Source organism: Nyctibius grandis, chromosome 12 (genome assembly GCF_013368605.1).
Source record: "Nyctibius grandis isolate bNycGra1 chromosome 12, bNycGra1.pri, whole genome shotgun sequence".
NCBI lineage: Eukaryota > Metazoa > Chordata > Aves > Nyctibiiformes > Nyctibiidae > Nyctibius > Nyctibius grandis.
The window spans coordinates 10,067,096-10,188,991 of record NC_090669.1 but is presented as its reverse complement, the minus strand read 5'-3'; the positions used below and the strand labels follow the sequence as shown (position 1 = coordinate 10,188,991).

The window sequence follows — 121,896 nt, the reverse complement described above, 5'->3', positions numbered from 1 at the left end:
GAGAGGGATGGAAAAAACAGAACTCGGTGTACTTATTGCTTTAAAACCCAAAAACATCTGCTTAGGTCGTAAGGTTTGTTGACACACTCTAAGCTGTGCCCCCACCGGAAAAATACCGTTTCAATTAATACAGACTACTGCTGGGGATTGCAAAAGACTTGGGAAAACTCGCTCAGACGATAACATGGTATAAATAGAAAGGAAGCATCAGATTTGGCAATTTTTTTTCACTCACGCTTACCTTCAAGCAGTAAATAGAAACCCCGAGCATTCACCCCACGGCTGAGGAGTCAGAACTCATGCGGGCCAACTGGGCCTGAATCCCGGCTCTTGTTTAAGACTCTTGTTAAATACCAACACGCTTTATTGTCATATTTTCCTGGCTTCTTCCTGTTGGCCATATCTTTATTCACACACAGTCAAGTGATACAAATTCATTGGAACAGTGGCAGTTTACAAAAGACAGTAATAGTGACTACTTTGAACTCAGATTTAAAAAAACCCAAAGTCTGGCCATCTGGCAAGCAATGCACTGTTTGGAACAGGTCATGGTAAGGAAACGGTTTATAACATTGGCAGTGTACTCCCAACCATGTTCCTTTTCCAGAGCACAAAATACACAATACAAAAATATACTGAAAGTAATAATGGAGTTTGTAGAAATGTCTGCTGCAAAACAATTGCTGTTGTCTGATTTTCAGTATATTTGCTCCCATGCTATATTATGATAGAATACTTGAATAAACACACTTTAGTCCTAACTTAATTTGAACTTTAAAGGTGATCTCAAGTTAACTGTAAAGTCTTGGGCTCCAATCCTGGAGGTACATAAAGGACCTTAACTTTGGACTCGTGACTGACAGCCACGAGGTGAGCCCACAAGTGAGCATTCAATGCCTTGGGCTCCTGCTCGGGAGGGAAGCAGAAGTTGAAGTGCTGTACTTCACGGGATCTTAATTTGGGGCATTTTCCTGGATTTTTCAAGACTTTTAACAAGTCTTCCCTGGGCTATCCTTTCACCTGATAGGCTTGAGTTCATCAAGTTGCTGGTAATCTGGTGGAACGGCCTGTTTCTGAGATCTGGGGCTCTGCACTTAGTTGAGTCAACTGTGGTAAGTCTCTCCTGCCTTATATCACTCCTCTGTATAATTTTACTTATCCCTTTCCCCTCTCCTTCCTTCCTCCTGGCCTGGTACCACCAAAATGGCCTCTTTCCATGCAAGAGAGCTGGATGCTTCAGCGCTTTGCTAGGGCTGCTTACACTGAGCCTTGTACGAGCTCCCTTCCATCAGAGCACCATTTCCATAGTGTTTCAAAAGCTGAGAGACCTGGGTGTAGAAACGGAAGCCCGTGCCAACCTTACCGTGCAGCGATGAGCAGCTATCCCCTGAGGCTGGCACGCTTGCAATGAGAATCTCTGACGTAGATGCAATGCTCGTGGAAAACAGCATCCGGAGCGCCCCTCGCCGCGACAGAGGAATGCACCGCTAGCAGGCAAGCGTGTTTGACTCCAGGGTTTCTTGCTCCTTTTTCTCCCAAGAGCCAATCTCAAAACATTTGAGAAAAGTCAGTATTGCTCTGTTTTTGCAGACGGGAAGACTAAGGCACTGAAGGGTGAACTTGTTTGGCCAAGGCTGATCCGCCGGTCTCTGTGCCAGTCCATGCTCTTCGCTGAGCTGTTGCTCTCTGTGCTTGTGTTGTATGAGACATATTCTCAGAGGGGTAACCCCATCTCTGCTCCCTATGCAGACACCACACACAGGGGCTAAGATCTGCCTTCCTAGGCATGGCCTCCAGAGAAAACATCAAGAAGGACATGCATTGGAGGCCAGAAGTTGGCTTCCCAATGTCTAAATGCCACCACCTCCTAAGGAGGTCAGCTATGGAAAGATGACCAGGATACTTCTGAGGTATAAAACTCAGTGTCTGCTGGCCACTGGTCAGCTTTGTCGTCGTCAGACTTGTCGCTGTCATCGCCACTGGAGGGTTCGTAGCCTGGGATGGCAGAGCAGATAGGCTCCGTCTGCCTGCGATCTGCCTCCGCCTCCTTCTTCTTTTCTGCCAGCAGCTGCCTGTAGCACAGGTTGCAGACCCTCAGGGGCTTGGGGGACAGCCGAGGCATCAGGAACCTCTGCCTGGAGCAGTCTGCACAGACGACAAAGCCGCACTTGCGGCAGTGGTGCCTTCGGGTGAGCGTGGAGAACTTGGTCTGTGTGCAGCGCATGCAGATGTCCGTCGCCTTGTCTGGGATCCAGGGGGCCGCGTGCTCGGTGGAGGGCTGCCGGCCCGTCTTCGTCAGCAGGTGCCTGATGCACTCCTCCAGATGGCTGATCCACTCCTTCCTCTCCGTCAGGGAGGCCGCGGAAACCACAAAGGACTTCTTGGAGGTTTTAATCATCCAGCGGTTCTTCATCTGTAAGGTGTCTGGCAGCGTCTCCAAAGTGACATCTTCAAGGGGAATGATGTGCTGGGAATTGTACTTCCTTTTGTTGATGACTATGCTGCCGTAGACGAGGATGTCGTTGAAAAGGAAGAATATGCGAGGCTTTGGTTTCTTGCGGCATTCTTTGGTTAAAATCCCTTCTCCTAAAAGGACCCTTCCTGGCACGGCTAAGGGCTGCCCAGAAGCTCCAAAGCAGTTTTCCACAGCAGCAATGCGCTGGCTGTTGATCTCAGTGTTTGCAAGGTGGTCCACCATCTCCAGCTCGCTCTGAAGAGAGGAAAATAAAGAGGGAAGTGGTGAAGCTGCAAATATCTGCACCGGGGTGAGGCCGAGTAGCGACCGTATGCACAGGTGAGACGCTCCTAATGCAACCTGAGGTTACGAGTGATCTCCTTACCACTCTTCACTTTAGTTTGTTACCTTTTTGAATTAGTTTTTCAAACTTTCTGACCCCACTTTGCAACAGCCTGGTCTATACTGGGATAATTCAGTTTGTGGCAATGGGAGTCCTTGAAGGCAGAGCCAGCTCTCCTGTTACAGCTGTGCTTTTTACCTGTCTAACTGCAGGCCCATAGTAAAGGAAGCCAGCTGGTCTGAACCCACTTTTATGCAGGTATAAGTACTTGCTCAGGAGTTACTGTACTGTGACAGCTGAAGGGTACCAGGACCCCCCTTTTCTGTCCCTGTTGGTGCTGGTAGCAGGGAGTGCAGCTGCAGCAGGGAGCTAACTGATGCTGGGCTGGACGCAGGCTCTGGGAGGAGATCTGTGCTCTTGGGAGCAAGCCTCCCGATTCTGACTGCACGCCCATTTTCTTAAGGATGAGTTGCAGGCACACGCACACCACAACACCATTTTGGGCCAGAGCTGAGGCAGGAACAAACCAGAGTGTGGCATCACCTCTGTTCCCACGGGTCTTCCCTGCGTGACAAAAAGGGGGGGGGGGAGAAAAAAGCACCCGCTATGTGAATAAACCCACACAAGCCAAGCCCCTCCTCCATCACCTCAGCTATGCTGGGGCTGCTGGTGCTTCCAGTTAGAAGACACATCATTCTGAAAATAGTCTGATCTCTACTGAAGGGGAAGTGGAAGGCAGCATGCTCATCCCTCCCCACACCTCCGCGCCCTCCTTCTCACACAGGCTGGGGTTTCGATAGTCTGTTGGGTTTTTTTTTAATAGAAAAACCTAGATAAGGGTAACTCTGAAGCGAAAGTAGATGTTTTGCTATTGGTAGTTGGCGGTAAGGAAAGCGCTCTGTGCTGTAAGTTCAATTTTTCATTGCACGTAGCCCCTCCTGCACTGAAGGGTGCTGCCCAGGGCCGGCCGGCCACGGGAATGTGAGTCATTTCCTTCTGCAGCGAGGTAGCTCAGCCATCACGAGGCGGCTCCCACATCACAGGGATGTGTGTCGCCCCGGGTGCTGGTAGCGGTTCATTGAATCACTAATGCAGAGCTGCTCTCCACCATTTTCCCTGTCTCCTTCTCCTGAGTCCCTGCAGCCTGGAGGCTGGAGGGGACAGGGAAGGGGAGGAGGACAATGTGCCTGGTTCTGTGTGTTTGGGACAATGATGATTTACATTCTTCCCTTGCCCTTCACCCCAAATCACCCCTTCGGTATGCCAGACGGGAAACCACAGAGCCACTGCTCGAGGCTGCTGCATGCTGCTTATGTCTCGCCTGGGCTATTTGACAAAAACTGGTCAATTCCTCCGAGTCCAGAATTTTCTAATCTAGAGCAGGATGGGTGTCCTGCACAAAGCTAAGGTGCTGGCTTAGCTCTGGGAGACCTGCATGAAGCGACCTACCCTGCAGAAACAGCTTTCACCAAGAAGTGTTGTGTGGCCAGTACTCCTGAAGAGCTGGCTTCCTCGGGGCCTCCCCTGAGCTACCAAAAGGATCCCAAGGCCTCTGACTTGCTTCTGGAAGGACATGTATCTTCAGGGCCTTGAAGCACCAGGACAGATTTGATGGAGCTGGACGGTGTCACACATATCCAGCCATGTGTGTGCTCTTCAGCACGGAGGGCAATCCACAATTAACTGCAGTGCTCGGAGCAGGGCCCGTGCTGCAGCCAGCTGGGGTGTGATGCCACGAGCAGCGGCTGAAGCAATGCCCCAGCCAACCTGCCGTTTCAGGAGGGACACACAGAAGTTGTACGAAGGGATCTGTTACTTGCTGTCAGGAGAGGAGAAAGGCTCCATTCCCCTCCTGGATCTGCCCGCCTGTGTGGACCCATGGAGCTGCTCGGCTGCAAGACATACATTCAAATCTATTCTGAATTACAATGCAGCATGTGTTTTTTCCCCTCTTAAATACATAAATCAGTCTGAAGAACAAAGAAGCAGGGCAAACTGCAGTCTACAACTGAACACCAAAGTTCCTGACTTTGAATACCTGGAATTATACCTCTCCTGGATGTGGTCTCTTGGGGTTTCTTACCAATCCTTGGATGAGGAGCTTTTGAGTGAAAGAGCAAGATGAGCACAGAAAATAATAAAGGAAAAAGGAAAAACTGAAATTAAAGCTTGGGAAGTTTGACGTGGAAAGACCGTGAACGCAACAAAATACTGTCAAGAATTTTTGGCACCAGCAACACCAAGTGGGATAAACCAAAGCAGTTAATTCTACTCCTACCAGTCTCACTTCCTCATGTTTCTGGGCTATGGAGCCCCAGCTCTTAGCCTGCTTACTTTTATGTATTTTAGAAGCATTGTCCAGTCTCTCCAGTGAGTGTGGTACTTAAGCAAACTCTATTTCTAGGGATCTCCGTGTACCAGATCCCAGTGGAAATGAAAATGTTTTGTCAGATATAAAGATTGTGCCTGCAAAGAGCTTGGAAACATAAGCTCATTTTCAAAGAGGAGTGCAAGCCCTGCTGCCATGAAAGCTTTAGCTGTTGTATTGATTTGGGCTCCTGTGTAGGCCAGAATGCTCTTGGACTTGCTGCTTGGAGCAAAGGGAGAAGGGGCTGGACACAGTCCTGCAATGTGGAAGAAATGCAAGTGAGCTCTCATTACACATCACACTTCCACGTGCAGGGTATGTCCTTATTCATCTAGCCTCTGGTTTGTTAACTACTTAAAATGCCATGAGTAAACCAAAGACAAGCTAACTCTGTTCTGGGAAAATCTTTCCTGCTAAGACTAAAAGTTTCAGCTGCTGCTCTGGCCCTGGGGACTTCCTGAAGGAGTTTTCCTGGGGATGCAAAATCAGAGTGTTTTTCTTCCATCTCTCTCCCCTGAGGCAGAAAAAAACTTGAGAACAGCACAAACACATGCTAAGCAGTAAAAAAAAATAGGGAGGGTGGGATTCACATCACCTCGCTTTAGACTTGACAACTAACTCTGTCCCTCCACGCGCTCCCTTTTCAGCTGGGGGGAGAAGCAGCCATCTGCAGAGGGTGACTCGCCGCATCCCACCACACACGAGATCAATCCTGCCCCAAGTTCTAGAGAGTGCTCAGCTTGAGTAACCACATACAAACTGATTTCATGTTAATCTTGTGACTCACTGCAAACAACAGTTTGGCTTTGGAAAGTAAATACTATGTGAATTTGGTAAAAACAGATAGCTGTGAGTGGCGTTATGGTCTCCTTTACTGGGAGCCTCTCCCTTTGGAACAACTGAGATGAGGTATAAAAATGAGGATATAAATTCTAATCTATTTGATTCATTTTGGTAAATATTTTTTTCTCTTTATTCAAGTTTGCTCTGTGAGGTCAGCAGGGTCACAGTGGTTATTACCAAGTGACACGTGCACGTGCATCACGTGCGGCAGGAGCGTACGCAGTTGCGATGAGGGTGGGAAGGTGTACTTTACTGGCGTGCTACTTTTCACAGGAGTTTCTGGCCTGGCAAAGTTTGGGGTTGTTTATTTCATCATGATCTGTTGGGTCTGCATGTGATCAAATATTATGCAGTGAATATATAATTCAGTGAATACAACTGATAGTCAAAGGAAAAAAAATACTATTTGGCACTCCACTGCAGAAGTAAGCAGCCACGTCTTTTAACAATGAGTGCTTGTTCACTTGGGATTATAAACAGCCATGTTGATGCATGCCAGGCAGAGCATTTCAACTTAAGCTCCTGGGTCAGCGAGTCTGGAGTATGTTTTTCAAGTCTGTATGTATCTGAGGCCCAGGCGTAGCAATGTAGTGAGCTGCTCTACCTGATTCTTCTGTTCTTGCTGTCAAACAGAACTGACGGTCGTGGTATCCATTGCTTACCTCATGCATACCACATGCAGGGGTACGTGAGTATCGGCTCACTGAGATCTGTCTGCTGAGGTCTGCCAGCAGAAAATGCCCTAAGCCTCATCTCTCTGCAGCTTGCTCTTATTGCCCTCTCTGCTTTGCTCAGCTGAGAAGTCTCTCCTGGAGTTAGGGCTGACATAAGCTCTTCCTTGCCAAGCACAGTAAGCAGAACATAGCCACCTTTTAGCCAGAGCAGGCATTTAGAGCAAGAAAAACATAGTTCCTCTCCTTTTCCTGCCAGAGGGGATTCCAGCTTGCCTCTCCCTCTTTCCGGGTATGCTGTAACTGCTGGGCTACTGAGGGCAAAGGGGGCAGGCTCTGGCAATCCCCTCCAGCCATGCCTGCGAGGAGACTGATTCAGTACATGAACGTTTTGGGACTGACTGATACATCAGGCCTTTCATTGAGGAATGCCACCAGTCCCAGTGGGATATGGACTAACCGAGCTACTGAGCTTCTTGCCACTGTTGCTCAGCATGCCCAGGGCTCCTGGCACGTAGGGCCAGAGCAAGGGGACAGCTGAGCAGTGACTTTTGAGGAGCTCAGACTGATGCTACCAAAACCAGCAGTTTTGGGCTGGTAGCCCAAGCTCAGCTGTGGCTCTTGCACGTGCCACCCAGGCTCAGAGGCATCCAAGCAGCCTTGTATGGAGGGAAGGAGAACCTGAAACTCAAGGATGAGCCTCACCCCCTCCCTCTCCCCGGCCGTCTGTCCCTGCACACATCCTCAGGCAGTGCAGCGAGGCGGTGCTCCACGGCACCTCCTGATCCCCGCTCTGCCGCTCATCAGCGTCAGCCTGTGAGCGGCCATGGAAGAGGTCACCATAAGGAGCTGTCGGGCATTGGGGCTGGAGGTGGCAGGACCAACACAACAGCATTTGGTTACAGGCTCAGGCTGGACACGCGCTCCTGACAAATGACACACGCGGGCCCGCCAAGGGAAGAGATGAACTCTCCGTCTCCGCCCGTGCCTGGCCGCCCGTGTGCCTTTCAGAAGAGCTGTATGGCCGAAGGCGGGGATCCCACCCGCCACTGAGCAGCAGCAGCAACTTCTGTGGTTTGGGACATGGTCAAACGTGGTGAGTTAAGAGCCCCTTCTGAAGACAATCAGTAAATCGTCACTGTAACCGCCGTTCAGGCCGTGCACCGGCACCGGGCTGCTGCAGGGCGCCAGGCGGTGGTTCGGTGCTGACCGGCGCCTCGTGAGCGGGGCACCGCACACGCGCCACGGGAGACCCGCGGGTGGGCGCAGGTGCCAGGCGGGCAGGGCGCACCGCTGGGCCGAGCCCTCCCGGGGGCGAGCACGGCCCCCCCAGCCCTCTCTCCACCGCTCCCCTCCCGCCGCACCGGCCCGGCAGCGGAAACCCTCCACTCTTCCAAAACTCTCCCGCTCCGCACAAGGTGCCCGCCGGGCCGGGCCGGGCCGGGCCGGGCCGGGCTAGGCCCGCCCCTCCCCGCAGCCCCGCTCGGCCCCGTACCTCCGGGAAAGGCCTCGGCCGCCTCCGGCGAGCGCTCCCCAGACGCTCCGCGTTAGGCGGCTCCGCTCCGCCGCCGGGACAGGCTGCGTGCCCGTGGGCGGGGCTGCGCTCCCGCGGCCCCGCCCGCCCCCGCGCCCGACGGCCAATGGGCGGCCGCTCGGGCCTAGCGCGCTGCGAGGGGCCGCGCCCCCTCGCTGGACGGCTGCCAATGGCCAAGCGGGGCAGGCGGCGGAGAGCGGGACAGGCGGCGGAGGGCGGGGCAGGCGGCGGAGGGCGGGGCAGGCGGCGGAGGGCGGGGCAGGCGGCGGAGGGCGGGGCAGGCGGCGGAGGGCGGGGCAGGCGGCGGAGGGCGGGGCGGGGCACCGCCAGGGGGCGCCGGAGCGCGGCCTCACCGCCGCGGGGCGGGGCGGGCAGTCAGGCAGTCGGTGAGTCGCGCGGCTGAGGGCGGGCGCGCGCTGGAGCTGCTGCTCCTCATCGCGCCGTTCCCCGTTCGTCGTTCCCCGGGGCTGCCTCGCAGGGCCCGCGGCCTCCAGCGCTTGTGAGCGGGCCGGCCCGGGCCGTGCGGCCCTTCAGGCGCTTTTGTGCCTTCCCCGCCGCCTCTGCTCAGCCGGCCCCTGTCAGCGCTGGGGCTGGCGCCCGTCTGTGCCTCCTCGGCTGCTGCCTGTGCCGCGCGCCACCGAGCACCCCCCGCCTGTCACTGCCGTGAGGGTGAGCGGAGGCCACGACCGTCCCTCTGTGGCCGCTGTGGGCACCCCAGGCCGGAGCCGTGGGTGAGCCGAGCTCTGGTCCTTGCCTGGTGCTGTAAAACAATCCCCAGGTACCCCGGCCTGCGCTGATGTATAATTCAGGTGCTTGCTCACTTTCTGTAATAGCTTTTCTATTGTTAATGGGAACTGATGGACCTGTCAAGGTATTAGAAACGTTTTTTTTTCCCCAGGTTTTCGTTTTCTTTGGTAATAATAATGTGGGCTGGGAAGCTTATGGTGTGCTTCAGAGCTAAAGTGCTTGGGCAGTCACGAGAGTTTCCACAAGACCTCGTTTCTTCATACGTTTTGAGCCAGATGAGCAGATGAATGAGGACGTGGATTAAGTTAATTGCAGTTGGTGGTTCCCTGGCAGTGTGTGAGGGAGGGTTACAGAGAGGGCCATCGCGTCGTCAACAGACTTCTGAAAATCTGGGAGATGTGAGCTCATCACAGAGGGCAGGCTGCTGGGCTGAGCAGTGATTTTCAAGTTATTTCTCAGGCTTTATTATTTCCATCCTTGCAGGAGAGCAGGACTGAGTGGTCTGGCAGTGGTAGGAGGAGCAGAACCTTTGCAGACTAGTTCTCGCAACTGGGAGCTGTTCTGTGTTGAGCGTGGACACCAGCTGTGCCTGTCCTGGCTGCCTTGTGAGAGGTGTTGTGGGTCTGGGGAGGTCTGCCCAGCTTAAAAATTCATCCTCAATAAAATGCCTTTTTTTTACATAAAGCTAACTGTAAATATACAAAGTGCTGAACTATATGTGTCAGAGTTTGTCTTAGCTGCCAGAATAATTCACATCTAACCAGCTACAGATTTTTACTCTGAAACTGTTTTTTTTCCCTGTGTGCTAAAATTATTCTGAATTTGCTCTCATGTTAACCTAGTCAGTCTTTACCACTGAGATGTAGTACTTTGACTCATTTTTCTTGTTGTTTCTCAATAGGCTCACCTGGGCAGTAATCATTACGTGTCAGCCAAACACAGCATTGGGTTAGCCAAACAGCCTGGGATTTGAACATTATTTCTACTTTCTCCCTCTTCAGTCAGAAGCGGAGGTGTGTTCAGGCAACTGCTGCACCAGGTGAGAGGAGCCTCAAGGTACACACTGGGCGTGCAGTCAGTACTAACCAGCTGCACTTGAGAACTGACTTTCGGTTGGTTGGTTGGTTGTTTTGGAAACTGTTACATCCTTGTTTGAACGCCTTGTTGGGATACAAACTCAGAGTTTAACCAGTGACCTTAAGAGCTATTTGATAGGCAGGCTTAGGAGCTCTTTTTTCCTGGCTGTAAAAGCAAAACATTTTTGGGACAACTTGGAAAAGCTGCAGCCCAAATTGCTAGCTTTTAAAGTCTCTTTACCTTGCTTCAGTTGCATTATCTGATCTATTGCCTCTAGCATTTTCTCCAAAACCACTTGTTTCTCAGTAGCAGAAGTATCTTGCCCAACTGGGATGCAATAATTTCAAAGCAAGTAAAGGAAACTGCAGCTGCTCAGCTGAGTCAGCCAAAGGTAAGCTCTGCAGGGGAGAAAATGGCTTTTTATTATATTCTAGTGGCAAAATTACTACAACAGCCTGCAGAAAAAGATTAGATTATAATAGTAACAAAAACATCTGTTAAATTCTGAGCTCAGTGTATGTTTAGTGCATGTTTTTAAAAAAAACAGACATTTGATAAAATTATTTTGAATAAAACTCAATACTGAGGTTCAGTTTGGGATGTTAGGAACCCACTACGATCGTAGGATAGACAGTGGTTTTAACTAATTAACTACATGGGGCATTCTATCAGTGGACAAGACAGCTTTTAGCTATGGAGACTTTATTGAATTGAGCTTGGAATACTCTTATTACTTAATGAGTGAGTAAGTCAACGTGTGTTCATTACACAGGTTACTTGTAAGCATGAATAATCTCTGTCCTATGCTCTGTGAGAGTGCAGTGTGCATGGAGAGATGAATGTTTGTCTGGTCTGGCTCATGGTGGATTCAGCTAATCAGCCTATTTTAGAAATGTATGAATTGCCGTGATTGATTTGTGTCTCTGAAGCCCTACTGGCATCATTTGCGTGCTTTAGAAATTAGGTGCTTCCAAGTCTGGCAGTGCAGAAGTCAGAGCCCTACTCGGCGCCGTCAGTAAAGACTGAAACTTCAGAACGTCAGTTTCCAAAATAGCACTAGTCCACGTGTGTTGGAACCGCTGCCAGACAAACCCATGTCAGAGGGTCATTGTGTCCTCAGGGCTTCTCTCGGCCCACATGCGGGAAGTTACCCGCTTCTTGAGTTGTTCCTGGGAGCCTGGCTGCAAAACGATTGTCAGAGTGATGGAAGTATTCCCGAAATCAACCTTGAGACCTGCTTGCTCTTCTGCCTTTCACATAAGGAAGCAGTACACAATCAATGTGCTTTTGGTTTTACCGTGGCATTGCTGTGATTTGCATGTGCACAGCACTTTATTCTAAGGACCTTGAAGCACAGCATAAATTCTAATAACTGTGTGAGGGTTTGTACCCTCCTCACAGAGAGTAAAACTGAAGCTTGGAGAGTTACATGTGGTCATATGCAGCTTGATCACTGAAATAGGAATAGTGGGTGATTTGCTATTGTTTTCAGCAGCAACAGGCTCTGGCTCAGTGAATCGCTTGGGAGGCTGAGAAACAGCCCCTGGAACTCCTGACTCAGGGCCCTGTGTGCCTCACTGCCGGGTCATGTCCCAGCTCAGAAGTCTCAGTGATCATGGCAAAAGCTGTCATGTGCAAGGAGCATAAACCCACTCATGTTTGCAGATTCTAAAGTTGCAAGTTTGCATCGTAAGAGCCTTTGTGTTTGTTGCACCTTGCCCTTCCCTCCTCAGACCTTCAGCCCTGTTCTCCTGGTCATATATGTGCAGTGCTGTCCATGGCCTTTAGGCAGAGTTGGAACTGAAGTCTTGAACAACCAATAATGACCAAGCAGGTAAACAGCAGAGGCTAATTTTAAATACTATGCAAAATATGTAATAAGTATTTGCTCTTGGGTGGGTTCTAGGAAAAAGAAAGAAAGGGGGAGTGTTCTCCCCGGTAAAAAAAGATGTGTGGTTGTTAGCACTACGAGAAGGGTTTCAAACCCATGTTTTCATTAGGCTGTATGCTGGTGTTTGTGTTAAGCTTTAGCAATTGTCTGTGGATCTCAGTGCTGTGAAGGCAGAAGGTGTTTTGCATGTTCCATCTTAATTTTCAGTGATAAATGGCAGTGGTGAAACATACAGTGGGAGAGAGGAATGCTAGGGGTTTCCTTGCTAAGCCAATTGCAGTTTTAATAGCTTGTTCTCTTCACAGTGGTCTGTAACTGTAATCACAGAAGTGGTTAGCAGATCTGATCCAAAGCTTGGTAAGAGTTTTAATTTCTGTTTTGGATCAGCATGTAATAAGTAGTTCCATTTATATCCCCCTTCTTAACTGTAAAATACTCAGGGTATTTTGTCACTGAAATGTTCTTTAGATGATGTCATCAGTGTGTACCATTCTGCAAGATAGAGTATGCTGTGAGCAGGAGACGTGATAAAACTTGAAACCTAAAGCCGTGAGCAAACCAAATACACTGATTTACGCTCGTGGGGTCAAGTGGAGAGTGTGCAGGAGTGTGGTGGATGTCAGGAGGGCAGACTGGACCTCTGACACTTGAGGGTGTGAAGTGGTGAGCAGGAAGCTGCTGCCACCAGAACTGTGGATGCGCCTTGCCTTGCAGTGCTGGAACACTCCCACTGTCCCATGCTGGCAGCCCTTTCCCTGCCTCCGTAGCTGAAAAGTGAGTAGCTCCAAGCAAGAAAAGACTTGTATTGTTTCAGTGGAAAAGGTTGTGTGTTTTTATTTTTAATCCAGGTTACCTAGTCTCATTTTTTTCAGGTTGTATCACTAACCCCTGCTTTCTTTCATCCTTAACAGCATGAGCTTCGTGTTTGATTTCTGAGTGGACTGATCAAGTGGTCGGTCGCCGTTAGTCTCCGGGTTGCACCCAAGAACTGCCCGGTACAAGGACATACAACAAGGAAAGCTCAGAATTTTGTTCTCTTCAGAGGAGCGAGACGGGTGAGTACACACTGACAAACAAGCAGTAGGTTTGGCATGCTGCCCGGCAACTATTTCTGAGCAGTGTTCCCTGGTAATGGGAGCAGGTTCTAGTTGAAATATGAAAGGGAAAGGTGAGAAAGAAGTGAGGTAAGAGTATGAAATGCCAGAACTGTGAGAAGGTGCAGGTATTCAGTGCAGAGAGGGGTGTAATATTAAAGGAAAAACATAGGAAATTAATGTAGAAAAAAGAGATATGTCTAAAAAAGCTGCTGAAAGCATTTTGCACCATGCTGTGAGAGAGTACTGCATATTTTGGGCTCAGCCTTCCTTCCAGAATAACATAATTCTGTGCATGTTTTTCATCTGTACTCTTTTCCTGCTATTGCTGTTCTATTTAAACAGTGATCTCATGTTCAGTGTGCTTTTATTGCACAAGATAAATCATGGTGAACGATTAGGTATTTCAAACACTAAACTTAGGTAGATTAGGCATTTCAAATATTAAAGTGAGGAAAAAGCACAGAGAATAAGAGTGTGATAATCATCAGTTAATTTAAAAAGATGTAAATGTGTTCACCTATGATTGAGTGATTAGTAAAAGACACATAAAAGAGTTTCATTCATAAACTCTGCTTTGCTCGTGGATATAGCTTCTATTTATGTGAAGAACATGCTTTGGTCTCTTTCCTTTGGAACTGCTGCCCAGGCTGAGCGTGTGTGTTGCTCAGAAAGGAAAAATCGCCTCTTTGTAAGGGACCTGTGCCTTGCCCCACATCAATGCCTTTTGTGCAGGAAGGCATCTGCTGCGATTGCCTGGGGAAGTTTTATGCATTGAGTGCATATTGCAGAGAGCTCTGTGAAAGGGGAAGGAAAGAAAAAGGAAATCCTTGTTTCCTTTCATCTTCTTCAAATGGAAGGGAAAATAGAAAGGCGGTGTGTTTTTTTTCAAGGTGTTCTGCTGACATCCTGGAAACCAAGAGAGCAAACCTCAGCTTGGCTGGGATCCCCATCCATTGGCATGCTGGATCTTTAAATGGAGAGGTGCTGAGCTGAAGGAGGAATCATGGGGATTTCTTACCAAGTGGAAGAGGTTTATTGGCTTTTAGAGAGTGTATTGCTGCTGGGCTGTACGAGGTATGAGATGTGACATAGGCTAGGGCACAGAGGATGTGTGAAGGATCACACCTTAATTTGAAATGTAAAAATTGCTGCCTGCTTGAGAAGCCAGAGGGATTTTGTGTAATAGGTGTGTGGTGGGCTGTTGAGGGACATCTGAAGGAGGAGTTGAGGATTCTGCTCTGTACTTCAGCTCAAGCTGCGCAAAAATTGTCTACATGGATGTCATATCATCCTGCCTTTTTGGGAGTAGAAGGAACTTGCAAGAGTTAATGTTTCGCTGAGATTTCCCTCTTACTGGTATACTGAAATATGCAGGAAGCTTTGGTTTTTGTTTTCTGTTGTTTTTTTTTTCTTTTTTTTTTTTCTTTGTATGTAACATTTCTTCTCTAACCTCAACCCTGAAGAGCAGTTTTGGGGAGGCAGGGAAGGGCACTGCAGTTTGGCTCTGTACCATTTGGGCTGTTTGAATTCACTAGCTTGGGAGCCCCCACAAACGCCTCAGGCCGTGTACCTCCTCATGCACTCAACTTGGGAGAATCTCTTACCGCTACTGCATGCATTAGCCTTCATTAATACAATTAGCATAATAGCAATTGGATTCATTATTCCCTACAAAAAGATGAAGCCAGTAATACATATCTCAGAATCAAATTCCACAGCGCCTTGTTTTGCAATTGATTTATTTTGGAGTTGTTTGCTCTTTATATCCTCCCATCTCCTAGAAAAAAGCAAGCCACTTAATTGTAAAACTGGTTGGGTCAAAGAAATGCACGGAGATGATCTTTCACGCGTGCTGAATAGGTGAATTGATCTATGGGACCCATACAGCTCAGCCAGCCACTCAACAGTCAAAACTGCGAACTTCATCTTCTTCAAGCACGAAAGCTACTTAGTTTCCCCATGTTGAAGACTTTTTATAATAGCAATAAGACAACTCTAGAGAGAACCATCTAATATTAACTCCAGGGAGTAATCGTCTAATCACAATCTGGGGGTGATTTGAAGCACTCATCTGGACCGAATGCCTCACAACACCCCAGGAGTGGTTTTATTGCATGATAGCAGTACCCCATTGAGCCTTATTGCTTAATTAAAAACAAATTTCCAAGTAATTTTTTTGCCTTTCCATAAAAACACAGTAGTGCATGGCATGTATAAAACATCCATTAAATGATGGTAGATGCAAATTTACATTGTGAGATACAATCTGTTTCTTTACCACTTGGGGTTGAAGTTAAATGTAAAACCATTTCCTATAATCTGTGCACTGCTGTGTTTAGAGAGGAATAAATATGGGAAAGAGAGGTTCATTGTAGGATGCATTGTTTTTATTAAGTGATATGTTTGGTCTCCTTACAAAGGAGTTCAAATTCTCGTCCATCTTGCGGACACAGTAGTCAATCAACAGTGTAGCCTTTTCTGCTTCCTCTTGGAGGTTTCCTGAGCTTGCCGTCACTTCAGTGCAGCTCTTCAATAGGAATTCGGTATTTCTGTCTGGGATTTCCATTTTTGTCTAAGCAGAGAGAGCACAAACAGTGCAGGTGATGTATTTGGGATACATCTAGCATGCTATACAAGTGCTGCCTGTGTGTCCTTTGTGGGTTTTGTAGTCTAATGCAGATTAAACCGGGTAGATGGACAGTACAGCCACTTCTGGTGGTTTTGCTGCAGTGCTGACCTCTGCCTGCACTGGGTGCCTGGCTGAGATGTCTCCACCTCCTGCAGTTTGAGTGGGACCACTGCTACAGCTGTGGCTGCTCTGCAAGGGACCCAGATTGCAGACGGGAAGAGTATGAAAGTCCTTTTTGTTAATGTTAAGGGGTTGTCCTGCCTCAGCATCCCAACCCACAACTCCCCTACACCTTTACAGACTGCTTTCATAGCCCCAAAGTGATTCCCAAATGTAGTACTCCTCTGAGGACTTTGACTATTGTTCATATATTACAGGTGAAGGAAGCAAATCCAAGTCTTTAAGTGATTGTCCAAAAATCATACAGGGAGTGCTAGAGACACTGCTCAGAAATGCTGGCAACCAAAGCTGTAATTAGGCTTTTGGCCCTAGCACTGAAGTAAACGGGGGGGGAAAAAGGGGTCCATATGACATTTTCTTCAGATTGATTGCTCGGGGTGCCTTTAGTGGAGATAAGCTTGCAAGTACAATTTTTTTAAATAAAAGCTGAGAATTAGTAGTGACTATTATTATAGCTGTTCCACATGCCGAAAACTTGTGGTACCTACAAGCTCTGGATAGAGGATGACTCTTGTGTTAGTCTCACGTGCTGTGGGCTCCACTCAGTGTTACACACATCCTTCTGGTTTTCCCCATCAAATGGTGGTTCCCCAAGGACTGCTGGGAGCTGAAGCCACATGTGAATATCTACTGCTGATAGCAGGTTGCAGCATTCAGGGTTATAGAGGCAGCATGCTTTGTCCCATATTTAGATTTTGTAAAAAATAAATTCTTTTTTTGTTTGGTGAACCACTTTGCTAGCATGTTTTGCTGACTTAATTTTTAATGCCCTGTTAGAGAGATGTTAAGTGTTGTGGTGGAGGATTTGTTATAAAGAGGTTATGGCATTGTACTAAGGAAATGAATGAGAGTAAATCTAGTCGCCTGCTTCTGCTACCTGAGATCAGTCTGAAAGAGTGGCAAAAAGAATAATTAAGTCTGTGCATTTAAAACAGTTCTGTAGTAACTTGGGACATTGCCAGGTCAGGAAAGGACATGAAAGGACCTGACAGTGTTCTTGAACAATAACCATTTTTACCTGAAAGATCTCTGCTGGCTTTATTAGGAATGCCATTATCTTGCTTTGATGTGACTCTCTAGGACTGGCTGGTCATACAGCTGACACAGAGCAAGCAGCCAACAAAGGAAAGCCCTAATAAGCTTTAATACCTTTAGTGAAGAGTTTCTCTTCCCTCACATGTATATCATTTTACAGAGGCTCTTTTCATCTTAATGTATCATGGAGATGGCTGTATGCAGCAGGACAAGCACACACTGTTGGCTAAGGGGCAGCGTTTAGCAGACTTGCTGTCAGATTTGACCGGCCCTGTCCTACGGCTCAGCGTGGAGCTGCAGAGGGGTCAGCAATGCTCCTTGCCTGCCCTGTCTGTGGAGCAGCTGCCACAGCACTGCTACAGCCTGGCTGCATCTGCAGGGCAGTGGGTGGGAGCTGCCCTGGAGCAGGGCCTGAGGGAGCAGCCATGGTACAGCATCTCCCACTGGTTTGGGTTATTTTTTTGGCAAGTAGGTTTTGAAGCAGGACAGGGGGTTTATTGACATTCAACAGAGTGACAAAAACCAGCCATGCCCTGCGTTGTGGCAGCCAGTCACACTGGGCAGCGGTGTACTACTGGAGTGGGCAAAGGCGTGCCTCAGTCACATCAAATGCGTCGTGGCTTACTCTGAGTGACTGCAGCAGTGCTGAAGGGTTTGCAGAGTACAAACCTAGCCTATTCTTTCATCTGAGCACACATTTTTAAGCTTTAGGACGCAGGGTAAACATGATATTATATCTACATTTATTTCACCTTTTAACAAGATGAGTTAAGAGTTGATGGTTCTGCGACATGTATGACTTCCTTTAAGAGTATACCCTTTCCTGAAGGCAGTGAAAAGTGTGATATTTTAGCAGTTGGAAATGCCTGATTTTATTTTGACAAGGTAGGCAGTTCGGAAAATATATTTGCAGTAAGGAAAATTCAGTTGTTATGGAAACATCTGAGAAAGGCAGCTGACATAGGGTAAGGCGTGCACCAGATTAGCAGTACACATAGATGCAGTAAAAAGGCAAGTTCACGTAAGGTAATGGAGCAGTTTCTAGGCACGGTCTGCTTCATGGGTGTGTTTTTCTGTCAGAACAGGAGGAAAAAAAAATCACACTAAAACTGTGAGCATGTGGCTCCATCTTCTGGCACCAAAGCAAAATGTGTTGCTCTGAGCACGGAGGTGGGATTTCTATAGCATTTTTATGTTAGCTGCCACAAAAGCAACAACAAAACTAACAGCAACAATAATAATAAATTAAAATACTTGTGCCTCAGAGCCAAGCCACAAGTTATTAATGTAGTTTTCCTGAAGCTACAAACCAGTCTGCTGCATGGGAAGAAAACTGTCTTTTGAAACATTCTCTTAAGTGTGTAGCCCCAAAAGTGGCTTGTCTTCCAAACCACAACACCGCTCTCCTACACGAAAACAATGTTTGATCAGAGTGGACTGTACCAGTGAAGCTTGATGCCTGTGTAGGTGCTAGTATTGTCTCCTGCTTGTAGCTGTAGGATGTTTTTCCTTGTTTTCCCCCACCCCAACAAAATCTTCGGCAAAGTAGCTAAAATTCATGATAGATCTTCATGGAAACGCTAGCTGGGTAGAAGTAGGAATGAACGGTCCTTTGAGGTAGTCTGCCAGAAGTCAAAAGAGAACAAAGCAGTTTTATCACTTCAGCAAACAGTGAATGTTGCTACAGTGCATATTGCGCATGCTTAATTGAGCTTGATTACTCAATCTGTTCGTCTTAGTTAGTAACTCATTTTGTTTTAAACAGAAGTCATTGTTCAAAACCAGACAATGTTATCATTCTCTGGGTAAGCCTTGGCTTTTCTAAGTAATACTAAATAATTGCCCCATCTTTCTTGCTTTAAAAAAAACCCACACCACCAACACAAAAAAAAACAGAAACAAAGGTAATTAGCTTGATGCCATGCTGTCCTAAAGCTGTTGTTCACCAGTCATAGGTATTGGAGGTGTTGCATTGTAAATGCAAAATTAAAAATATGGATCTTGTGTTTTACTTATTTTACTCCCATGTACGTATGTAAGTATGTCTCTCTTCCCCACCCCCCCGGATACTGAGCCTAGGATATAAGGGACCCTATATTCTTTGTATGAAGCATTAGTTTTCAGTCCAAACTACTGCATGGCAGAACTGTGAGAATGAAGGTGAGGGAACATAAATTTAATGGCCCCACTGCTGCTGCCCATACCTGTGCCACTCTACCACTAACATGAGTGGTAAGTATTTGCATGCAGCACTTATCCGTGGGGAGGGCTCTGTGCAGACCTGCTTGGAAAAAGTACGTTCGTGTCAGTCCAGCTCCTGTATGGCAGGGAATTGTATCACAAAAATCATTCCTAAAGTAAGCACTGGCCGGGGTTTCTCATCATGGCTGCAGCAGCAAGGCTGTGGATCAAAACCAAAGGTAGGACTAGCCTTTACTCTTCAGTGTGATGCTTTTAAGGCCCCACACAGAGGGAAGCATTTGAAATGGCCACAGGCTGTCCTGATATAATACAATTGCGTCCTCCATGGCTTCATTTAGCATTTCTAACCTGTCCCTGCAGCCAGAGTGCATTGGACTTCCCCTTGGCACTACCTGAGGTTTCCTCTTGAGGCTGCCTCCAATTCCTACGATCTTTTTTTTTTTTTTTTTCCCCCCTCTCTATATTTAACCTTCAGCTTTATCCTGTTTCATTTCACTGGTGATTCCAAGCTTTGATTTCTAGGGTCTGTGGCTCTCTCCATATCCTGTGGATTATTCTAAAGGGATTTACTCACCTTTCTCAAAGATGTCACAAGGGTAGCACCTTTCACTGGCACTAACAGTAAATAAATACTACAGACCTCTTTTATTAGGAAGTACAAACCCACAACAAATCCCGCCTGGAGTGTGTTTGATAAATCAGATCTTTTGCAGACATCTGGAGATTGTGTTTGCACATCCCCAGCCGGCTTGTTTTGTAGTCATTGTTACATAATTCAGGTTAATGTTGTTGCCACTTTTTACTTGCTAAAACACATGTGGTGCTTTATTGCTGAAAAAAGTGGCTGCCTTGGAACAGAAGTTCTTTTAAAACCCTTCTTGGAAGTTTGCTGTTTGGAGAAACAAATGTCAAATCAATTGTCCTAGCTCTGAACTGCCATTCTGAAAATGCAGCTGTGAAAAGAGATTACTTGGGTACCGTGGTGAGGAGCGCATAAGAATCTAGATTGAGAATTATGTAGCAATAGAGACCTAGAATAACAAGTGGCATAACCAAACTTTTACCTTTTCCTGCAAAGATCTGCTTAAAAAATACTAGATCCCAAGCGAGAATGCTCACACCAAGTTTTAAATCTTGTTTGAATTTTTATAGCTGTTATAATGTCTCATATATAACCTTGGAACTAGGGTCTCGTAACAGAAATGCTGAGTCCCTTGAGTATTGCCTCACAAAAAGGAGTTGCTGTAATAGGCTACAATTCTGAGACAAGTTTGCAAGGCTGGCTTATGTCTGCATATCATCACTCAATGGGTCTAAGCTGGGCTCTTCACATTATTTGAGGGTATTTGTGTGTACATGATCAGCCGTATGCAGCTGTTCCAGTAATGTCAGCCTTCTAAGTATAACAGGCACAATCCAGCATATCCTTATCCACTGAAATGTTGCCACAGGGAGAGGCTTGGAGCTTGGACGCGCTGTCATGAAAAGTAAAGAAGAGCTTATTTTCTTTTTTTCTGTCCTTATTCTTCTCTATTTCTGCGCAGAAGAAATGGAAGTTCCCAAGGAGCCTGGGCTGCAGAAGGATTCCACGTGCCAGTGCTCTTTTCCCTCTCATTATCATACACTTGCAATCAAACTCTAATTTTTGAAATAAAAAACCTGCAGGGTTCTTTATTGGGACTATTAAACCTTCAATCTTCATTATTTAGGACGGCTACTTACCTTTTACTCAATGAAGCCATAATGCAACTGCTCCTATAAAAACTATCGAAATGGCTACTGTGGCAGTGAGTAGATTTTCCTCCGTGTAAAATAATCCTCTGTGAGTGAGACATAACTATCATTTACATTAATTAGGCAGCCATATAATGGGGTGCTCAATAGCTATTACATCATTTAAATTCTTCAGTGAGCACCTCAGCCACCCAAGAACTATTCAGCTGAACATTTCTGAGTCCATAATTTTGAAATAATCCTTTAGAGGAAGAATACGTGTGGCAGAGTGTTGCAGACAATTTCACCAAAAAAAATCATTTTATTCAGATTTATGGGATTATTTTAACATTTACAAGAAGTGCATAATCCTATTTTTCCTGCCCTCCCAGAATAACAGTGCTATTAAGTGGAATCTATTTTGGGGCTGATATTGCATGTACATGAGAGGATGGCTAAGGAGCTGTAGTCAGAGGTCTGCATTGGCAGCTGGACTCGCATACACAGCAAGCACGTTTCCCTAAACATTCTGTTACAAGCCAGGGCCCTGGAGCCACATGGCTAAGGTGAGAAGCCCTGACTCACGGACAAGTGAGTGCAGTCATGCTTGAGGTTTTGTTTTTGAAGTCTTTACTTTTGCCTTTAACAAGCATATGAGGACTGTAGCACTATATTCAGTTTTGGTTATTGATTTAAAATTTGTGAGGTCAAGCCAAAGTCCTTTGGCATTTCTGGTAATATCATACTTCCCAGAAACTATTACAACTATAACATTACTATTATAATTAATGTTCTAATTATATGATTATATATTTTTGTATATTTTAAAATTAGTGTCTCAGTCAAAAGTTTGCACATATGTCATGAGGCTAGCAGCTCATTCTGGGAGCTGAAATAAATAAGGCTGAATTTATTAACTAATACACCAGGAAGAGATTTCTATTAACTGGCCTCTCCTTCAAATCTTTAATGTGCTGTTCAGCTGCCTGTAGAAGGTCATGGTTATTAGAAGATTGGTCAGTGCCTGAAAGTATATGAAAATAACATGTTTTAAATCAGTGTTGTTTGGGAATAGTTAGGTGCTATGGGAATAGTTCCCAGCAGAATGAAAAAAAGAAATAGCCTAGAAATAGTCTGGGGAGCAGGTCAGGGTAGACCATAACGTTTAGGTTGTGCCTTTTCCTTCAGTATCCTGGTTGAAAGATATGTGGCTTTGAGCAACCTGGTCTAGTGGAAGATGTTCCTGCCCATGGCAGGGGTGTTGGAACTAGGTGATCTTTAATGTCCCTTCCAACCCAAACCATTCTATGATTCTATGTTATTTCAGTCAATTGTATACTCAGTTTTTTTCTTTCATAATGGTTATAAGGTACTGTACCTTTTCTGACTAATACAATACCACAAAGCAGCAGAGAGCTCCCTTAACAGGGAGAGCTCTTAATTCAGTATTAAATGTTGCTGGGTTCTCTGTAGTTCTCTGTAATCCCTGTCCAACAGACAGCATGTGCAGAGCTAGGTGTCAAAACCCATCTGTAGGTGGAGCACCAGGTACTGTTTGTTCTGCAGCCCAGGAGGGTTGTGTTTGCCAGGTATAACTGCTCCTCTCAGCAGCAGTGGATGCTTGATCCTCTATTTTTCACATTTGCTCATTCATTTAATTAAACCAGTACATGGAGGGAGATTTCTGCCTTATGAAAAGAATACATTTTCATCACACGCTGTAGGGAAGGTGGCTCAGAATTGGACTTAGTTGCCATAGGAATGACAGAATTAAGGAAGGGGAGCTTGAGACAAAGGTGGGTCAAACCTCTGTGAAATTCCATGGAATTGGCCATTGTTGATGTATCATTTGACCTGGTACATAGGACCATGGTCTGGTGAATGTTGTAGCATGACAAGCTTTGTAAATCCAGTTTTTGTTTGTCTAGCAAGATGAATGAAGGTGAGCATTTGTTATATAGGTCAACTAATGTGCTTTACTCACCAAGGCCTCGCATGCTAGCGAGCTCACCTGGGGTGCAAGAAGGCAGAACAGCTGGGGTAAGAGGCACAGCTGACAAGGGTTAGTCTTTCAAAGTACTCAGGTGTTTTCCATATCAAGAGAGCTTGTTCAGAGGTTTGGTGTTGCCGAAGAGGCCAGTTGGGCATTTGCCTCAGCTGTGATGGTGCAGGAGACTGGCCTGATATAGCTGGTACTGGGGACTTTTTGTTCTGCCAGTACTGCTCAAACCTCACATGGTGTGTAGGCTGAAGAAGATGGGGCTGTTAGAACCAGAAAGAAGAGCTCATAGATTGCTGAAGCCTTCTACTTGCATCATGTATGTTAAGGTCACTGTGGAGGCAAAGGGAGATTAATGAGGGAAGTTGCAGTGTGTGCTGAGGGAGGAGTACAAACAGCAGGAGCTAGGAATTAGCCATCCCGCAGTGTGACGGTGTCAGTGACTGCAGCAGGAATGATGAGGTAACCAGAACTTTTTATTAGTTAGAAAACCTGTCTGTGTGTATTTTTGGGACTTGTAACTGGGGAATGGGCACATACTGCTCTGGTAAGGGGCTGAGAAATTGCCCTGTTTAGATAAAAGCAGTGCTGCCCTGGTTTTGAGAAGACACTGCTCCTGTTTCCTGCAAACATGCTGCTGATACAGAGGAGCAAGATGGTGTCTCAGGTCTAATGCAGTACAGTGGGTCCTGCCGGACATCACAGCTATGGTTTAAGTGAATTTTAAAAGGAGTAGAAGGAGGTATAGAAAAAAGAAATGAACTGTTCTGGTTATATGAGGCAAAGGATTCTATTTAAGAAAGGAGTTATAAGCAAAGATGCAAGTTATTTGATGGCAAACTTGTCAGTAGCTCTGTGGTGTGTGCTGGTTCTTTGGCATATGAACAGCAACAGAAACACCTGGCAGAGTGTGGGCTTGAGCTGCTGTAAGAGCTCTGTCACAAGCTCAGTGTTTCCCAGTCACGCTGTCCGATGCCCAAGGACACAATTTTCCTTGGAAAGTGAAAAATTTTGATAATTTTTAGATGGTATGCTGTGGCTTCTGTTCACTTCTCGAGGACTGCTTCATATTTATTTGTAGAATGTTAAAGGTTATCTCTAAATCTTTTACAGAAGCTTTATAAATACCAGAAGTAAAGAAAAAGTGCCGATGTGGAGGAGGACCAATAGCCTCCAGCTGGTTAGTGTGTGACATGTGCAGTCTGTAGCAAAATTGGAGTCTCTGTTTCCCTAGAAAAGTGGAAGCCTGCAGATGATGCACAGGATTACCAGTGTCACACCAATGAATACCTGCAGCTTTTCTTTGCAGGATTTTTTTCCCCTACCAAACTGATTCTCCTTCCCTCTATTATTTAGTCTGAACTCTGACTCACTCTTTTTTTTTTTTATTTCTGAACATTTTCTCACCCTGTGCCATTTTTTGATCTATTAGAAAACACCACCAATGTCTGCAGTCAAGGTTTCTAAACCTACGATTTGCAAATTATGGTGAAAATAGCTAAGCCAAGTTTGCCTACCTTTTATGTACACACCTCAGAGCAAGAAGCTTCCTTTTCCAGATCATAGCAGCCTGGCATAGCCATATCCTCTCCTTTTCTTTTGCCATTCAACAGGGACATTGTTCTAGTAAAAATACTAGTCGCCCTTGCTGGGACTTCTTTGCAAAATGTAGCTACTTATTAAGGACTATGTGTTACTGTTCCAAATTATTTTAAGGTTTGTTTAACAAGAGTTGCTTGATCAAAGGTTCTAAGAGGCTTAGAAATGATTTCTAATCTCTTGCATTGACACAAGTCTTCCTAGCTCTGAAATATTAAAGTGGACAAAGAGGGTCTGCCAGAGGGATGGACTTGTCCAAGACTTGATACTTCATTAAAAAAGGCTCTGGTCCAGATCAGAATTTTATGCTCTTAGGCTTCTCTAAAACATTGGGTGGCTTGAATATATAACGTTAACATTAGCTATGTGCTGCTGTGATTTCAGTGATTTAATATGAGTTTCCCAAGAAGAGTCCCAGAAGGTTTTGGGGTCCGTTTCCATTGTATTGCTGTATGATCAATCTTTTAGAGGAAGTATAAAAACCCCCTCAAATAGAAAATTCAGTGTGTTTTCTTGGATGTGACTTGGCTTTAACTTCAAGCATTTCCTACAATGAATTATTTTGAGTTTTTAGACAGAAATTATGGGGGTTTTTTGTTTGTTTTCCCATTCTTGCTTAAATGTTCAAAATTCAGTAACTGGATTGTTTACAGTTGTTTTGGTTCAGATTGGTTATAAATATATGTCTTTGTATATATTATTTATACATAGTAATAGGAAAGCAGAAATGTGTGTAATGTAGTGAGACAGTATATTGTTCATTGTTCCCTGGTTAGCCTTTTCTTCAGTGAGAGTGTAGGTAAAAAAATCATTATGAAAAACGTGTCTCTGCTGCATGCAATTCAGAGTTGAACATAAGGAGGAAGAGGCGTGTTAAGAGACAGCTGTGATTAGTTCTCCAATTTTCTAATATTAAATCCATTAAGTATTTACTGTCTCATCTAATGATGAGATGGGGAATGGGCATGAATCAGCAGGGGAGGACTGGTGAGCAGTCATTTTCACATTACCCAGTTTCTAAGCAAGTTCCTTCACAAGCAATGGGGAGTTTAATGAGTTCTAGTGAAAGATGAACACATAGCCATGTTCTGGAGAAAGCAGGTGGGACAGGGGTTTGGTTCAAGGAGCTGATGGTGTTGCCAGTGGTCTGTCGGAGCGATTTAGCTTAAGTGATTTATGGGGGCTGTTTGGAACACCTGAATCATTACAAAAAGGCCTCCTCAGGTGATTTACCAACTCTTGAATGTGTTGGCTTTTCAGCTTTCTTGTTATTTTTCATTTGTCATATGTCTTTATGTGCTACTAGCATGTGATTACCTCGAGCAGACCTTTGAACATCTCTTCAGCACTCTTTGCTGTAAATAACAAAAATGCCTTGCTATTATTTATCAAAAGGGACTGTTAGGCAGTGCTTGTCTTTTTTTGGTTGCTGACATAGTTTAAAAAATGGAAATGCCAGTAGCTATGGGAAGTTGTATCATGTTCATCTATGTGTCCATATGGTAGAATAGGGTATGTCCTTCATAGCACAATGAAACATGATTGTGCCTAATTCCAATTTGTATGGCATTCCCATTAATGCTGTCTGTTTAAGACATCCATTAAAGGCCCTTAGTGTTAATTAACTGGACTATGCCAATAAAGTTCTATTAGCTTCCCCCTATTAATTTAATATTATAGGCATTTAACAGATGTCTTAATTAGATGTTACACTAAAGACTATGAGCAAAATTAAAATTAGGTCATTGTCCTGAAAGGAAAGTTTCTGCTATGTTTTATGCTTTCTATCACTTTGTTTTTTCTTCTGGCCTCTCACAGGAAACTAAGGGATTTCATTTCAGAGAATGTTGAGAGGAATAATGGGTACCTAGGTAGAATAATTTAAATTGAAAGCTTCCAAAAGCTACCTTTGTAACAGGAACACCATAGAGGCTTTTTTGTAACAGAAAAATGTTAAGTGTATCTCAATACAGGGGTCACTTCCACCCCCCAAAGAAGTTGAACCTGCCTAGTCGATGAGAGATTGTAATCTGGGCAATCCAAAAAGGATCCTGGAAGTATATAGTTTAAAATGGCGGGGGGGGGGGGGGGGGGGGAAGATAAAAAGGGGCTGAGGATACATGAAGCACATGCACTCAAAGCTGAGCAAGTCTCCACTGGTGCAAGTATGGGATCTCCATTACAACTACTGTTGCAGACTGCTGCAAAAAGCAAATGTTTATAGAAGGTTTAAACACTAGAAGCTTCTTCACAAGTGGTGCTTTATTAAGGGTGGTTGGTGAGTTGAGAAGACTTACACTATGAAACTTGTGTTCCAGTGATGTAGTGCTCAGAAATGAGTGATATAAATTGCCATCCATGCTAGCCTTTTTTAAAAATTCTGTATGCAACATGTATATTTTAATAATAAAGGGATTTTTAAAAATGTGTAACACAGACACTATGTCTAAATAGATCTAAAAATAGGCTATAGAGTAAAGCTCTATGAATAGAGGTTAAATATGCATAAAGCAGTTTTGTGGCTAATTGAAGTACAAGATTGAACGGGGGCCACTTCTATCTTTGAATTTCTAGCTTCAAGTGCTTCCCTCTGATGTGATGTGTTGTGCTCCCTGCACTATAGCATGACAACATATATTCACTAATATAGACATATCTGATTTCAGCTTAAAGTAGTATGTTATTAGTAACCTCCTGGTAAGCAAACAGCTTGCAGGGCTGCATTACATGTTTAGTATGTTTATAACTCATATGCATGTTATCTGTAACAATATTAACAACAGGGAAGGAAATAATCAAGGTAAAACCTATCAGTTGAAACAGCTTGCTTGCATATGCTTACACCAGGCAAAGATGCTGATGTTGGCCCAGGAACAGTGATTATAAAAGGGCGGCTATTATCACCTGTGGTCTCCTTCTAAGCATATAACAGGCAGGTAAAGCCCAATTTATACAGAAGGCAACAATTATACAGAGTTACAAGATATAATTTTCATTGTGCAAATTTATGATTATAAATTGAAACAGAAGTCAGGTAATCAATACTAATCATGTAAGTTTAATAAAAGCCAGAATGTTATATACAAATAACAAAACAGATACAATAAACTCCAACAGTCTGACAGGCTGCTTTAAAGACAACAGATACTAGTCATCCTTCAGTAAGAAGAAATGCTTTAGAAATATTTCATATAGCTATTCCATTTTCAATCTGCCAGAAAACCTGGTCTTTAAACTCCAGGAAATCAGCAGACATTTCTGTTAATACTTCTGATTGCCCATGAAATCATAGGTCAATAGTTCCTTTCAACTTGAATTTTTTTGCAGATCGCTCACTTGCTCTCAGCTGGAACTTGCTTCCATAGATGTAGGAAATGAATCCATCAATCTCCAGGCTAAATACATTGTTAAGTTTGGGAACAACTGAAAATGCAAAAGGAAAGAAATTAACAAAAGGGGACTAATGTAATAAATCCCTGTTATGAAAATATACTGATGTACTAGGGGATATTATGCACATGTAGACTTGAGCTTTGCCACATTTGAAGGTTTTTATGCTTTAGCAAGAGAAGAAAAATAAAAACCTCTAAATTTTAAATTGGAATTACTCAAGTTAGTCCTCTCTCAGGAGCGTGCAGTAAGTGTTGCAGACAACTTCTCATGTGAATCAGATGAATGAGCCATGTGCATAATCATGTTGGGTTCATTGGAAATGCTTTTTTTTTTTTTAATTGCTCATTTCTAATGAGAGACTTCTTTGGTAAGATATTGGGCTGTTACGTGGTCAGTAAAGACACTGACTTCTGCCACTTTATGCAAAGAATTAAAAGCACTGATATCAAACAATGTACTCAGAGGTGTAAGATGAATGGTGTGTTTAAGAAATTGCTGATTATTCAAGTTGTGAAAAGCACTGAAAAAATGTCTTTTATACCTTTTAATTTGTCCTCTTTAGTGATAATTTTGAAGACATGTTTAAATTCCTGTAGAATGATTCCTGTTATCCCAACGTAAGAAGGGCACTTTGATTTTGTTACTGAAAGAAGTATGTACATATTAGAAAATTTCAGATGCAGGCAGTTTATTTACTCTTACACAGTTGCCTCATGATTTTAAAAACTGGCTTGCAATATTCTGAAATAATGCAATTACAGTAATCGCTGGTAAAACTCGCAGTTAATCTTTGCAACTTACAACATGGTTTTCAAGAGCAGTTGAAAAGTAATTAGTATTGGTAAGTAGAGAAAGAATCCATCAACATATGCTTCTAGAGTTAATGATACTGAAAGGAATTTAAAAATAAGGACCTGAAATATAGGAGTGTCTACTTAACTTCAGATGATTTCATAAAAGAAACCAAACAATACCTGTAACAATAGCTCCATGGAGATCAGCTTTTAGCAGTTTGCCCTGAACCATGTGTGGTTGCCTTGAAGAAGGTGGGATCAGGGAAGGAGGAAACACAATTATATGGAAAGTTAGATTTACAAAATGTGACCATGAGTATTGAAATCACGGTCAAAGCTTACAGAAATAGTACATATCCTTAGCAAGTAACTATGATGTTTCAAGCAGTAACTCAGTAAACGTGGAACTATCTACTAAACCAAAACCCTACTAACTTTAAAATATCTCAACTTACGCATCTGGTTTAAGACCGTGACACAGGTCTCTGATATACTGTTTCCAGAGTTCGTGTAGCGGTAGAAAGATGGCGTATCTGCAGTAATAAGACAAAAAGTATTATACGAGAACTTAATTATCAAAAATACCCATTGGTTGATTACTGAATCCATGTTTACAACAGAATTAAGACTAACATAAGTTTTGTAATCTGCTCTCATAACCTGTGAGGTAGCCCACTCCAAACAACAGGTTTGCTTTATAGAAAAAGCACAAACTACGTATGCTTCTCTCCATCAGCCCAAAATGGTGATGTTTTAGAGGATCGGGCTACATGTAAGACTGAAGGGATTTCTCCTCTTTTACCTCCCCACTTCATGTTAGCAGCAGCAGAGGCTTTATTCAACATGCATTTGTTCAGGGAACCTGATGCAGAATTATGACTCTCTGGTCACAGGCAGTCTAACTTTAAAAGCTGAAATCAGAGGTGATTGTATTTGGGTTCGATTTCTTGTTATATTTAGGTATACAAAAGGAAAGAAAACCAGTAACAAACAAATGAATTTTCCAACTATACAGACAAGAGAACTGTTTTCTCGTCGTGAAATGCCACAAGCAGACTCTCGGACTGACTGTACATACCGCAGGGTTAGTATCCACGTGCACGTGCTGCTGCTTTGACGTGCTTTTGGTGTACTTCCCACTTCTACCACACAAAGGAAATACTTAAGATCTTACCTTTGCTGTTCAGGTTCAATTTCAAAAAGACGCATTTCTCGCCTTTGCTTGGCAGTAAAACCTTTTGGTTTCTTCCTCTTTTGCTTTGTCTTTTTTTTGGAATAATGCTCAAGAACTACAGCTTTCCGAGTTAATATATCCTGGATAGCTTCATCTTTCTTTTTTGGCATACTACGCTTCAGGAAGGCATTTACAAACGCTTTGGCCTCTTCTGATCCCTGAGGCTAAAGATATTTTAAAAGACACTTTAAAATATTAAATTTTAATTAAGAACTTGCCGCTGACTGGTGGTTTTATCAAGTTGACAAAACCACCCCAGGAAGGGGAGACCTACACGTAAGTAACAGCAAAGGGAAAACGTTCACAGGCTCAAGCCTCGTGCAGGCCGGGCAAAGCAGCCCCCGGTGTCCCCCGCCAGTTTACGCGGTGTACCCAGGGAACGCCGATTTCCGCAGTGTCTGACACGGCGCGTTCGCACGGTAACGCCGGACGGGGCGTGCTGGGGAAACCGGGCCCTCACGGCGGGAGCAACCCACCCCCTTCCCTCGGTTCCCGACGGCAAGGCTGGCGGGGCGGGCGGCGGTACCTGGAGGCGCAGCTCCCCGGCCTCCCGCGGCAGCAGGCGGCGGTACAGCTCCCCTGCAAGGCAGAGCGGGACAGGGCGTCAGGCGGGGCCGCCGCGGCGCGGGCCCCCCTCGCCCACCGGCGCTCACCCTCCATCGCGGCGACCGGCGGCGCTTCCGGCGCAGACGGTGACGGCGGCGGAGGCGCCGTGCGCCTGCGCAGAGAGCCGGGCTGCCAGGGCTGGCCGCAAGGGGGCGCCTGCGCCCGCCAGCCTTTAACCCCCGGGGGGCGGGCAGGGGCCGTTGGGCCGTGTTAATCGAATTGCCTTAACGGGGGAGGGGCGCCAGGACAGACACAACCACCAGTTCTTTTTCCATAATTACTATGTGCTAAAAATATCTCGCGGCAGTTCCGGAGTGTTTAAAGCTCGCAGGGTCCCTCAGAGGTGCCGAAGCCAGAGGCAGGCCTGTGAGGGTGGCGCTGCGATGGCCTGTCCAGCCCTGGGGAGCAGGAGCTCAGGCCCTGGGCACTGTTCGAACGCGGGTTGAGTTCAGATTTAAAGAAACCTTCTCAAAACTAACCTTCACACAAGTCACGTATCCAGCGCATCAGCCGTGGCTGCCCTGTGAGCTGTGTGGGTGTGTGGGCAGCTGGCAGCAGTGCAGGAGGCCCTGGGTAAGGGGGAGCCCAGCCCTCTCCCTCTGGCCTGGCCTGGCCTGACGTCTGCATGACAAAGTCGTAAGGAAAAGGGGTGTCAAAACCTTTTCAGCAAACGGGAACCAAAAAAAGGTGTGTGTATGCGGGGGAATTGTTAGATTGTGCTTGCTAAAAAGCTTTTATAGAGAGTTTATACTACTCAGCATATCAAAAGAAATACCATCTTGTTACCGTCTCCCCCACTGCTGGTTAGGGCAGTAAATCCCAGCCTTAACCTCAAATTTCAGAGGCTGCACTGCTAGAGGTAACCAAGACCCCCATGTGTCCTGGAAAGAGGAGCCTCCCTGGATATACCAGCGTTTCTGGGTTATTGCCTGACGTGGCTAGCACTGGGGTCCCAAAGAGCTCGGTGTCACTCATCAGTCACAAACCATGTGGGACTCTGGTTTAGAGGGAAGCCATCGCTAAGATCAAAATTCAAAGAAAAGAATGCAAAACAGGGAAGTAAGATTGCTTATCGCAACCATGAGATTCTACAAAGGGAGAAGCTGTGGCCAGGGTAGATTGTTAGATTAGCCATTTAGATTAAGCTAGACAGGGACCATTTAATAACTTTAACTTACGTTAGTTGTCTGGACAGTCACGTTACTATTATTACGCAAGTCACAGGTTTATTTCAGCAGAGATCAGGATGCAAAATTAACAGTATTTCTAGCCAGAGTCAAAGAAAGTATCTTACCAAATGAAATCTGGCTATTATTTATCTCTTTTATACTAACAAATTCTCTGACTTGGGAGAGTGAGTTGAGCACCATATATTTCAGTTACTTTCATGAGGAAATTTCTTTCAAAAAAAGCCTTGTCGCTCATACCTTCTGTAATGCAGGCCACCTTATTTTGTCTAGTCATCCACCACTTCAGTGTGATCGTATACACTTGGAGTAGACAAGTCTGTTGTTCGTGTATTGATTTGTTAGCGTCCTTCCCAGAGTAACAGCATTGCTTTAGAGTAGGGACCCTTCTTGTGACGGGCAGCCTGGCCATGTCAGACCTCCCTTCTTCTCCCTCATCCTGCAGTTGCTCCCACTAGAGATGCTGGGACATCCGTTTCCACCTTTCCATCCTGCAGCCCCCTCACCTGCCACCTTTTGTTGCCTCATTTGTTCTGCAGATCTCCCCCGCCCAGAATTTACGAATGCGGTGCTGGAGCCAGCTGCTGCCCGAGCTCCCCAGGCCGCAGGCAGATGCAGCCCCTCTCTGCCCTCCACCCATCCCACTTCTCTTGAAGGGTTTTTTTCCCTAGTCCCAGTCTGTCCTTCAAGGCCTCTCCAGCCATAGCCCTCACTGCCATTGCAGGTGCCTGGCTGTTGTATGCTCCCATTCAGCTGTTCCCAGGAGCTAACAGTGTGTCAAATGCTACCATACTGTGCCTGTAATCGCGCATGCAGCAACATGAGATCTTGTTTAAAATCTGTTCCCGTGTTTCTAGCAATCAAGGTCAAACAATCAGGAAGATGCTGCTTGCTGTGGGATTTACCTCCTCTGATATGTCGCTGCCTCTTTACTCCTGGGATAGGACAAAGCACCGCTTGTTGTACAACACAGAGGTACATTAAAACCAGAGCAGCCAATTCCTTTTCCTTGCCAGCCTAGTCCTAACCCATGCTGCCCTCTGCTCAGACATGGTAGTTCTCCAAATGCAGAAGAGGTTTATATTCTTGTCACGAGCAGATACTGGCTTAGCAGATAACTAAGCACTGCTTGGTAAAGGATACTTAGGGAGCAAGTTACCAAGGCAGGGTGTAGGAAATGCGATGATTTTGTTGAGTGCTGCTGTGGAGCACAAAGGCACTAAAGTGATCCCTAACAGGGAATGAATTTGTAGATCTCTCTGTATGTGTGCGAAGAAGAAAGGGCTGGTCTCTGCAGAGTATTAAGAGTGAGCACTGGTTGGTTTGTATCACAGACCTCCTGGAAGTTAAATACATTGTGACAGCAAGCAGATCTCTTGGTTTTACAAAGCAGGGACTCCTTGAGTTGTCATTGCTACTAAGAAAAGATCAATTTTCATGAATGGAGTATCAGGATAAGTGCTATGAGTCTTTAGGGCCATATGAGTGCTCCTTCACTGGATTTATGCTGCAATTCCTCGGGCGCTTCAGGGATTAATAGTCAAATCAGTGTTGGTGATGCTGGTGGTGTAAATCCAATGATCCAGGCCAAACTGGTGCCTGGGGAAGCCAGTCTCTTCCAACAGCTCTATGTCTTCATTTCACAATTTATCTTCAGATATAATGTCTGAGGAAGCAAGATCAGCACGTTAGCGTGTGTCCCAGCAAGAAGGCTCTGCGTCAGGAGTCAAGACTCCTATCAAATAAACATGAAAAAGAATAGGTGAAGAAACTGAGAAACTGGAGATAAGCAGAGAGTTTGTAGGTAAGAAAGAGAAGGCTCAGAGAAATGAGGAAAGGTGGTAAAATGTGAATATAAAATGAAGTGGAAATATGCAAACCAATTGATTATAACGCATGCTTCCAAATGTGCATCATCACCCTCTCCGCCTCTCTCAGTGTCTTAGACTTTTGAAGCTTTTTACTTCAAGTAAATTACCTTGGAATGGGTTTATAGTGATATAAGTCCCTAATATATATTATTAATACCAAATTATAGGTGTCAACATTGGCATTTCTTATTCTATTAAATCTATGTATGGCTTTATTTATTGCTCTCTAAAAATAATAGTAATAAAAACCCTTACGCAAACCCGCAGCGCTGAAGCAATCTGGCTGTGCGCACTAGGGGGCTGTATTGCTGCATCTGTAGGTGCGGCTGAATTACAGCCGTGGGAAAAACGCCTGTGCGGGCCAGGCTGGGTAACCGCGGTGTCTTGGGGAAAGCCGAGGGAGTGTGGGAGCAGTTACAGAAACAGCTTTGTATTGACAGTCACAGAAAGCTGAAACTGGAGATGCAGAGTGACCAAAGATGGTAATTACAGATATTTGTGTGACACAAGCATAGAAGATCAGTGTTTTTTTAAAAAAGAGAGTGATTATGAACTGAAGCGAGAGATGAGCAGGAGTACATGAAGTTAACTGATGTGTGTAAAAAGTGACTGGGCTGTAATCACTGTTATACTTTTGCTGATTGTCATTGATACAAGAAATAAATACCATAATTCTCTAGAAGGACTGTCTCAGCAAGCATTTGAGCTCTCCAGATCAATATAGTTTATTCCCCTTGGCCAAATTGTATTAGCAGCTGAATTTGGTCCCCAGGGACATCTGTACTGGTGAAAATAATTTCCATTTAAAACCCTCTGATCTGATTTCCTCTATCCAAATATCAAGCTGCTAATACAATTTCCACCCCCTTTCCCTCGGTTGTGCTGAAGCAGTGTGCACCTGGCCTGTGTGATTTCCGTGGCCATCCCACCACCTCCTGCCTGCCTCTCGCCACCCCTCCTCCTGCCCACCTCTGCTTTTGGCCTGGCGAGGAGCACAGAGCTGCTCCCTGCCAGTGCTTTTAGGGCGCCTTGGCTGACCCTACCCCGCACACACGGCTTCCTCCTCACTCTGGCCGTGCGGCGGCGTCACGGCGGTGCTGGTGTGCCGTGTGTGGTACGTTTGCAGAAATCAGAAGGCAAATAACAATCCTGAAATGTTTTCAGAAAACGTCAATGATTTAAAAGCCGGGTTTTAAAGTGAAAACAAAGAAACAAGCAGGCTTTTTTGGAAAGCTGGTTGCAGGAGCCCGGGCCGTGTGGTGGAGGCAGCTCTCAGTAGAGGCCAGCCCGAGGCCGGGCTCAGCTGCCACAGGCACCCTGGGTGCCTCTGCAAGGCTGAAGATGGGCACCTGCCTGCTGCTGGCTTTTATGTGTCTTCTGTGAATTTTCTGTACGTATTGCTATGTATTGTTATAGAGTCTACAAAAAAAACCCCAAACTTTAAAAATTGTTTCTTCTTTTGGAAGAAGTCTGCCTGTTTGCAGCTTTTTTTTAGCATACAGGACTCCAGTTCTGCCACACACCAACCTCTTCTGCATCACAGCAAAATTATCAGTGGAAAGAGGATTTCGAAGGCATTTAATTTCATGAGTTAAGGAGGCCACTTTAAAAAACACCAATATATTATTAGATCAAAATGAGACACTATATCCTTCTTAAAATATTAAAAATATGAGCAATCCTAGAATACCTGGAGATAACTGCTGCACACTAGAGCTACCCACCCCTGCCTCGCAGAGCAATGCTAAAAAATCAACACTTGCTCCCCAAACTAGTAACGAGGAGTCGGTAAACTGAGGCTTTGGCAGCTGACGTTTGGTTTCCCTGCATGCTGAGATCACGTATGACCCAAGCACACATCAGGATGACAGACTGCTGCTCCTGAACAGCTTGTATTTACTAATTAATGCCAGCGTTCTGCATTCACATGTTACTCCATGACAGGCTGTCTTACAGTCATTACTTTTGCTGTTCTTTGAGTCTCATTTAGATCTTGTTGAATACTTTGGTTTAAAACATAATTAACATTGGCTCATATGTGATAGGGATGTGTGATGCAAAATGAGTATTAAAAATGATAAATTATAAAGTAATAATAGTCATTGGAGTTATAGCAGATTGAATAGTTTAACATATTTCATTTGGTTTTGGTTAAACTACATAAAATTAACATAATTCATTAAAACTTAAAAAAGAATACAAATAAAAAGGTTTTAGGCTCAAAAATCAGTTATGTTGGAATTTTCATCAAAAAATATTTAGACTTTTTTTCTAGAAAAGAGTTGTCAAACTCTGCAAGCCTGTGTGACATGGTTTGGTTGTCTTGACGTGGCACTTTACCCCTTGTAAGTAAGTTTTGGCCAAAAATACGTTACTGTGTACTGCGTGTTACTATTTGTAATAGAGAGCAAAAGAAAAATGATACCTCCAAGAGCTTCATGCTGCAGGACTGTGGCTGCTGCAGTACTTGTGCATCCCTGTCAGCCGGGGTTCTTCCTCTGGTCACCTCCAAACCTTCTGGCACTGCCAGGCCACCCACACGCTCCAGGACCACAGGCAGTGAGCTCCTGAACATAAACAAGAGTTTTACATAGCGCTGTGTGTAACTCTGCCTCGGGGCTCTGCAGGGAGACAAGCAGTTTTCACTAGGACTAAGGTGAGAGGACGGAAGAGGCACATTTCGCACAAGGCTTATGTTAAAATAATTTATGTTTCACTGAAGCATCTTTTGCTGCGTTTCCCAGAAAGTGCTTAAGCGCTACCTGCCTGGGGTCAGAGCCCGGGCAGAGGGCACCCTCCAGCCGGGGGGCTGCTCCTGCCGCCCCAACCTGTGCAGGAGCGGGAGGCTCCAGCGGCGCAGGGCAGTGTCTGCAGCGCGGCCGCCTCCTGCACAGCTCACAGCCGGCAGCTGCTTCATGCCAAACAGCCAGCGTGCCTGCAGTTAGAAACCGGGATGGAATCCCAAGGAAGTTGAAAAGGTTCATTAATTAAACAGATACAAATTTTTCACGATGGTGTCCTTCTCAAAGGCATCACTATCGGCAAGGCCCTGTTCCTGCCAGACTCTTTCAAAGTAACACAATTCGGCTGTCAGGAGTGCACCATCCTTTTTAATAAAACGAGTCAGCGTGCGCACCTCTGAAGAGATGCATTGCTGAGCCCACATACATGAAGGCGTCATGTGCCGAGGCACTGCGTAGCTTCAGGTCCCACGAGTTTGGCTGCATCTGTCACAACACGCCAGCTCACACGAGTCCTGCCCATGGGACTTGTGGGTCTCCATAAATTCAGGTAGTGCAACCCAGAGAAAAACAAGTGGAAACTGTCTGTTGAACCTGCGCTGAGCGAGCCCCGTGATGTCCCTGTTGCTGCAGTCAACACCTGAACTAGCAGTGTCCTGCACTGCTGCCTGAGGCAGGGAGAGATACCAGCTGCTTTACCCAGCTGTTACGGGGTGATGCATAGTCACACGGGTTACATACAACCCATAACACTGGCTGTAACTATGCTGGTAACACATGTGGGCAGCATTTTGATTTTAGAATGTCCCTTGTGTCTACATTAGCTTTTTATCAACCAGTTATAGAGGCATTGGTGACAATATAAAGTGTCGCCTGCACCATCAAGAGGAATTCAGGCAGATGCCTCTCACTGGACTGCAGCGGAGGGCACTGAGCCATGTGCTCAGGACTCTCTTGGCCTTTCCAGTTTAAGTTTTCATGCATGGGAGGATGAAAGGTAGTCACAGCATCTGAGGGTTTTTGACTCCCACTGCAGGCAAGGTCTTGCTGCTTGCATGGAGCTAGCGGTGAGGCTTTTGGCTCCCTGTCTGTAATCTGACTTCTTCTGAACTGCCAGTGTGTGGTGCGGCAGTGAGGGGGTTAATGCTGCTGGATTGCTTTGATAATTGGCAAAAAAAAAAAAGCAAGCCCATCCAAAGCCAAGCAAAAAAAAAAAAAAAAAACCCACCAAAAAAACCCCTTGTTTGAGGTCAGTGCTCTAGTAAATGCCTTTTAAAGAAACAATAGCCTGGTGCAATAGAAAATATTTTGTCCGTCTCTTCAGTAGAAATCTGATAAACCACAGAGAGAGGCAGGTGTCCAAGGAGATAAAAGTAATAAATGTGGCTGCAGTTCTGGAGTGGGCTGGCCTGTCAGGCCAGCAATGAAATGAAAGCCCCTCTCAGGAAATGCTGGAAGCTAATAGATATACATGGAGATGCCAATTCATTTGCCTCAGCAATATATGTTAATTTTTTTTTAGCATGAGATTAATTTATACATTTTTGCAGTGGGTGGGAGAGGGAGAGCTTTCATCCTGCCAGTGACTATTTCAGGTGGTAGAGATTATTAAGCACCTTATACCTCTTAAAAATGTAACTGTGTGTGAGAATGGGAGAGAGAAAATGTTTAATTTAAGCAAATTCTCTAAACAGCGTAAACTAATCACAGGCTTATAACTGACCCGAACCACATTTACAGGCAGCTGCTGGGGGATTCTTGCTTTGCCGCAGCTCAGTACGTGCAGAGTCCCAGTTAGCAAACAGCTTGGGCTGGAGTCACTGTGTTGGGGTGGTTTAAAAGGATTGCTGAGAGTTACACGGGTGTGAAATTAGGAGTGCTGCAGCGGCGGAGCGCACCTACAGGAAGCACCGCGGTTATTCGTGACTACAGTGAGCGCAAGGCTGCTTTGGGAGGTGCACAGAGGAGGTGAGGGAAGGGCCTGACGTGTGTCAGAGCGCGCTGATCACTCACAGAACCACGCGTGCTGCCTGGGCTCGGGGCAATGAGTCTCTGCTCAGGACCGCGTCAGCTTTAGCGATGTGGCACTTGCGTTGACAGTGCTGCCCAGCTCCTTCTGGTTTGTGGTTGTCCTGTTCTGGAAGAAAACTAGTTCTGAGGCCAGGCAGACATCGACGCGGGGGAGATTTTTGCCTGTTGCAGAAGGCAGTGAGGTGACCATGACCCTGCTGTGCGCATGGGCAGGGTATGTTTGTGTATTACAGTCCCTCTCTGAGGTCATTTTTGACCCTTGTGTCCAGTTTCAATCATGTTTGTCACAGCCATCAAGCTCTCATGTAAGATCTGTACTGCTCTCACACACACAGCTGCCTGCGTTAGAGGACAGACATGCCATTAACTTTGCGCCTGCTTCCCCATGGTGAATCCGGAGTTGCCGGGGCTTGCTGGTGGTGTGTGCCACCACACCGGCCCTCCGCTGCTGGCAGCGAGAGGTTCTGCTGGGTGCTTGTAGAAATGGGGCCCTGATTTACACTTCCAAGTGTGGCATTAAGGGCATGACTATAGGTATTTCAGCTCTGAAACACACACTGCAGCACAGCAGGCTTCTTTCAAAAAAAAAATCCTTTGATCTGCAAAATTATCAGCATTGAGGCAGCAGAAGGCAAAGCAGATTTTCCTTTATTCTGCCTTAGAGGAGGAATACTTGCTTGCCCTTCAGTGTGATTACAGCCCATTTACCAACACTTCTTTTTGAATTTCAGACCTAGGCTTTGGAACAGTCACATGCAAGAAGTGTTTCTTTTCAGAGCCTGGAGCAGTCAGTGTAAGGGTAAAGTTTATTTAACAGAAGGAATAGTTCCAGCTGAATTCACATTGTGAAATTACAGGTCCATTTAAAGCAAAATAGAAATGGTGGCAGCTTAGGGTCAGGGAAAGAAGATAATGACATCTGCTGAAAAGTGCATCCAACAACAATCTTCAAATTTTTAATTTTTTATAGGGCATTTTTATTTTTTTTGTATAAATATGCAAAAGAATAGAACAAAAAAAAAATACTAGATGCTGAAAGCAAGCTCGATGGTTGCGCGGGGATTGCAAGCGGAGACATCATAAACGGTGTCTCAGACACTGACTGATTTCAGAGCTATGGGCTCTGTCCTTCCTGCCATGGACCAGGATGGAGGTCTGTGACCTTCCTGCCCGCACACGAGTCCCCAGGGGATGTCCTCCCTGCATGGCTGGCCAGGGCAGGACCTGCGGGGGCACTATCCCCACGAGGGCTGGCCCTGACTGCACACTCCTTGCTTTGCAGCCATTGCCCTGACCCCACAGAAGTCACCTCAATCCCTTTTGTTCCAGACGGCAGCTGTCAAAATGCACGTTTTTTTCATGGGAAAGAGGATTGCTACCAGCTTCTCATACGAGTACTTTAGTTTGCTCTTGCCACTCTTGCTGAAGAGATTGGCTTCCATGGCTCCTGCCAGGCCCTGCTGCAGTGTCCCTCTGCTCCTGCTCCGAGGGCTCCCCGTTAGTGGTACTGTAACATCAGGAAGTGAGCTAGAAACAAACCTGGGAATATTTTAAGTCCTCCCTGTTTCAGCCCTCTGTATTTGCCTATAAGAGCTGTGGGAGACATGGAGGAGTCAGGAGAGCCCGTATTATTACAGGAGGGGCTCCTGTGCCACGGAGATCATCTTAATGAAGCCCTCCCTATCACCTGAGGAGTCACCGGTGGCCCTTGGAGATTACCAGAGGGACTTCCAGAGATTTTAAGAGACTTTGGGGCACGCCTTAGTGTAGCTCTGTCTTGACACTACTGAATCCTACTGAGCCCTTCCATAACCCTGGCATTTAAACAGAGACCGTGTTTAGAGTTGTCCTCTTCTTACAAGTTAAAACAACCAAAAAAAGATAGAAATAATCATTTCTCACATTGTCTTGCATATAAAAAAAACGAGCTCCACAGCTGCCCCCATTTTCGCTGCCCACACAGACATGTGGGGTCAGTTCTGGGGTTAGAAAACAGGGATGTTCAAGTTGCCAGTGAAGATATATTGCCTGCAGATTGCAGCTCACAGTCTGCTCTGGCTTGGTAGCACCAAGAAACTGTCCTGCCTTGAAAAGAGGTGATGAACGAACAAACCAGTGACAGCCCTTGCTCTCCCTGAGCATCGTAGGAGGCGTTTGCACAGGCCAGCTTTGAGCTCACCTTCGGACACAGCACGGCACTCGCTGCAGCTCCTGCCGAGGGCCTGGTGCTGCCAAAAGCCGTGAGTTTAAAACCAGCTGAGCCTCCCGCGCGGCAACATGATTTACTAAACCGCGAAGATCTTGGGTCGGCCTTGTAAATCATTTTGATTATTTCACTAAACAGGTTGTGGAAATAGATCAATAGAAAATATGGCATTTAGGCTTACAATGCTGTGCATTCATTATGGGAAAGAAATTATATTAACTGATTTAGGAGCTAATAATAACTGAAAATAACAATTTAATGGAAGCCTTCCAATCCTGCACTTTGAAAGCAGGATACAGCTATACACAGTCTACCCATTTTGATCTCAGTCAAGTATACATAGCAATTTTTTGACTCAGAGAAGTGTCAGTCAAGTACAAGTAACTTGCAGACTTTCAGCATCCCATAAATTACATTGTAATAAAACAAAGAACCTGTCAACAACCATTTTTACATACTGTCAGGATCACATGAACCACGCACATGAAAAACAAAATATATTGCAGTATAACAAAGTGGAGGTGATGTACAGCAGGGGCTGTTTTCCACTTGTCAATGCTATTTCCACGAGACTGTGGTTTGCGCTGCTGGGCTTGAAGGGTGCTTCTTTCTCTAAAAATGTTGGTGTTTGTCTCGAACATCTGAATGCTAAATACATGCTGTATACATGAAATATATATAAAGAGAGAGGGTGGAAAACAAACGAGAAAAAAACCCTTCTCTCTCCTGTGCAGCAAAAGCCAGGTGTCACCATTCCGTAGCTGGGGTCAGCACTGCTCTATTACGATTATCTTACTGTAGCTAAACTAAATTTGTTACACTGTGCCCTGGTTTTCTTCATGCACGCACAATAGTCACCTGTGCTGATAAAATATTTTCTCCTGAAATAAGCTGTACATTGTGACTATCTGATGCCTTATTGGCCATCAAGTAACCTCGCTGAACCAAGCAGGCACGACTGTGGGCAGAATTTAGGCTGCAATCAGATAGTGCACCTCTGTCGCCTGCTCGTTGGAGAGCCTGCAGCCTGCTGATAGGCAGTTGTCACATCAGCTATCTCCACTCTGGTTTGCAGGCAGAGGTAAGCTTTTCTTTAGGCCCTCAGGCTAGATAACATTTGAATTAGGCACTTCATTGCACCCCAATTAGCTAAGGATGCATGACAAAAATCATTATCAGTGAGTTTATTTGGGAAAACACCTTAGTTTGCTACTTGGTTCAGCATATGAAGGAAAAAAAAACACACACCCCCTTTTTCTCCACTGAGAAAAGCTTGTTTTAGAGCAGAGTGAAACTTTGAGCTGTGGCAAATCATGCTGCTCCTGCTTATCCACCTGTCTCCTGGAGCTCCAGCTGGCTGTTTCGGGAACGTTAAGTGTTGCTCAAAAAAAAAATAAATGGCTTCAGCATGATGGCAGAACTGACTGCGCACATTCCCAGCACGGCCTGTGCAGCGCGACTGTCTCCTACTCCCTAGACCCCACAGCAGGTGAATCTTACAGCATCCCCAGGGAAATGGCCCCTGCAGCTTCCCACACCACTTCCCCTCCTCCCTCGCCATTCTGCAGTCGCACTCCCAGCTATGAACAACAAACCAGACGGATGTTTTTTCCCAAGCCCTGTAAATGCCAGCAGCAACAGACAAGCGCTGAGTGAAGGGAAACACGCTGTGTGAGCACATGGCATTTTCATGGCACTGAGCGTGAGCAGTACTTGCTTTGGTGCTGCTCTGCTCCAAAAACCGGCAGTGGCAAGGTCTGAATTAACCCCAGCTTATGAGCCTAAACTTGGTTGACTTTTCCATGCACATTTATGAGCAGGTTGACAAATACTGTCTGAATCCAGCAAAGCTCCACACATATGCTTTGAGGTGGTTTGCTTTAGTGAAATGCTTTAGTCTAGCTTAAGTAGCATAAGACTTTCTGGTCTTTTAAAATAATTAACTCTTGGGTTAATAAAGAGATTTTATGTTCTTGAACAATCCTGCAAAAAAATTCAACTTCTCACATTTGACACTGCAGCAAGCTGGGTTTGGTTCCATTTACTCAGTTTTGATATTAAATCATGTTACAGGTCAGATTTTGACAGGGGCCTGCTGTGTGTTGCTAAGGACTGTTTGCTCGGGTTTGAGCTCCCCCAGTGCTGGCGGCAGCGAGGCGAGTCTTTCTTCTGCTCTCCCTACATGCCGAAAAAACTGCAAGGTGGCCACATCAACAAACCCACAACAGGACCAATGCACCGGTATGTACTCGGTTTTGGTTTTCCTGTCTTTTTCAAACCCTGCTTACATCTCTGGAGACTGAAATGCCAGTGTTATTAATTATTAAAAGATTTTACTATATAAAGAGTCTGGCTGCTGACTTCAGTGGGACTCACCTGGCTTGGGTACAAAGTCATTAGCTCAACCAGCAACTTAACCATAAACTGAGGTTTGTTTTAACCAGGATTGCAAGTAGCATCTTTGCTGTGCATTTAACTAACTTGAGACTTTCATACCACTATACTATAAAAATTGGAATTGTATCCAAGCATGCTATAAATGGATCACACTGTTATCATTATTTGTAGCATTGAGTGATTGCATTTTTACTGTCTTGCACTGAATTAGCATAAATGAATCACAACTGTGAGTATATTTGGTAAAGATCATAAACTAACTGATGTTTCCTTAATCAAACTGTACATTTTCATCATCTCATTGATTTTGTTTAGCTTCTCTTGTGCGCTTTCTCGAGTGCTGCAGTCCCCTCAGGGTAACAGGTATCACTGACAGACATGGTTTGGTCTAGTTCATCACTCGGTACAGTTATTCCATGGCCTGACTCGGATTTAGATGTGCACACCATGTCCTTGTCCATATATCTATCAACATTCCCAAGCAAGTGCAGCTCCCAAGCTCACACACAGCTTGGCTTAGTCGTGGCAAGGCACACTGCCTAGGTACTTCCAGCTTTCCAGAGCTCAGAGCAATGTGTGTTCTGTATAACAATGGGCGTTGTTTCAACAACATCCTAATTCCTCCCGGAGACACAGGATTAGTTTAACTAGGGAGCGCAGGCTTTTAAATCCTGAGGCACTTGAGGGTCCCTTCAGGAACCGACGGATGGCTTTTGCTTGTGCACCTGCTGTGCTTGCTGGCGCCAAGCTGGGGGAGAGGCGATGGCTGTCCTGCCGGAGCAGAGTGTGCAAGGCTGAGCTGTGCACTGGGATTTCCCGAGCTGCACCGGCCACGGCTCAGGGAGCCTGGCAGTACAGCCCCTGCCATCCTGCTTTCAGTGCTTTTGAGTGGATCCCAGAGAGCAGAGAAAGAAAAATAAAGTCACCACCACATTGGTGATGCTCCGAAGGCCCCAGAGGACGGATTCTCTGGGTGCGTCTTGGCGCACAGACTATCCCGCGGCCCAGGGCTGCCTGATGCCATGAGAGGGCACGTGTCCCAAGGGGTAATTTAGTTACCAGACCCTTTGCTAACATTTGGACAAGCTGCTCATATCTGGGTCACAGCAACCCACCATGTTGCTCTTCTTGGGAGGGAAGGATGAGGCAAACCAAGGAGGGGTGTCAAAGTCCTGACACTGACCTTTCTCATACCCATCCTAACAGCGCAGAAGCTCTCCCTGTGGGGTGATAACACGTTTTTTAAAACTGCAAAGACAGGTGATGATTAATGACATAGTGACAGGTATCAGTCATTTGGATCAACTCTGACAACTCTGGAAGCACTGAAATACAGCTGTCCAGAACAGTAAGTAAATAAATTACAGCATATACCTTAAAAAGAGGCTCTGCCATGGGAATTTAGAGCTAAAGCTCATGTTTACCATAAACTATGAGTACAGAAGCACTGTTAAAAAAAAAAAGAAATTAAAAACTATTATAAAAAACACAGCACTTGGCAATCAGAAGTATCCTACTAATTTTTGTCAAAACAGATGACTTTGACTGTGTCCTGGTTTCATTGGAATTTGGTTTCAGTTTGTGGCCAGCCATGGTGATCAGGGCCCTTAGCAGTTAAATGCAGGGCAGCTGACCCAGGCTGGCCCACAGGTGTATTCTGTATCATTGACATCAAGCTCACTATAAAAGGGAGGGCTTGCTGGAGAGGAGGGGCTGGTTTTGCTCTCCTCTCTTCTGGTCTCCTTTTTTCCTGCTTGCTGACAATTGCTATTCATGGATAACCTCCAGCTAAGTATACTTTTGTGTGTTTTGTGTTAGCGTTTATATTTGTTTCTTTATTTTATTAAATCTGTTTAATTTTAACCCATGAGTCTCCCTCTTTTTCCCAATTTCCTTCCTCAGTTGGAGAAGGGTCATTGGGTGAGAGAAAAACTGTTATTGTGTAGCCCTGGCTGTGGGCTGAATGAAGACTGACAGCCGAAAATCAACATCTACTATGTAGATCACCCTAAACCCCAAAATGACTCCAGGTACTCAGCAGATTGTCAGAGCAACTTACAAGCCTGAAAAATATTTAGTAATGAAGAATTCCTAGTCTAGTTTTTTTTTTTTAAAAAAAACCAAAAAACAAACAAACTATGACTTTAGATTGTCAAGGAAAATGACAAGAAAATCCAAAAATAAGAGCTGATTTTATGTGGTCATCTTTTTTTTTTCATCCTGCATAACACTCCCAAAGTCTTACCTGTTGCTTCCTATTTCAGGTGTATTAACACAGAGATGAAGTAAAGTTTTGCACAGACTGGGTCATGAAATAGAAAAAGAATCACTTAACAGCCCCTTTCCTATCTTCCCCTGAGTAAATTTCAAAAATGTCCTACTGGAAAAGTATAATGCTCGATTGAACTGTAAGCATTTTTAAGTTATTTATCAAGGCCTTGGTCATTTAATTTGTATTAAACTACAGATGATTTTCCATAGGAGATTTAAGAAACATTTTAGCAATAACAGGAAACCAAATCTACACGCAACAAATAGGGAAATCCATTAACTAACTCCACAGCACAGTCCTCTTCGATTTGACTCTTAATGTAACTGTGATTTGCTTGGAATGTCCATAATTGCTATAATTAAAAGACTAGCAGTCACCAGAGGGAAAACAGGAGATTTCAATCCATTCATTGACATTAGCACAGCTCCTTAAAAAAGCCATCATCTTGTTCAGTGCTATATTTTGGATTGTTGCTGATGCAGAGCTGAACCACTATTTTTCCCTGGCTGGCTCCATTTATAATAATATCCATCTTTTACTCAGCAGAGATTGCTGGGTTTTAGAAACATGGTCTGAAAACAACAACAAAACTTCCCTTCCTCTTCCCCATCCCATTCACCCTGGGGTGATGCAGGTGGTGTCCCCGTGGGCCAGCAGCTCTCCAGGCTGCAGGGGCTGAGCTCCCTTGGCAGGGCTGGGAGAGCTCCCCTTGCTCCCAGCAAAGCCAGGCAGCACACTCTCTCGCTACAAATTAATATTCTCACAACATCCCCCCGCAATCAGTCTTTGCTAAAAGCACTAATTAAGACTTTAACATTTTTGATCCCATCAATTTTCTGTTCTGTTCTTATTAAATAGATGTACTAGGGGAGTTTGAATAATAACTGCCCGAAGTTTTGGGATAATGAATAAATGAACTTCGCCAGCCTCTGGCTAAGCATGAAATTTACTGTGTAGTAACAAATGCAACAGAAGCAGCTCATGCATTAACCACCCTAGTTTTGACACACAAGTATGGGAGCACATTATTTACTTACTTAACAATTCTAAGTGAGATGAGGCTCCAAAATGTTTTATGCAGAAAATGAAAAAAAACCCAACATGTTCAGACAGTCTTTTGCATTCTCCATTACAGCATGAAGCTGCTCGCTTGCCTGTCTTCCCTTCAGTGGGTCTCTGGCCGTCTTGCCACGCACAGCCATGTTTTCAGGACTGCACGCTTTATTTTCCTTGGGAGTTTTGCCAGATACCAGGAACTAGGTAATTTTTGCTGTTTACTTGCTAGATCTTGGCACTTTGAAGGTCACCGGTGTGCTATAAAACTATTTTTGTTCCATGTGTGTTTACATGTGCATAGCTCTAGCATCAGCTCTGTTGTATTGTTGTAAATCCAATCATTTTTGTAGAAATCCATTAACTCACAGTGAATTTATAGCAGTATAACTGTGAGCAAACTATGGCTGATGGGGCAGACTGGAAATATTACAAGGAAAAGTGCAAAGTTCTATTGATTTTCTCTCAGGAAAAAATGTGTGTTTCCGTATGATTATATTATAGATGACTCAGTTCTGGCCCCTAACAGCCATCACTCATGCTGCACAGCTCGGTTGCTTGCTGGCTTTGCAAGGAGGAGCCGCTGCCTGTGCTGTCCCCCAGTGCAGGGACCGGGGCTGGCCCCCCAGGAGCCTGGGGACGCACCCACCCCACCACTGGCGCTGGAGGCCTTTCTACCAGGCTTTGCATGGCTCTGCAGGAGACACGCCACCTTGCCACAGCTCTGCAGTCCGTGCACTTATTCCTAATCGATTCTGACAGCAGACACCACGAGGAATGCCGAGATTTATGAAAGAGCAAGGTTTGCCACTAGCCTCTGTCCATTAAGGGTACAGCAAAGCCTCCTTTTGCCCTTTGTAAATACAATCAGCAGAAGTGAGGCAGTTGCCCTTTTCAGAAGAAAGAGCACTCTCAAAGGACAGATGTTTTAGCAAAAGTCCTTAACACACTCACAAGCAATAAAGCTCCAAATTCTTTACACTTTTCCATCAAAATGTTTCTCATGCCTTTAAGTGCTTTTTAAAGACTAAATACTGTACCAAAAGCTGCAGCCTCCTCTTCAGCCAGTTATTTCCCTGCACTGTGCAAATACTGGGCCAAACACAGGCTGTGTATTTGGAAAAAAAGCTGGCCTGAATGTGGAAACCAAGGCCCCAAAACCTGGAAGACTCATTCTGCATGTTTTTGAAGGCAGAAATATAGCAAAGGTAAAGGTAGAGACAGGTTATCTTGGCAATCTACTCCCTTGCTGAAGTTACCCTGTGTGCCGGGAACGAGTTACCACTGCACGTGTGCAGGTCTTCACTGGAAAGCAAAGATGCCTATTGCTCTTGTTAGAAGAGATTTTTCATCAAATCCTCAGGTTATTGTTCAGTAGTTCTGAGGTTGTAGAGTGAATTGGAATATAAGAATTGTTATTCCTACTGCAGCACACTTAATTCTGATCTTAGAAAGGATAAAAGAGTTATTTTTAGTTGCAGATTTAATATTTTTTCACCTTTAATATGATTAAAGTTTAAAAGACCTTGATAATTCTACTCCTGCCACTGCACACAAAACTTACTTCCACTTGCTGCCACATCCCTGTGCAGGTAACAAGGCTACAATACAAAGGGAAGGACAAATGCAAGATGATGTATTTCCTCCCATGTTTTCTGCAAACCACACAGTGTGCAATTCACTTACTCTGTAAGTGATTAAACAAAGTATCAGAGCAAAGCGATGATCTGTTTACTAAGAGACCATGCTGAGGTATGGCTGAAGTTGGAATAAAAGCATCACTGCTCCTAGATAGACATGCTCCACTGCTTCAAGCGTCAGCTATTTATTTAGATAAATTTAGGCAGATTTTCTTCTTCCTCTTGTGGAAAAATTTGGTTTTGGTTCTCTCCCTTAGAACGAAGACGAGTCACTGAGTAATATTCACTGCCCTAGAGAAAAAGCAGCAGTGATGATGAGCTCGCCAGAGGACCCACAGTTCAAAGCCAGGCACGTTTCACTTTCACGACCAGACATTGCTCGAAGGAGTAGAGCTCTCGTGATGTTACAGACTTCACACAAACCTCTGCACTGTATAATTGTCCTTGAACAAGTTCCCAGACGTGGATGCTGGTATTAATTTAGGCATCATCCGACATTCAAATAATTTTTTCCACCTGTCTTTTCCTTTCAGATTATAAAAGACTCACCCTCCTGCGTGCATACGGAAGCCAAGGACCGTGCTCTTCAGTGTCTCACGCTCTGATATGCTTCCAGGCTTGCAACAACCACCTCCCCCAAGTTCTTCAGAAAAGCAGTTCTGCTTTTTTGTGGGATGATTATGGATTATTCCTCAGTCCACAGGATACTACAGCTGGCATTAAGGGATGAACATTCCTACAAAGGCTTTATCACCTTTGGATCCCCACGGTGAGTTTGCCCCAGTACAAGAGGGCTTTTATTACCACAATGTAGTAGCATGTATGAAACACAGATGTGTTTTGGTCTCATGCCTAATGAGATGTGAGTGGCACAAATCCCTCACTATTACTGGCAGTCCTAGAAAATGCAAATTCTGACCATCTGAAAAACTGAAAATCCCTTCCTACCCTCCTTCTAAGAGGACGCAGGTACAAGGTGAGGCAATGGCACGTCCTGCGTTTGCTCCACAGCTTCTGCAAACAGTCTTGCTGGTGCTGTACCTGTCACTTTGCCATTTCCACAATTAAGATCCTTTCTAAAATGCTATGCAAATGAAAGGATAAGAATCACAGTCAGACATAGGAAATTTCAAAGTACTTCACTAAATTCAGCTAAAGGTGGTCATGTTTCTTTACCAAGGCATCCTATTATCTCACTTAAAAAAACAAGCATTTTGGAACAGAAAGATCACTGCTGTATTTACTGTAAAAAAGCCTTTTCCTTCATTAGAGGAAAGCTCACTTGGTAAGACAAGTGACACAATTATGTAATTTTTTAAATCTGAATATATTTTAAACAAATATTGGAACCAGGTCTAGGGAGTACAACATTCCAGGTTGATTCATTTTTATTTTCATTTTTCACTGGTTGATTCATCTTTTTTCAAAGAGGCCTGGAGAAAACCAAAGCAACTTACCTTGAATGCTCCATGCTGTCCAGCTGACTAGCTCTTGTGTTAACTGCCCGGAGATAACTGGTGTCACCACAGGAAAACGCAGCTATAGCTTGTGACTAGCTGTCAGCACCTTCCCCTGAGGGGTTTGCAAATACACTGGGTGGGGCCCGTGTATGAAATAACTGTTTTCAATTTTATTTTGTTTTCGATGCACCTTTCCTCAATTCTCAGTGCTGTGACAAAGTAGGGAACAGGCACAGCCATGAAGCCTTCTCAGGGAGCTTCAGGACACAGGGAAAGGCATACACATCTGTGAAAACTTTATTTCAAAATCTTTTTATTCAACTGTTATTCAGCAATATACAATACAGTTTATAAACAAATGTCTTACCTTGTTTCCAATCTTCATTTAAAAATAAATATTATTGACAGTGAATATTAATTATGGTAAGATGTACCTTTTTTAATTAAAATGTCTCCAAAAGAAATAATTTAATTAAAAAAGAAAAAGGAAATCCAAAAAACCTAAACACAATAATCTACTAAAAATATTTCCTTTCTTAGGAAGGGCTTTAACCCAACATCTTTACATATTGTTATAAAGATAACTGCTCAACAGTTCGTGCAAAATGAAGAGCCAGAAGAAGGGTTTAGAAAAGAAAAAATATTACATTAAAATAGAGAAATCATAAGTGCCATGCACAGAGCAGGGCTTTACAGCATAGTGTGGAAACTAGATGCATTATTTTATATGGTTTACTTTCTGTGGCATCCCCAAAAATATGGTTTTCCCCCCATGTAGAATTTCTCATGCTTCTTTCAGTCTCTTTCTGTCCATCTTTAAAACTGTAGGTACTTTTTTGTCAGGGGTTTGTTCTATTTTTAAATAGGTTCCTTTTTGTTTGGCTGCGGAGGAGCGGAGGAAGTAGTCCGTCAGTAGTTTACTAATAGATGTACAAGCTTATGCAGTATTAACAGGGACATATATAGGAGTGGGTCTGTAGCATAAATAGGTCCTGTACCTAGAAAAGAGAGAGACAAGGGAGAGGAAGAGATTTTATTCTTTATCTTTTCCAATATAAAAGATTAAATGCAGAAGAGAAATACAGGAAGATTTATTTTTATCACTTCAGAGCCAGGGGTCAGAAGCTTGATTTTAATAGTAAAACAGCATCCTCAGCTATCCAACTCAAATAGCTTTCTCTTCCCCCTCCCAAATCTAACTCCACTTAGGTCATTTCATTATGCATTACTAATGCTATGCCTAAACTTGGCTTCAGCTAAGTTACCAGCAACTGAGATTTCTATAAATACACCTTAATCTGGTATATAGTTTCTTGAGAAATGACAGGTATCAACCACCCATTACTTTAAAGGGAAATGACAAATGCTGCAGCTGTACTCCTTGATTAACAGGACATGAACCCATTTAATTTGGAATGGGAACAGTAAGACCTTGACATCTTCTTTACCTTTTATAGGAAAAGAGCAGAATTTTAAATTAAAAATGTGCACAGGAGCTACAGGAAACCAGAGGTCAGATGTGGAACACATCTGTTACAGTCATCCCGTCCAAACCCAGGGAGGGCAGGACTGCTCCCGCTCCTATGAGGTGAGCTTATGCGGCACCATAGTTCTCCACATGCCATCACGGGAAAGCAGGTGCCTGTGCCCTCACAGCTGTAGGAGGACGCAGCTCTCCCTGGGCAGGGGCAGACACCGATGCCTTCGCTCGCAGCGAGAAGTGGCATCCATGCCCGCACTGCAGCTAACAAGGCTGTCCCTGCCTCGCATCCACTTACACTAAGACACTTGTTCAGTTTTTTAATTTTCTAGTTACCTAAAAAGAGAGGAATTCACTGTGTGCCACCACTGTCTGGCCCCTCTCCCTTGCGTGGGAGGGCTGAGCTGTGGGGCTGAGGTCCCTTGGCCATGCTCTGCCAGGACAGCAGGACATGCAGGCATGGCGTAGGGTGCTGGGGCTGCTCCATCTCTGAAACGGGTCACTGCTCTGCTGCCAGGCAAGGGCGAGAACAGCCCCTTCCTACGGAGAAGTCCTGCTGTCCTGGTGCAGCCTATGCCACTGCTGCAGGACAAGAGATCACTGCCTTTCACTCCCCAAGCCCCTGCTGAGCCCACGCAAACAAGGCTGGACTGGCCCGCAGCAGCAGCTGTTTGGGTCCCAAGTGCCAATGGACAACACCTTTCCAAAGCCATGACATGGACCAGCGTGTGCAGTTGTCACCAACACTGTAACATGACAATGCAGGGCTGATGTCTTGCATGGCCATGGGACAGGTCCACAGGGGTGAATGCAAAAGCAGGATCCCCACTGGAGCTTTGCCCTGCAGCTGGAGTGCATGGAGGCACCCAGGGAGAGGCTTCATCAGTGCTGAACACCCTACGTACAGGAGTAATCAATGCCCAAAATACTGGCAGCTGCCCAGAACAGTGACTGTCAGAGCCAATTTGCAAAGCGTGAAAGCTTTTAAAAAAAGTTTTTCGTGTTCAGTATCTCTGAAAAAGGAATCAGGCCACTTCTGTTTAGGAAACTCACTTCCTGCACCCTAATGCAAATACTTTAGTCTTGGTCTCTAGGAGACGTGAGTCTCTCTCTCAGCTGTGGCATGATCAAAGGAAATACCTAGAACAGTTCCTGAGTAAACCACTGCTCTTGGGCTCGCTGTTCAGGCTGCCTCGTAATCTATATATACCTCACCAGCAAAGCTAGAGTATTATTAGCCAATATCAAAAAATAGTTCATTGTAATGTGGTGTGCAACTGAGGAACTCAAGACATGTCCCCATAGTGCTATCTCATAGACACCTAGACCGTGTGGAGATTATTTAGTTATTAAGGTTTTAATTAAATTCTTGCATGCACAAACACATGGCTAAGGACCGCCTACATAGCAACAGCAAGGCATTAAGATGAATACAGGATTTTTCTTTTTAAAGCTGAAAATCATTAACAAACACAATTAACTCAGGTAACTAAAGGAGTAACTCGTAAAATTCTTGCAAAAAAGACACTAGAAATGTGTGCAGGAAAGTGCACAACAGCTGCTAAAGCTCAGGTTCCCGTCCAGCACACGGGACAGACAATCACCAGCCCCAAATGTTTGTGCTGCTCTGAGGCAGCAACGCCTCACAAGCTCGGACTTCCCTTCCCTGCCCCAGGAACCAGCCTTGCAGGGCCGAGGTGCAAGCAAGGTCTGCCCCTGGAGACCTGCAGGCAGGACAAGCAATCCCCCTTCCTGCGCTGAGAGGGTGAGGGCAGCGGGAGCCCCGCCTGTGCTGATGCCAGCGCTGCCAGACTTCCCAGCCTCTGTGCCAGCCTGGGAGCAAACAGGGCTGTGACCGCCATTCCCCAGCCTTAGGGACCTCCCTCCAGCAGGTCCCACTGTTCTCTTAAAAAAATATACAGTCAATTCACAGATACATTATATCCTACAGTTTTAGCCAGGATAAAACCCTAACAACAAACCTACCTACAGCAGCAACACAAAACAGCTTGCTGACTGGAAAGGCTAAAGGTAACCCCCTCCTCTTTTCTGTCCATCTCTGAGCCTGACATGCTGTGTCATACCCAAAGCCTGACTGCTTATTCACAAATGGCAGTCATTGGCACAACAGACCCATACTTCCAGTCAGCCCATCCCCATTTCCGAGCTGTCAGATGGCTCTTCTCACTTCTGGGACATGGCACAGCTGCAAGAACACCAGCCCAGGATGGTCCCCATGTGCTATCACCGTCCCCTGTGCCAGGGCATAGCAAGGGCAGCCTGGCAACAGCCAACACTCCTGGCGGCTGCACACAGCTGACAGGTGCCGAATTTGTGCCAGTTCCCCACCTGCCCACCACTGCGGTGCAGATCTGGCCTTGGGTATTTATTATGCTCAAACCTGAGGGTAGTGTGAACCCATTTTTCCCTGCCAAGACTGAACTGTTCTTTCAAGGAACAGGACTCGAGTTTGAGGAGATGCTGGCAGGTACTCAGCAAGCAAGCTGCACTCCTGTAAGGGGGGGATCCCTCTGGGAACGCTGAAGAACTCAACCCGGAGAAACGCGCTCATGGAGCTCGAGCGCTCTTCCAACCATCGCACTGAAGGGCTGCAAAGGACACCAGGTCAGGATGGTTCTATTTTGAATGGAAAGCAGTATTAGCCACAACTCCAGGCAGTAGCTGTGTGCCTGCTTACCAAAATCATTCCTATGCCAGTTTTACCTTTATGTACTAGTTTTAGTTTAAATCTCAATGCAGAACTGTGAATTAATGCAACAGTCCAAATTTTTTGTCTTTTCCTCTTGTAGAAACTGCCGTTGTTTTTAACTTACATTCTCCATCTTCTTAATTTGACAGCAGAACATGAGTTCAGAGTCTGTTAATAGAATCTCAGCAGTTAAATAAAATATATTTTTAAAAAATTATTTGAAAGCAATTATTCTTACTGAATACCAAATACAAGCTGCTTTTCTTTCACACTGATTCAGTGTTATTCTGCTCTAAGACTTCAGGCAGTAGAAGCAGATACATACACAGAACTTCAGAATATTCCTCCCTCTGAACATAAGCAGGCTGGAAATATAATTTCCAGTCATTTCCCTTGTTTAGTTAACCTGAACCCTTTTCATCAGAGGTAGTATTGTTTATAAACAAGCTGGACTTAGTGTCCTCAATTCCGCTTTTACTGCAGTAATGGAAGTCTTGATGTTTACTTAATAAATTGCTACAGTTGTAGATGTAAACAAACAGAACATGATCTTGCCCACTAGGACCTGGACATGCGATGGACCCAGACGTGAGAACAGAAAGTTTCTATCCAGAGACTTTAAATCAGGAGCACACAATTACTTACAAACTACAGGCACAAGAAAACATTTCATTTATATTTTGAATATTCATTAGATGTTTTGTTATTGCAAGCTTATTTATCACTACATTGATTTAAAATTTTGCTTTTAAATGATTTATTTGCACATGGCTTAAAGGGAAAGTCTACCACTAAGCAGAACAATAACAAATTGTTCTGTTCGTGTATGGTGAATTGCTCTCTGGCATCACTCATCCTTCTTTTTGATTTACAACATAATAATGTTTTGCTGTAGTTTTCTATTTAATAATTTGTTTTGTGCCAGCATTCATCAAAGTTTGACCTAAAACAGTTCATCCAATTGAAAACAAACATTAATTAACCAAGTGACTTGCGACGCATGGAAAAAATGGGATGATTCTTTTACAAGCTATATTTAACCAGTGGCCAAAACCCACAGTTTCCAGCAGTTTCCTATTTTTCTTCCTAGAAAGAATCTGAAAAGTCCCTTGATGTCTCTTTCTGAGATGGTGGTAAAATGCAGTGGCCCATATAATAAAAAGCTGAAAGACATCAGTAGCCTATTTTCCTTGAAAGATGAGATAACATCTAAAATCTGACTGCCTGTTCATGGTGGAGCTGGGACCCCAGTTGGCAGCATCACGAGACATTTCTCTGCACTGGCTTTTATGCAGTGACCTGTTAGCCTCAGCGTGTTTCCTTACAGAACAATGTTCAATTAAAACTCTCAAAGCCAGCATTTCATTAAGAGGTGAGGGATCAAACTGACCATATAGATTGATTTACTCTCTCAGTCCAGAACCTTTAGAGTGTGCTTGAGACATATTCTTAGAGAAACTGCTCCTACTATCTTGTATCTATGGAAAAAATAGGGGTTTATATGGGTTGTTGGTCAAGGATCATTACAGGCAATAACCTCCTAGATAAAACAAATTCTCTCTCACTGACACACATTTAGAGCACTTCTACTGAATTGAAGGGAATTTACCAAACTTCAGATCTAAAAGCTTCTTAGAAGTTTTTAATTAAAAAAGACACCATTACTAAAGTCACTATACACTTACTGAACTGAAGAGAAAATAAGCTACACCACATCAGAATTACTCCACAGTCTGAGACATGATCTTATAAGCTGCATAAATCCTTCTTCCACTCTTAAATGCTTGCAGCACAATCCACACAGTGCATTTTTGCTGTCGGTGTTTTTTAAAGGCTTGTAACTGGTGCCTTAAACTTCCTGCTCCTCACCAAGTGCTAATTCTCCAGGATGGCGTGCAGAAGCGTATCCAGAGCCTGTGCTAACTTCAGCACGCTCCCAGCTAAACCCTAGAGCACTGTATGTAAGGTGAAGTGCTCTTGTTAAAAGACTTATGTGGTACTATGGGCACCTATGCAAAAATACTGAACTATGGGGTCCCCCTTGCTCCTGGCTTTGAACTGGCTGTGAAACATCATGCCTAGGCACAACGAGAAACAGCTCCTGAGCTGCCTTTTGGTGTTGCTAAGTTTGGCAATGGTGATTCCCGCATATTTATAAGCAACTGCATGGGATCTGCTCACCACTGAACCTGCCTAGAAGGCACGATGACAAAATTAGTTTTCCACCCACTACACATTTTTATTTATGATTCACTGAATTTTGGAACAGCTTTCCATAACTCATCTCAAAAAAAATGCCTCATAGAAGTCAGCACGTTTTTATTTCTACACAACCATGCAGGTATCAGCTAGTGATTCTGCTTTCCTCCTTCATCCATCAAAGTTTTTAAGGTCAAGAGTAAATCTTCTCACTCAGCTGGGTAAAAACTATCCAAACTACCCTCCACACCCTTCCTGAAAATGCCCATGTTTCACTTTCCTTAGCCACATTGTAGCCTCAAACTCTCCTGGAAACTGAAACCAGTTTTACTGGCCAGGAGACACTGGCCACAGCTTTGTAAAACTGTGTCATCATTTTAGGTCTTCTCAATTAACACCTGAGTTTCACTGTTTACCTTCTCTCTTAAGAGACCTACTGTCTACTGTCTCTCTTAAGATATCCACTGCTATGTTCAGGCCTATGTTTAGAAGTGAATTGCCAAAATATCACGTAACAAGGGTAACTGAAAGCCACTCCTATCCTGATTTTGGAAACTCAACAAGTTTTAGTATTTCAAATAAGATTCCATTTGCATTTGGAGTATTTAGCACTCCTGAAATGACCGTGTTTGACTTGTCCATACCTGTATCTATTTACATGCTGGGCTGACCTCATGTGACTGAACAGAGAGGTGTGGTAGAACGTAAGGCTTGCTAACTCTACAGAGGCTGCACACAGGGCAGCACAATGCAAATTTCCAGCATAGGTAGAAAAATAAGTATGTGTATTTGAGAAAAATCCAATTCTTTGTAGCAGCCCGGTTCTTAATTTTGATTGTTCTTGATGTTACATCCAAAAAAGCCCATATAGGACAGGAGACTGGTGTTTCAGTGGTAATCCACAGCACGGGTGGCAGGGAAGGCACGGGAACTGCAGCATAGTGAGAGGCATGAAGGCACTGTTAAGGAGACCAGCAGAACCTTGTTTTCTTGAGAAGCAGCATCTTCCAGCTCCCTGAGCATTTCAACTGACATGCTTAACTCCCACTTTGAGAAAGAAAACTACAGCATGGCTAACCGCTCCTGAATACTGTGTAGTGCCTGTTTTAGCATATTCTATGAAAAATGGGTCATGTACGTCATATAGTTACGGACAGATGAGAAAACAAACGAACTGGATGGCAGAGAGGTAGTCATGCAAGGAAATGGTGCAGAAAGAAAAGTTTGGTTCTGATACGAAGATAAGAAAAGAAAAAGATTCCTTCTGCAGTGTCGATTTGCTGAAGTACTGCAGTGCTTTGCTGGCAGTCAATCTGTGTGAGTGCCTGTGGGATAGGACAGACACAGGAACTGGTAGAGGAGTTGGGTATGTGTTTCTTAAGGCACTTGCAATTATTGAGGTGGATTACAGATCACATTAGAGCGCATTTCAAATGAGACTCATTAAGGCCAAAATGTTCTCAAAATATGAGGACTAACGATCCCTTCCAAACATGCATATGGTACACAGATCTGTCACGTGCTCAATTACCCTCCACAGAGGCTCTTCCCTTTTTCTCCTAGATCGTAAGGACATTACCAGACATAAGCTACAGGATTAGATGGACAATTGATCTGACCCAGTTCGACAGTTCCCACGGGTCTGCGCGGAAAGACATTTTTGTATTAAACACGGCTACTAATAAACAGGAAGAGGGGCAGTTAAACCAGTGGATTTGATGCACGTATGGAAGTGCGTGTCGGGTAGAGAGCAAGAAATGCTTCTACCTTTATCAAAAATATTTCTGCTTTTTAGGTTACCAGAAAAATACACAGTTTCATTGTTAATAGGCTGGTGAAAACTCATCTCCCACTAAAGTTACAAGAAGTAGGGACACACAATATGGGGAACAGTTGGAACATTCTCCCTCAGTATACCCACTTGCCTTCTGTGGTAGCCAAATACGTATGGAGCAGTCAGCAGCCTTACTGAAAGCCTCACTCCCCTGCTAGGCACCGCATTTGACTATGAAAACTGCTTTACTGAGAGAAGGTGGTGCCCCCAGAAAGCCCAGCAGAGCAGAAGCTGAGCTGATTCACATGGAGCCCCTTGAGGGGCTGCTCTTGGGATCTGTCCTCAACTGGAGACAGCCAAACAAACCACCCTACCACTCCAAATATCCACTCTTGGAGAAATTAAGGAAAAACTTCAAGAAAACACCAGTACATGCTTCAAGAAAACACCAACACTAATTTGTAACAACCTCCAAAAGGAAACACTGCTATAGACAGGGTCAATGTGCAATAGAAACGTATCCTGAATACTTAAAAAGTCACTCATTCTATAGAGATTATACAGCTTAAATACTTTATATTGTTCTACATTTAAATAAGTCAGTAACTTTACTCTTTTGAGACCTCTACTTTGTAGTACATTCCGATAAACACATTGCTGCTTTGGTATCTGTGAGGTGATCTCTCCTCACCAAATATCTTATTAGAGAGACCCAAACCATGGAACTATGGATTTATCTCATTTCCAGAATTTTCTGCAGTTCCACTTAATAAAACCAAGCACCATTAATTCACTCCTTGACACTTGAATAATGAGAGATACAAAATTCTTTGTAATTTGATTTGGTGGGAAATTAATTTTGAACTAAAACAGATAGAAAAATAACTAACTACATTACTGGTAGTTCAGGTGGTAAATGAGCATCCAGCCCTACACGTCCTTCTTCAGTACCACTACGTGAGCAAGTCCACAGCCCATTGATACACACAAATAGCAAAAAGCACAACTCAAACTAACCAGTCATGAGGCAATGAAGAATCCTGGTAGCAGGCTTTCAGTTACTGAGCTTTGAAGTGAGTTTGGGCCATATTCTCAAGGTTTTCATTATAAGCAGGAGGACTAAAAAGCCACATTGCAAAAAGCAGGCAAGCTAGATATGGTCACACAATTCCCTAAGTCGACACTTTCGGAAAAGACTTGCAATAAAAGTCACACTGGACGGAACCGCAGATTTCACATTCTGTAACTGATACAAGTTGTAAATATTTGCAACCCAGAAGTAAAGAACAACACACTGTGGTTCTCACTTCACTGTCTATTAGAGTATTTTTGACTTGATCAAGGATTAGGAGCAAGCTGCCAATGTAGTTGTAATTATCACTCCAATCAGAATTACTAAAGTTAAGCCGATCCGAGTGCAGATTATCTAAGGATTTTTTTGAAAAATAACCCTATCCTGTCCATACTTAAAGAACCGAGCTAAGTGCACTAGCAGAGTACATGATGACACAAGGAAAATGGCTGTATTGGGAGTATGTGCCTGAAAAAAAGCAGAGCCTGTGATTTACATAAAGAAAGGATCACCTTTTTGCTATAAACAAACAGCAATATTTTGGGAGTGACCTACAAATACACAGACTCTCCAAACCTTTCCAATGATTGATATTTGCTAGATATTAGCTGACTAAAGATATTGCCGTGCCCTAGATCTAAGGGAGGCCAAACTTCACAGAATAAGCCAGCAAGGGGTTATTTGGAAAAACCACAGACATGGGATATTCCTCAGTGCCCTCTTTACATGTGAAGGGTCCAGCTCCCCGGTGTGAGAGGGACTCAGATTAGAACGCCAATTTAAAAATTTATAAAGTAGTAAAGTAGTTCTAATTATACCAGTTTGGTGAATTTTACACATGACCAATAAAGCGACAGACATACATAGAAGATCATGTTCATTAGGACTTACTAACTGTGCTCTGCCTCATTTCGAAGTTAGCAGCCGCTCCTAGCACACACAACAAGGACGCTCTGCTTCCTAGTCACAACCACGCAAATGCAGGGTAAGACCAGATATTACAGCAACTACCTGACGTCCTACGTAAGCTTGGTTAGCACAGCTCCCTTCTCCAGCCACGGCACAACAATCTGTGCACTGTGATCACACTGACTTCTCCACAGAGCACAGTTGCTGCTCTGCCAAACTGCTCTTCTTTCCAGTTAATAAAATTGCCTCCCAACTGATAGCAGCCTAGCAATATAAAATACTGGGTTGTTAACCGCTGTTGTGACAAATAATACCACGCTGCTGACAACCCCATTTTTTCCAATACAAACCTCCTTGAATGGTTTATTATTGACATATGGGACTGCTCTGCCATTATCTAATTTCAAAAAAACACATAGTAAGCAGCAATAGGGAACCTGCCAGTGTTCCCACTGCTTTAGCAGAGCTAAATCAAACCCCAAACCAAACCTCTCATTAGCAGCGCAGTCCTGTCAGGCCCTGTTATGTAGAGAAGAAACACCTTCTTCACAGGACTCCTGTACGATTCACGTCCCGGCAGATCCCACTTTATGCTTGCTTTCCAACTACAGACCACCACTACTACTATCCTTCTCAAAACTAGTACCAGTAAGATTGTCTTGACGCTTCTTTCTGCTATGACTGCTAAGTATACAACTGAAAGTATTGGGGAACTATATAATCCACAACACAGTTCAAGTGTTACTTTATACATCAGTAAAGCTGCATCAGTATAGCAGAGGTGGGGAACATGTAACAATTATCTGCCTCTGGTAAAATATACAGACTAAGTTAGCTGGTACTGCAAACTAAGACTCCATTTTGCAAAGTACCTATTGAAACCGTACATAAAGAACTAGCAGTACATGTATATTCCTGCCCAAAGTGCTGTTTGTTCACACACAAAGACGCATGGGTGCACTCGATCTTCCCTCACACAAATTTCTAATTTTCTCTCGCTAATGAATCAATCTCGTATAGAAATCTAGACCAATGTCAGGTACAGCTTCCACAGTCACTAGAAAGACCTGGAATACCCCTTTCATTGTGTTCAGCAATATTTTTTTAAAACATTTTTTCATCTATAACTTAAAGATATTAAAGAAGTTCAACTAATATTCACATTTCTTCAAGGACACCACACAGGCTTTAGTAGAATAGGTTAGTACAGTTTTGTCTGTCCTCCGGGGAACAAGCAAGAACCGCTAAAAGGAGGTTACTCAAATAAATTGCATTTCCACAGTACAAAAACACCCTGGCACAGCTTGTTTCTGCCCTCGGTAATGAGGTGACACAGTACTGCAGTTCGTGCTTTTGTCCAGTTTGAGAATTAAGCCGCATTACACACACACAAAAGAAGATATTTGACCTCACTTGTCCCCAAAGCAGTCTAATTTGCCTAGATATTAAAGTGCTAGTGATGTGTATTTAATGAGAATTCTTTTTGCATGTTTATTATCCAGTGACATTTAGGAGGTCAGCCTGATAATTCAGTTATGGCCTCTGTCTTGCTACTTTATTTAATGTAAAGGAAAATGTGATGTGACCCAGGTTGCATTTAACTACAAATAACAACAGAATGTGAGCTCATATATGGTCTCATAACAAGCACAGTGAGAGTGAAGTAGACCCAGACATTACCGAGCTGGAAAGTTAGGGAGCCTAAGCTGAACAGCAACATGGAGAGCCTTTCCTTTCTTGCTGTGTTGTGTAACGCCCATCTATCAAAGATAAACGAGCTCCATGGGCTGTTTCTCAAATTAGCATGCAGAGTCATTCAAATTCTGACAAAGCCAGGAGAGCCCTAGACCCAAACCCTTACCCAAAGTTAATCCAAACTCAACCACAACCCCTCCAAACAGAGGCCCTCTAACCAGCCACAGCTCGTTACACTCAAGAAAACTGTCTGCGCATTTACTTCCCTGTCTCTAATCTGCAAAAAAATACCTTCTGCTTCCCAGTGCACGATGAAGATCTAGGACTCTCCCACATGGTCTCCTGCCTCCAGGTAGGTTGCCACAGGTTGACTTTGTGCATGTACTGCTCTTAAGAGCACCACCGGGAGCTGCGTATGCACAGAGACTGCAGGATTCAGACCTGGTGCTTTATTATCTCAGGCCATGTAGCCCACAAGCAGACCTCCTTCTGACTCAGACATAAAAGGCTTTGTGGGGGGGAGAGGGGGATAGGCGTGAAATGAAGACTTACTTTCTTCCTTGCTGTGAACACTTCATCTCTACGTAACACGAGTCTCTCTGTGTCCTTCCTACAGCACTCTAAGCATAATGAAGCACAGTTTCTTGTTTCATACTCCCATCTTTGTTTATTTTATTTAAAGCTTTCACTTCAGAGCTTTGAGGCTAGAGATCAAACAAATAAAAGGGATTTTAGAAGCTGCAATGTCTGATCTACATTTTGTTCAGAAGTTAAACTAAAAATTGCCCCCAAGCCAACACACGGGCACTCATTTTGGAGACTGTTTGGTAGAATATAATACAGCCAGTTTGCCTCCAAGAAGGTCAATATAAGATCCTTGTTTATTACTTCACCTATCAGATGACAAAGTTAGTCTCATGACTAAGGCACTGGACTTAAATCTAAAAGATTTGAAATCAAGTTTTCATATTTGATTTCACAGCTGCCATACACTCAACAAAGTCGGTCTTCGCTCTCCCTGCCATTTGTCCGTCTCATCCATTTGGACTACAAGCTTTCCGGGACAGACACTGTGTGTCTTGCTCAGTGATGCTCCTATATCCCCCCTACTTACCCAGTAAAAACCAGGAACCCTTCCAAACACATTAACACTGTATGCACTCTTTCACTTGCTCACTCTGATTTCTTTCCTACGGCAAAAGGTTCTATTTACATAGAAGTATTTAAACTGAAAGCTAAATATTACTTTCATTTAGACTCACATGGGCAGCAACAACTTCTCCGATAGTATTACAACCAATGATCTTACCAGCAGATCTTGGCCTCCTTGCAGCGTAAGTAACATATTCTCAGTTTCTACTTCATTCTACCTTACTGGCAAGACAAGCAGTAATATTTTTGACTCTTACGAGACTAAGTTTTTATATGGTAGTTTAAACATTACAGACAAAATTCTCTTTGAGTAGCTAATATTTCTGGCATATTAGGCAATTTTTCTGTTACATTGGATCTATTCCCTTATATACCATAATGCTGATCACAAATTTCTACCAAATACAATTCCAGATTACACGTCCAAAACTATGGATTTTCTATTTATACCTTGTTTGTCAGATGAGACTCTATGCTCTTTAGAGAATTTCAGTAACAGACACATTTATTCTAATAAGTTCATGTTTCGGTTCAACTAGAAGATGTAAAGAATCACATTTTTCCACAGTGCATGACTGGGACTCCAGCTGAAGTCAACGAGAGCCCTGCAGGCACATCTGAAAGCAGCATTTGATCTATAATCACATTTATTGGAATACAAGCACATAGAGGCCCTGTCTCACTACACTGAACATATTGGGATGATATCTATTGCAAGGAAAATAGGATTAGAACCCAATTCACGCAGGACACTGTAGCTAGCGCCGTGCCATCAGTTTTTAGGCAGAGCTCTCCAGGGGACTAAATGAGGGTGTTTCTTAACCACTGATGGCAAATGCATTGTTTGAGCACACTTCTGCTTTTATACAGAGGAAATATCCCTGTGTACAATGAAAAGACTTACAAATGCTAAAGACTTTTGAGAGTAAATGTATTAGATGATTCAATTATTACACACAGATTTGGTGCAAGTATCTGTATGTGTGTTACAGAGCTTGAAATAGGATAATGAAGTGTATGTATTATGCTACTATGCATATATATAATTCATACAGCAACAGAGGGTTAGGTCTGCAGCATTATGCACCCTATGTGAACAAAGGTTTAGTTTGATTTGATGGCCCTACTGTGTGGAAAACCAGCTGCAACACTGCCTTGAGGGGGTGGATTCAAAACAGGGCTTCTAGTTTACAGAGGTAAAAAAAGAGAAAAAAATATTTCCTATAAAGAGACTGCATTCTTTAAGGAGAAAAATAATACTGTATCTAAAACAGCTCTAAAGAATACCACTTTAACATACAAATGGGAAACTCTGAAGCTCAAGGATATAATTTTCTTTTAAGACATTCTGAAGAAAGTTTAGTGCTTATCCAACCCGAGTGACAGCACTGGAGACCTGAGTCTTCAATTTCCTCACAAAAGTAGGCGATATCCCTGCAAGTCCTCATCACACTGACTTCCATGTTAGTATTTTATCCACATGCCTTTATTCTGGGTAGGGAGCAACACTTCACGTCTAGGGGAGATAAATCCATTTCCTGCCTCTACACCAAGCTGGCTCTCTCGACTTCACACTAAGTGCCTGGCCCAGACAGTCTTTCTAAAATCCGCCCGTGGTGGGGACTGGGACGGCCACCAGCAATCTGCTTCACAAAAGCAACCAGAGAGACATCTCATGGTAACAAGTCTCAGACAGTTCTGGTTCTGGTCTTAGAGGGCCAAGTCTTTCAGCTGCTGATCTCCTGAGCCATGCCGTGGCTGATGTTTTATTGATAAGTAATTACAGGTAGCTCCAAACTGCCACAGGTATGGAAATGACAATAAACCAAGTAGAAGCCTGTTATTCAGGGGGTCTTGATTCAAGCAGAGTAAAAAGACATTATTTTTACAGAGGACCATACCAAAATACAAAATTAGTTGCCTCCCTCAGATGGAGACAAAAGCAGTTGCTGGTTCATACCTTATTCAGTCAGCACTATCAACAAGAACTGGAGCCCTGTGCTCTCTACACTGACCTCAGCTTTCTCCCGGAACGGAAGGTGCCACGGCATGGCACTGTTCACAGGCAGCAGCGTGCACAGGGAGATGTCACAGCAGGAAAGTTTGGTTTAGCCTGTTTTGTAGCCCTCTTAGCATCAGTCTCCATCTGGAGATCCCCACAAAATATTTTTCTACATTCCACTACCTTTTTCACCGATTTAAATCATTATCTCCACTGCTGGCCACAATGCTTATATTTTATTTTCAGAATTTAATCCCGCCTAGAAATGACGCAGCAGTGCCACATCCCCAAGCCACAGACATATAAAAAATCAGGACAGACAGCAGTTTAGATGATCTGGGCAGGGGGTCTTGCCCTAACAGACATACGTGACATGCTCTCTTGGCAGCACACACTCACATCCATCTGTTGAGATGGAACTGAGCCCACTGCACCTCCATTGTCCTGTTTTCAGTTCATATGTGCCACGTAAGTGCTGGGTTCAGTAGGCAGGGCGCACAGTGCTGGGAATCCCAAACCTAACTTCTGTTGTTGGCGTGGAAAACATTGCAAGAATTCTCACTGTGGGTGAGTGGAAAGAGGAAACACGAAAACAACCACCAGTCCCAGGCTCCTAGGAGGAAAGCAGATCTTTCCAACAGGAAAACAACAGATCGGAGCATTATGGTGTTCAGTTTAATTTCTTGTGGTCAGTGAATTCAGCAAAAGCAAACGGAACTTTTTTATATGCCCACAGGCTCCTGTAGTGAGACCTCAGGAGTTACCACTTTGTCTTCCACTAGACACCAGTGAACAGCCATATTAGTCTTAGGAATGATAAGAAGTAAACCCTAGTTTTCACACATACTTCTATATGAGAAAAAAACTAAATTATTCAGAAAACAGTGAAAACTAGCAGCCAGAGAAAACACAGCACCTGTAAAGAACTAGCAGGTCACAGTGACCCATATACAACTGATTTCTGTTACTGCAAGCCAAAACCTGCAGCCATTTGCCCTGAGAGTGTGAAGAGGTGTCAGGAAGAAGTGTGAACATACCTGCGAGAGGATTATGAATCTGCGTCAGAAAAGACTCAGCAGAGAGGGGAGCTCAGGGCTTTCCCTGCACAGTCAGTGGCATAAAATTGTTTCCCTTCTTCCATGGATAACTTGGCTAAGACATTTCTTCAACACTAGCCAAGTGACAGTGGCTGAGAGGGGAGCTAAAGCCCAGCCAGAGCAGCACCACACGGCTTGAAATACCTTTGCAAAGCAGATTTAAGACGCTGTGTTTTTTGTCCTACAATGGCCTCCGACTAGCTGTAATATGGTAATGTGGCATTAGTAACTTAATACAGTATTAACTGATAGACAATCAGTATTAGCACAATGTTTACATTTGCAAACCATCATAGAGCATAGTATCTCCAATTCTTATCCTATCAGTAATTCAAATGTGGAGCTCATTACACAGCAGTTGGCATTTCCCTTCTGACCCTGCACCCTGCTCCGCATGGGCCCCGTGCCTGCCCAGGGTGACCACCCCTGTAACCGCTCACTGATTTAAATTCTCTGCAGAACAGCCATAGCATTTCTCTCACTTGAAGCTGCAGCCACTGTTTCAACCATCACCTCCTAAAAGCTGCAAGGGGGACTCCGAAAGTGGGGCCCCCCATAGCACCGACCTAAAGGAGGCAGGGTCCCAGCCCTGCCCTCAGCCCCACGCCTCTGTGCTGACCTCTGGCAAGGCAGGGCGCCGGCCCGGGCTTTTGGGATAGTTTAAGTACATTCACTTACAGACCCGGTGCGACTATGTAGCTTTAGCACCTCAGCGCCAGTCCCGCCCGTGACAGAGCAGGGTGGCATTGCCCGACCCCAAACGAACAGCGGGACCAAGGGAGCCACGGCCGGGCGGGGCAGAGGGCCGCCCCCCGCGCCCTACCTGACCCGTGCTGCTGGCGGAGGATGGCGGCCTGCCCGGGCGGCGGCGAGGCCGAGGAGGCTGCGGCGGCCGCCGAGGCGGTGGCAGTGGCGCTGGCGGTGGCACCCCCCTCGGCCGGGGGCGGCGGCGGGCGCTTGCCGGGGCCGGGCGGCGGCGTGGGCCGGGCGGCGGGGCCGTGGCGGCGCGGGGCCGCGCCGCTCTGGATGTGCGAGACCGCCTCGGCCGCCTGCACGTCGGGCGGCGCGAAGCGGGAGAGGACGCGCAGCAGCGCCTGGGCCTTGTGCTCCTGCGTCTCGTCGTCGCTGTAGTCCGCCACGCGGCACTCGTAGACGCCCTCGTCCTGCCGCCGCACCCCCGAGAGCCGCAGCCGGTGCGAGATGTCGTTGCCCTGGACGCGGACCGTCTGCAAGAGAGCGCACCGCCGGGCGCCGCCTCAGCAGCGGCCGCCGGCCCCGCCGCCTTCCCCTTCCCTAGCAGCCACCCTGCTCCCCCCGGTGCGGCCCCGGCACAGCTCGCCCTCGCGTCAGGTACGTGTCTTTTGCCGTCAAGATCACCGAACCGGGGCTAATCCCCCCCCCCCCCCCCAAAGCCAGGGCACCGGGCATTTAAGCCCAGCACCTCTCTGTTAAAGCCCCGCTTCGGGGTCCCAAGGAGCCATCCAGAATCAGCCCCTGCTCCCCATCACCCCCACGCACCCCTCACCACGAGCGCTCTGCCACCCCTCCTGCGTGCCCGCCCCTGGTCTGGGGGTCCCCTCTCCCCCTGCCCACTCCCGCACGGAGCCCCGCAGCTGTCCCGGGTGCTGGGCAGCCTCCAGCCCGCACCCAACACGCGGGGAAAGCCCAGCACGCCGGGGGTCCCCGCCCCGCTGCGTGCAGTGCCACCCAGACGAGCCCCAGGCCGTGCCCTGCAGCCCCGGAGCGGGCCGCGGGCGGGAGGGAACGGCCCCAGCCGCGCCTCAGCACCGCGGAGAGGGGCCGGCGGGCGCCAGCGGCCGCCGCACTGGGGCAGCGGCAATGCCGGGCCCGCAGCAACGGGAAAGGGGCTCGTTTCCTGCAGGACGGGGAGAGAAGGCGGTCGCCGCAGGCGACTGGCGTTTGCAGAGGGCAGGGAAAAAAGCGAACTTCTCTCCTGATCTGGCCCACAGTCCTTTTCAAACGTGGCTGAGGAAGGGCTGTAAGGCAAACATCACCTCCTCTCGATTTGCGAGGAATGAGACGTGACTGCTAAACCAGCAACAGATGGTAACGTTTCGACCAAGCCACGGCACACCGAGGAGGGGAAACGTGCCACACTCCCGCCGTGCTGCAGGAGCAGGGCTGCCAGTGAGACCAGCTGCATTCGTGTGTCAGGAAAGGAGGGGGGCATGCAGTAAATCCCACTTGTATGGGAGGAGGGCTGTGCACCACCCAGCTCGAGCTGCACTTACGCTGATTTTGGTTGCATCCTTATTTGTTACCTAAAAGAATAGGAAAAAAGGGAGATTAGACTCAGCTCTGCCAGCACATCAACAAGATGCTCATATTCGCACCCCAGTGCAAGGACAGCACGAGGACAGATGCAACTTTCTCCACTTGCCATTCACACAGTCTGTGTGTGGCTGAGGGGAGTTCCCCAGGCAATGGGGAAGGCAGCAAACCAGTGCTCAGCTGGCAGGGGGACTGTTTTGCTAAAGCTCCTGTGGTGCCCACAGAAGTGTTGCCTTCACCAAGGGTGCGAACAGCAGCCAAAGAAATGCTTGTTGCATGCTGTGCTGCTCACAGGCACTGACAGACACCGGCGAAGATGCTTTACCAGCAGCGTTAGCACAGCAGTGAAGTGCTTGGGCAGGCTGGATCCCGCACTGCTCAGGGCAGAGCTTTGGTCCTGAGCATCCTGGGAGCAGGTATCACTCGGCAGGTTTCATACTTGTTATTTTTTTGTCTCCAGCCAACTACTGTAAACCTAAGTGATGCCTCAGATCTCACTGATGCGCCTCCCAGGGAGACGGTCATCATTCTCCAGGCATGCCCTGTTATCATTTATTGTAAAAGCAACTCACGGTTTTTATAAGGTTAAAGAAGACATTTAAATCCAAGCGATTTATTTCCCTGTCTGACAACTGACTTACACTTTCCCCAGCTAGGCGGCATCGCATTAGCTCAGTGTCTATATGCTCTGCATCTCTATTTGAGCTCTGCGGGAAAACAAGCATGCCACAGAGAGGGGAGCTGGCACAGGCACGGAGGCAGCCGCAGGGAACCCTGCCGGCACAGGGGCTGAGGGGATGGGAAGGATGATGGGCCCCACACAGTAGGGCAACACGGCCTGGAAATCCTGCTCTACCCCATTCCTTGTACAGCCCCGTTTGGCACCAACAAACTGTGGGGAGGCTGCAGAATGAACTGGCTTATGTTGGGGAAATGCAGCTGAAAAAATTAGACTAGAGCCTACCCTCACGCCAGGCAGCTTGCTAGGGGGAGGGGAAAGGACACGCAAGATTTAACTCTGCTTCATGCATTTTAATTACTACATCTGACTGTCTGAAAATGTCTTGCTCAGCTCCAGATACAGACACAGGTATGTACATACACCCCAAGAAACTGTGTGCATTTGTATATGCAGACTGATATGTAGTTAACGTACCAACAGAGAGAGGTGTATCCCTCATGCCTTTCTCTGCTCTAGCAGTGAGCAACAGAGGCTCTCCCTCCTTTTACAGCAATTCCTAGCTTAGCCCACAGAAGCACTGTTTTTTTCTTATCCCCATTTCATACTACAGCTGGTTTTGGCTGCCTCTCCTGGGTCCTCATTGCTCATTTTGCAGCAGGACATTTACAATTTTCTATTTACAATCCTTAAAGCACTGACTTTTTTTCCTGAGGAGAAGTCCCCCATAGTGCATGCCCTGTCCTCCTCCATCCCAGGGAGAGCCTGGGGACGCTGGTGCTTCCAACCGCTCACTGGCACTGGGTAGACTGCTCTCCTCTCTGGGACTGCTGAGTTTATTTTGATCACCCTCTGAGCATGTTGCACTCAATGAACAGATATATCTCCATAGCACAGTATTACCTTGCTCCTGCTGCCGGGGACACTGATGGCTAATTCGTGTGCAAGTTCTCTGGCTGGCTCTTTAAGGTACCACCACTGGATTTCCAAGGAGTAAGAGGTGGATCCGCTGGCTCGGAAAGCACAAGGCATCTCAATATCATCTCCCTCCCTAACAGTCACATCTTTGGGAACTTCAGTAAAGGTAGCTGGGAGGGGAAGACAGAGTTACAAGGGCTGGTTAACGGGAGAGGTTAAAAGACAAGATCAGTTTTTTTCAGTATAATGTGAGCCATTTCAGTTCAAGGGCTAGGCGCTGACCGAGACACGGGTTTCCTGGAGTCCGGTGAGCGCAGGATATGCGGAGCATCCAGGACTGTGCACGCGGGGCAGGGCCGAGCCGGTCCCCGCCACCCCGCAGCCTGGGGCCGCGGCGTCAGCGGAAAGTTTGAAGAGGATCTTAAAAACCCCTCGTCCTCCCAGGAAAGCTCTGGGCTGGATACAGGGGCACCAGTGTCCCACTGCCCCCTCCCCAGATCCGGCGCGGGGACTGTCCCGGGCTGCGCCCCGCTCCGCTCCGGTGCCTGCGAGGCGCCGAGCCCGCGCTGCCGGCAGCTGCGGCCCCAACAGTGCCACCTTGTTCTGCGGGAGCCCTCCCCGGGCAGCGCTCCCTGCCCCCAGCCACCGGCACTTCCACAGGAAAGAGCGGCGGGCAGGACGGGGCTGGGAGCAGCTGCCGGCGGGAGCGCAGCGGCTGGAGCTCCGCTGCGGCCAGGGCGGCGATCCCCGCCGCACCGCAGCCCCGCCGCCAAGTTGTGTCCGGAGCGGCAGCTCACCGCGGGAAGAGGCAGAAGTTTCCTACTCACCGGTGACGATGAACAGCAGAGGTGCGTTGAACATCAGGTAACAGAGGGTGCAGAGGAGCCCCCGATTTTCCATCTCATCTATGTGGGCTGCGGGCGGGGGCCGGGCTCGGGGCGCAGCCGGGCACGCCTCAATCCATCGCACACAGCGGGGCTGGGTCAGGGCTCCTTCCCAAAAAGCCAAAGCCACCCGACTAACCTTGGTTTGTGGGAAAGCAAATACAAAATCCACAGCCGGCTGCTCAAACTCGCTCGCAGGTGGAAGCGACGTTCCTGGGAATGAAGCAGTAAATCTGGTCCCGGTTCTCTGCTCCGCCGCGGGCGGGATTCAACTGCCCTGCGCTGCGTGGGGGCTCCTGCTGCCCGCAAGCGAGGCGGCGAGGCCGGGCTCCCCTCCGAGAGCCATCACACTGCCCAGGCTGCTCTCGGAGCCCGCGGAAGGTCCAGCGAGGCGGCAGGGACGAGCCTCCTCTCCCCGAGCCCGGGGAGCGCCCGGCGTGTTCCCGCCGCGGTCCGGGCTCTGGCCCTGCGCGGAGGAGACGCGCCGGCACGTCCCAGCCCGCCGCTCCCCTCCCGGGCAACCAGCGGCCCCGGCCGCAGCTGCACCCGCGGGGCCGGCCCCCGCCTCCGCGCACCGCTCCGCCCACCGCGGGAGGGCCCCGCCTGGCGCGGCCGCTCGCCGCCGCCCCTGCCGCCTCCTCCATCCCCCTGCGCTGCGGGCACCGTCCGTGCAGTTCCGCCTCGGCGGCAGCCCGTACGGGGGCCTCCCGCCTTTCCCGGGATCCCGGACTCGCTCCAGACCTACCGGTGAAGCTGGCGAATGCAGAGCAATGAACTGCTTTTTGCGCATCCTGATCCAGGTCCGGGTCTCCTCCGGGGGTGCGTGCCCAGAGTTGATTGTTCAGTTGCTGTCAGGCTTCCAAACTCACTATATGCTTGTTACTTGTTAAAATGCATCAAGGACCCCCCCTCCACTACTGATTTAGAATACAGTATCATAAAATGTTTCTGTGGATCAGCTGTTTCTCAGGAAAATGTCCCAATTAAAAAACAGAAGTGCTCAAAAGTAAAGTCAGTAAAGTCATTACAGTGAATTACAATCACAAGCAGAGTTTGATTTTTGCAATAGGTAATGTAAGGGAGCTGTATTTCAATAAATTTGAGGTGCCTTTCTAAAATATTTGCCTTTTTTTTCCTGAAATTCCATTAAAAGTCATCATTTTGTTCAGCCACAACTTCATTTAATCACTGGGATAGCATGGGAAGGGTGTGTTACAATCCACAGAAAATTTCCTTTATATTTTTAATGGTTTCATTCTGTACCAGAATGCAAAGCTGGATACGTGAAGATTTCCATGGAACTAATTATTTAGAAACATTCACTTTTTCAACAACTAAATCTGACCGGTTTTTAAATGGGTGCTAGTATGTAGCTTCCCAGCTAACACCCTGTCCGGCCACACAGACTGCTGGAGGCTCCTGCGGTCGGGTCCTGCCAGCTGCTGGCTCCCAGCTTGGAAAACCCACCCGCATGGTTTCCACCAGGAAGTTTCAGTAAAATTCACATGATCCTGAAATGCACTGAAACTGCATTAAATCAGTATTTCCTGTTGGCAGTTTTTTTCTTCAGAGCATTTTCAGCCATTCCTACCAATTATATAATGATTTAAATCCTGTGACAGTCCTCTGGTAGGTCTATGACAACTAACACAACTCTGTGCCTTTCTCCATAGTCTTTACTGGGAGCCTAAATCCTGCCAGCCTGAATCCTGCCAGCGGCAGAGCCCAGCTCCCCAGGCAGGTGGAGTCAGCCCCTGCCAATCATAAAAGCTTTTATTGTAATAACTATTAAATACCATTTAATCAAATAGTCTAATAATCACTTACGCTTTGCTTTGCCACCCCAAAGCTCAGTGTGCTTCATGCAGTAAACACCATTATTTCTTTTCACATATGGCCTTAAGCCATGTAGTATGGCAGTGAGTTTCATTACCACCTTGCCAGAGTCCTCGTGCAGCGCTTCACCTTGCCAGAGTCCTCGTGCAGCGCTTCACCTACCAGGCCACGTGCAGGCAGGGAAAGGCAACCATGGCAGGCATACCTGAGGCAGTAGATCCAGCAGCCTCTCTGCTCAGCAGCAGCAGTCTTTCAGTCAAATCCCCAGAATGGGTTAGCTGGGTCCTCTGCTAGCGAGGCAGCTCCACTCCTTTGTGCCCTCCACAGCAGGATTGATTAGAAAATTCCTGATGGATAAACAGAATCAAACCAGAGGTCATTTTTATATCAAATTACAAGTGATAAATCATATTTTAAAAACTTTTACTTAAGCTTTTATTAAAAATGATGTTTAAAAATTTCTTCTGAAATTTATAAAGGCTTGGAATGTAAAAATATGCAGTTCATGTTAAGTGAGTTTTATTTCTTAGATATAAAAAATATGTAATAAAAATGAAAAGGAAAGGCAAATGCATTTAAACTTAGTTCTATTTTAATAAATCTAAGGTGGTTATTGTAGTAATAGTGTTGCTGAAGTGAAGACAGTTTTAGCTTAAATGTGTCCCTCAATTTAAAAACATTAAACCTTCAGTTCTACTGTATTTACTACCCACCAAATTTGATTTTATATGTAGCAGCTGAACACCGAAGCACTGATATCTTTGTATTCAATTAAAGTAAGGAATTAGGAATACAAGCATGTTTTTCACAGTCAAGTTAGAGTAATAACGAGACTATGTTCTCCTCTTCTACTAAAATTATAATGGGGGACTATTGTGCTCTACACTGACTAGCAAGTATTCTGTGCAAATCATTTTGCTCTTAGGATCATAACAACATTTGAAGCCATTTATTGATTCAATCCTGCCAGCAAAAGGGACTTCTACAGCACAGAAGCTATCACCTGCCGCACTCATACCCTGAACAGGTGACTATCACAGGGAGAAGCTCCCTTTGCAGTTGCTGATCCTGCAGCATCATCCACACCAGCGATTAATTCTCAGTGAAATCAGGGAAACTATTCAGGTGCTTTTTTTGCTGTAACTGTCACTCAGATATTACATTAAGCTGCATGGCAGATAGGTAACAGTATTTTACACCTAGGCAAACTCAAATCGGTTGTTTTTTTGGAGAAATCCTATGGCATTTCCATAGCTTTCCACTTCCAAATCAGATTTTAGTAGAGAAGATTCTCTCTGCTGTAGGATAAGCCAAAATATAGCAGCATTTGTTCTGGCAACAGGACTCTTCATCACTTTTTCCATGTGACCTCATCCCTAAGCCATCCCTGAGGAGGTGGTGGCAGAGAGAAGCTCTGAAGTCCCCTTCCTGGCTCCTGAGCACCTTACCAGGGAAGCCAGAAGGAGTCTGGAGGGACCATTGGATGAAACCAGCAGAATTCCTCCTGAAGGGACAATCGTCTTTGTCATCTCTTAGTCCCATTCTCATATTCCATTGTTAGCCAAATCCTCCTTTGATACGAAATGCAGGAGCATCACTGACCTCAGGAGGTGATGGCGATTAACAGTGGATGAGTATCTGGCACTTTAAGCAGACACTGAGCCTTTACAGGACTGGTAATGGGAGATGGCTTTTGCTGTTGCTGGACCATGTTTTATAGCAACTCATGAAATCCCATAAGCAATTCCAGCACTGTGTAGCTGATGACATTTAAGAACATTTCTCCCTGTAATTTTTTAAAATGACTAGCAACTCCATTATTTGAATAACCAAAATACTTTCTAATGGCTGCTTGAGGAGCCTTTAATTCATACCCTGCTGTTTGGAGTTAATCCATTCAGAAATTAAAATAGTGCAGGTCACCTTTGAGAAGGAGAAAGCTGCAAAAATATCCAACTTTACACACACAAAGCATATGTGATGAGACATTTACTTTGAGTCGGTGTAAAAGCGCTGTAACATACTCGACATGACACGGTATTGCTGCCATATTTAAGCAACGTTCATCTCTGCCCTAAATCCTCTGGCAGAAATAAGTCCTGTTCAGCACTCTGTTCTCAGATTTTTGTCAGTTTTTTTTTCTCATTTTTCTCATTAGACTGACATGTTTTCACAGGGGCCAGTTTTGCTCCTACTAACAGAAAGCAAATGCTTTTGCAAATGACTCTGTGATCATAGAGGACAGTCCTGGCCCTCCACTGCTGGGGTGGAGCAGGCAGTGCTGCAGCTCACAGGCAGCGATCAAGCAAACTCTGGGTCTCAGGGTGCCTCCCCAGGAACCTGAATATGCTGATCGCATGCTGACTGGCTTCTGAAAGCTGTATTATCTTTAGAAAATAGGTGAGGGGCAGAAGCAAATCTTGGATGTAAACAAACAAACAAAAAGCGAGAGACGCTAAAATGTTCACATCTCTGCTTCCAGCACAGTGACCTTCACTGTGGAGCTTCTGCCTCAGAATAGCTCACAACAACAGGTTGGCAACTGCCAGCCCAGTTGCCTTTAAAATGTCACTGGTTTAACATCAAATCAAGAGATATAATTGCATTTTTCCTTCCTTCTCTCCACCCTCTGAATTCCAGTCCTGATCAGGCCCAAACCAATCTGACAGCGTATTTGTGTTCCCATAAGAAGTCTGTAAAAGGTCATAAAAGCTGCAAGTTCAAACGTCTGGATTGTTTTCAATACACATGATGACCTTCCGATTTCCCATCTGCAAGCAGTGAGCTGCACTGCCTTGAAGTTATTCCAGGATCCAGGTGGTAGGCAGAAGTCTAACACAGTGTTTGAGAAAGAACTGATCGGTCTTATATTGGGAAATTCAGGATTAAAACTGTCAGACTGTGCTCTCTCTTTGGCTTATTCATCCTTACTCTGGACAAGTGACATTTCCACCAAAAAGCTTCATTTTACTTTCCATGAAACTGATTAAGGTAGAAAGCACGCTTCTGCATTCTGGTGAGGCACGGTTCTCACTTTATGCAGCAAATGCATTTTTAATTGCCTTTAGTTTCTACTTTATCTAGCCTTCTTATCTGATATTCTTTGTTAAACGATCTAACAGTATGAGACTCATGCAAGAACATGCGGAAAGAGAAGGCAACATACATTCATAATAATGCAACAATAGCTCATCTTCTAGTACACTGTGCTTACAATAAAATCAAAAGCAGTCAGAAAATCAGATTACACCACACTGTAAAATTTATCTGAAATTTAAGGTGTACAGGCTGTTTTATTAAAAGACATGATGACGGCTGCCTAACACTTAGGCAGGAGTATAAGATGGCAACAGAATACAACATATAAAAATTGTCTTCTGTCAGGTCCATCAGCACGTGGGGTTGCCATTCAGCAGCTCGTTCCGCAGCAGATCGGAGCTGCTGCACCTCTGCTGCTTGGTGCAACCCCTGCATACGAAAAGGGAGCTAGTACATTTATTGGGAAGAGCTTGAATGAGGTGGATTACCCAGAGGCAGAGTAGCAGAGTAAAAGCCAACTCAGCTCAGTCTCAGGAATTATAAAAAATGTTCTCCTTTGCAGAAGTATATGAAATACAGGGAAGCAGCCAAGCTTCAACATTCCCACGAGAAGCTCTGACTCCAAGATGTCCCAGCAGTGCCTGATGGTATGGAGGCGAGTATTGCTTGCCTCTGAAGTGTCTCTACCTACTTACTGTGGTTACTCCCTTTGAGTAACATGTTTAACTTACACCAGGATCTTTAGAAACTATATTAGATCACCATCTTGTAATACCTTATAACTTAAAGATAATTATTATAAAATAATATTTTATCGGTTATGAATTAACACTTGTCCCTCTTCTAGGGAAAAAGTAATATAATCATCCTCTGAAAGAGATAAACACGTTGACAAGACTCAAAATACTCCAGATTTGGGTCTACAAAATAATTTTAACTATTGTTTGCCAACATCATCACATTCTTAAAGCCATATAATTAATGGTGAATTGAAGCCAAAATATTATTAATAAAGGCTGAAAAAAGAACACTACTAAAAATGTTACTAAAAAAAATAACATTACATCCAAAAGAGACCACCACTGAGTTAGGCAATACCTTGTATTTCCCACTGGGCTCACAGAAACTAGTAATATCTCCAACACAGAAAACTGACATATATTTGACGTCAAAGAACTCCCAGCACATCATATGGAAAAAAATTCATATAAGAAACTAACAGATCAGACAAGATCTGCAGCAACCTCTTAAATGCTTAGGCCTGAGTTCTGCAAGCATTGCTGTGTGCAATCTGCAGCTGCTAATGTAAAGGGTGAGGAGATGAACATACTGTGCAAGATTTTAAAGAAGGATACGTGTTTTCCATGTGTAAAACTGGAGAGTTTGCTTTACTTTTTAAAAAAGCTAAGATAGTTTCTCCTTTCCTTTTTATTATTTGCATTGCCAGGATCACATCATGCTAGGCTTTCCACTAGTACAAAGCTAGAAAATCAAAAGAATTAGAAATTCAAGTCACATCTATCCAGTTTTTCAAGAGAGACTCAATGGATGACTGGAGAATTAGTATAATTACTGCAACATCACAGATACTAAGCAAATAAGGCCTGATTAACTAGAAATGGTGAAATGAGTTGTATTTGCTTAGAATGCATTGATTTATAGTCCTTTTTTAGAAAATAATAATAAATATTTGATAAACTATTGGAAGAAAAAAGGTTGCTGTTAAAACGTCATCTCTTGCATTCCTCCGGTCAAGAGATGAAGCTAAAGCTAGTATGAGAACATTTTTGATTAAACGCTGTTGCATTAGGTTTCCTTATCTGGCTGCTAGGTAGCTCACAGAAACAAGCCGCTGTAGCAGAGAGGATACTGCTCTGGCAGAAGAAGTGAGGAAGAAAGCTGAGCCAGCAGGACCTGCAGCATCCTCTGCAGCACAATGGCCTCTGTCTCCTGGCCTCACCACAATGATTACCCAGGTCTGGGGGGTAACCTTCCTGTGCTCACCTGTGGGCCTTTTGCCAAGACCATTTGTTTTAATAACAGTTCAACATAAAATACATTTTATTTTATAGAGATCTATATTTCTTTTTTCTAGTATATATACAGATACTCAGTATTCCTAGTTGTTGTGCTTTAAATGATTTATAAGATTTTCTAGATTAAATACCTTTATAAATGCCACTTAATCTGTGAGAACGTAGGGGAATACTCCAAATGGATGAGAGTTACTGCAACTGTCAGTTAGGGATTTAAGTACATAGCATGCCAATGTACTACGTCTTTGAATCATGGGTGAGTGAGATAGCAAAAGAAAAGGTGTTGACAGTGTGGATCTGGCTAGTTGATAAAGCCAAAACCTTTGTTAAATCAGTGCAATCAGAAAATGTACAGAAACTCCATCTTTCTAATTAATACTACAGCATAAAAGAACAGAGTGCAAGAAAAAGAAAAGTTCAAGTAGCACAAGAATGTTACACTATATATAAAAAAGACACAAAGGGGAAAATCATATTTGGCAGAAACATCTCGCATTAAACACACCATATCTGGGCTGATATGCAAAAAGCTTCTAAGTATTCCATTAATTTTCCTTTACAGCTCAAGACTGTATTTTTATTTTTTAAGAAACTATCTGCAGCAGCTCTCTGCCTAAACCACAAAAATCTATCCACTTAATAAAAGAATGCAACACAACTCATTGAAGCCAACAGTTTCAAAAAGCATCCATTAATTTTGTATGCTTCTGGTTTTAGATGTTTCCCTTAATGAGCTTGAATGTAAACATGCTCTTAATAATTCTGCCAAAACCAGGCTAATAAGTCGATGTCTTAATTTATCAGCTGAAACACCTGACCTCATGCTGTACAGATGAATTAGATGCTCTGACTTAATCGTTTATATTACTTTTCTTTATATGAAATAAAAAGAAACTTTGGGCCAGATTCCCTACTCTGTTCCCATTCCTCCCAGAAACCCTGGCACTGGGGAGAAAGCAGCCTGGATGGAGATGCCAGCAGAGCATCTCTGCAGCCTGCAGCAGCCTGCCTGAAAAGAGGTCACCTCCACACCCCTCTCATCACAGCACGCGTTTCTGGAACGGAGAAGGGAATGTGAAAGGACGTGTATTTTTTGGTTAGCAAATAAGCCTTTCATCAATAATGTATCTCTTAAGCCTGTTGGTGAATCAACCTGCTACCCACTGTTTCAGAAAGACTGTTAGAGACTATGGCTCCTAAATTAGAATTGAAATGACTATTTTGTTCAAGCAGGATTAATTACTCGCTAGTGTTTCCTCCCTGCTCGCTGTAGTTAGAAAGCCGCAGGGCTGATGCACGTGGAGAAATAAATGCTGATCTGGGAGGTGACACTGGAAGTTTGGCTATGGCCTGTTGATGCATCAACATTTTATGGCCATAGTAGGAGGGACTCAGACTGAAGAAAAATCCATCCAGAAAATTGAACTGTTTATCCCCAGAAATGAAAGAAACCAGGTGTACCAGGCAGATGCTGCCAGTCACTTGCAAAGGGCTATGTTCAGCACTTGGAAATAGGGACTGCTCCATCGAGTGACCTGAGAAACTGATAGATGTGAGTGACAGCTCGCTCTGCTTCTTGACTTCTGGCTGGGAAGGTCAGAGCCCACTCCTGGCCAGGATGAATTTTCTCTTGGGTAATTTTCCTGCAGCCCACAAGCCTAAAGCAGTATTTTCCAAAGGAGAAAGAGTTGCACAGCCCCAAAGTATCAACAACATTTCAAGAATTTACGTGATTTAAGTCACTTGTTTGGTCACAAATGGCCCAGGTATAGGAGCCCATCCTCCAAAGAGATGGAGGCACGAGAAGACCTGGGGAGATGCTGCCACAGCAAAGGAAAGAAGATGGGAATGGAAAGACAGTTTGCTCTCGATTCCACATCCCTTGTGTGTGGACTCTGATGTTTTTCTCAGTGAAATGAGATTAAAAATCATCCTTTCTCACCTGCCTTCTCCCAAGATCTGAACTGGTTAACTTCTGACAGGGGTTTTCTGTGTCAGCCCTTTGTACAGATTCTAATAGGGAACACCAAAACCTAACCTCAGCAGCACATTTGGTATGTGTGCGTTAGAAGTTGTGCATTACAGAGTGGTAACTAATAATTAGTTTTCAGCAGACAGGAGCTTGTCACGTGAAAGAGGGCCAGCAGAAAATATGGGCTATAGACAAAGGCCCAATACTCAGATGAGGTATTGAACACATGGGAAGACAGATTCAAGGAAACGCTCAGGAGAGTTTGACTTTTACAAAAATTTAAATAGGGTTTTGCTACTTTAATGATAATGACCATTGTAGATATACACAAGTTCCAGCGATTAATCTGCAAAAGCATCCTGGAAAAGAGTCTGCGACAAAAGATCTTCATGAAATGAATCCTTGGAGGTGAGCAAATTGTTCTAACAAAGTGTTTTGTGGACAAATAGTTCTATTTGCAGAGTTCTAGACATAAAATTGCAACACGTTTGTTCAAAGTGGCTCCTGTTAGGGATAAGCATGTGTCTGACTTCAGATGCTTCCTTCTGAAAGCTCTACTGACTGTCAGGAGGCTAATTTAGGTGGTAACATGTAGATAACAAAACTTGGACACATAAATATGTTCATCCCTTCCTTGTCTCTTATGTAGGTAAGAGTCCTGATGCTCAGATGTGACTTTGCTCTGATTTAAACTTTCTACACAGTGAAAATTTTTGAGGAGAATGATTATTTCTCAAGCTGTAATTCAGTCATGTCCAGTTCACTGCAGGCAGTCATTCAAATGCAGAGGCAGGTATCCAGGTGAATTGGAAAGGACAGACTTCATAGCATGCTAGGAATTAATTCATGTTTCTGGGACTCAGGCTGTATGGATGACATTTGTGAGGTTTTTCAGCTGGCAGGCAGGGTAACCACCCAGTGGGCAGCAGTCCTGGTGCTGGGGGACTGCAGATCTAGCCCAGCTGTGCCAAGGCACGTTCTGTTCCAACCCCAGGGACCTACGGCCTGCTCAGATCAGCCCCCACCCTTGAGCATATTGCAACCGACAGAGAGAAGATAAAAGTATGTATTTGATTAGCCACAGAATAAATGGTATCACTAAGCAGAAAGGTATTTGAAATAAACAGTAACAACTCTATAAAAAGGAGAGAATTCAAATATTTACAGCTACTTAAATATTAAGGCTTTTACTTCACTAATCTGTGATTAATCCACCATGTAAAAATAGATTTGTTTAAATAAATTGACTACACTGCTAGTTAGAGATAGTGATTTCCATTGTTCAGAAGGTCTGCTTTGTTTTGATCTTTTTTTAGGAGATAATCCTCATAATCCTGTATAAAGTTGACTATAATACACGTTCTCCCATAGAGCTCTCTGTGTACCGCAGCGATCCTGCTACCACTCACTAGTTTCTGCTACTGCAGAGTTTAGGTTTTCAGGAGGAAACAGGGAAGCAGTTACGAAGACATTAACTGCAGTGATAACCAGAATGAATTCAGCCACAATACTGTTAACAGGTGAACACTGGAAGGAAAACTCTAAGCACTGATTAGAGTTTTCTATCCCAGCAAAAATCAGTATTTTTCTTACAGCTGTGTACGCACTCACGGTCTATTCCAGCGCTTCCAACTTAAGCCACCATATGTGGAAGTTCAGCCTGTTTTCCCAGCATTATTATTCTGTGTATGAAAGCTCTACATATGATGTTTTCTGCTTATCTATTTTTATTGCATCTTTCTCTGCAATAAAGCCTCTCTGAGCTGTGCTTTACACCTCAGAACAAGCCCGTTGGCCAGATGGCTGCTCTAACAAACGGGGAGAAATGTCAGAAGCACTTTAGCGTACCTGGGCAGTGAGGCGCACCAGTCCTGCTCCTCGCTGCCAGCGCTGGCCACGCCACGCCAGGCCTGGGCATGCCTTGCTTTCTCGGCACAAGGGCAATAGGCACAGGGACAAAGACTACCCCTCTGGGGACGATCACTGCACAGGGGAGAGGCTGCTTTGCACTGCCCAAACTATCTGTCTGTGTCTCTGAGACCTGCTCCCGAAAGCCAAAACCTCATCAAAATGTTTTCTGTGCTTTCTTCCTGGATGGCACACGTGGCTTTTGCTATAAAAATTTCAAAGAGAGCTTTGAATGGGAAACTTCTAGTTGGCTTTCAAAATCATAACCTTACCATGCTTCATCTTATACTGCTTATCAGTATTACATTGTCTGCTTGATAGAGTATCATTTTATATTATGGGTGATGACTCCTCACTGCTGCTTATGATTTTGTACAAAACACTTTCTGCTGTCAGGGAAGGCGTCTTTTTAAGTCCAACTTCACAGCCTTGTTTTGTGGATGAGAAATGCCAAGACAAATAGGTAGGACTGGTTGGCTAATGAGACTCTGGTGAAGTTCATCACAGTGAACTACAGATTAGCTAATGATTATTGAAAATCCTGATAATAACAAGCAACATTTTTGCATTAGGAGGCTCTTCTGTTGTCTATAGTTTCTCTGTCAATGTGATCTCATCAAGTCAAAAGCAGATCTCTGGAAACTACAGGCCTGAAGCTGGTGCTGGTAGTCATGTCTAAAAGAAATCATTAATCCACTTTTTCAATAATTCATATGTTACAGCATGGCCCTACAGAAAGGGGAGAGGTGCTGTGGGAAAGAAGAGGGATCTGCTGGAATAATCTGTGGCTTTCTGCACGTGTGGACAGTTACTAGCACCTAAAGCAACCCAGGCCGTGGTGGCCTCCTGAGCACTGGGTAGCTGCAGCCCATGGGCGCTACTCTCATGAAGCCTCCAAAAGGTCTCACCTTTTCAGGGGTAAAGTTAATACCAGACATGATCAAAAAAGCAGGTAGATTTCTCCCTTCAATGTAATTACTGTATTTATTTATGTTTTTTAAGACACTGCCATCTTTATTCAGCTTTTCTTGCAAGATATTTTTTGTTGTTGTTTTGGCTGTACTTGGATCAAACTCTATATCCAGCAACAAAGAATTCCATCTTTTTGGCAGTTATATTTGACCTTTTCTTGAGCAATAGCTGATAGCTTTCCAGACTCTTAGTCTAATGGTAGAGGTTAAGCTAAGACTAAAATGTTCACCCGATTGCACTTGAACTTGTAGCCTACCTGGGCAGAAAAAAAAGCTGCACTTTTGACATAGAGCTGCTTCCAAAAACATTGAACAAGTATTTGGGCTATGATTTTATATGCTATTAAGTTGTATTGCACAGAATTTCTTCTACAATATTCCACACAGACTGAAAACCGCCTTTGTAGTTTATGAAATGTTAATACCATAACATGAATTTATATAGCTGCATAATTAGAAATGATAGGCTGGGGAAAAAATCTTATTTATAAAGTTAAATTTGTTAAATAAAAAATGCAGATAATGACTCACCTTTTACTCTCCAAATATATTGTCTGTATCGATGTCTATATTTTTATGAATTGTGCAAAGTACTTGATAAGCTTTAGTATAACCCTTGTAATACATGAAGGCACATTACACGAGCAAATGTTTTGGATGTGGTGAATCCACTGTTAATTATAGAAAGGCCTTCTCACAAATCTAGGATACCATCTGTCCTAAAACTATCCTTTAGCTAGCTCTCTGCCTGCATTCTGTGCAGCTGTCCTTTGCCATTGCACTCAAAATAAATAGGAGTATGCTACAGCACAATTTAATGAATAAATGACGAATTACTAAAACCGTCTGACCAGATTATTCAATCCCTTCATCATGAGTCAAGAATTCTACTTATGTTTCTTCATCATTTACATTTACACATGTATGCTCCTTCAAAGTGTGCTTTTTTGATGTCATTGTTATTATACATTTTAATGGTTGGTTAGATTTGTCAGATTTCTGCAAATTCAGTGAAATGCCAGACAGAGAAAGCACATGAAATGCAGCATTGTTTCTACTGAAGAATTATTGTTATTTCCACATTTGACTTGCACTGGTGTTGAGAGACAGAGGGAAGGAAGAAAGTATTCCTGATACTGCATGCTAATGCTGCCAAACTGAATGCCAAAAATCCTTTTTATCTTGGACTCAACCATGTTTTTGGTTTTATCCCTGCCTTTGGACTGGAGGCTCTGTGAGTCTTTAGTTTAAAACTCTTCTGTGCAGAGACTGTATCTTATCTCCAGGACAAAGAACCACATAAACCTTTGGTTTAGGTAAACAGTAATGGTGGGGATCTGTTCCTTGAGTAGGATATTATGTAAATACCAGCGTGGAGTGGCATAGAGAGCCTGTTTTTTTCACCCAGCTGCTCATTGTCATGATTCACCTCTCATGGCTTATTATCTGAAATTTTCTGGCAAGTGCTTGGTGTGAACTATAGTATTTGCATTTAAAAAACCTGCCTTGCTTGTGCCCGTAACTAATTCTTTCTAGACCTTTGGTGATGCTTCTCACCTCAACTCAAGGAGTAAGTTTCTCTTCAATTCCTGTAACAAACCCTGGCTGCTTTTAATATAAATGTTATTATTTCCACTTGTTATGATTAGTAAGTGCAGAAGGTGCAAGGCCTGCTAATGGAATTGAGTGGCTCCTTTACCCAACCACCTTAGCAGGAAAAGGCTTTCAGGGCACTTGATATTGGCTAACTCCACAGGGGCCTCCTTTCAACTTGGGATGAGCCAGGAGTGCCACACAGATGCATGTGTGAAGCTGTAGCCCCTGGCTGTGGCAGTGAGGGCCAACATACCCAGTGTATCTGAGTGAGTGGGACAGAGCAGGTCAGGACAGATAGATTTGGGTCATTTCTTCCAAATTGTTATACAAAAACTGGATATTTTTAAACAGTGGTTTAGAATCTATGGAGTCACCCACATTAGATAGCTAACAATCTTCATCCTGCGGGTGCAATGGAGAAGCCCCTGTGATGGAGGAGAACTAGCTCCCTCCAAGTCTTAATTTCAGCCGCTTCATCTTATGCTCCTTTCCATGTATCAGTATCTAATCTCAGCATATATGAATCAGTTCTGTCTCAGGGTCACCATTTTCTCTGTTCTTTGACCCTCTGTAGTTGAGAGCTTTTGCAGGCAGTCACACCTTCACTGGGGACGGACACACACTCACTGCTACAAGCAAGAGCGGACCTATGCACCACGCTAGTCTCACGCTGGCTTCCTTTGTCCATGGTCATCAGCCAAGTGCATTTTTGTACATTGAAATGCACAAAAATACACTGTCCAATTTGACAAAACTTCCAAGTAATTATAAAGTACTTTTTGCAATTTCCTATGTAATATCCTTTCAAAGTTGTCCTGTTTTCTTTCTCTTTGAATGTGTATTCAGAGCAGGTAGATTTGTAGGCACACAATGAGAAGCTGATTTTGAAAAGAGGTAAATAAATTGCACTGGCTGGTGAAGGGCTTCTTGCTGCCCTTTTATTATGATGTGCACACAACTTGCTACAAATTCTTTACTTTGCATTTCTATCACAAAGATAAATGAAATTGTCAATCCTGTTCACATTTCCTTTTGATGGCTATATAAAAGTAATAGTCAGGGTGCCAAAAAAAGCTTTCATTAATTCTTCTATTTATTAAGGTGAAAGGAGGACTCTTTTGCAAACAAAGAGGAATAAACAGACTGCAATGAAATGTCTGCTCCTTTTCCAGAGGATATACCTTCTGCACGATTCCTAACCTTAGGATGACTGAGCAGCTCTTAAAATGGATAAAACACTTCTCTATTTCAGATTTCTGTAACTTTATCTCAGTATTTCACCACTCCAGCACCAAACAGGATAAGTGAAATGCTGTACGGTAATGTTGAAATTTAATCCAGGGAATCTGGCCACACTTTAAAAAAAAAAGAAAGAAAAATCGTGTATTCATTGCACAGAGATGTCTAATATTAAAAAAATAATAATATCTCAGCACTGCTTTTTGTATGTGCATGTGTCCATAAACATGTAAATATAGCTATCAGGGTCATTTCTTCAAAACCATCTTGGGAAAAGATGCCCCTCATAAATCATTTTTATTGGGAGTAGTTTGGAGCAGAACAAGCCCTGAGTGCTGCCATGCAGCTGGCAGAGAGTCTACCAAAACTTACTTTTACTTGGCAGCACACCAAAATGAGTTACAGCCCAGCAGGACAGCAACGAGCTACCTCCAGTGCCAGGAGGGTCAAACAGAGAAAGACATTTCCCATCACTGCTACTGCCAAAGAGGAAAACACTAATCACTTGTGGCTAGGGAGGGATTGGCACAAGCTGGAGGAGGAAGGGGGAGGGCAGAAAGCCCTCTTGGGGAGGCAGTAGGAAGGGGAAAGCTTAAGGTCAGGAAGGAAGGTCATGGAGAAGTGAGAAGGCCACTGCACAGGCTAGCACAGGGCAGCCAGCCATGAGACTTGCCCTCTGAGGTGGTCATCAAGGAAAGAAGAGTTGGGGCCTTCAACAAGGAACTGGAAGAATCAGACGGTGGTTTTCACAGATCACCTCTGGAGCCTCTGCAGATGAGGGTAAATCTGTTTGCAGAGAGGGTAAATTCTTATAGTCTCAGATGCTTATGTGGACTTTGGTCCTTTAGTTTTTTCACAGCACTGCTTTTTTTCCCTGTTGTTTTGTCATTACTGGCAGAGGAATGGGATTTCTTAGATTCAGATTTTGAGAAAACAGCAGGCCTCAAGAGAGAAATAAAAGTTTGGAGACCCTGATAATTAAGATGGGTAGATCTGTAAATCATTTGAAGCCACCAGCATCATTGTCAGCTCTGGTGTGCTCTAACCTCCTGCCCTGCCTGAAAAGTGTTTGAGCAAAGAGTTTGTAAATGTTTAGGTGAGGAAGAAATCTGGTCCCCTATGGGACAGGGAAAGGGCAATATGTCCCCGAACTCCATGAGATAGGATCAAGTCTAAATTACCACACTGAAGTTGCCTTATTTGTCCTTCTTACGAGATGCAAAAGGTCTCAGGACAATTAATTCTGTCTTTTTTATTGTTTCAGTGTGGAGCTTAAAACCCCTGACCTTTTATCCCATCTATTTAGCTGTATATCCATGGCTCAGGAGACAATTAAAAATAAGATGCATGTTCTGTGTTTGGCAAAAAAATGCAGTACTAATTCATTTTCTGGCTACAGCAGTCCAACTGTGTTTAGTTTTTCCTTCTTGCATTCACATCTAACTCTACCTCCCCTCTTCCATGCATTTTATACAAATTTACAGCTATATGTATTTACGTGTCTGTGTAAATCTTCAGAGTCATTTTTTACTACACTTCTTATTAGCACAGAATATAGAAGACATTCTCCAAAGGTCTGAGTTTTCAGAATATAAAACTCTTTTGCTTGTTTAGATTTGGTTCAGCCTCCTCTAAACGTGATCATAAAGCATTCACTCCCAGACACTCAGTGGCCCACAAAGCATGATATCAACTCCGCTCCTGGTGCAGCCGCATGTGATGTTATTCACAGCTAAAGTCCCAAGCCATCTTTCTACTCCACTTTGAAGGAATCACTCTCTTTATCAGCCAAGAAAACAAGCAGCTTGTCTACTACAACATGCAGAAATCTCCCCTTTCATCTCTCTCCCTCTCTCAGTGGCAATATGAACATCAGAGGTGGGAGAACAATAATGCCATGTTTCCCGAAGTAATTAATTTTATAATAGTTCAACTTTAACACCTTTGGACATAAGCACAAATGGGAAGAAAAATTAAAGCTTAGATTTACAAAGCCATGAAAACAGCAGTAAACTGCTAGCAAAAAAAGTGTTTCCTTATCGTCAGCAAGCAAAGGATTTAGACACTAGGAGATGTTTTAAAACCTAGGTTTTTTAAATCTACATAAACACTATTTCTGATTCCATGTGAAATTCAGACCCAATTCCAAAGGCTTCAGGAAAACCAAGCAGGAAAACTTGAGATCTTGTTTGAAAACAAGAGGTATCTGAAAGTACAGCCCTTCCTAATGAAGCCACAATTTAAACATCAAGTTTTACACAAAGCAGAAAGATGAAAACTCCAACCCACATCTTGTATCAAAACCAGCTGTTTTTAAAGACCATCCTTCATTTTTTATTACTGTGTGTTTTGACAGAACTTGTGCCAGCAGTGGATATGGTGAGAAGTTAGCCCTCTATGTTAACGAAGATACTGGCAGGCTGCGCTTCTGGTCTTTAGCAGTGTTATAAATGTGTTTGTGAGCGAGGTACCCAGTTACAAGCTATTCCCCATAGCGAGAGCCGCGAGACCACACGAGCCAGGGGATCAGCACTGCTCAGCCTGCTGCACTGTGCGCAGGACCACGCATCCCCTGATGCTCCATGTTTTCTAGTAGCTGGGACGGTGCCTAACACGTGCACACTGCCACAGCAACCGTCTCTCCCTTGCAGTGGGACCCCAGCGTGTCCCGTGCGGCCGAGCTGCTCCGTGGGAAGAGGGGCTGCTGTGCAGCGGGGCGCCGTGCTCCGGAGCAGCCCGTGTGGCACAGCCGCAGCCCCAGCTCCACGGGCACTGACGTGCCGGCGACACCGCCTTTGCTGTCACACTGGGCAAGTGCTCTCCTGTATTGAGAGAGAAGACACTCGGTGGATCTGATTAGCCTGTAATCTGTCTGAAGGGGGGACGTCTTTCCGTCTCTTTGCTCAGCCCTTCATTAAGAGACTTTGACTGTGGTAAAAATGGCAATATGCAAGAACTGAGGCCCTGAAGCTTTCCCAACTAGATTGCTTTTTCTCCCTCTTTTTTTCCTTTTCTTTCAGTTTTGGATTTTTTTTCCCTGTGGCACTTAAAAATGATACAAATATTATGGGCTAGATGCTTGTCTCACAAACTTCTAATAGTATCGAAGCAGCAAAGATATCTGTGTTTAAAAACACAGGATGCTTGCTAGCTACTTGGCTGAATGTTCTTTGCTATGCAAAGCTCTGCAATATTTCCAGTAGTGCCTTATAATGTCAGCTTTTCAGAGTATGATAAGGTATCTCCACGGTTTCATATTGCATCAAGTGGAAATCCAGCATACAAGTGACTAGCTCAGGAATATTTTACACAAAATCATTGAAATCTTTAAGCTGTTTCTGCTTTTACACGGGAAGTGGAATAGATTATATGGTATTAAAGCATGTTTAGGATAGTTTTTACTTTTTGGAAAGATGACTTAAATGAGGAATGTTAGATTTATGGACTCTTACATATTTGTCCTCCTGTATGCTCCCCTCCATCACCCCAAAGAAAGGACTGTATGGCAGAACAGTCAGCAAAAATCAGGTCTTCTTGGTAATAGGGCTATATTCAGACCATGCAACTACCAACCTGTATAAGATACCTCATTTTACAACAATATCACTCTCTTGCCTGCAGAGTGGCTCTGTACCTGATGTTCAATCATTATGTTCATTAGTGGGGAAAAATCCTTCAGGAAGATCATTCTTTTTAAGAGCCATATGCAATTGTGTGGCTAAAAAGCACAAATGCCTTTAATTATATTAAACATGCTTGCAAATTAAAAGCATAATAACTCATTTGCATCACTGTAAATCGGGTATTAGAGCTGAAGTCAGTATTCATCAGTGTACATCTAGTTAAAAAAGGAGTAAAACACACACACAAGCATAATGTTTAGAGTTTGTGATGGATTGGAATGATATAAAAGGATGTCAGATCAGTAAATTAGTGATACCACACAGACAGAAGATTATGGGAGATGCTAGATGATGGCATGAGAAGCAGGGAAATTTGCTTCTGCATTTAGAGACTTTTTTCCACAAAAGCAATGTGAATATTGTCACTCATCCTTCACTTTAATAAATCTGCAGGATGAGGCTTAGGAATATCTTAAAAGTAATTGGAGTACAAAGCTGGCATCCTCTCCTGGATGTGAAAATATCTCAGGAGAGCTTCTACTAGCAGGCATCAACATGATCATTAAACTTTCTCCTCCAGATCAGGCTTCAGATTCTGGTAGGGAGATACACTCACTGATTTTAGATCCAAAATTCAAATTTAGATTAAAAGAGTTTAAATATCTATAAGGAACATCTGGAAGTCCCTTCTCACACACTGAATAAGTAAAGTCTTCAGGACTGTGTTCTTTGTTCATGTGCGTTTGGTTAAAATATACAACAGCATCAGTGTCAAACAAATGGATGTACTTGAAAGAGTTCCAAGGAATTACAAAAGACTCTTGCTCTCTTTACATCAGCTGTGCGATGCTTCATGCTCCCACCTCTTGCTGAAGCTGCTGCTATACACAAATAAGCAAACAAACAAATCCCAGAGCTGTGCAGACAATGTTGGAGACATCATTAGCCACGACTGGGGAATAAACCGAGACATCCTGACACTGGAAAGCAACACGCGTGTTGAGTCACTGTTCAAAGCCATTCACTTCAGCCATTTTGCAAGGCAAGGCGGCAAGGACTGTATCAGCAAAACAAACCAATCTCAGTTAGGATACTTTTCAGGCCTGTCGTGAAATTAGTAACAGTGCGATAAAATCCTTGCAGTTTAACAGTAGAAAATGAGAGTTTATAGGAGCAAATAAACTTTACAATTCAAAACGCACTTTACAAATACTGGGTCAATTCCTGCTGTCCTGATTTATGTAAACACTCGGGCCTTAGCTAATCTGAACAGTAGCCCTGTCTACAGCCAGGACAAGTGCACTGGTGCCAGTCACAGTTATTTCAGCTTTCTCTGTTCCCTTTTGGGGATTGTGCTGGGAAGCTCCGTCAAGGGCTTATGGTCCCAGTGCAGAAAATGCCTAAGCACAGGGAGCAGAGAGTTTCATCCAGCAGGGTTTAAAACCCTGGCCCTGCACGTCTTAGCAATCAGTAACCTTGTCATCTTAGTTCAGTTTGTATTTTGTAATGGTCATACCTCTCACATTAAAGTACATTTGGTTAATGGATCTGTGCCAAAGAGCACAGGAATATAAGTAATTCTTACAAGGAAAACTACTAAAAATAGTGCTACTTCTTCTAAGAGATGCAAAGGGATATTACTGATGAAGGGTCATTGCTTCCTCTCCCACTGGGACTATTTCTGTGCTTGGTGCATCAGCAGGGCAGCCTGGGCTGGAGGAGACAGAGCTTGGACTAATGGCAGAAATTAGGGGAGAACATTCAATACTGAAATGAGACCTGGAGGAGGTGATCCCTTGTCTCTGGAGTTCATATGCTTGAAAAACAAGGAGATTTTACTCTCCCTATATTTCTTTTTTCTTCTTTTTTTTTTTTTTTTTTTTTTTTTTAATATCTGCCTAAAAGAAAATCTAGTTTTATCTGGTGTTAGGCCAATTAGTTCTAGTGCCTGTGGAACTTATTAGCAGCATCAACAACAGCAGATATGGTCAAAAAATAAACCTGGCCATTTCTGTACTCTCATCTTAATTGCAGTTTTAAATCTAACACTGTTTTGCGCATTAAAATAACACTGGAAAGAAAAGCTCTGGGGTTTAGGGGTTAAAAAAATTCTTTTATTTCCTCGGTTCTTCTCAAAAAGATATGGTAATTATTTTTATAGTGACAATAGGATTATTTGACTTAATTTAATATAGAAGATTAAGTTCTCAGGAAAAAAACCCCACTGTAACATATGCAAGTGGAAAAAAATGTTAACTTTTTCCTATATCTTCAGAAGAACTTCCCCATCCTTCTGTGAGCCAATCCTGCCATAGGGTGTGCAGTGAGATTTAACCTGGAGCTAAAACCACCTGGTTCCTGGAAGCATGTGTGCTTGAAGTAGCACTTGGAGAAGAACTGGTATGCTGGAGAAATGACCAGACCACTTCCTCAAGGATCCCTTTTTTCTCATGTTGCAGCAAGGTTGTGACAGGAGAAAAGATAAAAAGAGAAGAAAGAGAGCAATTCTGTAAAACAGAGAGGAAATATGGTGCAACCAGTTACTCCTTTTGTTCTGCACTAAGCCTGTCTCCATTCCCTCTCCACACCAGCTACAGAGCATGTAACCTTTCTCATTTTCATCAGCAGGCCCCATTTTACAGTCTCCATACACCAGGGATGATGTGGACTGAGGGACAGAGTGTGTCTCAGCTCTGACAGGTTTGCAGAAGAGGCAGGACATGCTTTGTTTTCAGGAACAGTTAATATTACCCACCAGAAGGACAACGAGAAAGTAATTAAAATGCGTATCAGTCCTTGCTGCAAAAGGGTGTTTCATTAGCAAAGCTTCAGCCATGAAGAGAGCCATGCTGAAGCAGCCTTCAGCATGCATCTGTCTGCGCTCACACGTTAATCTTCCTTATCATGTGCTGGGAAACGTGTGGCATTCCTGGAGCAGGCTGGTATCAGTGCCACAGCCAAGTGTTAAACGTCTGCATCTGAGACCCCACACCAACTCATAGCTCTAGAAATTCCCTATTTCCTCCCAAATAGTTCTACACTGGAAAGTCTCTAGGTTTTCTCCTTTCCAATCCAATTTTTAGAAACTCTTTTAAATTAAGTTTAGCTGTGAAATAATGGAAATGAATTAACTATGAAGTATATCATGGTGGTCCTGGTCTTGCAGTCTGCAGTGTGCTGATAAATGATCAGCATCATAAAATAGCTGTTAATAGATTTTAAAGCCAGAGGGGAAAATTATGATAATCTAATTCTGACCTCCAGCACAGTGCTGGTGACTGGACACCCCCCTGTAACTCCCGTGTCAGGGCCACTGCTGCTCACTGAGTGGCAGGACATTTTTCAGCTAGACAGGCCCACCAGCCCCTTTACAAGGAGGAAGACAGATCCTCACCTGGTGAAAATCAGCATGGTTGCAGCACCATGTTACACCACATGAAAATCTGGTCTGCTACTTTCTTCTTTTATGGTGCCGTGAATCCTGTCCTCTTTACTGAAGCAGTGTTCTCATTCTTTCTCTCCCTGATCCATCTCTCCTAAGCTTTCCTATTGCTCTCATCTTTCCATCCCAGCAATGTGATTATCAGTTTTCCCTGTCCTCTCTGCAAACTGCCCCCAGGCCCTTCCCCTTTCATGGTCACATTATCTTCTGTGCTGGCTTGACCAAATCCACTTGTTGGCTCTGCTTTTTAAGGACAGATGCCAATATCTCGCTCATGACAGCATGATCTACAGAAGGGTCTTCTCTGACTTCTCTTTGTTTTAGCTACTTCCACAGACTCTTGCCTCCTGGAGGTCACCAATGACAAAAACAAGCCCCAGGTGAGCATACATTTACCTGTATCTCCACAACCATGTGAGGACAACCCACTTGGGAAATACTTTGCCATTTATAAGCAAATCACGAACACAGAAAAGGGATAAATGAGTTAACTGATCCTCTGTCAATCACTTTGATATGCCTACTTTTAGAATTGTGAGCACTATAACTCTCCATTTTCAAGGTTTGTGCTCTAATCAGTTACTTCAAAATATGAAACAAAAAATTTTGTGCAGGTAGGTGACTATATTTTCCTGCCTATATTTCCACATTCAGGAGAAACTCCACAAAGTACAGTTCATGGCTAGCAGTGATGCTCATTACTATTCAGAACTGCTACACTGTTCTCCTCCTACTTAAAAAGTTATAATGCCCCCTGGGGTTTTAAAGTTAATTTTGTTACTAGAAAAAGTCCCAAATGCAGTTTGAGTCACAAGCACTTGCCAGTTTTTATTTGCTCAACACCTTTCTTTAACTTTACATGTGTGCAGGCCATTTTCACCCTGACGGGGCAATGTTCGCCAGCCCAGACTATCTACCACTCCTATTAAATAAATATATAGATAAGAAATATATAGATAAGTAAAGAAATAAAGCAGTTGTACAAACAGAAGAATATCTGGTCTTGTTCAAAACCAGCCAGATTCATGACCTGACAGACAGTGGCAGCACAAAGGCCAGAGTGGGCTCCACTGGCTCGCCCCAGGAGCTCTTCCTAGATTCCCAGGGGATCACTGAAGGAGAAGCAATTGCTGAAAACTCAGCTGAAAGGCACTTGGAAATACTTGCAGTATTTTCTTAGTGACATGGGTTCCTGTGCAAGTGCCAGAAAACACTAGTGTATGAAGCAAAGGTATGTTAGGCTTCTGCTGGCTTACTCTAATCAAAAAGTGGGGTGACCTGAATTGATTCTTGAACGTGGCTTTCATGGTTAGCACTGTATAATGCCCATTACGCAACTGTCAAGTCTTGAGGTGATGAAGGCAAAAAGCACATTTTGATCCTGAAGAGCAAAATAAATTACTTGGTTTGGGCAGATGGAAAAGGACACTTCTTTTCACCACTATCTAGCAAACCAGGTGCAGAGTTTAGTCCAGTAAGATCAAAAATAGCCCAATAAAACCTACGGTCTGCAGCAGTACAGATGGCTTGTACCATCTCCTAAGCCATTTACTTTTAGAAGCTGAAAAATGGCAGCACTGGAATTTTAGGTGAACATTTCACTGCAGGTGAACACTGAGCAGTGTTAACTCAGGCTCTCATCTTAAAGCTGTAATCTCAGCGTTCAACACCTCACTCTCTCACCTCATTCTCTCCCCAAAAAGACCTTAAAACCAAGCCAAGGTTTCAGCATCCAACGCAGGATCACTAACTTTAGGGACTCATTTCTAAATCTTACAGTACATTGTCGCTGCCCTCAGAAGCAGTTGCTGATTATCACTTTCACAAATATTTACTGCTTTCTAATTCTTGAATATACTATATTACGAAAATCTCCATATGCCCAGGCACAGCTTGACTTATCCGGTGAAAGACGACGACTCTATTTTGGATTCACACTGCTGAAAGAACACTTACTGTATTGAATTCATACCTCATTTAAAATTGCCTTTACAGATAATAAATCTAAATGTTCCTTTGATAATTATTCTGTACTAAAATTAATGCCAAATAATGTGCAAGCAAGCAGGCAGGCCTTTATGGGTATGATTACAGCATTTACTCCTCTTTGGGTACTGCTGGAACTGTCTACATAAATAATACCATGCCATTATCCTTAAAGCAGCACATTTGTTTTACAATGAACCCTTGCGGGGAGAACTTCCATGTATATACTATTGAAGCTTTCTGTGCACCTTAATCATCTATCATATCCTTTAAGAAAAGATCTCATAGAAGAGAACTCTTTTTTTCCCTGCACTACTGCTTGACATAAAACCATAATGGTTGTTAGGCTTATTGGAAACCCTCCCATCCTTCTAAAAGACAATTTCTCTTCTTTATTCATTCTGCTATTGGATGCCTCTAGAGAAAGAAACTTTTACTGTGCTTTGTCTGAAATCCACAGAAATGCATATGTTGTAACTGCATGGTGAAATGCCAGAGTTTCAGACAGTGTTTCTCTAAGCCTGATGTGCCTTAGTCCTTCACTGCCACCCTACTGCACTTCAGCCTCTTAATTGCATCCAATCTTTTTGCTGGGGCACTTGTACTAGCATGGTGATGTGCTGCCTGCCTGGGGCACTGCCTGTCATGCATTTGGCTCCTGAACTTTGTGTGAAATTGATGACACAGTCAAAACAAATCCTGTGTCCAGTGAACACAGGTGACAAATTATAACACCGTTCTATTTGTTGCTATCACAAAAAGTCAATAGCCATATTTTCTGCTAAAGTCAAACTAGATGAGCACTAGGAATTGTGAAATAACAGGTTCATTACAAACAGGAGAGGCCTATGCAGCACTGAGTCCAAAAGCATGGAATTACTGAGCTGCTCATGACTAACATTGGTGTCAGAAAACCAGAAATACGCGGATGAGGAAAAATGGCAGTTTTGTTGAAGACTGCTACTGAGTAGCAATTACACTCTAATCAGAAACTTTAAAAGGAAAAGCAGGAGTAACTCAATTCAGAGGCCTTTTACTGTCAATTACAGTAGACCTTTTCTTATTCACTTTGCTGAGCAGCTACTGAGTGATTGCTGATGGAGTGAAATCACAAGTGCTGCATGCCATTATAGCCGCAGCTCTCCCAGTCTCACCCACGTGGACACTTCTTACAAGTCAAAATGTGATCTGATAAATTATGAAACAAGGACTCCAAGATTCAGATTGCATTATGAGTGGATTTATATTCTTGGGCCCTTTCTTCCATACACAGACAAGTTGAAAAATTTAGGTTGTATTACTTACATTGAGTCTATTTTGCCTGCTAGATCTTTCCTGGGAGATGGGCTCCTCAGCAGGTGAGGTGTCACTGCCTTCCTCTGATACATTCCTGTGCACTGTTCTCTGAAATACTGGGCTCATCTCTGCTTTGCAATGGGAAAAGAAGATTCAAAACCTAGGAAAACTCATCATGAACAAGAGTGTTATAGCCTGGCCTTGTCTCTAGTTAGACCAGTTAGCAACTGGAGTCTAAACTCTTCTTGTCTCAATTATGCTAAACTTAAATTGTCACCATTCACCTTTGATAAATGTGCAGTGACTGTAAATGACCTGTACTGGGACTGGCAACTCAGATTGGAGATAGGGCAGGAGGATTCCCTGTGAAAGCTGGAGTGCTGAAAGGGAACAAAAGAAGTTGCATCTCCCCTGGCATCCATTTGTGCTGCAGTAGGTGCTCTTGGATCATAAGATACCGCAAATTCCTTGTCCCCACTTCTGCCACCCCCACGTAGAGCTGGGTGTTGCATATGCCATGGAGGAACCAAACTAAGCCTTCATCCTTGGTGGGAACAGCAGAGTGCAAGAGCAGCCAGGTGCTGCGCAAAGGCAGGGAATGGCAGATGCTCCCCTCTGTGCCACCACTACACCTAGCAACAAGCCAAAAGCCCCAGAGAAGAGTGAGACACGGTTATAGTAAGTAAAACAGGACCTGAAGAGAGTTTTTTGAAGTTCTTATACAAAAGGCAACACGTGCAGGGACCATCTCTTCTCAGAATGAGAAATATGGATACTGCCGTAGTTTGGAAAAAGCAAACAGGAACTGCTGGGATGAGAAGGTGAAATATAGCACGTTGGTGCTGTGACTGAAAATACTTGAAATCCAAGAGGAAACAGCTGATTCTACATTGTGAAGCCAGAAGGAAATGGACAACAACTGCACCAACTCAATCCAATTAGGAAAAAACATTTCATTTAATTGCTTTCCACAGATCTCTGAGAACCAGTCAAACGCAGAGATAGAAAAGATAAAGGGCTGCTTTAGGACTGAACATTTTCAGCAAAAGGCATCTAAAGGAAGTTAAGTTGAACAATATAGGAAAATCCATGCAGAAGAAGATATAGTTCTCCTCCAAGTTTACTTACTCTTAACTGAAGTATTTGCCAACTTTTTTCAATTAGTTTTCTCAGCTGAAAGAACTCTGAAATTGTGAAGCCTTACAAAGACACACAATTAAATTGACTTAGACAGGTGAGGTTCAGAGCTCGCTAAAAGGTCATACAATTTAAACTGACAGGTATCACAGAAGATAACCTGACTAGTCCAATATATTTCCCCTGCTGGAAAAGCCAAGGACTTGCAGGCAACAGATTATCATGGATGCTGCTACCAAAAGTTATTTAACCTAGAGAGTAAATAAAAGTTCTGGCAATAGAGAGCAAATGACACCAGAGCTGGCTGCTGAGCCTGCCACTGCCTACATAATGGGACATCATTTTCTGCCCTGCTGTTCTTAAGCCCCTTGCAGACTGTCTAATGCCAGGAACACCATACGCCTGCCACACTGATTTCAGATGCAGCGTAGTTACCTGAAGTGAGAGTTACAGAAGACAGCCCAGTCTGGCCCAGGTTCTGCTTCTCTTGCCCATGTTCATACTCCGATAAAGAGAATCGAATCTAATCAGCCAGTTCACTCCCTTCTACATGGATGCTGACTAATTTCAGGGATTTTCTATCTCTTGGTGAGGCTGAACTTCAGTAACTGTATGAAGATACATGTCATCAGGATGCTTGAAAATATTTAAAAGAATTTTAGGCTGTTTTGCCAGTCCTGCTTGGACAGAGATGTATAGTAGCCCCATTAGGCATAAAACTTAGTGTTCAGTGAGTATATGGGCAAGAGAACCAAAAACATCCAAGGTTTATTTAAAAACCCTTATTTAATAACATACCGTCCTTTGTAAAAGATGGAGAGACTTTCCTTTTCTCCCAGGGCAGGGATACAGCTGTAACATTGGCAAAAGGACCAAGGAGAGATGGGCAACTTTGCACAGCCAGGATTCCTTGGCGGAGCAACAGCCCAACATCTCCCAACAAAGTGAGCTTCAAAACCCTCCAGAGATGCCCATGAAAGTGAAATAATTGGTGTGAAATATTTGTGGAGCCACACAGCACCCTCCTTCTCACCTCAATGTGACTGAAGCAACAGCATGAGTGGGTGAAGAGTAGACCTAGATAACCGAGAGCCACTTCACAGTTCCTCAATTTTTGCATTTTGTGGACAAAATAACCGTGTGGATCAAATATGCCTACTTTCCCTGACTAGAATGCGATTTCCATTAGGTGTTTTTATTTATAGACAAATAATACACTTAGCCACTCTGGACCCTGAGTGGCCAACAAAATGTTCTTTCAGAGATGAGTCAGACTGCACTCCTCGTAGCGCTGAATTACAGAGGGATTTTCACTACACACTGATTCCAGCAATATGAAAGGTCAGTACACACATATCTTCAGGTGCGATTGTGAGATGAGGAAATGCTTAAGCTTTTATCTTGTTTCCGAGTGCTTTGGGTTAAGCCTTACAGCTTTGCTGAAAGCTTTAGTGGCTTATATCTGCTGAATGATAGTGTTAAATCATGTCTGTACTGATGTCCTGCACAACACTGTTCGTGGCCAGCTCACCTCCATTGCCCACTTTTTATAAGAAAAGTGCGAGGAGGTAATAGGATTGGAAAGAGGGGCCCTATCATCTCTGCCTCCACTCGGTGAAACGGGAGCAACCATCCGTGCAGGCTTAGTGTGCTAAGGCGCTTATACCACTTTTGGAGGAGAGACACGGCAGACTGCTTGAAGAACTAACAGGAACAGAGGGGAAAGGAGAGAAAATTAAGTTTAAAAAAGGCATTAAACGCTGCCAGAGAGACAAACAAACACAGAAGCAATTCCAGTGGCAGAGCTGTATGATGTAAGAGTGCACACAAGCCACTGGAATTTGAAATAAATATGACCAAAGGATCTTAGCTCAACGGTGAGGGAACGAGGGAGGGTGAAATGCACCTTGCAGGGGATCTTCATTGCCTTTGTGCTAGTTTGCTTCCAAGACACGGGATGGTTTGGGCCAGCAAATTTGTTCACTGTTCATGTCAACAGTTAGGGGAAGTCACAGTTTTCTGTGCAGTTTTCTGTGCAGGCTGGCACAGTCAAAGCCAACCTAGAAGGAAAAAATTTGCCAGTTGCCCCTGGATGTCATAAAGAAAAACAACTGTCTGTTCACTCTGCCCCCAGACATTCAGCACTGCTGCATTCGTGGTTTGTTTCTGCACTGCTCCTTCGGGCCGTGGCTGCCACCAGATTTTGCGAAATGCAAGTTTAAAACAAAGAAAGAGCTTTCCTAAACTTTTGGGAAGAAGTGAAGCAGAAGAATCCTTTCTTTCCTGATTACAACAGCACTGGCATTCCCCACTGATCATGCTCACCCTCTGAGACCTTGCATTTCTATTATTAGCATCACTGGCTTTTTCATTGTATCTTTACATTTCAGTTCTGGGTTATACCATGAGACTACTCAAAATTTCTGCCTGCTTTCCATTTCATAAATAAACATGCACGGGAATAAAATCCCCAAGCACTCTTTATATGCATAAAACTCATTCACCAACAAATAGCAATTTTGCTATGAAAACTGATCTTTAGCTCTTTCTGACACTGCCTCTGTGCAAACGGACAGCAGTGATGTTTATTTTTTGTGGTGTTATTTCCCACTAACATAATTTTCTGGTATAGCTTTCAGTAGCTCACTAAAAACAGGCAAAAACTTCCTGATATTTGTTTTATGGTAATAATACAAGTGATTACACTTTCTAAACCTAAACAAGCACTGAGAAATCCTCTACTTGTCGGAAATGAGTTTTCACTTGTAAGCCTTCCCCCCATCACCAGCTCCAGGACAAGAAGCAACACAGATGATTTTCAAACAGTTCTCCTTTCTGACCGGTCAGTGCCAGTGCAGTTCCTTTGACTTGTGTTAAACTGCTCCTATTTCTGCTGACATAAAAGAAAGAAGAATGCGTCCCCCTTTCAATCAGTTACATAATAGATGATGGTTAGTTGTCTCTGCTATTCCCAGAGAGGCTTCCCTGCCAAAACTGGGGAACACCAAGAAACTCTTGCTAATGGAATGTCCACATGGGCTTTATCCAGCACAAAGAAAGCTGGGTCCTTTCTCTGTGCTAGCTTAAACTCTGCTGTTCGGCTGCCATAGCCCAGAGAAAATGAAAGGTCTGAAGACAAGAAGAGATCCAGTTGTTCACAGGATCACAAAATCATAGCATATCTCAAGTTGGAAGGGATCCATAAGGATCGTCAAGTACAACTCCCTGTTCCTTGTAGGACTACCTAAAACTAAATCATATGACTAACTTCTTGAACTCTGACAGGCTTGGTGCCATGACCCGTTCCCTGGGGAGCCTGTTCCAGTGACCGACCACCCTCTCAGTGAAGAACCTTTCCCTAATGTTCAATCTGAACTTCCCCTGATGCAGCTTCATTCCATTTCCACATGTCCTATCACTGGTCACTATTCCCCATAATGAAGCCATGGGCTGTGGTTTAATATTTACTGACATTCCCAGGGCTGAATTATACTGTCACCTTTGAGGTGAGAAAGTACCGTATGCTAACAGGATTATTAATCTAATGAAAAAAAACATTGAAAGGAACCAAGATCCAAGGAACCAAGAATGAACAGACTATCAAGCAATGGGGAAGCATCATATTCTTCATCTCTTATAATCAATGTGGTGACACCATTGAGTTTGCTCCACCCTTGCAGGTGAGAGGACAAACCTGCTCACTCTGTGCCCTACGGCAGCAGGGCTGTGCTTGTGTGCTGACTGTGGGAATAACAAACTTCTGCCACTGTTTTCCCCACCAAAAAAAACCCCACCCATTACAATACTGTTCAAAACACTTAAAGAGGAACTCTGGGAAACACAGGTCTGAGCCCATTTCCTGACACACAGCGTGAGCCACTGCTCAGTGGCGCAGCTCACGCACAGAGGTGACTCTGGGCATCTTCCCATCACCAGTCCAGGCTGTCTGGCCATGCATGGCCCTGCGGGGACAGTGGAGAGGACTGCTGCTCCTGGGGAGAGCTGCTCCTGGTAGCATGAGCATGGAGAGCCTCCTGGCACAACCGCGGAGTATTTAACACAATTCCCTTCCTCTCCCGTTCTGCAGAAGGAGCAATGAAATCTGCAGTGTAATGTATTCAGCAAAGTTTGAATGATAAATGCTGATGGCATTTCTACTCACTGTTAATATTTAAAACCTGGGGAAGACTCCCTCTCCTGAGGTGAGCCACTGCAAATCAGGAATATTTTAAATCAAAAGAGACTCAGGGCCAACTTGCAGTGAACTCTAAATTACACGGAATTGACACATGCTGAATTTACAGATTCCGTTCAGCCCTGCGCCGTCTGCAGGGTGAGGTGAGGTATGTGATGCCGTGCCACACTTTGATTATAGCCCATTTCCTTTCCGGCAGGATCTGACAATCCTGGCCTTTTCCTGTTTTGTGCACAGAGCTATTTCAAACCTTAAACAGAACAGAGCTCACAGCTGTCCTTGTAGCAACAGTATCGTTAAAATATTGAGAAAAATAAAAGTTCAATTTTTTGTTTTCTTTTTTTTTAATCATCAAAGTCAACATTTATCTTTGTATAGAAGTGGGTATGTGGATGTACTAAAATTGTATATACTTCACCGAACACAGCACGAAATAGGAAGTCTGTACAGAGTAAGTGCACGTTTTTTTGTCCTCTGTCATACAACCCCTTTTTTAATTCTTCCCATTTCCTATGCTTGAAATGTACCCATGTATGTAATATTTATAACAGACACATTTTTATCAGAGAGAGTTAATTAGAATAAATTTCAAGGACACTGCTGAAATACGCCATGAAGACGTTCATGGTGCAGCTGTGGTTTAGAAGGAATTCTGGTCTTAGGAACTCCAGCAAACCAGAGAAACTCCACAGCTCTCCAGTATTTCTGATTCAGACAGTGGCAATTAAAAGCAGGAGCCAAGCTGCTACCTCTAAATGGCTAAAGGCCTGGAAGAATGGGAGCTGCAGTGGCACAGAAGTGGAGAAGAAAAAAGGAAAGCTGAGCATTACCATCTAACAAGTAAATTTTAGAGCATAGAGAAATAACAGAGGTGACAGTGCTGACATTCTGCATATCTGTGGAAAGCACAGAAACCTCCTCTATAAACCCTGAGAATGTGACAAAGGGTGCAAGGTGTCATTTTGCCTTATATCCATCAGCCCTTGGACCACACTCATCAAGTTTAGCTTTTATATCCATTTTGGAGTCTGAGAATAAAGAAGGCGGCTCCTTTACACTCAGGGCTTATTGTCCCCACCAACGAGCAGCTCTCTGCCAAGGGCTATCACAGGCCGCTCGCTCAGAGAGGTGCACAGGGAGGCCAGGAGGATGCTGAGCTCCTGGGGGCTAAACAGAATCAAATGTTTAGAGCTCACTGTTTGGTCCTGGCTCTACAGTGGGACCTACACCCCTGTCTAAGATGTACTTGGTTTCAATAAGATGAAAAATGAAATAGAAATGCCTCAACACAATACTGAAAGGAGCATGCGGAGCAGGGAGCTGGCTGTAGCAATTTAATGAGGAGTTTAGTACCAGTGGGGTTAGAAATCCAATCCTTCTCAGGGCCAAAGAGTGTTTTTGAAGGATGCTGGAAGCTGTGGCTGAGACGGGCTGCTTGAAGTCCATCCCCAGTGCACTGGGGGATGCATGTTTCACTCAGGACATAGCTGAGGTTGCCCTAAGTGGAACGGCGTGCAGATGCCACAAAAGCAAGAAAGCATCTGGCATTTCTCCAAAAGTCATCAAATTTCTGAGCAAGCTGCTCAGACTAACACAATACAGTAAAGGAAACTAGACCTGAAGCCTTTAACATGATTTGCTGCATTCACCTTTAGATAATTGATCAGCAAATATTCATCATAAAACCTTTGGAGACAATCATTCACTCATGTGGGAAGAAAGAGACTGTGAAACTGCCACAGTTTGGATCCGTTTCCAAAGAGTAACTTCTGTCCAAGAGGAGTGAGCTCGAAGAGATGGCACAAACTCTAAATCCAAACAGCCCTTCACGTCACAGATCCTCACATGCCAACCCAATTGCCCAGGGCCAGTGACTGCTTCACCAGTAGCCCTGTTAATACAGGCCTGCTTTGTACAGAGTTGCCAGGCTGAATTTAAAATGTACTTTGATGACCTGGTCAAACTGTTTTGTCTGAAGAAACACCATTTCCTCAGAGTTCAGCCATTAATCCAGTTAAGTGTAATTAGAGCATTTGCAAAAGTCTGAACTAATTTCTCTGTTTACAGAACAGATTGGATAAATATCCCTGTGAGAGGCAGAAAATTCATTACAGCAACAGCTTAGGTCCCTGTATTTCTAAGCTGTCTTTATATGAGGAAATTACTTTGGTACTCTAACACGAATCTATCATTTCAGTAAGCTCTTAATGTAAAAGCACTGTGGAAATAATGTCAACAACCTTGTGATGACTAATAAATAGACTAATGTACATCCAGCTGCACATAATAAACCTTTAGAGAGCCTAATGCCATCATAAACCACAAGAACAGGTATCACAAGATTACAACTGAGGTTTTATACACAGGCACAACACTCATATTAATATTTATTTTTCCCCTTACTTTCCCCAGTTTGCTGCCCTTGCTGGCTCCTCTGAGCTAGTACCTCGTGGCACTCCCGGCTCTCTCTGACTGCTTCTCAGCATTGAACTTTCTCAGCAGCAAATCCTGGAGCTGCTGCGTTGCTCGATGAGGCTTTTTACTTGTACATTGGACAGAATTTTGACATTCTCAATATTTTGTGAAAACTGAAACTCTCAGGGCTTCGCTTAGCCAGCAGGGACAGAGAGGAGGTGACTGGGCTGGTATTGTCGGGCAGGCGTTTACCCACTGAGAGCTGCAATTCCACCCAAACCTCACACCAGCCACCGAATGACTGCGAAACAGGAATGACGTTTCAGTTCAGTCTCCTGGTTCAAGACAGTTGTTTTAGGCTATCTCTATGCTAATTACGTACAAGACAAAGACACTAGTTAAAAACTCAGCTGTGCAATTTTGATTCTCATACAGTAACAACAGACTCTCAGTGTTTTGTCCTCCAACTGAACTTACAGTTCAGCTGAGGGTGTCAGTGTGACTACAAAAATACTAAACTGATCTGTGCTACAAAACTGTGTAATATGAGTTGCAAGCAGATACCACCATGTGGTGCAACTTTAAGGCCAGGAGGTACCAAAAGTGGAAGAACATCTCTCAGTACCAATATCGTGAGCACACAAAAGTGCACGTTTGAATCCAGCACAGCTGCAGAATAGGGAATTAGAAAGGAGACTGGCTATCAATTTACATTCTTTTAATGACCAATGTTTTTTCCCCATAAACATCTGCTTGTAAATAGGGTTCATTATGGCACAGACTTTTGGATTGGAGAACATTCTCAAGTTCTATTTCCTTTCCAAGTTTCTGTTAGGTATTAACAAATCTGCGTACGTTCCAACTTCACAGGCAAAATCCATTTGAGTAACGATTTCTCCTGTCCTTGCTTTAAGAAACCTCAAATAAGCACAACTACTGTTGCTGATCAGAAGCAAACACTTCTTTATCTGTATTCTTCATCTTTAGTCCACAGGTGTTAAGGTACATGGTAAAACAGGACACCTCTAAGCTCTTCCTATCACTCCACACTCTTCTCTTGTGCTTCCTATTTCTACAGCTCCAGGTCTTGTCCCAGTTCCCACAGACTCCTTCACATGGGAGGTTGTGGGAAAGGATTCTGCCTCCCAAAGCAGATGGCCATCCTGCCATGCACACTGCTTCCTGATATCCTCCTGCTCTTCCTGACATGGAATGGTATGGTAAAAGCTCAGCTAGTAACTGCTGGTGTTTGCAGGTTTGCATTTTCTGACATCCTATTTCTTGCCTAGTTGCACTGCTTGAGATGCGAGCTAGTAACTGAACACAGAGGAGTCCTTGTTAGGAGATGCCGTCTTGGAAGAGAAAGATTTTGCAGTCTCCCAGCAGCCAGACTATGCTGCTGCTCAAGCACCCTTGCAATTCCAAAATCACTGTCTCTTTAGTTTGCATACAATAAAGGCATCAACAAAACACATCACAGGCAGAGACAACCAGCCCTGGGAAAAGTACGGCAACCCTTGGAGTAGCAATCGCAGCACCTCTTTATTTATCCACTTGGGTCCATATATCAGTTCACCACAAGAATCCTGGAGAATTTTAAGTGGCTCTCATTAATACACTGGAAGAGACAGGCTGATTACCTTGTGCTCATTAGAAGTGTATGAGGCTACCAGAGATAATTGGAGAGGCTCAGTGAAATATTTGCCTTTCTCAGGTTGCAAATATTGCAGCTCCTCATTAGTTTACCGTGCTATTGCCCATTGGCTCACTAACCAGGGGTTTGCAATCTGAAAGGACAGTGGATTAATTCCTAATAAAACAGAATAAAACAGGGCGATGTACTGCTTTTTACTTCTGGAGTTTCAGTACATTGTGCTACACTAAGCAAACTTTCTGGTACTGTTTTGTCTGTGCAAGAGACAAGACACTGTAAGCAAGGAAACCGATGTAAAAAAGGATGGGACTGATGTCATGTCAACAGTGGAAAGATATTAAAAAGGGCTTTGCAAACCCGAAGAAGAAATGCACCCATTAAAACTGCTCTATTTCATATTTATGTTCCACCATTTCAGGCAGAAAAGTAGTGAAATGAATTCAGTGCAAAATAGTTTCGTATCAGTGTTCACCCATGAACTGCACCAACACATTCACACAGGTTTAAGTATGGAAAGAGAGTTCAATGTATTCACATTCACATGATTGTGGAACCAAAGGTCGGCTATCCTGAGCACTGCTGCAAGGAGTACAGTGATAGTATATACTGCACCACTTGATAACATATTGCAACATTTCTTTAAGGCAGGCAGTACAACCAGGTCGGTACTTGACAGCGAGGAATCGCCTCCCCCTTTCACTGCTGTCTTCTAAGAGCATCGTGGACACAAAATACAGCTTGCAGCCTCCCTACCACAGAGCTGTGATACCAGAGTCCCTGAAGAACAATTTCACCAACTGATCATCTACTTCTGAATGAAATACTCAAGTACCAATCGTACTAAACTACAAAAGAAGCTTGTGTAAAACAGCCTTCCTCTGTGGGCTTTCAACAGACACACTTCAATTTACACCATCTCCCCTTAAATACTGAAAGCTAAACACCTGCATATGATTTCACTGCCACTAACTGGTTCTGAATTACAGAAGATATTTGAACATAAAGCCCAATCTTGATTAATCTCAAACTTTTGATAGGGAAAGATGGGGGAGCTCTCAGTTGAACTGAAAATCTTTCTAATTGGCCTATGGCAACCGCTTTACAACAGAAAATCTTAAAAACAACCCTCCAGAAATGCCAATACCACTTTGAAAATCCCTGTAGTTTCATGGCACAATTTAGTTCAAAATGATTATATAATTACATTTGTGAACGTAATCCTGGGGGGTATTATTCTAATTATAGACCACAATCCTTCTTAGCAGCTTTCAGAGAAATAATTTGCGTAATGTAATGAAGGTTTCCAGCTGCAGCAAACAAACCAATCTCAAACCTTTTTTGTAAATGACAGAATATCTTTAACAGAGTGATCAAACTTGGATCAAACCACTGACTCTATTATTTACCTGGATTTGGGGGATTCCTTATTCCAGAGTTGAATATGTCTGAGGGCAGCATGCTACCTGCAGAACCCACAGATGTTGTCTAGGAAGATAAATAATGCAAAAAAAAATTAAAACTGAGGCCACAGCTATTCCATCCAAGTGTGACAGTGCCACCATTCCAAGTGCTGTTGTACACAGAGGCAGAAGACAAGGGACTCCTGGCCTTGTGGACACATTTATTCTGATGATCCAGAAGGAAATTTTGCTCAAAGCAGCTTTTATCTATAAACACTGAGCTGCATCACAGAACAATTAACACAGTTGAAAAGCGAGCAAACATGCAGTAACTAGAAGGCAGCAGCCTTCACCTGGCTAAACTGTGATCTTTGGAAACACTAAATGTCTCTGTAGACACTCCAGTGCCACTGAATAGTGCTTCATGATACTAGTATGTTCTCTGTGTCTTGGGCTAAAATCTATTCAGTCTCCCAAAACCATTACCTGTCATTTGTTTACACAAACAGCACCTACAAACAGCACTTTACTATTGCCTACTTCCTGACAAGCCATCCTTTAGGGTTATCTGTATGCCTCTTGCCATATGAGCCACCTTGTTTGTCAGATAGAAGTTTCCTGAGATTGTGTCCAGTTTCCCTTCTGTTGCTCTTTATGTAACATCTTTGTGCACCCCTCCACCCAAGGTAACAAGGCAGATGATGCCAATGCAGATGCACGGGAGCATCCTGTGAAGACAGAGGTTTACAGAAGCTAGAAATGAGAAGGACCCATCAAGCCAGTAAATCTACCTTCCTGCAGGAGTAGGATGTAGGTCCTTGATCAAGATCTTCACACAATCTAGAAGTGCATACGCTATTCTCTCCTTTACATTTCCTTTGGAAAAAGTACGTTTTCTATACAGACTGGAAGCAGAAGCAATGCCTGACACAAGCACATGCCATCTCCATGATGCAGAATTAAAGCAGGGCTTCAGAGTGGACCCTGAGAAACACTACAACTTTCCCACCACTGTACTTTATGAGAGTCAGTGGCTGCCAAGCAGGTCTGCACCCAGGAGAGTAGGCCTAAAAGCACCAGTTTCAGGACAGGACAAGCAACAGGAGCTGTGAAAACTCTAAAACGTAATTTTACTCTCTCTTTCTCAAATACATCCCTCCCCAGTTTTTTTTTCAGAATTAAAATCTGCATAAATTCTCTTGGTTTCCTACTGGTCTTAGGCTTCAGCGTACAGACATCATGTAAAGCATTGGTTTCAAGGCAGAATTAGTGAATTGTAAAGACCAGCTTCCTCTGACAGCATTTGAAAACATTAGGCAGCCATGTGGAAATGACAAATTGTAAGTGGCATATTGTTGCAAGCGAGCACAATCACAGATGGCCAGATACAAACAAAAGCAGGCCCATGGCTTGCTCTCCAGTGTGCTTTACATGAATTCGCTGTGGGCACCCATCTTGTCAATTCTCAATTTGCTGTATGTGAACAGCAGCCCTGCAGTACAAGCACCCCTGTTTCCACTTCCTAGAGTGGCAGCAGCTTGCAGTTCCTGCAAACTAGTGCGACCTAGTGAGCTGAATTACATGCTACATTGGTCTGACTGAAACAGTAATGCATGTCCCACTACACACAGCTTGCGTGGGGATGAGGGAAGGTGTCATCACATATCTGTTGCAATTGCTCCTTTTTAAAGACCTTTATTCTTATCTCTGATGCTCAGTCATTTCTCTCTCCCCTTTCGCAGTGATCATCCACAGTAGACAAGGTATGAAGTGACATTTCTTATCATGTATACGTGACAGGGAGGTTTGCAGCTTTAGGATGTACTATTTGTCTGCACATAAGGAAATAGCAGATACTGTGGAAATACAAAAACTACCATCCTATTTGTTATTATGATTTTGAATACATAAGATTCAATCAGACAATACAGGAAATCCCATACTAAGCCCTAGCTGACAGGTTTTAGGAGAGCTCTCAGTCTGGACTTACACTCTGTGCTTCCCAGACCCAGACCTATGCCTTCCTATAGCACTATTGATAAACATTGCAACTGGGCAGATAACAGGTATAGCCATACAGCACACTACAAAAGACGAGCAAAGAATGCTCAGAAGAATAGAGAAAACAGAAGTTGAATCTGCTCAGTGTGACCTGTACGTTTTGGGCTGAAGCTTACAAATTCACATGCTGGAAGCCTGTTTTAGTTAAGCCAGCTTGCATAAAATTACTTCTGTTCTTACTGTATTACTCCTTGGTTCTTCCTTAGGCTTTTTTATTCTTACTTCCCTGAGCAACCAACCAGCAGATTATTGACCAACTTGTTTTGGCTCAACATTATCATAACTGTTGACTACTGGTGTTATCATTACTTTGACTACGTATGCTTTAATCAGCTATAAAATAAGAATACTCACACCAGAACCATCACGTGGGATGGCTGTGCCCATACAGTCCCAGACGAAGGCACATGACATGAGAACATCTGAGAATGACTGGTGCCTGCTGCAGTTTTAGTCAAGCATGTTTACTGGGTCAGGGGAAGAAAACAGATACACCTATTTTACGTAGCTCTTCTTTTACAATAAAAGCATTTGTAGAATCGGTAGTCAGTATGAATTGTGTTCTGTACATTGCATTATATATGTAAATTAATTCCTATTAATCTTTATAACATTAAGCTACTGCTAAAAACGTTCATTTAAGAACTGCCTTTGTTCTCTGTCTCCCTAATTTCAATTCCCTTCAGTCTCTTCTCCCTGTATATTAAAGTACTTTATTAATTTTGTCACGTTAATCTGATCAGCACTAAACACACTACCATTTCTAAAGACCTAAAACATGAAGCTAAGCTATAGTGACATGCAAACAAAAGACCTAATGTGCAACAGGTAAAGCAGCTCTCATTGTGCCTCGCCTATCACAAGGTGACAATCTCTGCCCTACTGCTGGCCAAGCCCACCCAGCCTCCATGGCACTGCGGCCAGCAGCCAAGCAGAACTGTAGCCCAAAACAGAGAGGGCACGGGAGGTGAGGCAGGACACACAATTAAAACTGCATTAAAATAACAGGAGGGTTGAGTGCGTCATCAGAAAGGAAGGGATAAAAACCTGACAATGGCAAAACCACCAAGCTCTCTGTCATTCCGCATATTATAGAATGGAAGGCCTGAAGGAGAGAGGATTATCTCTGAATGTTGATTATATCGACATTATTATATCCAGAAAAGTGTTGCCCATTTAAACATACCAATACATAGGTAGAAATTGCTTTTCCTCTTCCATTTATGTTTACTAAATTCTTGCAAGATTTTAGCAAGTTTTTTGTCTAATATCTGATGAAATGTAGATAATTCAATGTTCAGGTGATAGTGAAATAGGGGCGTGCTATAAAACTTGCCTAGAGCTCCAGACAGAAGCAACAGCGGGCACAACCAGATTTCTCTGACCCAGCATATTTTCTCTCATTATGTGATTGTTGATTAAGTTACGCCTAAGAGGTAGAATGCGATTGATCTCATTGACTAATTAAAAACCAGAAAGAAATATTTTTCATGAATAAACATGCAGAGTCTGAAAACTGATTTCAAAACTTGCTTCATAATCAATCCATAGCTTCTCAGCTTTTTGCTTGCTTGTAGTATGTATTTCTGAAGGCAGAATAGATTAGGAAATTGTGGAACTGGTTCACAAACATTTCATTAATCTCAAAGGAAATAAAACTTATAAAAATTATCACTATCCTCTACAAATTAGCTATTCTATGACAAAATTATTTTCTCCTTAATCACAGAACCAAATTCTTATCTTGAATACTTCCAGTTCATTAAAGGCCATTAACATAATTGGGAACTGTATGATATGAGGAGGCAAGATATGCCTTGTAGTAAGCACAAGTATTAATTTAATTTAGTTTTTCAATTCATTTTTTTTGAGGAATTAAAAAAGTAAAGAAAAGGAAACAAAGTAATGTGGCCCAATGACAGTGATGTGCAGCAAAAAGAAATAGGACATGCAAAACTAAAAGATAAACAGCAACAGTCCAGTCTGCATACTCTGCATACTCAATATTAAAGAATACATATATGCACAGAACAAATTTTCAAGCCCTTGGACACACTACTTCATGATCTACAATTAATCATAGAAGAAACAGAAGACAGTCCTATACCAATTGCTTCTCTGAAAGCAAGATGTGTTGAACATACAGTTCACCTATACAGCCTGTGCGTAGTTTTGACACAGTATCTAGATACTTGCTGCCTGTTGAAATGCAAGAAGGAAAAAAAAAGGACAGCAAGTAGTAAGGAATTCCTTTCCCCATCTCTGGATCTAAAAGATCGTTTGTAATTATAGTATTTTCAAGTTCAACTCAAATCAGGAAGATATAAATTTCTTATACACTTTTATGCACAAAGCCATACTGACTTAGAAAACATGACTATATCACTCATACTTTCTGCGAGAGTTTTGCTAAACTCATTTAGAAAGGGTATATTTTGTAAACTTTTATTCTTTGTTCAAAAAGGTTTCAAATCATGGAACATTTGAGAAAGAGAGGAAATTGGTTCAGATTAGTGGTTAAAGGCTTTGGCCACAGTCCCTAGTCTTGTTGACTCCTCAGCGGAGTGTCGTCATGGCTGACTGAAAGGCCCTGAATCATTACTTATTCTTGTCTATACTTATGGGCTAACCAGGCAGAATTGTTCAGCTGCGCTGACTGCTTCACATAGTGCTTGACAGAAGTTTAATTCTGTGGTTTAGAAAAAGTTTCTGATGCATATGATGAGTGCAGGGGTCACTAATCACTATTAAGCCTGGATCCAGAGCTGACGCAAGTACAGCACACACAGGACTGGCACTATCCCGTTCGGGTCAGTCAGGATACAAGAGAGCAAAGCGAAACCTTTTTTGACAAGCTGCTGAACAACTTTTACTTTTGCTTGCAGTGTGAAAGATACATGAAGTACACTGACAGTAAAGAAAAACAAAACAACACTCGCATTTTGACAAGGCACAAAGCAGGAAACGGACACCTAAACTGATTTTAGAGGAGGATTTTTAATGGATCAAATCCAAAATACAGCACTTGCATGCTGCAGCAGAGCCTCCATGACAAGGAAGCAGTGGGACTGCATGGAAGGTGATACGCTGCCAAAGTTTCCTCAAAGCTGGTATCTGGTCACGGTCACTTGGGAACATAGGGATGATGCACTGTTTGCTAGTCTAAGGAGATACCATGAGGGCAAACGTTATCAGCAAAACCGTGTCTATCCATCCTTCCTGAGCAGCAATATTTCTGTTGGGAGCATTCACCAGTGCAACTTTTAGTAGTAAGCAGGTGAGCCCCAGAAGACTGCAAGTTGGCCTAGGCCTTTCCTCTAATTTAAGAGGAAGGCCTGTCCTGTTCAGCATGTACTGCAGCATCAGACTGGAAAAGACCATACACACATGGAGTTTGTTGTTTTAGTTGGTTTTTTTTTTCCTGAACTGTCTTAATTTCTAAGTAAAAATCCTGTGTTTTCAACAGCTGTTGGTCAACACTGCTGGGTATAAGCCTTCAAACAGGATGTCCAAGTCATCTATTTAAAACATGAATTTGCTTTTTCCATGGTGCTGGATCGATCCATGGGAGCCAGGTAAAACTGTGCTGTGGTACTGAAGATGTGTTTCCTCAAAGTCTGTATCATCCTATCTGCAACCACTTCATAACCACATGAGTGTGAAACATTTTTCCATCGTAATGCTTTGACTATTAATGAGAGAATATTCTAGCAAGATAAATATGGGAAATAGCATCTAGCTTCAAACATACCATCATAGAATGGTTTGGGTTGGAAGGGACCTTAAAGATCATCTAGTTCCAACCCCCCTGCCACAGGTAGGGACACCTCCCACCCTTCCACTAGACCAGCTTGCTCAAAGCCCCATCCAACCTGGCCTTGAACACTCCAGGGAGGGGGCATCCACAACTTCTCTGGGCAACCTGTTCCAGTGTCTCACCACTGTCACAGTAAAGAATTTCTTCCTAACATCTAACACTTGAAATAAAACTCACTACATGCCTTCTACAACCCAGAAGATATACATAAGCCCAATCCAAATTCCGAGACTCTGCCAGGGATACAAAAAATGGGGCAGTAGCAGCTTAAACATTATTACAGATTTCTCAAAGGTGCACAGTAGGTTTCTGAGTGCTCAGTTTCCACAGAAACTAAGCTACAGATTTCTTGCCTTTTGTAAGTCTAAGTCCTGTTAAAGACATAATTTTATTGCAGCTTTACCTGTTTAGTGGAAACAAATACATTTGTAAATTTTGGAAAAGTTGAGCTCTGAAAACCTTAAAGTAATTATCATCTCCATCCATTGTAGACTTACAAATATGCAAACATAGGCATGAGCTTTGTAGCAGTTACTGGTACAGTGCTAATGGCGATGATTCAAACTCTTCTCAATCTTCCAGTGGAAAGACTATAATCAAGGCACATTGGCCATAAAGGTTAAGCAAGTCTTGACCGAACTACAAAATATTTATAATCAAGGCCAATAACCTCAGAGACGCAGAAGTGTGAGAGGAAAGCTGTCTCTTCCTTCTGCAGCATAGGGGATTGAGATTCTGTCCAACTCTTCACATATTTGATTGTTTGATTTATTTCCTGGGAGCCCTTCATTTCAGACGGTATTCTACTTCTTTATCTTTTTTGTGCACATTTTAACTTGTTTACTGATTTACTAAGCAACTTTATATTAGTTCCCACCCAAAGGACTGCTGAAACTGCTCTAAGTATTTACTTTCAATCAGACAGCTTTTCTCTTCATTTGTTTTCCTGACATTATCGCTACCTTCATATGAAAGAAGCTCCAGCAGTGCACCTCTATCACAGTGGCTACATGTTTTAATCAGAAGGGAGAGGAAACAAATCCGAAAAAAATTAATATAAATAGGATACTTGAACTTTATAACGTGACTCTCTCACAGCTTTATGTCAAAGACATGATAGTTACTGCAACAGGAAAAGTTCCTGCTCAGTGAATAACTGGAGAATACTCTTATGATGGTTTTCCAGAGTCAATTTACAGAATGCAGCTGTCTCCACTTAGATCAAAGTCCCTGTTAAAACGGCCAGATTTATCTTTCCGATAGGATCTGCTCTTCAGCTTCTACATTGAGGGGTCCTCTGTCCCTCTCAGCCCCAATGTGATCTGTCTCTCACAGTTATGGGAGAGGTCCACATGGGAAAATGGCCTTTCAGTAAAAAAACAAAGTATCCCAATAGTTACATATGAATGTCATTTCTGATCCCACAGAGCTAAGACTTGAAGAGTAACCTTCTCATTTGATACAGTCACCAGCAATTTCAAAAACGTATATGCTAATTTTCATTTTTAACCCAGCTAAAATAAATCTCTCTCTCTCTTTCAGTGGGTCTTGTCAAAGGGAAGAACACATGTATGTAGGCTATAAGATGCTTAAGTTTATATAGTAGTTTCAGGGATCGGGAAAATGCTGAGAGTTCTCCTTCAGTGTACCTTATGGGACTTTACAATTTATAGCAGGTTCTTGCCTGGGGAGGACTTTGCAGCAGACCCAGATTGTCCCTGCCTTCACTGAAGGCCAGTATGAAAATTCTTTTAGTTTCATGAGCGAATTTCCGAGCTCTTTTCTGGTGAAATCACCAAAGAGCCAATCACTAAACACCGAGGAAGTACCAAAGAACAGCACTAATTTTAAACCAGGTTTCCATTACCCCTAGACAGTTTTGGGAGTACAATGAGCTTAACAACATATTAGGTGGTACACACAGACAGACTATTAGTCATATTGGCTCTTCTGAAATAAAACCGTTTGATTCCAGCAAAGCCAGAACAGTACCTGCACTGTCCGACTCCAGGCTTGACTTGGCTGTTCCTGCTACTCCTAATTCAAACTGTGAAGAAGCTGACACAGACCTCAGAAACAGTAAAACCCTGGCTCCTTCTCCCATTAAAAAAAAAAAAAAAAAAAAGGCAAAACCCCCCCAAAACTAACCAGTTCCCATGTTCCTGAATTTCTGTGGCTGATCTGTTGGTGACATTTTTCATCCTGACAGCACATTCAGGAAATGTGACGAATTTAGGCAACAGTCTTGCACTGAAAAATGTTCCTGCAAACTTTTCCCAGTTAAGCTGCAATGAATTTGCTTAGCAAAAAAACAAAAGGTTTTTCCTCAGCTTAGCTTCCAGTTACTTTGATACATGATGTTTCAAGTAGTTTTAAAAAACGGACCCAGCATGTGTTTTGTATTACTTTTAAAGCTCAGATCATCGTTCAAGATACTGTGTCATTTCTCACTGCTAGATCTGAAAGAGGAGTGTGAGCTTTTGCAGTCCCAAGGCATTGTCAGTACCCACGTCTACAGAGCCTAATTTTCCAAAGCGTCCTTTCAATTTGTGGCAGCAACTCAGTGCGTGACATCACCTGGCTCTGCAATTGCGGAATTGCTGCATAATGCAATTTTGTAATTGTCAGATGTTGGAGCTCTGGCTGAGCAAGCTGGGGACCTATCTGTTGCTTTTCAGACCATTCAGTGATGAGTCAGTCAGTCCTGGGGAGGTCTCATATGTCTGAAATGAAGCCATAAACCCTGTCACAAAACAGAAATAAAAGCTTTGGCAAGCTGTGAACGACTGGAGTGAATTATGCCCTGTGAGTGTCACAGACAAGATAGCTGGGCTCAGCGGAGTGGCTGGATAGGATACCTGTGGTGTTTTATGGATTGTTATCCTAAACAGAAAATACAGACCGGTGTGTTCGTGTTGAATGCAGAGGAATAGGGTGAGGAATTGTACACTGTGATAGGTGTTCAGGAGGCTCTTAGCCAGCTGCTCTCACAGCCTTGTCAGCAAAGAGCTTTTTAAGCCCCTTCTGCTTGTATAACCTCTGTTCACCTCATGAATGGAAATTGAACACCAGAACTCTCAAGGTCACCTTTTGGTAAATGCCTTATACTTTCTACACAGCTTTCCCATGTCCACAGGGCTTCAACGAGGACTGTAGTGTAAATATTCTTTCTGAGACACCTTCTCACTCTGGTACATGACCATGTTACCATGAATTATTATAGCAAATTTTCTTTGTATTCACTTCATTACTAGAGACTTCTGAGACCAACGGCAAAGCTAAAACTTCAAGATCCTTTCAAAGCATATCTTAAAGCCCCCTGGATATTCCTGATTGATATAAGCTGCTCTTAACGCTCTGCAGACAAGGGCCTCACTGTAAACTTCAAGAGCTAGCAGCCCTAAATTGAAATGGAAGATGGTTTTGGCTAGACCAGAAATACATAAACCCAGTATTTTTCTTGTGGTGGCACTTGTTCTCACAACAAAAATCAGCAAGGAAGAAATTAAAAATCAACTACTATAGCAAATGGGTACAAAAATTGTTTTGGATGCTAAGTACAACAATGAGAAACAGAAACCAAACTGCTGTAGGATAACATACGCATTTTGTCATCTGCCATTGAATTACAAGAGCCCACCCCCAGCCTGGAACAGGATAAAAAGCACACAAAGGAGAATTTTACACTAACAGTGTTCTTCTAGGAGATAAGTGTTACACAAATATCACAAATATTAACTCCATCCTTGAGAAGCAAAGTGTTTCTTGAAATGGGATGCTAGCATGTACAATACTAAACTAGTCTTTGGGTTCTTAGGAACTTCGCGCTACAATGGCAGGTCTGTTGACTCCACTTTTGAAAACTTCTCCTTTTCAGACAGATAGGGTTAAATTAACAACATCTATTAGTTTCATCACTACTCATGAAACAATCAGTATGCTGAGCTGTAAATACTGTGCCTGTGGGAACAGTTTGCTTATTCTTGCTAAGTATGAGAAATTCTAGGAGGACAACTTGTAAAATAGAAATTTTAGAAGCTTTAAAATGAGAAGATTGGAACCATTGTTTCAAAATTAGACATCTACAATTCATTTATGGAAAATTAGGACTTGTGTTTCTAAGAGCTTCAGTCACATTGGACAATTGCTGGCCTTAGATCTTCAATGAAATGCAGAATTAGCTCAGCTCTTCCATCCACAAGTCTTAAATTTACATCCACAATTGCTAACCCTTTGAGCACATACTGCAAAACGCAAATAGGCTAGGAAATGTTCATCTGTGATCAGCACCTAATGATTTGCGTGACCTGAATTTGGAGAATACTCGTGGAAGCATAATAATTAGACATTGAAAAGACCTGAGGCTGTCTTCCATTACCTAGTTAGTGCAGCACTGAGCCTAGCCTGATTGCTTTCGACCAGTCTCATCTTGCAAAGATCTGTGTGAAGAATCTTCCACTCCTTCTCTTGAGAGGCTTTCCCAATAAAGCAGAGCTTGCTTTTAAAATATTTGTCTTGATAACCTGTATCTACTTTTTGAATAGTCTACTTCATTTTATTACTAGGCACACATTGCCTTACTTTACAGAAAGGTATATTCAGCTTTATCAACTATTTATGGACAATCCACTGGCACTTAAACTTTTGTTTTGTTGTATTGTTCTCTATGTGCTCTTCTTTTCAGCACTTCAGAACCACAAGGGCATTCCTCCAGTATCTCCTGTACAACTTTGGTCCTCCAGAAAACGTATAAGAAATTATAAACTTTAATAGAAATAGCCTATGAAATCCCCACTAGACTGCACAGATGGCCAGAAATCATGATTGGAAGCATTCATACATATTTCAGAGTGATACAGAGGGAAAAAAGATACATTGCAAGATGAAAAAACAGCAAAGAAAACTCAAATTCGAGATGCACTTTGGCTGAAACCAGGTTGGTGTTTCCCCTAAACATCCATCATGCAATCTGACTGAAAAAGTAACACTCGAATTAAACAGATGCAAATGAAGCACTGTTAAACAGGACTTTTTTAAGAACCGAGACTGCTATGGCTTGATTATATATCTTATCTTTAGCCAGATTATTAAACATACGAACAGCAAAACAATTCTGCTAGATACGTACTACCCAACAGAACGTGTGTAAATACATAGTGAATTATCAAACACAAACAGTTAATCCAGACTGTAGGCTGGACCTTAATACTCAGGCAACACTGTAGTTGACATTATGCATAAACAATAAAAACTAGGACACTTGCAGTAGCTCAGCCAACACGTAGGTTTTGTTTTAAAAGATGCACTAGCCTAGCGTTAACATTACTATTAATTAAAAACATGTAAAATTTCACAGATTTAGAAAAGGGAAAAACACAGAAAACACAGAGAAGTAGGAAGAAATCTAAATATAGCTATTCCATCATAAAGATTTTATTGGGGCAGTTAAGAATTATTTGCTCACTCGTATCTTCAGTACATTTGTGCCAATTTTGCAATTTTTGTGCTTTTACATCCCCTCACCCCCAAGTACACCAGACATTCCTCTCCCTTTGGAGTACACCCAAGGAAAATGTATTCCAACCACAGGTTTGGATGAGCCATGGCTGCAAGCCAGGGCTTCTGCATTGCATTCCCAGTTTTTTTCCAAATCTCTCTGTACATGCCCTGCCAAGTCATTGTCTCCAGAAGTAAGAAAGAGCTAATAAAGCTGTGTCAGTACATTCAATATGGTTCAGCACTCTCTGCTAAATGTCCTGTTTCACTAGCCTGAAATCCTATCTTCCAATGCTTAAGCATGCTAAGTTTTAGAGAGATGTTACTGGAGAAGACCATTCTGTAAAGAGCACGGTGCGGGTAACTTGGAAGTTTGCACAGAATCTCAGAGGCTCTCTGTGAAGACAGGACAGATTTGCAGGATCAGGGTCTTATATTCTGAAGTGACAATCTGGAATGGTTCTTTGCCAGTCTAACTGGTTGGACTTCACTAGAATTGCTCTTGACATATCAGTAGTGGGGAAAGGGAAAAGTGGCCTTTGAACATGGAAGTGACATTTCCCATGGCTTCTTTAGCTGCAAGGACTTCTGATAATACCACTGTGCAGAGAAGGGAAGTCTCTAGTTTGAAAATAACCTATTTCATTAAAAACTTTCAGCTCTGATGTTTAGTAAAAGCCAAGCGGCCTCTATTATCTACACAAAAATAGCCCACTATGTATTCAGGGATGTCTTTTCTAGTACCTCTGCATAGTCTTTAGCCCTGGGTATGTTCCTTGTGCATTATCTGAACAGGATTCTCAGAACCAGTCCTCGATCTGCGGTACACTCCACATTTAACATTGTTGTGCACTCACTCACTGAACGGTTTTTAAACTCAGTCTCCTGCTGAGAGCTAAATGCACTGTTTGTATTCTAATCTTTGTACCTACTGCAGCTAAAGTATAACAGTTCCACAGCTAGAAGGCAATAGCTAAAGAAGGGGAAATATAATTAAGAAAAATAAAAAATGATTGATAGAAAATACAGCACACTGATCTAGACATATTAATTTAGTTCTGAGTGACTTGAACAACTAATGTATTAAAATTACCTGGAAGCATCTTATGATTACTCCAACATAAGCACTCTTTAATTTGCCTCTGCTTCTATTCTTGGCAAGACAGTCCACGTTTTGCATGCTCAATATACAAGATGCACGAACACCAATTAATGCTGTTGACCCATACAAATAGGATAACACCAGCGGACATGATCACCACCAGACAAGTGCAGATAACCGGTAAATGAAGGACTTGGTCCTAATTTGTGAAGCCAGCCAGAATTAAAACATGCTGAATCCTCCTTGGATTCCATGGGAGGTGTGAATGTTTAGTACCCAGCACCACACTGAGATGCTACAACCTATCAAAGTTTTGACACTTTACAAGTTCATTGCTTGTAGCAACTAGAAAATGAACTCATAGGAGGGAGACGTGGCTATAATGAGCAGAATACCACATACTTCCATGCCAGGCTCCACCTCCCTGCCTGCCCTCACAAATCAGTCCCTCCCAAAGCTCTCCTTGTGTGCCGATGGGCTCCTGACTTCTACAGTAGAGCCAACATCATGCCACAGGCTCTTTCAGGCTGTTGCCTCAGAGCACTCTTAGTCACAGGTCAGTCTCCTTTATAGCAGAAGAATAAAAGTCGGTTTTAACCTTCCCATGTTTCTGGTAGATGATCAAGCAGTACCTCCTCCCTGGAACTACACTGTCACTTGAGCCTGCTAATCAAGGCTTCACACAAATGCCATGTATGATTTTGTCACCCCACAACATCACACAAACAGAATGCAAACGACATCTAGCCCATTTGGTCACTTCTCCCATTTCCACTAACAGGTAACAGTTAAAAGCTCCCTCCTGGATTTCCCAGCTGCTCCAGGCCATGCTCCTCCCCAGTCAGCTAGCAGTGACACTATGGTCTTGAAGGCTTTGGCCAGCCTGCATGACATCTAACAAAAAGATGGGCACAGCTTTCTGGTGATAAATGCCATGGTCCATCATTATTGAGAAAAAATATTTCATGGGGGCGGGGGGGAAATGCTGTGCTGACCTCTCATTTTAATAGCTGCATCTCTGGTAAAAGGCTCCAATTCACAGAAAGCAGAAGCTAAATTCAGCTATGGTGCTCCTTCAGCAAAGCGAAGGGGATTGTATCAAGGAAGGATTTTGGCCCCTTGTGTGCAATCAGAATGTGATAGCAGTGCTGCTGAAACAACCCACTGTGCTGCATAACAACAGCTGTAGGTCAGCGAAAGTCACATCTTTTGTTTGTATAGGTGGTAGAGCACAGCCATGAAGCCTGACATTAGTGCCTCTCTCTGACTTTTCCTGAGGTTCATTTTCTAAATGAATACCCAGCGTATGATTCTCCCAGCCCTGTGTCTCTTCTGACGATTAGTCTGCTGCCATTTCAGGCTACATGGACCTTCCCTGAGTTCATAATGGGGAAGATATTAATTACATTCAGGTAAAATTGAGTTTCGTGACTCCCAGAGGAACATGCTACAGTCTTCATGAAACAACTTCATTCCGTCTTTTTATGTCAAGTACCACAGACTCTGCATAAATGGTGCATGAGTTATATCATGAGTGGAAAAGAACAGCAATTGTATCAAACTGCCTGGGTGCGTTAACCTTGTTTCTGAGCAGCTAAAATTATTTTTTGGAAGCAAAGTTAAAGAAGATACAGCACAAAGAAGAGTCTGTCACTTGGTCTTCCTTCTCCTCTTCTGCCTATATTTCCTTTCGGCAGCATTCATACCCCTGCCTACTTGAACACTGAAGAGGGTTCTAGCTGGTAAATAAAATTTGCAAACCCTAAAGCTATGCACTTAAGTTCTTATCCTGGGGCACATTTTAAATAGGCAGCCGTAGAGAAAACCAAACCCAGTGTACATTAACTATACTGCAAACTAATTTCATGAGGCAACTGGCACTGGAGCATGAGTCCTAGTTCCAATAGGTAACCATTTCTTATTGCTCTCCTCATGACAGTGTCCTTCAGAAAGACAGTTTCTCTCCCAGAAATAAGTGAATTATCAGAAACTGCTGTTTGATTTTCCTTGATTTGTGCTGCCTACTGATAAACATTAAAATATATCTTTCTTGATCGTTCACTTTGAAGCTCCTCTGTATGAGGACTTTACTTTCCCAAGCAGTGTGATCTGGAAGAAACAGCACAGAATTGGAAGAAAAAAATAATACTGTTTGAATCCTTACCCTGCCACTGCAAAAAGGAAAAAGGGAAAAAACCTCCCTCACTCTCTTATCTCTGAAGGATAGAAATTAATTACCTTGCACATATACACACATGATTTCAAACAGACTCAAGTAGCATACATATAAAAATTAATTGCACGTGCCTGTTTTCTCTGAAGTAAAGACACATTAAGGATGTAAAGACATTTCCAGACCCATGAGAACAATGTTCTTATGCCAGTAGTACTCTACAGGAATACAAAAGAATCTGTAGTTTTTGCTTTTTTTTAAAACGCATTTAGCATGACTGAAGAGCCTAGCCCTGCTGCTGCAGCTGAGAGTCCCTGTTACTCCTAGGTTGAAGGCATAGGGAACACGGGGAGCACCTTGCCCAAGTGTCCCCTAACCCCATGCACACACAGAAGACACGTTTGCAGACAACCCCATCAGCAGCACCATTTATAACCACAGAGGAGGAAGGTGTGAGCAACAGAGCTCTGACACTGATTAGCAGACAGGGAAGGGGGCAGCAAGGTCAGGAATGGATGTGGAAGTTGCTGGTGTAAGGAGCAGAGCTTGGTTTGAGCACCCTCTCCTGCCCTCCTCCCTCCCTCCTGCTTTTTAGTCATTTCTCTCCAACTTGCTCCAAAGCAGTGCTTGAGAAAAGGAGAACACAGATCTGCTCAAAATGAAGACTTGAGTACTGCTTCTCACACTGCTCTTGTTTTACAATGAAGAAAGAGGTGGTAAGGTCCCGCAGGATGCTCATGAGTTCATCCCAAGGCCTCTCTCCACTTGCTCAAAGCTTTGGTGGCTCATGGGAGCCCAGACCCATGCAGAACCAGGGAGGAGACCCAGAGCATTACACCTCCCTCCTGAAAAGCAGCCGACCCTGCGGGGAACAGCTCCCCATCTCAACTATCTGGGTGGGCTGAGCCATCATTCACAACCTCCCAGCCACTTTGGCAAGGTGTAAGCCAAGGAGAGGACAGGCAAACTCACCCATCCACAGATGGGGAAAGCATATTGCATGGGGGAGCAGGGAAAGAAGCTTCTTCCACTGCTTTTCACACAGATGTATGGCCACCAACAGTCCAGCAAAAAACACAGGCTGAGGTGCTAGTCCGTGTCTCAGCAGCAGCAAGGTAAGTTGGGCATCCTGCAGTTAAGCACAAGGGCTTGAGATGGAGATTTCCATTTTTGCTGCTTAGGAGATAGAGGACAAACTCTATAATTTCTCTGTCCCACTCTTCCTGCAAAGAGCAACTGCAAGTCATACGTGTAGAGACCTTACACTACCTCAATGTGTCTTGTATGCCAGAAAGGCAAGACATCAATATACAATATGAAGTTCCAGTTCTGCAAGAATCAAGGGCTTAAAACACCTTTAAAAATCTAGCC

At 43.8% G+C, this 121,896-nt stretch overlaps 3 protein-coding genes and 1 long non-coding RNA gene across 9 annotated transcripts; 1 reads left to right on the top strand and 3 right to left on the bottom strand.

Annotated features, from left to right (window-relative positions):
• Nucleotides 1-362: 362 nt before the first annotated feature.
• PLEKHF1 (pleckstrin homology and FYVE domain containing 1) lies at nt 363-8,248 on the bottom strand. Its single transcript, XM_068411206.1, has 2 exons — nt 8,176-8,248; nt 363-2,710 (listed from the first exon to the last, which is right to left on the bottom strand). The coding sequence occupies exon 2, from the start codon at nt 2,696-2,698 to the stop codon at nt 1,877-1,879; it is 822 nt and encodes a 273-aa protein (XP_068267307.1). The 5' UTR covers nt 2,699-2,710; nt 8,176-8,248; the 3' UTR covers nt 363-1,876.
• A 358-nt stretch (nt 8,249-8,606) lies between these two features.
• Nucleotides 8,607-53,639, top strand: LOC137669163 (uncharacterized). Of its 6 annotated transcripts, none has more exons than XR_011049062.1 (8): nt 8,607-9,023; nt 9,863-10,000; nt 12,841-12,984; nt 42,520-42,687; nt 46,251-46,375; nt 48,342-48,577; nt 50,726-50,856; nt 53,204-53,639. It is a non-coding gene; the product is annotated as an uncharacterized lncRNA (long non-coding RNA). The 6 variants fall into 6 exon arrangements; XR_011049065.1 differs by adding an exon at nt 9,445-9,573 and having other exon boundaries at nt 50,726-53,639; XR_011049064.1 differs by lacking the exon at nt 50,726-50,856.
• Nucleotides 27,421-30,510, bottom strand: POP4 (POP4 homolog, ribonuclease P/MRP subunit). Its single transcript, XM_068411090.1, has 7 exons — nt 30,458-30,510; nt 30,331-30,383; nt 29,745-29,968; nt 29,026-29,103; nt 28,751-28,812; nt 28,318-28,419; nt 27,421-27,806 (listed from the first exon to the last, which is right to left on the bottom strand). The coding sequence occupies exons 1-7, from the start codon at nt 30,462-30,464 to the stop codon at nt 27,670-27,672; spliced, it is 663 nt and encodes a 220-aa protein (XP_068267191.1). The 5' UTR covers nt 30,465-30,510; the 3' UTR covers nt 27,421-27,669.
• VSTM2B (V-set and transmembrane domain containing 2B) lies at nt 49,742-70,398 on the bottom strand. Its single transcript, XM_068411091.1, has 5 exons — nt 70,075-70,398; nt 69,233-69,417; nt 67,611-67,640; nt 66,182-66,584; nt 49,742-50,266 (listed from the first exon to the last, which is right to left on the bottom strand). The coding sequence occupies exons 1-5, from the start codon at nt 70,145-70,147 to the stop codon at nt 50,178-50,180; spliced, it is 780 nt and encodes a 259-aa protein (XP_068267192.1). The 5' UTR covers nt 70,148-70,398; the 3' UTR covers nt 49,742-50,177.
• Nucleotides 70,399-121,896: the final 51,498 nt, after the last annotated feature.

Coding starts and splice junctions, on each gene's coding strand:
- VSTM2B (XM_068411091.1), bottom strand. CDS start 70,147: ATGGAAAATCGGGGGCTCCTCTGCACCCTCTGTTACCTGATGTTCAAC. Junction 69,418..70,074: donor TCTGCTGTTCATCGTCACCG/GTGAGTAGGAAA, acceptor TTCCCCTCCCAG/CTACCTTTACTGAAGTTCCC. Junction 66,585..67,610: donor AGGATGCAACCAAAATCAGC/GTAAGTGCAGCT, acceptor GCTCTCTTGCAG/ACGGTCCGCGTCCAGGGCAA.
- PLEKHF1 (XM_068411206.1), bottom strand. CDS start 2,698: ATGGTGGACCACCTTGCAAACACTGAGATCAACAGCCAGCGCATTGCT.
- POP4 (XM_068411090.1), bottom strand. Junction 29,969..30,330: donor CCGGGGAGCTGCGCCTCCAG/GTACCGCCGCCC, acceptor AAATATCTTTAG/CCTCAGGGATCAGAAGAGGC. Junction 28,813..29,025: donor CACGGTCTTAAACCAGATGC/GTAAGTTGAGAT, acceptor ACCTTCTTCAAG/GCAACCACACATGGTTCAGG.